Raw genomic sequence first — 108,247 nt, forward strand, 5'->3', positions numbered from 1 at the left:
ACTACAAATACGCTAGTTTAACAAGAGCTTCACTGGTGTAGATGGTAAAGCCTGTGCCGTAGTCATTTTTGATGCGATCGACCCGAGTTTGAATCCGCCTTTGCCAAACTTTTTATCTCCCTTTTCAAATGTCATTTCACATCGGAAAGGCATTTATTTTCAATAAAAAATAGGAAGGAAATAATCAAAAAGTTGAAAATAAAGTATCGGGAAGGAGTAGTGAGGGTTTTATTGTCCCAGTAAGGTGGCATCCATTTAATAATTTGAATTAAAATGATAATTTACACTCAATACGTTATTATTGCATACTGTTTCATAATGTACATACAATACTGAGGTGCAGATAATTGCCACTATTTGCAATAAGTAGAATAAATAGCTGAAAATCCTGCTATTTTAACATAGTGTATATAGCATATAGCTAAGAAGATACTGCTATTTGCACTTAGTGTAAATAGTCGCTGCCTTTTTGCTTTGTTATCATATATGACTGAAAATTCAGGAATAAATCACATTTTAAAATATATAATAAATATTTTAAAATAAATAAATATAATACATATTTTAAAATGTTAAATTGCAGTATTTTACATTATTCCTTTTTTCTCTGTGTATTTTTGATCATAAGCATAATAAAGTTATATGTATATGTAAAGTTATATATGTATGTGTGTATATATATATATATATATATATATATATATATATATATATATATATATATATATATATATATATATATATATATATATATATATACATACGATTTCGGTACAACAGGAAAAAAAGAAAAGAAATCATCTATGCTCAGTTTCTTTTAATTTATTTTGAACAGACAGTAGTGCAAATTACAATTTATTTATTTTTTCACCTAGATGTGAAAATACTAAATATTATTACGTTATATCAAACCTGTTTGATTCTGCTGATTAAAGTTGATTCTGCTGGTATACAGTTTGTGCAGGAACGCGGGCGCACACACACAAACAAAAAAACACATCCTTCCAGCATTGCTAACTTGACAGCGGAGTTGGTACTTTATCTAAATACAGTGAGCCAAACATCAGCGCACCCGCCTCTGTGCCACCGTTGGAACGCGACTGAAGTACAAAGCCTATAATTTACATACATAATAATAGTTTAGCATTCAGATACGTTACATCGCAAATATGTAAATATTATGGAATATTTGGACTTGTGCCGAATGAGAGAGGTATGATACACGAGCACAAAGCCCATTTCACAAACAGTTGAGTGCGCGAGCTTAAGTATACTCCTTTGTCAGTCTATGTGAGAGATGCGTTCAGAATCAGCACATGGTCACTGTCTAGTGGGCTTTGTTTTCAAGTGCGCAACTCTAAGGTTGTATCCGAAATCACCCCTATACCCTCAAATACATGTTCCGAGCCACCCCATATATATATATATATATATATATATATATATATATATATATATCTATCTATCCATCCATCCGCTCGGAGCGGGGCGAGTTGGACCGTATATGTGTGTGTGTGTGTATATACACACACTATATACACAGATTTTTAACAAAGCAATTGTTTTTGGTGTGCTACTGGCACAAAAGGTTTATTTAAGCTTTGATTCCTTTAAAAAATAACAGAATAGCAGAATGTACATGTTTTGCACCATTTGTCTTCCTGGCACATTTCCAGCTGTGCTCATATGTTGAGTAGGCTATACATACATGCTCTAGTTGGTCGATTCCACTGCAGGAGCTCATGAAGTGCTGCGAATGATTCACATGTAGCGTGCTGTGTTCATTAAGATGTATGTGCATCGTGATGAATGGGGAAAAACCACGAAAATGAATGAGCGCAGAGAACGTGAACTTGAGTCTTGTTAGAGTGGTGCACTGCAGCTGATTAGTGGGATCAGTCTGTGTTTGAAGATGCAGAGCCAGCGTGCGTGGAAGCGAGAATTCACAAATGGCACAAAAACACACCATGAAGCTTTCATAAATTTAAAAGCCAGAAGCAAGACACACTTGTACAATCCATCCTAAGCATTGGTGCTAAAGAGGCCATTAGCAATTTAATTAGGTTGCACATCTTTGTCCCTCAAACACACACTCCTCTACAAAAATGTCTTATAACCAACACATTGCATTACACTGCAGTCCATGTCAGTGCTCATAAGTGAATGAATGTGTTTCAAGGTGGCATGAAAATTAAAGGTAATTTTTAAACTGGCAATTAATTTAGCATGTCAGTCTGAATTACCAAGCTTATAAGCTTCTTAATTGCATTAGTGCTAAAGATAATGAGTTCATAATGAGAGTGCTGTGTTCTGCTGTTTACCTGTATTCTTCTGTTTCGATCTGCTTTTGACTGTCTTTTATTATTATCTTTTATTAGATTCTGAAATGCTTAACTCTGATTGGTCAGTCGTGGCATCCATGTCATGCAGTCATCCATGTCATCGCTGCATCTCAGACTTCTCATCCAGTCTTCCAGTACACAGTTATAATGATAATAATTATAATAGATATACAAGAATGCAAGAATGTATACACGAAAGGGGCAGGATATATTAAATATGAGCATAAATAGTGCTGGGTATTGCACATTTACATGTTTGCACATGCTAGGTGAGCTCTAAGATAATATTCAGGTAAGAATATAAAATATTTCATGAACTAGCAATGTCCAGTCCGTGATTTTTGAGCCATGTGTCATGTGTCAGAACCAAGCTCAGTGTCTATCGCATGTTTACATAGAAAAACATGGAAAAGGATGTAGTGGAATGCAAAAATTTAGTTCTTAGTGATTAATTCTTAGTTAATATAAAATAATTTTTCATGTCCACGTATATGTGAATAGGCCTCAGCTGCTCATATTGCTGTTCTGTCTGACTTTAGGAACCACATCCATAAAAGCAGTTCTGCTTTTTATTTATGAGTAAAGATGGAGAGTGTGGCGTCTTCCCTTTTTGTCTCCGTATTTAATGAAGTTTGCTTTTAAGCCAAGCATGTGCCATTTTAGTCCCTAAATGCACAATTATGCTGAACTTTGTGTTGTAGGGTGCTATTCTTGGCTTTGACCTTTTGCATTGGTCTCTGGCGTTTGAGGAGGAATAGCAAATACGCTGACTGCACTAAAACGTGCGCAGAATGACTTCATTCATAATCAGCACGAATATCATGCAGCTCTCCACAGATGATGTCTTATGTTTTTCAGCTGCTGGTGTAACCTATCTAGTGCAGGACAAGTTTTTCTTTCTAGTGTTGCAGACTTGTGAAGTTTCAATCACCTTACATACCTTCATACTAATTTTTTTACATGCTAGTTTTTAGGCATTCACTGCATGTTTTTGTATTTACATAAGGTTTTAAATGTTGTACTAGATGCTACATTCAGGTGTCAAATGGATGATCTGTGTCAGCATAAACATGTTCTGTGTGCCATGTGCTGTTCTTTGAAATTTAAGACAAAGTGAATATTATTTATTTTATATGTAACTGTTTTTAAGCCCTCCAGAGTAGTTTCTGCTCTAACCAAGTTATTAATGGGATCGTTCACCCAAAAAATTAAATTAATTTACTCACCTTCATGTCCTTCCATAGCTGTATGACTTGCTTTCTTCTGGAACACAAAAGACTGTAAGCAGAAAAACAGCTCTTCAAAATGTATATGTGACCCAGGGGGCGTATTACAGAAAGATCCTAACTTTAAAATCTTATCTTATCTGTTTGGTAACCATGGTAATTTCAGTTAGGAACACATTTAGGACAAAAGCTATTACAGAACAGCATTTCCTAAGTGTGTTATCTTATCTTAACTACAGATAGGAAAGGGGTATTACAGAAACCTCCTAACTTGACAAAACCCCCTAAAAACTGTCTTAAGTTTAGGACAACCCCACAGCTGTCCTAACGTCAAAATTATTTGAAAGCTAATGGAAAAAACACTTACAACTGTGCTGTCCGACAATGGTAGGCTATTACATTTATTAATTATTGAAAATGAAGAACGAAGATGTTTAATGGTAGAAAGACTCTTGGAGGACCCTGAAGATGTGTTATATTTTGATGACAAGTAATTACAGATTGCCGCACAACATATTACAGTTAGCACAGGAACTGCAACCAGCATTATAGAGACCAACAAAAGTGTCACGGAGCATTACTGGTTAGTGCAAGTGACTAATGCCTTATGTTTTTTTTGCAAAAGGCGATTTTCAAAGTGAAGTAGCTTCTATTATTTTGTTTAACTCATCAACAGCTACGTAGTGTTGGTTGCTTGGTAACAGACCTGAGAGTGGATTGTCGAGCTTGATTAAGATTTCCTAACTAGAGATAAGATACTATTTTGTAAGATAGGTTAAGAATCCCAAATCAAGTTAAGATTTGCTTCTGTAATACGAATTTGCGAAAAATCCTAATTTAACATATATCTTAAGTTAAGATCTAAGATAAGAAACTTTCTGTAATACGCCCCCTGGTCCACAAAACCAGTTTTAAGTTGCACAGGTATATGTATGGGTCAAAATTATCGATTTTTCTTTTATGCCAAAAATCATTAGGATATTAAATAAAGATCATGTTCCATGAAGATATTTAGTAAATTTCCTACTGTAAATATATCAAAACTTGATTAGTAATATGCATTGCTAAGAACTTCATTTGGACCACTTTAAAGGCGATTTTCTCAAATTCATTTTTTTTTTTTTTTTTTTTACCCTCAAAATCCAGATTTAAAAAAAATAGTTGTATCTTGACCAAATATTGTCCTATCCTAACAAACCATACATCAATGTAATCAATTTGGGACCTTTATGACTTTGTGGACCACATATTGTCTTGTATATTCTTTCATTGTTCAAAAGACACTGAAAAGTATCTTCAAAATATCTTCTTTTGTCATCCACAGAAGAACATCATATGTTTCGAGGGACATGAGAGTAAATGATAACTGAAGTGTCATTTTTGGATGAATGACTCCATACTTTTTCCATATAAGAGTACTTTTCCATACCCTTTTCTCAGCACTGTTTTAATAGAGAACAAGGGTTTTGAACTAAATTGTCTGTTCTGAGGCTTCTACATGGATTCTGTGTTCTGTAACTAGCTAAATAGCTTAAAAGAGTGACTTGTCAAAATAACCAAAACAAAATTGACACGTGCCTCAACAACTATTTGCTTAAGCTTGAAATTGACCCTAAAATTACCCTCGTTTTTAATTTTTGTTTCTTTGGCCCACAGAATGTTTTAACAGTCCCGTGGAAAAGAAATCGCCACATTGATTTTCCTGCTGAGTATAAGGAACCATTATATCCTGTCTACACCCATAGAGTTTCCTGTCAGATCTCCACTGTTCTGTTAACACTGACAGAGTTTTCTCATGGTGTCATGCCAGAATTAGGTTTGGTTTGCTTGGCCAGTGCATTTCTGTCGGGTTATCAGAGTACAGTGTCCAGTGGAGAAAGGTCTTCACCACTTCATCAAGATTGAAGATACAGTTTGTTGTTTTATTTAAATCTAAATACAAATATCGAATGCCAGTTTGTTCTGACTCGATTTTACCAAAGACTATAGAAAACCCAAGACGTGTCACTCTTATAGTTTTGAAACAGTCAGCGCAACTTGAGCTTAGGACTGTGCATGTGCACTGGGCTGATCTAGCCTGAATAATAAGCTTTAGTTTTTATAACGCTATTTGAGCAAAATAAACAACATTAATGATATAGATGTTGTCAAATTTCTTTGGTGATTTCAAATATGAAATTTAATCGTAACCTTAGTGAACAGGAGAATTTGATGTTTCCCTGTTAAAAGTGATAGGAGCTGCACTTGGATGCCCGAGAGAGGCGTTTCAAAGATGGCCGCCGAGTGACATGACTTGTCTTAAAGAGACTTGATTTTACCAACATATATTCCATTCATTTCAGGATTCTGTATATTTTCAATTTTCATTTGCACATGTAAATATTGAAACGGCTTTCAAAAAGATAGATCATCTTTAGTGTGTAATACCAAAATCGAATGGTTTCATTGTAAATTAGTCAAACGTTGATATGTTTCCTTTAAACTAGCTAAGGGCCTTCCTGTCAAAGGTTGAATGGGGTCACTTGTGATTAGAAAAGCTCTTGTGATCAATACTTCTGAGTGAATGCAGCCACAGTAAGCAGTTTTGGGGCGTTTGAGGCCATCAGCTCTGTGCTTAACTGAAGGAAAACACCTCATCATTATTGGTTGGCTTTTTGGAGATATTTGGCCATTATGGGTCTTCTGTTCTTTGTGTGTTTTTGTTGGCGAGTTAGTGAGCTTTTCAGATATTTGTGAACTTTCTCGATTTGCTTTCATATGCGGTTCGGGTCACACCATGAGCAAATATTGTATTTTCATCTGTAATATGGATGAATGTGACCGCTGTTGCTAGGCACACTTTCTCATTTTCAGCAACAGACAACAGTCACTGGCTATGTAGGTGCTACACTGGTGACCTTCTCCATCTACATTCTTCTTCTCTGGCGTCACAGATACAGTTGCTGAGCAACAGAGGTGCAGTGTGCCTCTCTAAACAATGCTAGACTTCATCCAGTTCCCCAAAACCCGGGCTGATTCTTACACTAGTCGATGAAAATGAAACCTTTTGCTCTGCCCACCTCTCCCCTCCTCCTACCTCTGAAAGAGAGGAAGAGAGGGCTTCCTGCTCCAGAGCAGTGAAAGTCTCCTTTCTGTCCCCCCAGGTATGTGCTAATGGGGCTCTGTGACATTAGAACCCATTCATGTGCTGTAGGAGTGTAGCTCTCGGATTGGGTATCCTGCTTCTAATCACTCTGTGAATCTGTCCATTCTTGGAAGATCCTTCCATACTACTGAGTTTGCGATATTTTTATTGATCTTCATCCAAGGCTACTTCTTTGATTAAAAATACAGTAAATACAGTAGTGCTGTGAAATTACCATTTTTCTATTTTAACACATTTAAAACATGTATTTTAAAATGTAATTTATTCCTGACAACTTAATTTTTTTTTGTCTTTACTGTCACTTTTGATCAATACAGTACATCTTTGCTGAATAAAATTAATTTCTTGCATTATAATTTAACAAACATGAATCATGGTATATCTTACAAAATAATAAAATAAACAGATTAATAAATTCTGTAACCTTATTGGTTATTGGCATTGCATTAAATCAACACACTAGTGCACTTCAATCAAGTGCACTTTTGTAATAATGTCAACAACAACAAAAAAGACACTGTATTGCTCTGTTTTGATTAAATAAGTTTATTTTGATCAGTTACATATAGGTGTATATCCCTGTGGGAGCATCACAGTAAACGTCCTAGATACTTTTCTTTATAATCACACTTGCTCTAAAAAATAAAATCACCTTTTAATTTCTGCTTGACATCAGAAATAGGTTAATCTTTACAGACTTCTTGTATGACAAGAAAATGTGCAATCTGAAATACTCAACTCTCACGATTCAGCAATTAAAATGATCTCATAAAACTGCTCATTAGCAGTAGCATTTTGTCAATAAAATGAACCTGGCCTTACAAATATTAAGCCAGTCGTTCATCTGATCAAGATCACCATGAGCGTTGCCTTTCAACAAACAAATAAAGAAGTCATATAATCATTGACAGCACGTAAAATAACTTTGAAAAGCTAGTAGTCAGGCAGTGAATGGGTAATAATCCTTCAAAGCTAGCACTTACAAAATGCCAGTGTAGAACTATTGAATTAGACAGTAAAAGAAAACCCCCTGTTCAGCACATTATTCACACACCCAGTTGCTTGTGCAAAATAAATCAGGTAAAATATCAGTTCATTGGTCTAATAAACATGTTGATACACAATACATGTACTTTTGTATAAGTGTAAATCATGCTCCGTGTGAATCAGTAAAATAATTGGCTCCTGTGACAACACAGTTCTCTGAGATGAACAACTGAGAGATTCTTCAAATGGTGACGAGGAGGCGTTTTTTAAACAAAAATTAACCAAAAACAGAACTGTACATAATATCTATGACATTATTTTTCCCTTATTCCATCTAATCAGCAAGGGTAGCAAATAAACAAATCAAAAACGTAATAAATACATTGCATCAAAGCAGTTTATAATATATTAAAATTGCTGCATAATATAGTTTATCTTTATAGTGTTTATATATAAAACTCATATTTGTAAAAAGAAAGAAAAAGACATCTGTAAAAGAATAATAATAATAATACAAAAGCTTCATTAAGATAAATTGGCATGTGTAAACACATTGGATTGGACAGAATCACATTCAAAGGTTTTTCACCTGGCATGATGAAAGCTAAAAAGATATGACTGGCAAATAGGGACGGTAATTTCACATGATACTTTAAGTCAGACCTTCAAAACACAGATTGGCCTTTTCCACATCAATTTATAGGCAACGTGCTTTTTTCAAGATGGGGGAAAAAGCCTTCTCTTTGAGAACAGATTTACATTTGAATGGCTTCAGATGCAGACACATTTGGTAACGCCAGGTTGCAAAAAAAAGTGACAGTGGTGAGTGTGTGTGCTCTGAGAAAATCTTGCTAAATATGAAGATATACAAATTATTGCCACTGTCAAAGCTTTCACTTTTGTTAATGATGAAATCTTCTTTTAAATTGCATATTACACACTATAATCTGAAGCGAAACAACACAAGCCAATAAGAGAGAAAAAGAATATTTTCTGCAGTTTTACTCCCCAACTTGATCTCTTCGCATCCATGACTATTCAGTGAAAAGCAAAGTGCTTTTCTTAGTGTATGCAACATTCAAATATCTGTTTTCTGCTAAAAAAAATAAAAGACCTCCACAAAATTCACAGAATCCACAAAAAAAGCAAAAACAATCCAGACTTAGCTTAACCTCTGAGTTAAAATTCCCTTTTTGAAAATGGATGGATTGCAGTGTAGGTAATTAACTTGGCTGCGATACACTATCATCCTTTCTGTCTCTAATTTTCCAGTAAAGGGATATGTAAAACCAAATGAGCAAGGTAAGCCAACATACAAAGACTTTCATTCTTATAGACTGAGCCTGTGAATCTTATCCGCAGTTAAAATGAAGGTTTGCCTGTCTGGGTGGGTAACCCGGCACTGCGGAAGGAATTCCTCGCTGGAAAACTCTAAACAAGCGACGATAACCTTAGCTTTGTTCACTTGTTTACTTGTTAACGTTTTTCAGTATTTCTGCTCTCCTCTTAGACATACTACGCGATTCATCCTGGCAGACTATTCAGTAAAGTTCAGTATGAAAGCATTTACATGTTGTTTCTTCATTATAAAAAGACAATATTTACAATCCAGTGTCCCTTTCAGCTGTAGTTTATGAAGTCCCTCCAGTTTCGTTTGTAAAAACACACAGTCCGAGCAAGAAGAGAAAAGATAATGATCGATTTCAATGGTCTCGGGTGTCATGCATGACTGCATGATTTCACTGGCACTGCATTAAAATGGTAAGTGCTAAGAAAAAGAATGGAAAAATACATTTAATAATACGCAAAGAAAAGGATCTATATGAAAGAAAAGTGGCCAGGGACCAGACCTGTGCCTCTGCCAGATTACTTAAGGCAGGGCTCACCGTGTAGTTTGTTGGGTATGTGATGTGAGTGATTCCTTCAGTTCTGTATTTACAGGATTTTGGCGTTTAGGCGAGCCCCTTATTGGCTGAGAGCATCGTTGGTACTGGTCCCCATTAGGAATGTAATGCTATGGCACTTGGTGCAGATCGACAGGCAGTGTGACAGGACGGGAGCGTGTGTCCGTGCTGTGTTCAGTAGTATGGCACCGAGCGCTCTAGCGCGCATCCTCTTCCAAACACCCATTGGAGCCCAAGTGGCTCTTTATATACATAATTTATAGCTGCACACCAGCTGCTGATTGGCTGACCTCTTGCCAGCTGAAGGTTTCCTAGGGCAAGCAAGGTGCGACTCGAATTCAGAACGGCCTTCACATGATGAAACGAAAAAGCAGAGATGATATGATAGCGGTGATTCGAGAGTGTGCGTATAGTGAGTTAGCTGCTAGTTTTATTCCTTCTGGGTTTTTTTTTCCTCCACTTGCCCATATTTTCATGCCATTGCAGCAGCCCCATCTCATTTGGTAACCTGAGGGAATGAAAAAGAAAAAGACAGGTCAGTCTCTGACTGTTTGTGTTGTTGAATAAAACTTGGAGCAATAACATCCTAGTCTCTGGCTTCCCAACAGGATGTTTCATTTTAATTATTATAACTCAGAACCCACTGAGCCATCTGTCTGGTGCTGCTGGTGAGGTAAACCAACCCCCATTTAACACACACACACACACACACACACACACACACACACACACTGCAACTAGAGCTAAGCTTCCCACAGCTGTCCCACTGACATCAGAAGTCTGTCACAAACTTGACAATTATTTTATTCAATTTAATTTTAATATAGTAGAGATGCAGAGTACGGCAGTACAGTATGATGATATTTGGCTCATGCAACGTAACTTAAAATGTTAAATGCTAGGGTATTATGCTCAGATAATCACATCCATGACGTTTACGGAGCATCCAGGGTCTTGTTTGAGATTTGTCATTATCATTATGCCACAAATAATCTGGCCTATAAGCTCTTCTACTATTAATCAAACCATTGTTTTCTTTATTGTGTGATAACACACTCATACACTGAAAATTCTGTAATTCAGACTAATGTTGGATTTGGTCTTTTAAACCTGAGGTTTTTCAAGTTCATGGTTTTTAATTGTGTTTATTTTGATCTGTTTTTACTTGCTTTTAGAAAAACATAGATATAGGTTTGTGAAAAGTATTTTAAAGTAAGTGGTCATCACCTTGTGTAAACAAAATGTTGTGTTTTTACAATTTACAAATGGGGTTTATACATGAAAATGTAAACTTCCTTTGGCTTTAGGAAGGGGGACCTCTCAAGGGGATCGCCTTTTTTGATTTAAACCAAAATCTAACATGGCAAACCCATTTTTATCTGTTTTCAACATTGATAATAATTAGAAATGTTTCTTAAACATCAATCAGCATGTTATTTCTGAAGGAACGTGACACTAACGAGTGGAGTAATGACTGCTAATCACATAAATTACATTTTACAATATATTAAAATAGAAACTAGTTAATTTAAATTGCAATAATATTTAACAATATTACAGTTTTACTAGATTTATGATCAAATATCTGTAGCCTTGATGAGCATAAGAGTCTCATATAAATAAATAAATAATCAATCAAACCAATCCCAAATTTTTTTAACGGTAGCACACATAACTCTGCAGCTCATATTGAGTAGAATATGCATTTAGGAAATCCAATCATGTTTAACTGCCCAAAGGGTGAATAGCTGAATGGTTGTGGTATCATTTAATTAGATGTTCTCTAAAAGGAAAGACTTTTTATGGTGAAGACTCTCCATTTTGTCATCATGCTATTATTTGTCCACTAGATTTAAGCACTCACTATGTTATCTCTTCAGTGACTAGCACGTCCTCCATCTGCAAGGGCATTGGTCTATTTCTCCATTTCTTTCCCTTTTCATCTCTCATTTATTCTCTCTAATATCTTCTCGTTGCTTTGGTTGCAAAGCCCTTCCTGTCTGAAATCTTTGGCCCTAATCAAGGCTAATGTCACATTAGTGATTTTTCTCATACTCCCACTCAGCATCCAACCGGAGATATTTCATTGATTTCAAGTTCAACTGCAGTCAAATAAGGCTGTTAACCTAATAAAGAGAGGTAGTTTTGCTAATTAGAAAGTGGCGGGTGCTGTAAAGGAGTAGGACAGCTAACTTGGGACAGACTGTCTGCAGAACAAAAATACATGACCACATTTAATGGTTACAGTCCGCCCTCTCAGTCCAAATAGTTAGGGGACTAGTTATTTTTAGTGTACTGCTCCCACATACATTGTCCTCCACCTAAAAAACTGGCAACCAGGGAAGCCCATTTCCTGATGTTGTTAGATGTTTTCTTTCTCTGTCTTTTGATGCTTTGCCATTCTTTTGGGGCATATGAAGTCATGGTAATTATACAAACAGGCTCATAACAGTGAGTGTGAGAGGCTGATAAGAGAAAGAGGGGAAGGGGGCAGAAACAGAGGCTTGAAGACGAGCCAGATTTGAGATTATCAGCTGATTAAATAACCTGCTCACTCCAAAAAACTGTTCAAAATGTCAATTATTATGAAAAGGTGATGCCACTATGAGCCCTAAGTCTATTCTATTCTATTATGATGCACAAGGACTCCAATGTGTAAAACATAGGGTAAATAAAGGTTAGTTTTGCAGCTCTGGAATTTCATAAAGGTGGTAGGTTATTATTTCTCCCCTTACAGTCCAGAATACCTTCTCATAAATAAGCTTGAACCATTGTATTTTCTATTTTTAAAAGGTCAACAGGATAACAGTGTTAGGGGAAAAAGTGGGGCGGCCTTTGTTGGAGAATTGCAGGAACTTGAGGTCTTACCTTAACTGTGGACGGCGGTCGGGAAAGCTGGTTTACTCTAGAGAAATAAAAGAAAACAAAAGAAAAAACAGAATAATGAGGGAAAAATTGTGTAGAGACAGGATTTGTGCAACACATTTCATAATTGTACACTACACATCAGCAGGATCTCTTATTGGATGGGTTTTCAAACTGGGCTACATATTGTCCTTAATGTATTTTGTAGTCTTATGAAAGTAAAGATATTAATTAAATGAAAGATATTAATTAAATATGTTTAAGACAATATTTTTAACACACCAAATTTGATGTTATTTTGCCTACTTTAAAATGGTTGGAAATCTTGAGATTAATCACAATTATTTTTATGGTTTTAAACAGTGAGTGATAACTTTTAATACTTTTAATAGTGGGTAAAATACACTGTTAACTTAATACAAATGAAATATTCTCCAGATAATATATATTTTTTAATTATATTACCCAGTTTTTCAACTTTTGGGGTCCAAAAGTTTGATAACTTTAATTTACAAAGCAAATTCGCAGCAGCATTATTGAAATACAACCATTTATATGCAAAGCTCTAAAATGAGTTACAGCAGTGGTTTGATTCAGTGTAACCACAGGTGGTCAGGGTACTGACAAGTTGGTGAGGATCCAGATTTTAATGCGAGAAACACTAATTCTGTGTAGAAGTACTCAAGTTCTCCTCATCATATTCACTGATGAGCATTTTCACTTCTTTCCTTTTTTTTCCCCCTATAAGATGTTCTCTTGCCGCCTTGTAATTACAGTCACTCTATTGGAAATCTCAATGGTGACACTTCACAGGCTGCTAGTGCTTTAACACACAGTTCACAGGATGCTTATATCTACAGTACATCCCAAAGGACACCATGCCAACTGATGCCATGCAGCAAAGAATATGAGACAAATTCATGCATGTGTGTATTTTTGCGTGACTGCCTGGGTGCCCAGTGTTTTCCCCTGTGCTATAAACGGCTCCCTCATGGCCCCAAACAGCTTACAGCCTAGAAATAAAGTACTCTTCAAGCTCAATATATATTCCTCCGCTCCAGTGAACGCCTTTCATTTTGCATGTTGTGTCCATAAATAGAGGAAGACAAAAAAGAATGCTATATTCATGTAACAAGATATTTGCGAATAAAGAACTACTGGGCCTGAAACAGCAGTTAAATTTCTATTTTTAGACTGCATGATGACTCGTGATGATGCAATGCTTATGAAAAATTCTGAGACGGGTGTTGTGTAAGAGAATTAGTTGGAAATGTATAATTGCACAGGCTCATAACAGCTAGATATAAGCTTATAGTGTATGCTGCATCCACAAATAAAACTGCTTTAATCTGTAGCTGCTGCTTTTGGCATGCATGACATAGCAGGTTATTACATAGCATAGCTGCAATTCAGTGGCTGCATAAAACCAGTGGTGTGGTAAAACTTCTGTATAAACTGCAACCAACAGCGGGAGTACACTAGAAAAGATTCTAAATTTAAAGATCCAGTTCTTTGTCATATAGCCTAATTTATTTTATACTAAAAGGTGGATTGGTTATCATATTATGTTGGCTTGGCGAAGGCCATGTTTTTTTTAATGTTTTACTGACATGCACGTCGCAATCGTGGCCCTCTGCCTTTGAAAGGAGAAATACATACAACAAACTACATAATTTCCATGTGTTTTACAGCCTTATAAATCAAAACATTCCGGCGATCGAACACAGTACATATAGAATAACATAATACAGTTAGTGCTTATCAGTGCTTGTGAAATTTCGTTTTCTCTAACTGCAGAGAAACGCGCAGCTCGGACGCTCGCGCTCCGGACCACATTCATCATCACTTCTCTTGCACAAACACAGACAAGCATAATTCAAAAATAAAGGATATCTAAACATTTCGTTTATATAGCTATAATAGGCCTACATAAAACAGAATTAGGACACAGAGGTTGCAGTCCTATTAGGTTTTAGCTCGTAACTTCAAGAAACATGCATACATGAGTACAAGAGACCAAATTTGCCATATTCCGTCGATCAGATCGAAAGATTTCATTCATAGAGCTGTCACACATTTTACCAGACAGGCGCACTGACGCGATGCAAAGAAAAACAGCTCGCTTCACGTTACGTTTTTATTCTTAACTTCACGAAACTTGCATAGATTATTTCGCATCCAGCTAGCCAACTCTATTGAAGCTGTTGTCATAGCCTAGTAAGCTTTTTATTAGAATAGAATATTGCAAGGGTTCATGGAAAAATACTGTTGTGTGTACATCAAATGTACATTTTTTTCATTTCTGGATCTAAACACGTACCTAAAACCTGCTCTTTTATACTATTGTTTGCAATTTGTTTATCGCACAATTTAACTGGTATCTACACTTTTATTTTCATAATAAACTTGTTTGTTAGAATAGACAATTACAGCGGTCTATAACAAATATTGCCAGGGTTCATACAAGCTGCTTAAAATGCCAGAAGTACTTGACGTTTAGTTATTGAAATGAATGAAAACATTATGAATGAAGTTAGAGTTTATTTTTTAGTAATGACAATTTTGGTTGTCATGAAAGCCTTCTTCATTAAAATACAAAATAGCAATTGTCTATTGAAAATTTTATGAAGACAATAACTGTTGTACACTTTTTCATCATTATATTGTTTATATCTTATAATTGGTAAATAACCATTTAACAAGTCACATAATAATAAATAATTACTGCTTAAAATTACAATATTATATTATAAGTAAACCAATCATTAAACATTTGTAATAGATAAAAAAAATATTGGTCATTTCATCTTAATGTAGTTCAGAATGAAGGCCATAATGCTAACAGGATAGCAAATACTTCAAAGACTTTGAAAATGTTTCATTTATGTTTCATTTAAGTGACTAACTAAAAAAAAGGCATATAAATTCATTACATTTTCATGAACTTTAATAATGCTTAAATATGCATCTCCTACATACCATTACTTTTTTCTTATTTTAATGGTATTGACAGTATATTTCTGAAGTTGTCACACATAACTTAATGCACGTCCAACTGAAGAAGGGACACTATATTAGTTATCTATTTTCATATTGTGCATATAATAGTACTCTTATAAGGACTCACAATATACTTGAAAAGAGACATGTCCATTGTGTACATGTCCATTACATCATCTACACAAACCATTGTGCTTGGACCCCAATGATCGCCTTGAGTTAAACCGCATTGTTTCAGTTACCAGTGTCATTGCCTACAACGCTTTGGTGACAGGACTTTGAAATAACAAACAGGAAAACAATAAATGGCATTGCTTATTTCGCATCCAGCTAGTCAACTCTGTCCAAGCTGTTGTCATAGCCTAGTAGGCTTTTTATTAGAATAGAAAATAGCAAGGGTCCATAGAAAAATACTGTGGTACGTTTTTTGCAGCAGGGCAGCTCAAGAACGCTGGAAACACAAGTACTCTGGCTCTTTTGCAGAGGCCAAGCCAACATCAAAGTTCGTCTTCGAACTTTAGCTTCTAGTTCTAAATTTAAAGTTCTTTTTTTATCTTATTCTAAATTTAAAAGTAAAGTATTTGGCATTATCCTAAATTTAAATGTGAGTTTTTGTTATTTTATTTTACATTTGAAGTGAAGTTAATGTTAAAATATGTTCTCTCATCCCTTTTTAATATATAGAGAAAACTAAGTTTATTTCATTGAAAAATGCACTGCGGTTCTTTAAAAACATTGCTCTGTTCTTATGAGTATCTGGCCAGCTTGGCATAGCAACACTGGCTCCACCAATTGTGTGAGGGCTATCTGTTTATCTGACCAATAGTAGCAGTGGGAAGTGTTCAGGGGAACCTACTTGAAAATAGTCAGTTATATATTATTCTATTTGACACAACAATTTTAAACCTAGTCACTGTATTTTTGTCAAGATTTATTCATGTTAGGATTGATTTAAGACTATTTGTATTCCACTACTTATGATGTATAGCAGGAAAAAGAACAATTTAAGAATCCTGCTGAGTAGCTCCATGTGAAAAATGACTATAATGATTAAACTGCCTTTTGTAATAGATGGCGAGACGAGAAGAAAAGTCAACCTCCTGGGCTGTCTCTAAGACCTATCGTGGGAAGATCTTCCGCAGTAATCCAACATACCACCCTGCCTAAAAATGTCCCCAAGCAGACAGGAAGGAAGTCATTTTTGAGTGGCAACACACACAGGAAATCCACTTGATAAAAGACGGCCGCAAAACAGAAAGTGAGTCGCAAAATCCGGGTATCATGTTTTTCTTTACCTTTTAAGGCAATGAGATTTTCCATAACCAAACCGGCATATGTTTTAGATGAAGGTCTGTTTTAAAATGTCTGTTTAAATATATATATATATATATATATATATATATATATATATATATATATATATATATATATATATATATATATATATATATATATATATATATATATATATATATATATATATATATATATATATGGCTTATGTATGCCATGTTAAAATGAAATGACATGTCTGGGTAGCTTGAATAGCAGGAGACAACATTGGGATTTATTTTAAGTTTATTTCATCTTATGTCGTCATGACTGTTACTAAATGCTACTTTCATTAAATTGTTTAGTTAGCTTGTCTCTGCCTAATGCTAGTCTACTGAAATTACATTTATTTTGAAATCTCTCCTCTCATTAATTAATGATTTGAATATGGAAAGTTCTTGATCTACTAAAGCTCATCTGTAACCCATGTAAAGTGCCATTTTCCAATAGGCAGATAACTTCTGCAGAGTGTCTTTGTTTGAGAATACATCTAGATCTGTCTGTCTATGAATCTCGCTCATTCTCACAGATTAACTATCCACCTGAGGCTATTCACCAGGCACACAAAGATGGCCAAGGCTACCAAAATCACCATGGCAACCGGTATTATCCGGATTGTCATTGTCAGTGGAGGAAATGGGAAATGATAACCCCGTTTAGGAATGTAAAGTAAGGAACCCTTGAAATGGAAGCACCTCGATGCCTTTAGATAGTTTTCAGAATAACTACTTAAAAGATTGGGCTGAATTAGCTCTATCAAGGTTGTGAGTAAAGGCCTAGGCACTCACTCGTTCTCCGCTTTGTCACGATCATCCAGGAAGAAAAGGGCAGTGGCCAGGAAGAACATCCCCCCCAAAACGATGACAAAGGGGCAGAGCATGAGGGCATAGCCCAAGCTCAGGAACTGCCATAACGCTGATGTAGCGTAGCTCTTCTGCAGCGAGTCTGATATCTGCAGGAACACACAGAAACACAAACAAAAGAGCATTCATTAGCAAACAAAGGAAAAGTCTGCTGCGAGTCATCAGCGACATTAATGTAATAATTAACTTCCTGATATTGTCTTCGAGAGCTGTGCTGTTTTAATCAGTTTCTGTGTGAATGGTTAATTATGCTAACTTGTCTTAAGCTATTGGTATCTGTTAAACAGCAAGTCAATATATCTATAAAAAGACAATAAACCTTAATTAAATTATTGATTCAATCAAGGAGGCATTTAGTTCAGTTTCAATTTTACAAACTGATTTAATTTTGTGCTGTGAGCTCCCTTAGGATTCACTCAGTCAGTAGTTAGCAACTGGTTCTTAATGTTAAAAATCATGACGTATTTCCTATGTGATATCAGCAGGGGATAATGTCATTCTAAAGAGCATTTGATTGTACAAAAAAAGTGTAGTGCAGGAGGAGTAAGCAATATTTTTGTTTCATTTTCCTGGAAGATCATTTTTAAATGCCTTCATCTGATAAAAGTAAATTGTTAACTTCTAGGAGTACACTAAAGGCCACAAAGCTGAAATCCTGATTTCATTCATCACTATTTATAAAAGACCTGTGAACAGAAAACAAGAGGATATTTCCAGTGCTAATATGCAAAAATGCTTCTTTCTGGCTATTCTAAAGTGGCTTATTATTAGAAAATAAAGCAAACGTTGTATATTTTAACATCAAGACACTAACAGCAGCATTAAAAATACATTTAGAAGCACTATTAATCTCCTCAGAGTCCATCTAACTCACTTTAGCTTGGCTAATCCTTTATCAGCACTAGCGTGTCTCAAGTCTCATGGGTCGGGTAGGAATGCTGACTCTAAAAGGTGGGAGAGTAGGTGCTGATAGTGAGGTCTGTGCGTCTTTGTACATACTTAACCATTTTGGGGACAAATAGTTACCCAGAAGTGAGATAAATCTGACAAAACCTCCTTATGGGGATGCTCTTGTTTGTAAAACTGGTAAGTTAAGAGAGGGTTATTTTAATTGTAATAATGCAGAAAGTTATGTGTTGGGGTTAGGTTATAATATCTGTAACTAGCTGTATATAAAAACAATAAAAGTCTACAGAATGCCCCTATTTAGACAGCAAATGTGTGTGTATATGTCAGTCTTCATGATGCCAAACATGAACTATTTCTCCTGATAAAAATAGGGCTGAGGTTGAACATTTCTGGTGCATGTCTAAAGAGGTTTTTTGCAAAAAAGATGGTAGATTTCGGTTGATAACCTATTTTTATAGATAATTAGACCACCCACTATGCCTGAGGGTATAGATTCACACAGGTACTCCTGAATGTTTTTACATCAGTTAGAGTGAAATGGAGCATTGCCAGGTATTTAGGAAATGTTATTCATTCACAGGTCTAGTGCACACATTGTTCTTAGTTTTTAGAGGAACATGTTGTCTGCCTGCCATATGTTCTTAAATTTCTTTCCAGTTGTCTTCAGTAAGCTATTGGATGTTACTGCTCTCATAACAGCTTAATGTCTGGAAAAACTATAGTGTCACTGCCCTGTGTCAAAGTTCCTGTGGTTTTTCTCTAAAATCTCGACTTTTTGTTATTCAGAGCTGGCAGATTTTTTGCAACAGAAGTACGTCACAGCCACCATCACACTAGCCTGCCAGACCTCCGGAGTGAAATTATCAAGTAACTGTTGATGCATGACTTGGTTCCACGTTCCTGGATACAGTAAAAAACTGGTAAAAGGTTAACGGTAAGTTCCTGACGTCACCAGAATTCCCTGCGTTGCATTTTAATTTGTTGTTTGAATTTGATGATTTTTCTTTAAAATAACTGTTGTTTCTTATTTTTTTCTTATCAGTTATGTTTATTAGGGTTGTATGTTAAATCTAATGTTGTTAAATGAATGTTTATTGCATATTTCAGTTTAATGAGTCTCACCATGATGGTGTTTAGTGCTTGTGTGAATGACACTGTGCACCTTCTATATATGTTATTATTTAAAAGCTGCTTGTGATGGGCTTTGGTTCATCATGTGACTTTCTCATCACCACCTGCATTTGGTGGTTATCAGTGTATTTTAAAGGTACAAAACAGATTTCAGTACTTTAATAGGTTAGTATATTAACATTATATCAGTTAATTAAATTACGGTATTTAACTGTAACTTTAAGTTAAAACCGTAAAACCTAAAATGTTGTTACCATATTTTTTACGGTAGAATTCCGGCAACCACAGCTGCCGTTTTTTTACCGTAAATTTAACAGATTTTTTTTTACAGTTTAACAGAGCTACTATCTTAGAGGTAAAATAGAAGATCATTGTATTCCCAGAAAGCAACTGAGTCATGTGAACTAATCACAACTGAAACATCACAAAACATGTGGCAGAATTATAACCACACTGCCCAGCTCTCTGTAGGGCGTTTTGAACGGATGGAATGTGGTGAGTTGCTAACACTGCGACTTGAGTGAACTTGACCCCTGATCTTTGAGAAAAGAGTAGTCAAACAGTTTAGCAAAGTGCTAGCAATAGCAAAATCATAGGATTGATTCCCAGAGAATGTACATTTACTCATCTAGCAGAAACGTTTATGCAATACAAAGCGAACTTGATAAAATGCATACATTTCAAGGCCCGGTTTCACAGACAGGGTTTCGACTAACTAAGCCAGGATTAGGCCATAGTTCAATTAGGACATTTAAGTAATTTTTATAAACGTGCTTAGGAAAAAACATTACTGGTGTGCATCTTGAGACAAAACAAAGGCACTGATATGTTTTAAGATCAGTCATTGCAAGTTTATTTCAGTTGAAACAGCTCAGATTTACATTTTAGTCTAGGACTAGGTTTAAGCCTTGTCTGTGAAACTGGGGGCAAAAGTTTAAACGTTTGGGCTTTAAAGGAAATACTTTTAAGCATTAGGCATATTAAACTAATCAAAAGTGACATTCAAGATTTTATATAAGATTTCCATTTCAAATAAATTCTGTGTTTTTGAACGTTCTATTCAACTATTTTCAACTTAATAATGATAATAGTGAATGTTTTTAAACACCAAATCAACATATTAAAATGCTTGAAATTCAGCTTTGCCACCACAAGCAGAAATATCATTTTAAATTGTAATATCCCTCAGTATTACTGTTGTACTGTATTTTGATCAAATAAATGCAGCCTTGGTGAGCATCTGACTTTTCAAAAACTTTTACAATTCTTAAAGTATCTGCCAAATGCATAAATGTACATCTAAATTTAATCTGTCTATAAAATGGGAAAGTGTTTACTACTTATTCGCTTAATTCAATGCAGTATCTGAGAGAATGACTCATTATACAAATATCTAAAACTGCACCTCAGCATAACAGCGCAGGTCAGATTCAACATCAAGTCATTAAATCATTAACTGTGCTCAAATACCACATGTCTAGCACATTCCAATTGGAAGAATATTGTATAAACAAAATACAGGTAGATTAGACACACTTCTTCGCTTCTGCTCTGTTCTTATGGCCGTGTATTGAAGTGCATGTGTAAGACAGATAAAGAACAAACACTGCAAATGCACTTTTGTTGCAAGAGGTTGAAGGTGATAATGGAATAAGGGAACAATGGGTCTGAACCCTGAGTCCTACATGACAGAGGGCTCTGAACCTGTCAAAAGCACGGACAGGAGTTACTGTTTTACTTGGATCAACTCCAGTGACTCATGTCTGGAATGCCAGGAATGCCTACAGAAGTCTAGGAAACACAGTGTGCTTTTTCCGGAGTTAAGAAGAATTATGAATTTATGCTGCACTGTGATCGGTTTGGCTTTGTTTTCTTAACATGAACAAGTGTGGAAATCGGAAAAGGGAACGGAGCCAGGGTCAGTGTACAAAATCATAGAGCACAATGTCGCACGGCACAAGGCGGCATAGCTTATTGTTACACAGATGTATTGAAGAGACCGAAGGGAACACTTGTGGATGAATGTAGCCTTAAATGAGCTGGTGACTGGCATATATACAAACACAATCATGTCTCCTGTGGAAAGGTTTTACTGGAAAGAGACAAATCAGGAGGAGCGGGAAAACCTTCAGAGGGCTTTTGTGTAAATCTGCTATTGTGAACTGGAAAAGAAGCCATACATCTTTCTTGCGTAGCTTAAAATCACTGATTTCCTCTTTCTAGCATTAGGTTTTCTCTCTAAACTTGTCAATAACCTGATTATCTTTATGGTTGTCTATTTAGTGTCCTCTGACTTTTGTGGGTATTGAAATGTTGTTTGAAAATCTGTTGGCTTGTATGTAAAAAGACCCTTTCAGTGTTTTGTTTAGACTTCATTTAGTTGGTTCAGACCTTAATTAGACTGACCAGACCCCCAAAACCACCCTATAATGTCTGTACACGCCAAGTACTCAATACTGAGCAGTTCCCTGACCTATGTGTGAGTCATTCTTACCAAGCCAATGAGGTACGGGCTCCCAGCATCCCCTAGTAAATGCGAGGTGAAGCCCTGGAAGGCAACAGCAGTGGCTCTTCTGGTCGGTATGACAACATACTGGAGAGAGAAAAGCGGTGATATGAAAACAGCAGTGAGAATTTCACATTAAATCATAACTGGAAAACAAAAGTAGCATGAGTGCTCGCTTAAGCAGCCGCTGTCAGAGCGCTTTACACTGACCGAAGCTGACTGGAGTTTAAGTATGCAGTAAGACCTTGGCTGACTCAACTTTATGACAGCTTTTCTTGCTAAATCTTTAACTCTGTCTTACATGCACTCTTTGTTTACTGCTCTTAGTTCACTGGCTTCCTTCAGACAAAAACATTCAAACTGAAAATGTTATTTCGTTTTATTTTCCATGAGTGGCGTTTCCATTAAGTGCAATCAAAGGCAGCAATTTTGTCTTGGGCCCCACCCAGGCTATACCAAAACTTGTAGTCATGCATCCCACCATTCAAAATAAGAAACTAGCCTGAGAAGATGACCAGTTTTGTTACAGTTAAAGGCTTTAAAGTTTCCACTCGATGCAGCAGATAAATACAGGCTTTCAATACGAACCATTAAAATGTCCGCTGTAATGGCCCAGTTCAAAAAGAGCAGCGTCTCTCCGATGAAAATGCAGATCTGAGGAGAAAAAGAGAGGGAGAAAGAGAGTTAGGGGAGAAAAATAGAAGGCCAATTATATTTCATTTTATCCTTTAAAATGAGAAGTATACATAATACATACAGATAACAGGGTTTGCAGTTATTTGTCAAAGGCTAAATTAACCCGGCTCATCTACTAAATCAAAAAACCCCAATAAATGTTGTGGAATATGAAAAACGTGTCATTATACTGTGGTTGCGTTATATGCAATTTTTGAATTGAGGGCAACAGAACCATGTCTTGCTCCAAACTGTAAAAAAGAGACTAGTGGTTAGCATTATACAGTACTAGAGTGGAACCTAAAATGTCTGGCGGCTGAAAACGTGTTACATTTTACAAGTTATTTTAACAGACTCACGCAGTCCCATGAGAACAGACTAACTGACGTAGGCATTCCCACACAAATTAACCAATATCCCTCAGTGTCTGGTCTGGATTTTCAAGGTGCTTATGGCAGATTGAGACACAAGGATTGAATATCTCCACTAATCTTAGTGACTTGACAGAATGTAGATGGTCTCTCCACATCTCTGAGGCAAGAATGCAGCTGACGGCAGCTGCTGGGGTCAAACCAGATGGGATTGTGCGATGAACTGTAGGTTGCAGGGGAATTTGATCGTTCAAGTGGCCGTTCTGACTTTGTCAGGGTCTTATGTTGGGCTCAGAGTGATATGTTGAGCAGGGCTTACAGAGGGATGACCTCAGGGTGTAAAACAGAGGTGATGGTATTAGTTCAGGGGTCTAGAAACTGTCGGTGTGAAAGAATATCTGAAGGTGAGGAAATGAAAGCGTGTGTTTTTGAACATGTACGAAACTCTGTCCCAAAGTGACTTGAGGCTCAGACAGCGTGACGGACGGACAGACAGGCTAAAACTGCAAAGCCCTGCAGAACTCTGGTTGACGAGACAGCAGCTGTCCCTGCTGGAACAGACCCTGACAGAGCTCCAGCATGCTGTCACATTCTCAGACTTCACATCTGTCACTATCAAATTTTCTCACTCCAAATATTTTCCCTCCTTAAAGTTTTGGATTCCTTGTTTTTCGTATGCTCCATTTGGATGTAATTACAGAAGCCTCTGGACAAGTGATTGAAAGGGCGCTCATGTCTTTAGTTGGGAGCTGGGTATATTTTTACCCAGAACTGACACTGCAATGTTACCTGTTTGGCAAGATGGCATGAGGGCCTGTGGTCCAAATGATGTGTCATTTATTTCTATAAATACCTTAAATTTGATCATTTACTGTAAAATTTGCCCTGTTGCTCTAAGTGAGACTGACAGGCGTTCACTTTTTCCATTTCTACATTTAACCAATATTGTGAAATATTATTACAATTGTAAGTTATATATTTTAAAGTGTAAATTACTTCTTTGATTGCAACACTGAATTTTCACCATTACTTCAGTCTTCAGTGTCACACGATCCTTCAGAAATCCTTTATATATTCTGATATAGTGCTAAAGAAACACTTCTTATTATTATCAATGTTGAAAACAGTTGTTCTGGTTAATATTTTTGACCATTTTTTTAGGATTCTTTGATGAAAAGTTAAAAACAACAGACTTTATTTCAAACAGAAATCTTTTGTAACATTATAAATGTATTTACCATCACTTGATCATTTTAGTACATCTTACTGAATATTAATTTCTTAATATGATTTTTAAATTATTTTCACTATACTATAAATGGTTATTCTTTTCTTGCGCCCTTTATTGAACAAGATTCAAAGATTGTGTGAGGTTCATGTGACCCAAACTAGACAACTGAGCAGCCAGGTCTACCCACAAGTAAGACTGTCTGCCTTATTAGACATATTTTCAAAGTCATCAACATTTTTAACAAAGGCACAAGAGGTTGCAAAACCAGGTGAGTTTGAGGGTACAGTTTGTAACCAGTCTTTAATATTTAAGATAAGGTGGCAAACGCTGAGCAAGCTCAGGGGTTCTCAAACATAACACCAGATAGATGGCATTATCACAGTGCACTGGGTTCTTCTGTCCATAAAGACAAACAGTCTCTAAAATATCATAAACACTTACGAGATTCTCAGTCCGGTATGGCCCTCCGGGAAGCGTGTTGCATTTAGTTCTGACCTGGTATTTTATGTTAAAAGAACGAAACTTTTTTTCTATTAGTGACTCATAAATGCCACAGCCCATTGTTTCTCAGCTATAACTGTGAAAACTGCTCCCTTTTCCTGCTTTACGTGCCAATTAAACAATTATGCAGCGCCTGTTGCTCTTATTCTTTTAGTATTGGGTTTAGACCTAACAACCCTGCCAAGCAACTGTTAAACCCACTGAATGCAACAGACTTTATATCGTTTAAAGCCTTATGTTGAACTCTGAATAGAAGTGACCTTATATGACTTTGACTGAGAGGACTCGTTATAATACAAGTATAGCCAGAAGGGAGTTGTACTAGAGATATTCAAGCCACTGTGTTAAGCAACCTTTCAGGGGAGAATCTCAGTGTTTACGCCACAATTCCATGGCAACTAATATAATGAGAGATGTTTACATGAAGTTTTCAAATATTGCAGCAATAACAGATGTTTAATCCATGGAAGACATTTAGAAGAAATATTTTGTGTGTGTGTAGACTGCCATTCAAAAGTTTGGGATCAGTAAAAAAAAACAGTAATATTGTGAAATGTAATTATACTGATGTTAATAATAATATCCATATTACTAATATTGGTTTTCTATTTTAATGTAATTTTAAAATATCATTTATTTCTGTGATGCAGTACTATATTTTCAGCAGCCATTACTCCAGTCTTCAGTGTTACAAGATCCTTCAGAAATCATTCTGATATGCTGATTTTTCATGAAAAAGTTGTGCTGCTTAATATTTTTTTTGGAACCTGTGATCATTTTTTTCTTTGATAAATAAAAAGTTAAAAAGAACTGCATTTATTAAAAATAGAAATCTTTTCTAACAGTAACACTTTTTATCCATTTAACACATCCTTGCTAGTATTAATTAAAGTATTAATTTCTTCCCCTTTTGAATAGTAGTGTATATTGTAACAATTTCTATTTTGAATAAACACTGTTCTTTTTAACTTTTTATTTATCAAACAATCCTGAAAAATATCACAGGTCCCAAAAAATATTAAGCAGCACAACTGTTTCCAACATTGATTATAAATCAGCATAATAGAATGATTTCTGAAGGATCACTTGACACAGAAAACTGGAGTAATGATGCTGAAAATTCAGCTTTGCTTCACAGGAATAAATTATATTTTAAAGTATATTAAAATAGAAAACTGTTATTTTAAATTGCAATATTTCACAAAATTTAAAAAAAAAAATGCTGTATTTTTATTAAATAGATACAACATTGATGAGCATAAGAAACTTCTCACATACATACACAAGTAAGTTGAAACTGAACAGTCAAACTAGGGCTACTTACATACGCTCCTACAATGCTCTTCTTGGCCACAACAAAGATGAGGCAGATGAAGATAGCAGAGCCCAGCATGCTGACCGCACACACCAGCGGGTCGGCACGCTCCGTCTTCTGACGGCAGAGCCGCGTGGTCACGGCACCGATCACCACTCCCAACAGCCCCGTCACACAGGTGATGGCACCGAATATCAAACTGGAGATGAGAGAGAAATACATTCGTTGTCAGAAGTGTAATGTTTGCATTTGTACATTACATTTTCAGCAGTATGTGTATGTTGGGACCTGTCTTTGCTGCTGCATGGTTGATTGGTGCAGCTCTCTGCTGTCTTCTGCACCACCTGAGCTCTGACCAGGTACTGCGGGATCCAGATCCCAAACGCCCCCGTGGCAAATGACACGGCCGCCGATGCCAGAGATGAAAATACATAACTGTGACTGGGGAGCAGAAAGAAAATGAATGAATATGCAAAATTCCATATTGCATTTTTCTTGTTTTTCTGTTACTCTTGCTCTTTATGTCTACATTCATTTGGCCACAACAAAGATGGTTGGTCCAGTAGCATGAACATTTTTTAAACAATCAATTAAAATTATTGAATGTTTTTAGAATTTAACGTTTTAGTTGATTATACCACAGGATACTGTAAAAACTGCTTGAAACTCCATCTACTCCAATACACTGTCACCAAATTTCAGTGAAGGCCATAAAAACGATATACTTTGAGGGATCCAGTATTCTGAGTCGATGGCTGATTAAGTGATTACATCTTGTACGCCCCAATCCTGAATATTTGGTTCATTACATTTTTGAGTGATGAATAGGAAAAAAGAATAAACAAGTGGCATACTTTTTGGCAAGAGCTTTCATGTCACAGAGCCAGGAAGTGCGTGTCCTTATACTTCCAGCAATATGGTCAGCACTCCCTCTCTTTGGCTCAGGGACAAAAATGAGAATGAGGGTCCCAGCAGTCAACCCCAACATCGGAGAAACCTTGAGACAGAAGAAAAAAAAGAGTTTAAAAAACAGGATATAACAAAAAATGCAAATAGTTTTCTTATGTCTTGTTTTCCAGTAAAACATATCCTTGAAACAAGTTAAACGTACTTGAAACAAAACTACTTGAGATTTTGTTTTCAGTAAATATATCTTGAATTGAGTTAATTTTTTCTACTCCATTGGTAATTTGTGAAGAATAAATAAAAATCAAGTATTCTTATATTATATAAATCATATCTTACAAAATGTTTAGATGTTTTTACTGCAAAAATACTGTTTAAGAATGCTTTCAGTGCAGTACTCCCTGCTGTAACTAGACTAAACATTTTTGCTTGTATTACTGCGAGCCTGTGCCGTCTGTTAAACAAAATCTTGTGCGCTGAACAATAAGAATCTGTCTCGCATCCTGTTTGGTCTAGGCTAGCAAGTTATTCGCTGAGTCCATTATGGTGGTGTTATTTTGTGATTAGCTTATGGTTTAGTATGTTGCAGATTAGGTTTATTTATATTCACATCAGGGTGTGTAGTGTAGACAGTTTACTAGACTACAGTGTGAAGTGGACTCCATTAAGTGGTGTTTCTTTACTCCGTCCTCTCGTTTTCTTTCTCAGTTTTCTCTCTTGTGTGGGAGCAGCTGCGGTCCACCGGGCCATGAGCTATTATCTCTTTTATCATCCTTCCTGATGGCTACAGCACAGCAGTGTGTGTATGTGTGTGCACGCATGTGTTTGTTGGTCCGCTCGCCCACATGGAAGCAGCGTATGCGCCTCCGTCGCTTGTGAAAGCCAAAGCAATTCTGTCTGTCATGCACAATCCTCCTGGAGATCATTTATAGCACATTTAATGCAGAGCTCTGCACAAAATTGTGTCTCTTATGGGTGTGTTTGTGAGCATGTAAAGATCTATTCATCTGCGCTGCACAACAATTCCAGTATTTTGTATTTTGAAATAAATGATTTTTTTTTCACTTTGTTTATTATATAATTCTGAAAAAATTTCCACAAAAATTTGAAGCAGCTCAACTGCTTTCAATATTGATAAGTAGGCTAATGTTTCTTGAGCGCTAAATCAGCATATCTGAATGATTTCCGAAGGACCATATCAAAAGCGCAAATTACATTTAAGTATTTTTAAGAATTTTTTTATTTTTTAAAAGTGTAATTATAACCAAATTTAGTCACTTATGCTTAAAACAAGAATAAAAATTTAATTAGGTAACAAAAATAAACTTCAAATTCAAAATAAAGTCTCCAAATACTAGTCTAAGAATATATTACAGAATTATTATTAGAATTATTCATTATTATTGCTATACACTATTCATTATTATTCATTACTATACACATTTACTTGAATTAAATTATTATTATTTTTTTATTGTATGTTATTTTATAAGGATATTAAATTACTGGAAGATAAGAAAAATATTATTAATTCTATTTTTTATTACAAATTATTATAATGTTTTTGCTGCATTTATCAGTATAAATCCTTATAGTGAACAACAAGAGAAAAACAGATCACTGCGTGCCATTGACTTGCTGCTGTTTTCTGATTCTGTGGACTGAATGTCTCTGTGTGCACTGCGGTGCTTTTGATACAGAGCTGCAGTGTCTCGCTAAAGCCTGGATTTGGTCTTGTTATCCTTCCATAACTAGAAAACCCAGCAGCTGTAAAAGAGGTCTTTGCAGTGGACCTATTTTCTGTCAGTCACTGAGGGGATTCCTCACTGTTTCCCCGGTCTAGTTTCATATCAAAGCCTGCGTTGATCAGTTATCTTGAACTCTGACTCTGACTTGCACTCTACAATAGTATTATCAGATGCTGCCCTTTTCTGCTAATCTCAAGCCAGTTCTGTAGTTTCTATTATGCTTTTTAAGGTTAGAGCTAGCACAGCAAATACGGTAGTGAGTGCAATCAAAGAACAAGAGATCAAGGTGCTATTTCTCCTGGCATGTCTGCTCTCCGACCTGCAGAAGATTGATATGGCTCTCAATAATTATGATCTAATCCTCCACTCCAAAAAAAAATGCACTCCCTATTCGAGAACGGAAGGCGATTGAGTTCTTTAGGTCTCTGAAAAACAAGCGGAAAGTGGCACGAAATGTTTTTTCCCCCCTCAGAGCAGGATATGGCTGATACGGAGTACCTTTTCATCTGTCTGCTGTTTTTATACTCATTTAAAGTGCCACTGATGATTAATAGTCCACCGAACCACAAGCTTTGTCTTCTCAAGGAATGTTTTACTGGATCCAAGAGTTCAAACAATGGTGCTCCGCTACTGTTTGCAAAAGTGTTCCGACAAACTAGCTCCAAATAAAGCTATTCATGTTCCTGAGGGTCACATAACTGTCATGCGGAGAGGAGTTTTTGTAAGCTTGAGAGGGTTTAACAAGTCTCCTTTTAGGCCTAAGAGCTTGACAGCCAAACCTCGTTGGAGTTTTAAGAGGCAGCCACACACCAAGCGTAATTCAAGTTCACGATATGTGGATTCTTCATGACCCGGCGAAAGGAACGCACAACTGTTAAAGTTTAAACTGAACAAGTGAAGCGGCTGGTTTTAAAACAGCACTGTGCTAATGAAGGACAAAAAAATGGCCTCTCACTTTCTCTGAAAAAGTAGTTTTTGCTCGCTCTTTCGATGCCTAAAAAGTTATAGGCCACAGCCCTTCCTCTCACTCAATCATTTCATAAATTAGTAATTTTAGCTGCACTAAAGGTGCTCGGCTTGGCTCTTTTGGTTAGCGCTGTGGTACATCAAGGCTACTGAGGAATATCCCACAACAAAAGGGTCTGTGTAAGTGAGCCACCTCTTCTCCTGGGTCTCTGCAGCACAAAGACCGCAGTGAGAACTGCGAAGACCTTGTTCTTCATGGATAGCGTGTATGAGCAGGACCCGAGAGAGCTGGAAGTAATGCTAAATTAATGCACTTAAGCTAGTTGGGTTGTCAGTGCCAATTGCACAGGCTTCAAAGGGGGCAGGAATGCTATGTTGCTTTTTCAAGAGGCGGGCCGAAGGTATTTTGGGATTCACCTGTCTGCCATGGGTTTTAGGGATATTTTTGACCTGGTCGAGAGGAAATGGTGTGTATTTGTGGAGGCTGTGCATGCTTCCGCTAAAATATTGATACAACACACCGAGATATTTCAACAGCTCTTACCCTCAGAGCCCAGAACCAGTCCCCTCCAGCGTCTTTAGCTATGGATCCCAGGATGTAGCCCAGACCGCTGCGGACAGAGAGCAAAACATGTCATTATACTCTAGCAAACATATCATATTCCATGCATAAACATCCACTCTCCAGTTGGTTTGCTGGGCATAGCTGGTATAAGCCAGGGTTATTTTAGTATTCAATTTGAATGTAGTTTTTGTTTGTTTTCAATTTATATTTACATTTTAGTAGTTTACGCCAGCCAATTCATGTGATAACCGGTGAAATTAAAATGTAGAAATGTAAATTTATCAGCATTTATCAGCTTTGAATTCATAAAAATATATTCTAGTTTAGTTTTAGTTGTTTAGTTTTGTTAAACTAACACTGTTTTTAGCTGGTCTAGCTTGTCTTTCATCCTGCCCAAGCTGTTTTTGAGCTGGAGTAGCTGATCTTGCAGCCAGCCCCAACTGGTTTTCATCTATGGTCTGCCAGCTGGTCTCCCAACCTGTCCAGTTGACAAGTGCCCAAAACCTCTTTAAAACCAGCAAACCAGACTAGCTTGACCATCTTAGACTGGTTTTAGCAGTTTTTAAAAGCTGTTTTGCCATGTGTCTGCCTAACTGACTTGGTTTGTCTTCTTTTCCTGATTGTCTTCCCCACCCAAGCACACGAAGCACATGTGAAATTTTCTTTCTGTATACTATCTGTATGCAGATTATCTGGTTTGAGACTATCACTGAATGTTATTTGACTAAGCCGCCTTTCATTGGGCATTGTATGAATTGCTTTCTTCTTTTGGTCATACTCTGTTAAAAAAAAGTTGATTGGGTGTCTCGCTGTTTTTCTTTCCATCAGCTCTCCATTTCAGTTCCACAGTATTCTGATTTATTGTTACTCTCACTCTCGTCTGTCTCCATTCCATGTTTGTACACCTGTTACCAACCCTCTCACCCTGAAGCAAGTTTTTGCTGTTTTAAGGTTTTATAATAGCGTTGTCACTTGTGCACTAGTGAAGGTGTGAAGAAGCCATAGAAACAAGAAGTATTTGCAAGTCTTTGTTTTAATGACAGCGGCATTCAAGCTGTGTGAACTCAAGTTACAACCAGGTTAAAATCAGGTGTAAATATGGTCATAGGGTGAGAAAGACATACAGTATTGAATAATAACATACACTACTGTTCAAAAGCTTGGGTTCAGATATGAGAATGTTTTCTGAAGGATCGTGCGACACTGAAGACTGGAGTAAAGCCTGCTGAAAATTCAGCTTTGTGTCACCGGTATAAATTACATTTTAAAACAATATAAAATGCAAAACAGTTATTTTTAATTGTAATAATAATTTAAAATAATATTTTTTTTTTATTGTATTTTAATCAAATGCAGCCTTGGTCAACATACTTTGAACAACTAAAAATGTATTTTTACTGACCCCACCCTTTGAATGGTATTTTACATTTATTAAGGAATACTATATACTAGCAGAGTGGCTCGGAACAGTATTCTCGTTTATTTTTTATTGCACATCAGGCCATGGAATAACTGCAGCGTTTTATCTTTCTGTTTAAATTTGGAGTGTCCCTCCCAGCATTTAACCTCATACCCACTTCCTGTGTTCGCAGACATTCGCACCAGGCTGTTGCTTAGCAGGTAAACCACATTGTTTATCTTTGACTGCCACTGGCATATCCCACTGATGGACCAGTTTGACCTGGTCCATCAAACAATAGGACTTTATCATTAAATACATATGGCTCTCAACATGAGTGTCACCTGGACCTCATTCAATGTCAAGAACCCATTAATTAAACTTAATTAACCATCTAAACTTAATTGTTTATTCATAAAATATGGCCACTTGGTACCTAACTGATGTTCTTGATTGGATGAGAGGTTTTAGATATTAATTTCAGGCGTTCGTGATGTGGTGCTGCCAATTTTATATGTCTGTAAATTTTTGTACACAAGTTGTCAGTATTACTCTGTATCTCCATGTTTATTAGTAACTAAAATGTTCTCCATTCCCATAACAGGACTCAAATTTCCTGCTAAACATTTCTCTCATGGCTGAAGTCACTTCCTGGAAACAGTAACAACCTGACTGCAGATAAACAGTGCGCTAGACGGGAAGTGAGGCGGCACACTGTAGCTCTCTAGTCTTTCACCTCTTATTGTTTGTACTGTCGATCGTTTGTTTGGGCAGAAACCAGTTAGCTTGCAAATAACTCAACTCTCCTGGGCCGGCTATTTTTCCATCTTGTCTCTTCCTCTAACTGCGTTCAATCTCTCATCGATACTATTACTAGCCCTCAGAACAGGTCTTATGGTGACAGCTGCTGTGTTCAGATATTTCTTTTCCTCAGTTCAGTGGGTGTTATTCGACTGCATGTATAAAACTCTAGTTTGTGCACTGGCATTTCGTGTTGCTGTTTGTCTTCCACATCAGATTAACAATTAAAGCGCAAGATGTTGTGTGAACGTAATGCAGCTAAAAATGCTGCACACGTACAGTCATTCATTTTTTATCACCTTTCCTCTGTTCATTTTTCCCCTTTTCTCTCTAGTCTTTTTCAAAAGCGCCTTGTTAAGCGACTGTGTAATAGGTCAGCTTAAAGTGTTTCACAGCAGCTGCAGATTTCGAATATCATTGTCTATTTGGCCCGTCTGAGGCGGTGACCACACAAAACGCTGAGCTCAATTCTCCACAACAGCCCTTTACTGAGTTGAGATGGTACTGTATCTGAGATTATCTGGCTGTCAGAAGCTGTTCCCTTCAGCTGCAGTTCACCTAACCTGACACGAAATGTCTTAATTTACATTACAGTTCTCATCATGGCTGGTTAAATAGCAATACAATGACCATGTTGGATATCAGATTGTATTATATGACTTACAATGCTAAAGTGCTATTGTAAGATCATCTCTAATGAACATCTGCACACCTTCAATTAAATTGCTTAAGCAAAATTAAATCGCCTGGACTCCCTGTGTATTTAGTTTATTGCGAGCTGTGGTGATATTAGAGGCAAGCATGGAGACTTGAACATAGGTGGAAAATGGATTTGTTTGGCTAGGAATCAATATTTCCTTTAAATGTTTACACATCTGATATTAATGTTATATTATAAGGTTTATTTTAAATGAGTGATTACTGATCTAGCTGCAAATAAATGTTTATCATTGTAAATAGCTGAGTAAGATAACTGTTTCTGTCATCGCTCAACATCATTGTGGGTTTTTTCACTAAAACTAAATGTGGCATTTATTTTAATAGGCTTTTTTTTTTAGAGATCTCACAATTGTCTTTTTATTTATTGTTGCAAAATGGATTGTAAATATGAAAACTGTGTCCTTTTACCTATTTTATACTTGAAAATGAATAGATTTATGTGTATCGGTTGGCCTTGATAGTACCTGGTAATAGATTGAGACGAAAATGTAGTGGTATTGCTTATCATTAATGTCTATTGATACTCACCTTCCAAGTGGGATGGCCAAGTAGAAGACAGAGAGCATTACGGTCCTTTTGTTGTTTGTGAACAGGTCTCCAATGATAGTTGGAGAGATGGATGAGTAGCTTGATTCTCCAATACCCACCAAGCATCTGGACAGCACTAACAACCAATAATACTGCAAAAGAAAAGATCATATGATTAGAAAAGCCGAAGGAATTTATTTTATATAGCATTAAATTGGCAATTGCCTCATAGCATATGTTCTCCTCATGATGTTAATGATATGAACATAACACAGAAAGTACAGCTCATTAATCCCTGAAACATTTTCATAAATCTTGTCTACTGACATTGAGACTTTGTTTAAGTTTGTGTGGCTTTTAAGATGTTCAACATTTCTTATCAAAGCTGAATATGTGTTAGTGTCAAAGGAGCAAGTGTCCTACATTTCTGAAACGAGAACAGGTGACTGTTGTCCTCTGACCTCTATATCGGCGAGAGAAAGGAAGCCAGACTAAGAAACCACCCTTCCCTGAAATGGCCTAGACTTTATATAGTCGTTCATGTGAAGACATTTAACCGTGGGTGTGTAATGGACATCTATACTGCTGTGGAGAATTTGGGTCACCCTGGCAGACACCCAACTGAGGAGGCTAGTTATAGATTTCTCTGTTGCTTGTACTCACACTCCATTTCTTTTTATGTTTTTTCTCACTCTCCTTCACGATATCTAATTTTTATGATGTTACTGGTGGTCTCAGTCTGGCAGCAGTGGGGGGTCTAGCCACACCCAACACTGATGAACTGAGACAAAGTGTGAGGAGCAAATATGGACCCCTTCTAGAGACCCCAGGTCATTCCATTATGATATGATGCATATATACAGCAGACACACATACATAGCAGACATCCATATGTGATATCTCCTGAGGGGGCTCACAAAGCCACCTGACCAGCCAGATGCTGTTGTGTCAGACTTTTGTGAACTAACAAGCTTCCTGTAAATGCTAATGAGATGTGTGCTATAGCTGTATAGTCTTTTACCAAGGCTGCATTTATTTGTTCACAATCAAATGGTGAAATATTATTACAATTTTAATATAGTTTAAAATGTAATTTATTCCTGAGCTGATTATTTAGCAGTCACATGAATCTTCAGAAATTATTTTAATATGCTGATTTGGTGCTCAAGAAACAGTTTTTTTTTATCAATATTGAAAACTATTTTGTTTCTCAGAATACTTTGATGAATAGAAACTTCAAAAGAACAGCATTCATTTGAAATAGATTTTTTAACAGTGTATTGCAATTATTAATGGCTTCTGCTTGTATTATTCTTATTTGTAATGCACATTAGATAAACATGCTTGCTAAACAAATTACTTTAAGTTGAATTCATCCCTTGCTCTCAAAACAGAGGCAGCAATCCTCGTGTCCTCCAGCTATTAGATGGTCACTTTGCATTACAAGGATTCCCTCACTCCCTTTCCTGCTTTTCATCTTTTATTCCTTTTCACCTGACAGTTTTTGGTGTGACAGCAGTCCCACAACATACAGCCAAAAGAAAAACAACTTTACTTGTTATTGAATGTTACATAATTCTCAGCAGGGGAATTTCTTTAGTGTACGTGACAGGAATCAGCAATGAGAGACTGCAGCAAGCTGGGTTATCCTCTGGCACTGAGAGGATTTCTCGATCCCTCCCTTTCCCTCCCGCTCACTCTCTCTTTCAGCTTCTTTCCTGCTTTTCATGACTCTGCTCAAAAATGACAAAAGCTATGTACTAGTTGTTTATTGACAGAAGTGCTGTGAGGGAATAAGAGAATAGGATGTCGGAGAGGGAAAGTGGATGACTGACTGTTTGTTTTTTACACAACCTTTTCTTCTTTCACCCCAAAACACACAAATAAAAAATTAATGCTTGGGCTGTCATTTGCTGAACATACACACGTCTGTAGAACGGTTCGTTGAGGCTACACATCCAGTGTAAGAGGATTTATAGCGAGATGAAGTTGGAGGGACTTGAAGATGCTGGTCTATATTAATATTATACAATACAATACATATTTAAAATATGTGCATATATATTACAATAATTTATACTCATGAAGTGTTTAAAATTATAAATATAAAAGTATAAAAATAAAAAAAACAGCCGTTTACAGTATTTTGTCAAGGTGCAATAATTAATCAAAAATACATCTTGAAAATATTATTAATAATTAATCATACTTAAATTAAAAAACATAAAAACATTTGTATTTCCCTGCTTTTTTATCTTAAATGTTTAGAATTTTGTCTTGAAAGAATGGATGTAAATGTAATTGTATTTATTGAGGTATCATTTCTTAGTAATTATTTGATCAGTTTTTTTCACACTCACACTTTAGTTTTTATTTGAGCTTGTGGTTGAAATCCACAAAGTCGACGCATCTGCCTCGTTGTCTTTGTTCCAGACCACAACCAATTCATGAGGCTGCAGTACTGTAGGACTGACTGTACGTCTGGCTTCCCTCATCCCTCAAAACCATATACATAAACATAAGCTTTCAAATACATTCTGCATGAATATGTGCATATCTAACTAAAAACCACCACTGACACCCCCTGATGTTTTGTTTTCTTGTCATCTGACAAAAGCGACAAGATGATGTTAAAAATGGTCATGGGAATCAGACATCCTGAAGTCTCCTTTCATTTGCCACTTACCAAAGCCTTTCCAAAAAAAAAGCCTTTTCTCTTTCCAAAGCCCTGAAAAATCTCATTAAAAGAAGCCGAACATCAAGTTACGAGGGATTTTAGATGACGAATACATCAGCAAGAGGTTGTGAGGTCAGTTTAAGCCATACAGAGATTTAGTAAATATTTTCTTCTCAAAGCAGAGTGCTGGACAGGCTATTATTTTCATCAGACTAAGAACACTTTTACTTCATCCAGATTTCTTATCCCATAAGATGATTTCTTTGCGTAATAGTATTTTTCATCATTCAGTGTATTCTTATGAAACACAGCACTCTCCTTATGATTAATGTAATTGCAGCAATGTTGAGGTAACATTAACGTGATGGTTGATGAGGAGTCTGTGTGTAAATACGAGATGATCTGCAGATTTCTCTTGGTGGAGAACATTATATAACAGCCCACCGCCCTGGGTCAGATTCTTGACAGATAAAGGGATATCTGCAGTCTCTGCGCTCATGCATGTGTGTGCAGTCTTGGAGAATCATGTGACTTTAATGCAGAGTGGCTTGGCCTGTCAGTATCGACTCAGCATTGCAGATCGAGGGGATTAGCTCATTTATACCCCCCGTTGCGTTTGGCTGTCATACTCCAACCACACACACACATCTTATAGATATAAACGCAGTTTCCACATGCTCGCTGACAAAAAAAAAAAAGGCTGACGGGAAGCAAACTGCACACGCATACACACTAGATATCACTAAAATCAGTTTTCGTAGCCACAAGGAACATTCCTTCGCAGTCTTCCTCTCATTAACGTGGCTGCCACTCTCTATCTCTGTAGCAATAACCTCCCTGGAGACCGAACCCACACGCACACATACAATTTGATTGAGATGGTCTGTGAGGGATTCTAGATAATAAGCATCAATTTAATCTTAATGTTTTTTGGCTTACTCAGTTTGGCTTTACTGTTGTCTCACTTCCTCTCAGCAAAGGTGTATTGACCTGTTCACATACATTTTAAAGAAGCAGCTTAGATACTGCCTGTGTGTCAAACAGATTTTCTGTTCTTTTTATATTATCAGTAACTATCGTTCTGATGGCTAAAGTAAATATAAGTTCCATTAATACTATGAAATTATAAAGACAAAATGTTGTTTAAAATTTTATGTATTGGCATTTATGTTGTCGCTTTGCAGTACTAAAGCCAAAAGAAATGATTAACATAATGTCAGGAAAATTAATAATTCTAAATAATTATTAATTTATTGTAGCCAAAGTGTGCATGCCCCCCCCCCAAAAAGAAAGTTATTATCGGCCTAAGTTGCATAGAAAGGGGTGTGTTTGACTTCTAATTAATTGATATATTCTCAATGTAGCTTAGTTCAACTTGATTGTTGTCAAGTCTTAACTACCAGTGGCAACAAATGCTGTTTTGATTCATAATTTTAGCAGCTTTTGTGACTCTTAATGACATGAGTGAGTGAGGCCTGGATGAAACAGAGAGGAAGATATAGAGAACAGTAACAAGAGGTCTTCTGAGACAGGCCTAGTGTTATGCTAAGTGAGCATGTCATTTAATCATTTCATCTTAGCAAAAGGGAAAGGACAAAAGCTAAGTGTGGAAGAGAGAGCAAGAGCAAGAGACATCTAAATAATAAAGTTTTTTTTTTTTATTATATGTAAAATGAGTCCTGCTATGCTGAATGACTCTAGTGTAGTTTCAAAGTGCTCTCAAATGAGCCAGAAACTGAATGAGCTCTAGAGATGCTACTGCTGGGCTGGGCTGGGTTGCTGTTCTGCTTCTAAAAATAACCAAGTAGCACGGCAAGAACCAACCTAATGCTTTCTGGGCAAAAACAAACTATTTGTATTTTTAATGTTCTTCTAAAATGATAATCACATTGACATGATGCCTTTAAGAGGTTCTGAGCAAGGTTTAAGCTGCTGCTTGTAGAGGAGAAAGAGAGTATGACACTTACATCTTTGGTAATAAAGGAGCTTAGCAGCGTCACAAAGGACCAGAAGAAGATTCCACAGCTCAGAATGATCTTTCTGTTGAATCGGTCCCCCAGGTAACCAAAAATGGGTGCGGTTATCATGAAACTGCAGATGAAAACTGGAAAGAAAAACAGAGACAGACACAATTAACTTATTTCGCTTTCATTTTCACATTCTCTCATACTTGGTAGCATTTCCGTGCAGTCAAGATCAAAATGACATAGTCAGTTCTTAAAAAATGGTCCACTTATGGAGTCATGTGACGTGCTTATGAACCTAGTCGCACTCGAGTAGAGCTCCATACATTCTAAGAACCGAGTGGACGGCGATGCGGAACGAGTTCGTTTCTCACATGTCAGTTGTTCAGTCGCTATGCTCTAAACTGGATCTTCTTACAGGGGAGATGAGAGAACAAAAGAAAGTTGTTGCAGATCACGATAGGCGAGTAGCCACGCTCGAGCAACAGGTTGTGGACTTACAGGATCACAATAGGCGCAGCAATCTCGGATTGCCTGAAGGTTCCGAAAAGGACGACCCTATGGGCTTTTTGAAAAGATCGCTACCGACGTGGCTCCCGTCTCTGGTGGGCAAATGGATTGAAGTGGAGCAAGCGCATCACGTGTACACAAGGCTCTCCTCAGATCGCTAAACCACGGGTTTTCATCTTTAAACTGCTGAGGTACACGGACAGGGAGCTCATTTTGCGGCCTGCCAGACTTCATGCCCCAGTGAAAACTTCCGACAGAGCAACGCGGTCTTTCTTTCCCGATTTTTCTCTGGTCACCGCAAAAAGTAGTACTCAGATCCAATTCATCCACCAACTGTCAGTGAACTTCAGCTGGTTAGGTGACTGTCTTTCACTGTTCACTTTAATGTTCACTTCTTAATTCATAGTTCATTGTGCATACAGTATCGCTTACTGATTATGATATTTTATTTGTTTTAGTTGTATTCTTTACCTCTCTTCTCTTCTCTTTTTTTTAAATAGAAATACTACCTAGTCAATATGTGACTATGGGGCCAAATGTTGGTGCTACAGTAATGTGCAGGTTTTTGTTGACGCCACAGACCATATTAAGGGGTGCTGGCAGATCAAGGTTTGTTCTTCTTGGTTTGATCTGCCATAGTTCATGGGAATGTGTTTATGTTTTTTGAATGGTAACGGGGAGGGTTGGGGGTGGTTTAATGGTAGACTCAACTGGTTTTATTTTCAAACTTGTATTTTGTCTTATTATGCAGTAATTCTGTTCGATACCTATAACTGACCTTAATATTGTGAGTTGTAATATTAATGGGCTAAATGGCCCTCACAAACGTACAGGTTTTCTGGATTTTTTGCAAAGAAGAAAGATTGATATTGTGTTAGTTCAAGAATCCCATTTGAAAGAGGAGGATATACACAGGTGTAATAAGTTTTATGAAGTGGTATCTCACTCATCTTCGGATACTAAAACCAAGGGTGTCCTAATATTGGTGACTTTAAATATTACTATTTTAGAGAGAGGTTGTGATACAAATGGTAGAATAACACATATAAAAACAATAGTGGAGAATAGGAATATTGTATTTCTCTCAGTTTATGTCCCTTGTACTCCTGACCCTACTTTTTTCTCTGTTTTGTCAACCTATCTCTTGAAGTTTTCAGATTTTGAAATTGTATTGGTTGCAGATACGAATTCTGTGATGTCGCATATCCTAGATAGATCTGGACCAAAGGAATCACACTCTCAAGCTTTGTGTTCTGACAAACTTCGGCAATGTGTAACCTCATCCTCAGTGGACAGTTGGCATTTTTTAAATCCTTCTGCTAAGTCTTTCATTTTCTTTTCTGCTATGAGTTTCATAAATATGATAAAAGTTCTGTATGCCAATCCAGCAGCCACTGTTCTCACAGGTGCTGTTCGCTCTAACCCATTCTTTATACATCAAGGTACTCGTCAGGGTTGCCCGCTTTCTCCTCTTTTATTTGCCCTATCCTTGGGACCCTTAGCTCAAGCGGTCCGACACTCTGAAATTATTTCTCCCATAAATATACGGAATACTCATCATCATATTTCTTTGTTTGCTGATGATATCTTATTGTTTTTGGAGAAGCCATCACATTCTATTCCTCATGTGCTGAATTTATTTTATTATATCTCTCTTAGGACAGTCATGTTTACTTCCCCCTCAATTCTAAAATTGATTACATGTCCCTTTCTATATCCATTCCATTGGTTAAAAACTTTAAGTACTTGGGGATAGATGTTTTTCCTTCCCTGCAGGAAATCGTCTCAAAAAACTAAAATGGCATTCTAGCCAAAGTATCCTCAGATTTGGAAAATTGGTCTTGTCTTCCTACTTCTTTTCAGGCCTGTATATCGGTGATTAAAATGAATGTATCAATTTCTTTTCTTCCATGATTCCTCTCGCTCCACCGGTAGGCTGCTGGAACAAACTAGATGCATGTGTTTCATGGTATATATGGGATGGGAAACGTCCTCGTATTAAACTGACTACCTTACAACTATGTAGATTACAAGGAGGTCTTTCTTTCCCTAATTTTAGACTGTATTCTCAAGCCTTTTCCCTCCGCCCTTTAGTAGTTTGGTTTGATCCTGACGCTTCTGTGTCTTGGAGAGCAATTGAGGAATCTATTGTTTATCCGTATAAATTGATGCATCTTGTTTTTTCGGGAGTTCCGCTTAGGCAGTGTAAATTTAGGCAGGGCGGTTTGGTCCCTTTGTAACCCACCTCCTCTCCACATGGAGGGATGTTGAAAGACGTTCACAACTAGCTACAAAATGGCATAGGCCACAATAATAACCTTTTGTCAGGCAGTACTCCATTTCATTGTCCGCAATGTATGTCATAGTAAAGTAAACACTCTGGGAGATATCTATGATGATAGTGGTTTAAAATCCTTCCAGAATCTTAAAACTCGATCTTAAAATCTTAAAAATTAAAATCATAAAAAAATACTTTTTTATGTACACTATATTGCCAAAAGTATTGGGTCACCCCTTCTAATGAACATGTTTGACTATTTAATAATTTCCATGAGTACAAATCTTAATGTTTAAGCATATAATGGTATTCTATGGAATTGTGTGCTTCTAATTTTATAGCAACAGTTTGGACAGAACCCTTTTCTATTCTAACATGACAGTGCCTCTGTGTATAAGGCAAAGTTCAAAAAGACATGATTGATTCAGTCAGTGTGGAAGAACTTGACTGGTCTGCATAAAGCAAAGTCCTAATCTTAGCTGAACACCTCTGGTGTGACTTTAAATGCAGACCTTGAGCCAAAAACTCATCACCAAACACCAATAACTTGTATATGGGTACAGTCATTTTAGACACTTTCAAAACTGTTGCAACAGAGATGGAAATACAGTTTTTAAATTCGTGAATTATGCTTCCATCTTTGTTACCACAGTTTTGGAAGTGCCTTCCTCTGTTCTAAAGAAGGGGGTGTCCCAATACTTTTGTCCATATAGTGTATGTACAAATACAATAAAATCTTGTATACATGGATCTAACGTGAAAACTTTTAATTCATGGCATTCAGCTTTTAATGTTGTCTTTTCTAAAATCTTTGTAAAAATGATTTTATTGTTATTTGTTTATCTGTTAATATTAATTAATATATTTGTATTATCATTATTATTATTATTATTTATTTTGTTATTTATTTATTTTTAAGTCTACCAAGGGGTGGGATGGGTTGGGTTCTAAATTTGAACAGCTGCTTTTTGTTTTGTACTACTGTTCCACAGAATAAAATTCAACAAATAGCTGTTAACAAAAAAAAAATGGTCTACTTATGTGGATGAAAACTAAAAAACGGATACCATGTCAACTAAGGATGTGAATCCACATCCTTATTCTTTAAAATTTCTTTCTGTTTCCCTAATTCACTTCCTACCCAAAATCCCCTTATAAATGGCATTAACTAATAACCAGACAAAACCTACTCACAAGACTGTTCTTATCACAAAATTGCTTTAACCAAGCAGTTTTCCATTACTGTACATTTGCTTAATTAGATTAGATTAGATTCAACTTTATTGTCATTGCACATGTAAGGTACAAGGCAACGAAATGCAGTGGTTTGATGCTTTCATAATTCACAGAATTGATTAGGATGCTACCTGCATCTTTCAATTTCTATATATATTTTTTAATTCTGTTTTATAGTTTAATTCTGATCATTTTTGTCTTTTTCATAGGTTATTTTTTTATTTATTCTACTTTGTATATATTTTTTTCCCCACTACATCTCTGTTTCTATGTTTAGATATCCGAAGGATGCACTCCAGTAAGGTCCTAAATTTGTGTGGTTTGCCTAAATTCTGTTCTTTTGTATTATATACTATATATACTATGCACTTGCATGCTAATGGAAAATATTTTATTAACAGTTGAAAATTGGCATCTTCAGCAAATAAAGCAAATTTCTATGTAGCTAATGTAAATAATTCCTGTAAAGATGCCCAGATACCGTAATAATGTCGCAAGTTTCTTAATCCTGCAGTCGCTTAAATGACTCCAGTTAAGTTTGAAGGAAGTTACATTTGAAGTGCTTTCATAATGAGTTTGCATAGATGGAAAAACTTCAGAGCTGTAGATTTTGAGGATTTTTTATTTTTTTTGCCATCTGCACAAACACTGAAGTGGTTGAGTTTGTGTTATGTAGTGTGAGGATGTGTTTGCAAGCTTACAGACAAGGAGAAATGCACTGCAAGTGCCATGATCTATAATACATTTACATCCTCCTTTGTGCTGTGTTGAGTCTGGGCTGAAGATTCAGCAATCCACCCTTGATCAATGGCCATGTTTGGATATTTAATAACTCCCCATTTTTGCGGAAGGCTGAATTTGCTGAAGCCACCGGAAACATTGCCCTGTGTTATCCTTGGCTGCTAGTTCATGTCAAAGCCAGACCTGACTTGAGTATATCCACTCTAGAAACGGGCACGGAGCCTACACCAAGCCTGCTGGGAAATCAGAACTCTCTCCACACACTTGAATCTCTACAAATTACAGCAGCACATGCTAAATGATGTGCTATTTCATCCCTGAGTTCTCTCGCTTAGTGTTCGTAATTAGACTGCCTTTGAAAATCGTTCCAATAATGAAAGATTTCAGGACGCTCAATGTTGAGTAAATGCAAAACAAAAGTGTGTTAACTATATTTGTGTGCTTTAAATGAGTCAAAGCTGGACTTGATTACAAAAACATAGGTCTGATTTGATAAAGAGGATGCTGTGGGATTAGATGATAGCAAAACTGGTGCTCTGTTGTACAACAATGTCTCAAAACTTAAGACACAAAAGGATCAAAACATCACTTCTCATAATGAAACTGTTTGCATGAAATTTCTCTGTCACTAAGTACAACACAGTGCTTTTATATCAACTGCTTGAATTGTTGTAACCACACATTGTGTATAAGAGATAAGGTTTTGTGTGAACTGTTTCAGGATTAACATTTATCTTAACATATTTTAACTATTTGAGAAGTTATTAGAAATGGTTATTTTTGCCACTAAAGAACTCATTCGATGAATGTCTATAATGCACATTTAATCAGAGGATACATTTTCATAGATGATATACTGAATGAACAGAAATCCCACAGGCTATGATCCATATAAGCACAGCTCAACTAAAGCAATCAACACCTCTCCCTCTTTCTGAGATGCTGATCTCCTCCCATTATTCTGAGCTGTCTGAGCCATGTCCTCTGCTAATTCCTCTGTTAATGACCTCACTTCTTGTCTGTGTTCATCACATCATATAACACAGCACATCAATTACACCTGTGTGTTTGTGTGTGACTGTGAGACAGAGACAGAGACACACAGTATCCAGAGACAGTGAACATATGGACCAGCACCAAACACACAACATGTGTGCAGTGAACGGCTCCTGAAATATTCATGCCTCAGCTTTCCCCGATGAACTCTTTGCTCTGAATTAGCATGCTAGACAGATCAGGGTGTTCTTTCTTAATAGGGTGAGTTTCACATTAAGGACAGATTCCTGACAAAGGGACAAAAACTAGACATTTACATTTAGTCATCTAGCAGATGCCGATTCAGAGCGATTTACAAAGAGCAAGTGCACACTTTAAGTTTTTTTCCTGCATGGTTTAGTTAAAATAAACTATTGCACTGTTGTTCAAACCGGAAAATTAGGCATACATCTTTATGCTGAAATAAACTATATTAAAAGCTCTTATGTAGCTCTCCAGCATTCTTAATTTTGATTGGTCATCCTCACCATTTTGCAGCCAATTTTTTTTGGCTGCAAAATTTGGCTGACCATTATTCCAATCAACCGTTTGCCTTCATAGCATTTTTTTTTTTAAAGAATAACTATTATTCTTTTTTTTTCTTAATTTATATGTAATTTAATTGAATTACTATAAAATTCTTCGTTAAAATTTCCTCATTTTTATTTAAATATTTGACGAAAGAGGTTTTCTCTGTAGTTTGCCCTCTGCAAGTTGCTCTGACCTAAAGTTATTCACCTGAAGCAGGAACATACTTTCCTCATAATGGTATTTCTGACATGCCTTGAGGCGTCACACACCTCACCTGTCTGTCCAGGTGACTACTGTGGGAATTTTTGACTTAAAGCAAGTACGCTGCTTTATGTGACCTCCAATGGTGTTTTCTGAGGGGATTTATTAAGAAAACATGAGCAACAGTGTAATGTGTTTCAAGTGGCTGATTCACCGCCTGTAAATGTCATTCTAGATTCGCTCTCGTTTAGACTACAATGTTCCTCTGTCACTCACCGGTACTTGCCTTCTATTTAAAATTCATGCTGTCTTGAAACTGTCAGAAAAGCTCCCAGATAAATGAGTGCACACACTCACACTCCTCTGTTATCCTCCTATTTTTCTTTTCCTTGAGGGATGAAAGATGATATAAAGATGGATTACATCCCGTCTCAGTTCTGACAGAGAATGACACACACTGCACCTTTACCCTTTGCTTACTTGCTTTCTTTAACCTGTCTGTCAGAGTGTGGCGACCCTTCATATTTGGTCTTTGTCATGCAGAAGCCCGCTAGTTCTTCAATTTTATATTCCACTGCTATAGTTAGCCTCACAACGGCTTTGCTGTTTTCCATGCTGTGTTTTTAGCAACAGGAACCAAAGATACTAACTGCTCTGGCTTAATATATACAGTAGGTTATTTGTATATACCCTATCATACCCACAAATACTGAAAACCATCTTGGAGATATTTCTTTGGGTTTTACACACACTTTGCATTATGTTTGCAGTGGAAGAAATGGTTTCAGTAATTGCAGTACAGTGATTCATTTTAGGGAGTCAGTACTTGTCTATGGCAAGCAGACTTATCATGTGAGACTCACACTATACTAATAATAGACACACGGGAGATATAAGTGAATGATGCTTATAGAATGGCATGAATGAATGCTTCTTGAATGAGAAAATAAGGATCGACTAAATACAGTCATTTAGATCACATTATCTGAAATGACTCTTACCGTTATCCTTTATGATTCCATAGGATCAAACCATATTCTACTGTACACCATTGTTTCCTACAAAGCTTTTCTGATTCATTAACTAATGAGCTGGTTCTATTTTGTAAATCAAAATCACAAAAAATGACTCAAACAATTATTTTAATGGACTGTTCAAAAACACAACTTTTTGAAGTTGGATTAGATCAGTTTGATAATAATACTGTTCTTTTGTTCATAAAAGAATCCAAATTCAGCTTTATCATCACAGGAATAAATTGCATTTTGAACTATATTAAAATAGAAACTGTTTTTTTATTTATTATAATAATATTTCACAATATAGCTGTATTTCTGATTGACCAAATGCAGCCTTGTTGAGCATTAGACACTTATCAAAAACTCTTACTGAATTGAAACTGTGTATATAAAGTTTTAGGAAACACTGCTGTACACTGGAAAGAAGCATTTAAAAATGACTGTGCTTCATGTAATGCAGTAAGGTGGAATTTCTGTCTGAACTTCCTGTATCTTCAAGACACTCCCAGTACATTCTACATCTAGTATCGACCTTATTTAAGTCTAATTGTTTGCAATATACCAAACCTCTGACCTAAACGCAACATTTCTTTAACTATACACTGACTAAAGGAACAACCAGATTTTTCCCGCAGTACCTGAGATGCCACATGCCTGAAACATCTCGGTTTCCAATTTACGGTTGATGCTTGACAACAGAACTCGTAATGAAATAGCAGAGATGCCAGTTCGCATTCCGATACCTGTGAATCGCTGTAAACAGAAGAAACCCAACCTGCTTCTGTTGATGCAAATTACATGCTGTAATTATCAGCTTTAAATCACATCACAGAAAAACATCAGTCGTGGTAGAAACATTATGCTGGTGACGTATTGTAATGTCAAGCTCTACAAAAGTTGCTTTAAAAGGCTCATTAGGCGATTTTACACTTCTAGACAACACATATTTGGGCTCTGTCAAAATGAATGAAGCATCCTGTGCTCCTACCCGGCCTTCCCCATACAGCCAATGGCAATTCAAGCCAGTGTGGGTGAGTGTGATTTAACGGGCAGAAGTGGGTCATGTGTGGTGGGGCTATAGCTGTGGATGGCTAAACTAATGATATCACACTGCATTTAAATGCTTGGAAATCTTTCATTGGCAGTGTTCAAAAACGCCTCTACTTCGTGACTCAGCCTTCAATCACAGTAGGAGTGATGTAATAAATGTAGGAGTAGCCTCAGAAAATAATGAGACACCTAGAATCAAGACATCAATATCAATCAACGGTCATTTTAATGTAACAGATCAGATTAAATCTTATTCAATGAATTGTGCGTTTGAGTGTCTGTGTAGGCTGAATCGAATGATAAGAATGCTTGCTTTGATCAAAGACCATAGCTTTATTAGAGACATGTTACTATGACAACAGAAGACTATACCTGTACGGCACTGAGCAGTTTATGACTCAGTCTGCAAGAATTATCATAGCTTTACCCAGCATTGTCCTGCCATCAGGGAGAAACGCGCTCGGCCATGAAGCCTTCACCTGTGTGACAATAACGACTTCTGTTCTCCTCTAATCATTTCTTTTGGACGGTGTGTGAGTGGGTGTGAAAAATCGTGACTAGCTAGTCTAAGCAGAATCGGCTAAGAGGAGACACACAGAAACACAGCACCTCAGGGTGGAATCAACACATCTTCCACTCCACTGCTGAATGCACAGAAAGAGTTTTGGCTTTCTGAAAGCAAAGCCATCAGGGCCACTAGTTAATTTAGAAAGTGTTATAAAACCTTTCGCATGCAAATTGCTGGCATTGTGATGGAAAGTGTTATACAACAGGTTAATAAGGGGAAGGCTGAGCTCAGCAAAGACATCATAATTAGCCGGAAAGTGTCAGGGACACCCCAGATTAAAAAGGCTTAGTTTAGGGGAAAAATGCATTTGCGTCATGAATGCATTACACAAAGAGTGTATAATGTGAAACTGCATCTATAGAGACAAGGCAATAGGATCTTGATAATTTGATGCAAAACTGAACTAAGTTACTTTGCAGGAGAGATTGTGATATGAACAGGACAGAAATTTCTCATGAGCACTTTTATCTCTGATCTGTAAAACACACTCTTTAAAATAAAGGCTTTTGCAGTGATGCCATAGAAGAACCATTTTTTGGTTCCCCAAAGAACCTTTCAGTGAGCAGTTCTTAAAAGAACCATTTTGAAGAACATTTTAAAAATCTAAAGTACCTTTTTGGACTATAAAAAACATTTTCTGCATTTGAAAGGTTCCATGGATGTTCAGGGTTCTCCAGTCAAGTCCATGGTCTGCCCTTGATGGAGGGCACACTCTCTTTGTCTTTCTTCTGTTCTTCTGTTAGGAATCTCTCCGCTGAGCCAGTGGAGTGTGTTCATCATACTAAATCATCATACTTCTCTTATCGACTCTCTCTAGCTTTGCAAATGTTTTCATAACTTTTTGATCTCATAATCTTAAAGCCAGGCATTTAGGTAATCTAATAGACAGACATTGGCCTTTAAATGTGATATTCAACCAATATAAACAGACAGTGAGAACAGTGCCCAGCTGTTACGTTATACAAGTAGCAGTGTTTGAGGCGTTTATAGTGATGCTTGCTTGTTTGGTTGTTGTTGTTGTTGTTTTTTTTTTATAAATGACACAATAAAGCATTTGGAGATATTTCTTTACTTTCGCATTCAGTTTTCAGATTAAAATGAATGGCATATTTGTGTTATGATAACAAGTCCAGTATGTTGTGCTTTGATCTGTAAAGAGGATCTTTTACCTGCCAGGAAACGTTGGTGACATTCGTTTTTGATTCGACGGAATTGCTCATGTGTTAAACGATGCCAGGTAATGATCATAGGAATATCTATTTAAATGATTTGAGCTGAAAAACAAGTCGTTAGATGGTTAAGAGGCTGTGTGTTGGTAAGAAAGGAACATTATCTAAGACAGTGTAGACAAGGGGTGTGCATTCTCTCTCCGCTGAAGTAGAGTTTCATTTTTGTTTTAGCTGAACATACCTGAACATAATTTTCACTGGACAGTGACTAAGTCAGGTGCATGAAGGTATGCAGGTACTGCATTTCTAACAAATAAGGGCTGGCCACTTATAGTCAGTAATTTTCAGTATGTCACACTACAGCTTTTATTGTTGACTGAAGTTCATTAACCCTGTCATGAAATGCGTTTGGCATGAGTTTGGTATGTAAATGTTTTTGTAAGAAGTTTCTAATGCCCACCAAGTCTGCATTTATTTGATTTAAAAATACAGAAAAACTTAAATATTTTGAAATATGAATACAATTGTTTTCTATTTTAATATATATTAAAATGGGATTTATTCCTGTGATGGCAAAGCTAAATTTTCAGCATCATTACTTTAGTCTTTAGTGTCACACGGTCCTTCAGAAATCATTCTAATATGCTGATTTGCTGCTCAGGAAGCATTTCTGTTTAATGCTGTTTAATATTTTTGTGGGAACGTAATTTATTTCAGGATTCACTGATAATAGAAAGTTAAAAAGCAACATTTATTTTAAATAGTAATATTCTGTTAAATTATAAATGTCTTTACTGTCCCCTTCGATCAATTTAATGCATCCTTGAATGAAATATACATTTCTTTCTTTTTAAAAAAAAACCCTAATGCAGTGTACATTAATGTAATGTGAAGCACTTTTGGTTCTACTGTAAGTTTACAAATTTCATAGAAAATATTAGGCTAGTACTGTACTATTAATTTTAAACTGTTTGCTGTAATATGCCTGAAACCACAGAACAATCGGATACAGTGAATTATGCATGTCCGAACCATTCATTCTTCAGCGTGCTCAGACAAATGACAGTCTGTGGACTTTGCAGGTGCAGAGAGACAGATGCTGAGGAAGTGACATTAAACAGGAAGCCGTCTGACATCTGTGTATATTTGTGTATGTGGATGGTTGAATACCTGCATGTGTCTTTTCTCATTGTGTGTTTACAATCTATAGAGACCTCAATAGAATATGAGAGGATGTTGAGTTGTTTGGGAGTAAAAAGACAGCACAATGAATCAAGCCAAAGCAAACAGATGAAAGTATAGAGCGAGCTGAACAAAGAGATTCAAAGCTCAGCTTTTCATGAAGAATGTAATAACACAGTAAACAGAGGTCACCTATAATAAGATAAATGGTCCTAAAACTGAACTCAATTCATCACATCAGGAAGAAAAGCATAGGTAGTTTATATTAGTTGCTGCTCTAAAGTAGAAAATAAGTCTGATATCATAACTAACAACTGATACTCCTAATCCTACAATTTACATAACTGTTTAGCCACTGGACAGATGCATGCAAAAATACCATCCGCAACCACTTCTCATACACTTCTGTCAATGTTTAGTGCTAGCAGCAAGGAAAACGGATGCGTCACAGCTGCGATGATGGAAAGCTTTCAAGTGACTATTACGCTGTTCTGTTCAAAACTGTTAAAAAAGGCTGATGACAAATGCTTAGCCATTAGCTCAGGGGCAGCCTGTCCATGAATTAGCCGCCCACAATCCATCCTTCCACTTCCTCATACACAGAGAAAGAATATGCCATAAAGATTTTTTCCATCCCCCATTAGAAATGTGCTTGAGCGAAGCAAATTTAAATAGAGATGTCCTTAAAACATGTCTAAATGGACTTCTGTCAAACAGCAGAGGCAGTTCTATCGCGATAAGGCTGAAGTGGTGACAATTTGATTCAGTTAGCATTCAGATTTTTTTCCTTTCACTTTGTGTCATTCGCAAAGCTACAGTTTTTTCAAATGAACATGCAACGTGTTTTATGAGACACGTTTTCAGAAAGAAAAATGGGAATAACATTGGGCACTGAATGAAAAACAACACAAAGCACTTTCATGTGGTTTACAGCATGCCGTATCATTTTGAATTGGAGAGTGCTGTTTTGTTTCTGTACGCCCATCTTAACTGCACTTCTTATGTGAAAGTGGTTAGAAACAAAAATGTGGGTCTTTGTTGGTTTGTGGGACAGAGAGCGGGAAAAAATTGTGTATTAGTGCTGGTAAATGAGGCTGACCTGTCCCGGGTCATTTTTAGATACAAAAAAGGCAAAATGGTAATTAGCAAAAATACTACAAGGTAAAAAGCTAAAAGTACACCAATTAGAGTTATGATTGTATAGGCCCAGTATAGGGTACAGATGACGAAGATGATGTTAATGGAGCGAAACTCTTATAGTAAAGGTTTTCCGGTCTCCGCAATAACAATGAGAATGCATGCAAAATGTATTTGTAAAGCAAAACCTAGCTAAATGCTCTGAATGATGATGTATTCTAAAACTATGCAAGGCACTCATCTTTCTACATCTGCTTCGGAAGAATATCTATTGTGAAAAGCATTATTGCAACTGACAGCTCCATTTTAAATAACAGAGTGACTAAACTTGGCACCCAAAAAAAACATATTTGCATAACAAATTTTTTTTTTTTGCACATAAATGTTGATACTTCAGATGTCGTGAATAGTTTGGAAACACTTATTGTGAATTGCTCGCAGGCCATTCCTGTAGTGTTTGTCAGATTTTTGCATTGACATTTGGCATCCAGACAGAAGCTGCTGTCATGCCTTTGACGGATGTATCTGTGCATCTACCCAGAGACTCCACCTTTGGATTTTTCTCACCTAACCTTCACGCTCATGCATACCTCCATCAGAATTCCCCCTCAATGAAGGGCTTAGCTGATGCTTTCACCACAACACAAACACACAGGGTTGCCTACCCGCTGAACATCACCAGCAGTCCTCTCGTTTACTTCATTGCAAACCATTTCAAAGAAACTATTTCAGGCTTCAGTAGTCTTGGCTTAACAGTGTGGGTGTGTTTGATTTATGTGTGTGAGAGCACATGTTTCTTGGCCTATTATGTGTAAGTTGTTGGGAAAAGCTTAACTGAAAAAGGCCGCACTGTTTGTAGCTGACCAGAATGTAGCAGTGACATTTTTTTTTTTGATACACCACAATCAGCCACAATGGGGTGAAGCCTTGTGATTGTGTGGCCTGCATGTGGAAGTTGTGGTAAATGGTATTAGGTTATTACGCTTTTCACCACTCACTATTAGCTCTCAGCTGCACGCATGCCTTTCAACAGATCTCAGAGGGAGGAGAGGAGTGCCGCTGATAAAAGGGAAGATCAACTCAACACTTTCCAGGTGAATAACACAAGGAGTTTGTGGGACATTTACATGGTGCGTAGGCACACATTATGCACAGAAACGCACTTCTTTGAAGAAACACAGTTGCACTTTTACAACCTTCCACACAGAGACTAACAATACCACAGTCTAGATGTATTAAATGTTCACTGGAGGTTTTAAATCGAATCCAGATGAAGATTTATATTCAGAATTTTCATCAGTTTGGTGTGTTGGGGAAGCTCTTTTGAAGCTAGCTTCCCAAAATACAAGAAAGTTTAAGTTTTTAAAAGATTTATTTTCTATTTCTAATTAACTAGAATCTTTTGATTCATTTCACCAATATGACTCATTCATTTTTTTTCCGCAATTGTCACTAAAAGCATCAATTAGAACTATAAACACAAATTTATGCAACAAAAAATATAATGACGAACAGAAACATTTACCTATTTCACTATAGAAGGATATAAAATGTCATGCATGGACTTGAAATGAAGCAGTGAATCGTATCTTTGGACAGATTCTTTTGAATGAACTGTTTTTTGAACAGTTGTTTTTTTTTTTTTCAATGAATGAATGAATGAATGACCTGTTCAAACTATAATTAATCATATTTCCCAAGACTACTTGAAAGGCAGAATAGTTCAGAATTTGTCATTTACTCGCTCACTTCACTCAACTCTAAAGCTTCATGCACAATATAAAGTGATATTTTTAAAAATCACTTAGCGTCTTGTCACACTACACTGTTTAACTGGGCGCATCACTGCTCTCAGCCAGTTATTTCCCAATAGAGCACAGGAAATATCTTCTGACCCTGAAATTCCTTCACTATGGACAATAAAGTTAAATGAAGTCAACCGTACATGGGAAATGGAGCTTTAACTGTATTTTTACAGTACCGGCCTTGGTTAGAAACCAGAATTGAGTCGAGAAAAGATAATATCCTGTAATTTCCTTGCTTACGGCTGGTTAGACTCCGTGTTATAGCTGGGAGCTGGTGTGAGAAGCATGGGATATGGGCTTTTTTAAAGTGGGTGTGGAGTTTTCCTCACCAGCCCAGAGCTGTACATCTAATGATAGGGCAGCGTTCAAATGACAGTGTGTGTAAATGTGTGTGTGTGTCTATGCTGAGGTCCTTGCCAATGCTGTTTAAACCAATGTGACAAATTTACTCACGTTGGTAAGTGCAAATGCACACAAACCCTCACGCACACACATGATGTATCAAAGGATCACACCCATGTTCTCTCTCCCTGAATGTACTGTAATAAACGGTTTGACCTTGAGAGATGTATTGTGTGTGGATGGGTGGTTGAGTCCACAGGGGACAAAGAAGAATAGACCCTCGCCTTGTATTGATTTGTGCATGTCTTCATCATACAAGAAAATACTCAAGGTTTGAGCAAAGCCTAATCTAAAATGTCCGAGGGATTATTTTGGGTCATTGTCAAAAATTCTTTGTTGTGTTGACCACTGAGAGAGCTTCAGTACACATATGATTGGGTCTGATGTTTTTTGTCTGTTTATTTGCTCTCTCTGTTCCTGTATTCCATTTTTGGAGGGAAACTGTCCAAGCAGACTCTTTAAATGAAACAGAGGATGCCTTTGTGAATTTAATTTGAGGCGGGCCATTCCCTGGCTTTGGGGTTAATGCTTGCTGTGATTGGCTGCAGGGTTTTGATTGGCACGAAGCTCTGCGAACATGGGGTTTAAGGGGGATCAATGAAGCTCCTACCCCAATCCCTGTTGAGACATGGCCTAAAAATTCCCCTTTTTTTTTCACACACATTATATAAAATACATATAATATACATCATATGTACGTGAATTTTGGAGAAAAAATTGCTTAATTCTGCTATTTATTTAATTAAAATTGTGCAGAAATGTGACCCTGACATTTCTTTGTGAGATTCACCCATCAGGCTGGTCTAAAGCAGATTCAAGCTGTAAGACCTACATATCTATTCATAGCATGTGTAGAGATGTGGATTTGCTGTATTGATTGCTCATTACCCAGTGTCAGAGCCAGGCTGATGGAGAGAGAAATTGGTTTTTATTTGTTCCCTCCATTTTCGCATTGACACGGCTGTGGATCATTACATCTCTGTGCCATTGACTGTGGGAATGATGAGCAGGTGCTGCACTTTCCCTCTTTCATTTCCATCTCTCTCGCTTAGTCTACGTTCCGTCTCCTTCGAGCAAGTCTCCTGCTGTCTGTTTCCTGCTGTGGAATCCATTTATTCATTTTTTTAGACACCTGTCAAATTGACAGTGCAGCAAAAACAGCTACATAGCAATGCCTTGTGAGAAACCTAATGATACCGAGAGCAGAACAAAGCAGGGATATCATAGTACAGCTATGGTCTGAGTGTGAACAGCTGATAATACACAGATACAGTAGCTCCTCGCTGTCCAGGCCAAAGAAATCAGAAACTGTAAGATTCACCATTAAAACGAAAGCTGAGAAAGGGACAATTGTGGCTGTGTAAACATACAGTGGAAGTGCTGTACTACAGGAGGCCTGTGTGTCTATGGTTGACATCTTACTTTTAATGGCTCATGGCTATGTAAGCCAATATCCTGATGGTCACGATCCACACAGAAATTTCTTCTCAATATAGCGCATTCTTTGTCTGGGTGGATGTAGTCGAGCACCTGGGCTGCAGTCATTCACTGGCCACAGACTGACTGCAGCTATATACAACACATGCTCCAGACGGAGCGGCTAGACAAAGACATGGACTCAGCGGAGTCGTGTCAGGATTCAAAAGCAGCGTCCACTTCTGCCGTGACAGATGGGATAGGGGGCAACGGCAGACACACACCTCACATGCAGACAAGAGCTGCCATCTTTGACCAGAGGGCACTGACCTCTTGACCTTTAGTGCAATACAGTCTAATTAGAGTCTCTACGGTGTCATCAGAAAAGTGAAACATACCATATCATATTTTCATACTTATAAAAATGATTATTAGTCATTATTGCTCATAATCAAAACCTATAAACTTCAGTATTAAAGTTTGGTAACCCACAGCTTTTGTGCTGTGGACATAAATACCGTAATACCTCAAATCATGCACCAGCTTCAAATGTTTGCTATTACTTTTCTAATAGAATAGACTTTTTAACCTAGTAGACAAAAAAAGTGAAAACTCATATCTTTGATATTTGGAGTAGGCTTTTTTGACTTCGGCCTGTAGACAACACATTAACAACTACTCTGAACCAGGGATGCATAATAAATTTTAAAAAAGCCAAAATCATGATATGGCTTAGTGCACAACATGCGCCAACCATCTTCCCAAATTTGCTATGATAAATCATAAACCTGCTGTTGTCAACAAAAGTGAAGCTTTAAAGGCTCCCTGTGGTTTGACGATTTAATGTCAGAAAATGAATGCATTTTGGTAGTGTAATTTTACAGTTTTACTATAAAAATATTTAAGTAATATTTCTTATTTTAATATTTTTTATTTAAATAGTAATAGTAGTATTAGTAGTAATTTACAGTCACATTGATATATAATCACAAAATATTTGGCCAAATTGTGCACCCTACAAACAAGCACAGCAAACCTGGCACTTATGTATAGTATTTAACCCACAATCCATCTTCAGAAAATATTTCTCTTTTAGACGCAGAGAGGCCATTCAGATTCCCCACACCCATCCTTAAAATGCCGATGTCACCTACTAAACAAAAGAGCAAGGAGGAGGCCCTCGGGACAGTAATAACATCCGAGTTAACCCTCTCTTCTTTCCGCATTCCATCTTCATTATTTCTATTTTCTATCTCGCAGATGTCCAGGACTGCCTACAGGTGTTGTGGCTCACAAACAGTCAATTCTTCTACTGGGTCAATAATAATTGCTCTTTCCCGCTAATCTGAAATTAATATATCTTAGTCTGATAGAGGTTTGGTTAAAAGAAATAAAGCATGAGAGAGCATTGTGAGCGGGATCAGATCTAGAAGGCCTTGTCTTTGTTGACAGGTATGACAGCCACAGGCAAAAGCACAGTGTGTAAAGCCAGATAAAGTCAATATTGCCCTCATAAGGTTACACGAGAGCAGCCTGTGTGTCAATATCAAGTATAGACATGCATTTGTCTGGAAATATAACACTGGTCATCACTTGAAGGACACAAACCAGACATGTATCATATAACCAATAAATTACATATGTGAAATATTTTTGCAGTAACTGAATCTTGTATCTCCTCGATTTGTTAATATGAGTGTTTTGGTACTCACCGCATTAAATCAATGATGTATAAGGCCTGAATCACACTGAGTTGAGGTTGTGGTATGACCTCATCTCTGTGGTACTTGATACTCCAGTTTTCCCACAGTCCATCATTCACGAATTTACTGTATGTTTACTTCCTTTTGTTATGACAATGACACACTATCATGACAGATAGACTCGCAAAGAAAGGCCTATGAGTTTAATTATATTATGAAAAGCTTCCTGTCACCATATTTCACCTCCTGTTTTATGGTAGACTGCCTTAGTCAGCTATTCCTCAAGACATTCCTTAAGACATTAATCTCAACATTTCTCCGTGCCATGTGTGCTTTATGACATCCTGCCACAGTCTGTAGATTTTGGAAAAGCTAGCTCTGTCAAACTAACAGAAAAAAACAAAAAAAAACTTTGCCACTCACACAAATCAGAGTGTGTCACAATAGGACACACTCCAGTTGATCTCACGCCATCCCTTCAATCAACTTTTCACACTGAGGTTCTCAGCCAATGGCCAGAGCATCTGAAATTTCATTTCGTTGTGTGAAGACTGAGGTCAGACTGGGATCAGAGGCCAAACTAAACCTGCCGCAGACACTTTCTCTACAGTCTAAGTAAGCACAGACCCCATGCACTGCTTAACAAAAGGGATTTTTCCCTGCTCCCATTTTTCTAGGTGGCATAGGATGTGGTTCAGGATGTGGTTTGCTTTGATATTTTGTTAAAGCTCGATTTTATTAGCGCAAACACTATCATATTTTTATGTCTATAACAAAAAAGCCTGCTAAAAGAGAAAAATAAATCTCTACCAGTAATGTCTTGATGGCAACCCATGTGCTGGGAAAAAATAGTTTTTCACTCCATTCCAACTCTTCCCTGCTCCAGTCCAGATTTTGTTTGTTATTCCATCTAAATTAAAAAAAATGAAAAGCCCTATTGTACATTTGTTTGTTTTGGTAGAGCCATATGTATCTTGCCAGATTTTGAGGCTTCTCACCTCAAAAGTCCCAATTTAACCCCAATTTAGAGTGACTCTCATGACAGTTTCACAGCACGAGAGGTGCCATCCCTCTTGTAGCATATAGACCAATAATTGGCTGCCATGCTGTCAAAGCACCAATTCCCTGCTGAGAATCAACCTATAGAAAGTTTCCAAGCAGTCATTCACTTTATGGTTAACCTGAGCCACGCAGAATTGTAATGTTTATTTGCTTCCAATTACAGACTAATCAAAAACACATTTTCTTCAGTGAGTGACAGTACGATTTCTGCAGTCTAAATTGGTTAGCTAAGCAAAAACAGAGAAGAACTCTTTCTTATGGTCTGACAGAATGAAAGTTTTCCTTTGTATATCTCACTCATCTCTACAGGCAGTTATATAATATAATTGAGCTGAATTAAGCTTTGTCTCACTTCAAAAAATCCAAACTTTTAAATGGTAGTATATACAGGATATACATATAAATAAAATTATATTTGTTTATATTTATCCACACTATTTTCAAATTAGCATCTTAAATCATGAACCTCACAAAATTGTTTCTTCTCAGTTAGATTTATCCTGTTTTAGGAGGTGTAGATTTTTACACCCTTTTCACCCTGAATTAAAATATCCCACTCTTAAATACTGAAAGGTTTATGTGCCGAGGTCTCCACGGGCCAGTTATTCTAATATTTTCAAACCAAATGAATGGGGCAATAGATAAACATTGAGCTGGATCTGAATCCCAGACATCCCTGTCTTTGCAACCGCTCAGTGAGCCTCTGTATATATATGTGTGTGTGTGTGTGTGTGTGTGTGTGTGTGTGAGAGAGCATGTGTGCTTGTTGTGTATATTCGTGCCTCCGTGTATGACAGTGTCTCTGTTTGCACACTCAAGTATATGTGCACATGCACACAAGTATAGTTTGTGTGTGCTAGTGTTCATGGGGCTGCTCCAATAGGACCTCCACACAGTAACTTTCCTTCACAAAAGCCACTTGACGTGGACCCAGCCCGGTTCAGGAAGCCCAACCCAACGGCCTCCAAAACCCCCACCTGAACACTGAACCCTCTCATTCGCCTCCCTCCGTATACATCCACTGATTCCTCGACCACCACAAATAACCTTTAATGATGTCATAATGTCTTACACTTCACTGTCATCTGCATATAATGAGGGAACAATTATTAGTCATTTTTTTATTTTAACCGTTATAAACGTTAGCAACAGACCACAAGCATCTCTAAGCTAACAAGAGCTCTGTGTGTTTTCCAGAATAAACTAGTCTTTTCCTCCCATTAAAAGGAACCGGAGAGTGGACTCACAGTGTTGGGCATCCACTGCAGTACTATTACAGTTTCCTGTAACAACCAGACTGAAAAAAAAAACATTTACAGCTTCCCATGTACCTCACTGGAGTTTTACTGTGGTCTTTTTCCTTAATAGAAATATTGGAAAATGTATGTAATGTCCTTGCACTGTTGAATTATGGACAGATCACAGTGCAGGGTGGGTCTCCATGCAATTCAAACAACTGTGGCAGTCCTCTGTTTAAACCCTAACAAGTGCTTCAAGCACAGTCAATTACACTCGCTTTGGGGAGGAGGGAGGTTGAGCAGGAGCACCTCATTCACAGTTTTTTCCTCCTTTGTTAACCCTGTCACTTTGGCTGCAAGGAGGAGTGGATTTTAGTTTTCTCTTCCACCTCATGTCAGTGATATAAGTCAGTGAGTCTGTGTGTGCACTGCATGATTGCAAAACCGTGTAATTATGGGATTATGAGAGACTTACCTGTTTGCAACAAGCCTGCTCCGCTGTCACCAACACCGAAGTGTTTCTGTATGTCAAGGAGGACACCTGAGAAACCGAGACAGAGATACATTAGAATTCGCTCTGACATAAATTTCAGCCATTAAGTGCAACAATTAGAGTTAAGACTGTTTGAGTTTCTTTTTAAAGAAATGATTAGCGAATTAACTTTCAGACATCTGTGCTAAGCATTTTAAAGAATTAAAAATATTGACAGGTGTTTCTCATTACACTTCCTTGTGATCCTCAATAACAGAACAATTATAGGCTTATGTGGGGTCCTATGGATGAACACACACACTCTTATACTCTGGGCTGTTTGAGTTTGAAGTCAGCATGTTTTTAATTGACTTCCTTAATAAATGTTCCTGGTCTTAGTGGTGCACGTTATTAACAGTAATTGTAATCTTTCACCAAAACTGATTTTAAAATTCTGGCCATAACGATAAGTTGCTCTCTTTTTCCTGGTTGATTTCTTCACAATTTTGAATAAATGAAAAATAAAATAACTTTATATTCATTATTTAAAAAAAATGCAACAAGTAAATTTAGGAATCTAAACATTACAATGTGCAGTATTTGATAAACATTGTTATATTTAAACATTTTTAAAACAAATTATGTATTCATTAATTAGTATATAAAAACAATATATTAATATAATTAAAATATAAAAAATGAATTGAAAAACATATTTTCTAACATAAAATCGAAATAAAATATGTTCAAAGATAAAATAGTTGACTGTTACGCTTCAGCACAACAGGAACTTTTTCAAAAGCATTGGTATGACCAAGAATAAAAAGAAAAGAGAAAGAAACTCATTTTGAATGTACCTTGAATTGCAGACAGTAAGGAAAGACATTGACTGCACTGGAATGTGAGCAGGTGGCGTGACTCGTGTGACAGGAATGTTGCATTTGTCACTATGTGCGGACAAGCCTGCACCTGCCAAAGTGTCTCTTCTCAGTACGTCTTTGCTACAACATGCCAGTGACAAGTCAAAACGGGTGGCGATGGGAAACCGTGAACCGATCAAGGCGAAACTCGAAGATGACTAAAGCCACTGCAGCAACAGAAACAAATTGCTATTTTTATTTCTCACAGCCACTCCTGTGTTATATGTCTGTGTTTGTACAAGGCATTAAAAAGCATGACGTAATTAGCCAGGCAGCGCTGAAAAGTTAATTAAGAGACGGTTTGGCAGCATTAGGTGTTTTATCTGGGTGCGTGAAGCCTGTGAAGCGGATGTCTTTCTCTCTTCCTCTATTCGTACAAGACTGTTCAGTGATTTAGAGAGATGTAACATCAGAGATAACGTCAAGCATGTTGGATCTCTATCGCTCTTGTCTAATTTCATTGGCTGTCAGTCACATGCTCTGTTTACAGCCTCTCCTGCATTTAGAAGTGTCTGAATGCTGTGTTCTTTGCACAAATGGAAGATCAAAGCGTATGTCTGAGAAGAGTAAGACAGTTAAAGAGCTCCAGAGGCTTAATTTCTCACTTTAATGTGATCAGAAAGAAGGAATGTGGAGATGAGAGACTAAAGGTTTAAAGGCAGCAACACGAAAGCTGCAATTACACTAAAACAGGAGTAATGCCCTGATCAAGAGCTCTTTAGACACCCGGCCAAAACACACACAAACAAACCATAGAACAACACGATATGGTCAGATAAAGATAATGATAAAGAAGATATGTAGGCACCAGGCTACATCTTCTAAAAATGATTACTAATGAACTGATTAAAAGACATTTAGATCACGTTTGCTATCATGTAACACTCACAGATAATCTTAACAATACCGGTAACACTTTACAATAAGGCCCATTAGTGAATGTTAGTTAATGCATTAACAAACAATAGCTGTCACACTTTAAAGTCCAATTCTCACTATTAACAGGCCATTAACTATGACTTAACATAAACCATTAACATAAACTCCTAATTTGTTGCTTAATAATAGTTAGTAAGGTAGTTGTTAAGTTTAGGTATTGGGCAGGATTAGGGATGTAGAAATGGTTATACGAAATATGTGCTTTATAAGTACTAACAAATAGCCAATATGTTAATAATAGGCGTGCTAATAAGCAACTAGTTAATAGTGAGAATTGGTCCCTATACTAAAGTGTTATCACAATAACTAACAATGAGCAATACATTTGTTACAGTATTTATTAATCTTTGTTTGTTAATTAATGAAAATATTACTGTTCGTTGTTAGCTCATGTCAAAGTCCATTGTCCAATAATTCAAAATAAATCAATATAAAATGTTAAATAAAAAATATTTTACTTGTTCAGTTGCATGTCATGTGACCATTAACTGACGAACATGCAAACTTAAAACCTCAGGATGTACTTCAAGTAAAATATTTTTGGTCAAAGACATTCATCTGACAGAAAAGATCAGGGCGTATTACAGAAAGATCCCAACTTTAAAATCGTATCTTATCTGTTTGGTAACCATGGGGTATTACAGAAACCTCCTAACTTGACAAAAACCCCTAAAACTGTCTTAACTTCAGGACAACCCCACAGCTGTCCTAACTTCAAAATTATTTGAAAGCTAATGGAAAAAACGCTTACAACTGTGCTGTCCGACAATGGTATTACATTTATTAAAAACTGAAAATGAAGAACGAAGATGTTTAATGGTAAAAAAGTCTCTTGGAGGACCCTGAAGATGTGTTATATTTTTATGACAAAACACTTATAAGTAATTACAGACTACCACGCAACATATTACAGTTAGCACAGGAACTGCAATCAGCATTATAGAGACCAACAAAAGTGTCACAGAGCATTACTGGTTAGTGCAAGTGATTAATGCTTTATATTTTTTTTTGCAAAAGGCGATTTTCAAAGTGAAGTAGCTTCTATTATTTTGTTTACCTCATCAGCAGCTACGTAGTGTTGGTTGCTTGGTAACAGACCTGAGAGTGGATTGTCGAGCTTGATTAAGATTTCCTAACTAGAGGTAAGATACTATTTTGTAAGATAGGTTAAGAATCCCAAATCAAGTTAAGATTTGCTTCTGTAATACGAATTTGCAAAAGATCCTAATTTAACATATATCTTAAGTTAAGACCTATGATAAGAAACTTTCTGTAATACGCCCCCTGGAAACCCTTTTCAAAGTGAACATCCATTCTTCATACTCAACCTTAGAATGTTGACATTCTTAAATTTACTCGCAGCATTTAAAATGAATTATTTTTATATCCGTGCATCCATAATTATGAACTATATATTCCTGGCTTGCAACTTAAAAGGCCACTGATAAACTTGAAGTGCTTGATGGATTTTTCATTTCAGTTCCTAGCAAAACATATTGATTTGAATATGGGGCGTTGGCTTTCCACAATCCTCCTCTATGCTCAGGAGCAGGTGGTCCCGCCCTTTTTCCATCAGTCTAATCTGACGCAGTGTACTAATTACCTTGGTCACACTCCTCCGTTGCCCCCCATCCCTCAATCCCTCCGTCTCTCCCTCTCCTCCCACTGGGAGGGGGATCCCTGTGCCAGATGGTGCTGCGTTTCTCCTCTTTCAACCGAGACTGCACCTGCCCACCCTCACGCCCTGCCAAAGATACAACCTCAACCACCACGCTCTTCCCACCAAAACTCCCACACGCACAACTGATGCAAACCATGTAACAATCTGATTTAGTATGTCCTTATTTAACATGATAAAGTAAGGACTTTTAACTGGAAGAGACTGGTACTAGTAGGTCAATGTGTACACAGCGCAACACCAGACCATGAGAGCACCTATCATATTAGTGAATTATGTTCAGTGTTTGGCAGGCGATACTGTCCGTATGGGATTTGCCCTAAATTCTTCCCTCTCTATATTCTCTTCTGGCTCTCTCATAAAGATACAGTGTTTTGGGAAAACATGGCAACACCTTAAAACTTTTCAGAGAGAGCTGTCAAGAAGCATTTGAGGTGCAGCCGCTCTGACTACATGTTGCATCATACTGTAAAATTGTAGGCAATGTGGGCGATGCCACACAAGGTGATGCAAATGCCCCAAATGGCACCCACAGAATCATCGACCTTCTAGTGTCTGCCTCGATGCCACCAGCCCTGAGGTGTTGCCATAGTAACATGGCACAGGCACACACACACACACACACACAGAGGAGGAAAAGGTCGGCTGGCGATTGGTCAAGTCAGCCTGACCAGTGTGGTAAAAAGGAACTCTGCAATAATGAAGAAATATGCAGTTATCTTGATTAGCAAAAACTTTATCTGATTCTTACAAGGACAAGATCTATCAGGTGTGGCTGATACGGTCACCTGCTTTGCACTTTGTTGCAGCCTATTTTACAGTTGCTTTACCAAAATGAAGAAACCGCAACAGATACTGAAGGCGAAAGAATGCTGTCCTGCCTGTTGTGTCTGATCTATTGCATACAAAACACATCACTGAGTGACTAAGAGAAACAACAGCCATTGAACAGAGTGTGAAATAACTCTACATAAGGTTGGCTGAGATACAGTTTTCTATATAAATGAATCTGCTAATCTAAAATAAACTTGTTTTACCTGATAACAGATAAATGCACTTATGGAAGAAAAAAATATAAACAGTATATTTAAACATGAACATACTTTATGATGTTATTTATTGTTATTTAATCCTATCTTAACAAATAATTTGTGCAAAAAGCCTCTAATGCTAATTCCATACAATATTAATGAAGTCATGGATTAGTAATAAAGTAAATCAAACTTGCTAATTTAGCTTCAAATAAACATTTGCTAACAAATCACACAGTAAAACTGCAATGCAAACAGACTGTGGTGTGAGAAAGAGCACCTTTTGTTTTCTAGCACACTACTTTCATTATCCTACATGCTAATGAAAAATTGACCCGTTCATGTGGGTCTCCATCTTATCAGCTGATGGTGCAGTGAAATGGCGATATCATGCTAATATAAGATGCAGTGCATTTGAATGATGCTTTTTGATATAATGCTTTCACTATAGTGCCGTCCCCAGGAGACTCATTGGACATTGACCAGTGGACTGACCAATAGCATGTTTGAAAAAGCTCAGAGGGTCAGGATGAGCAAATCAGTTCTGTTAATGCGTCTAGTGCTATTTGAAACTCAGGGGAGTTCATTCGAGTGAAGCTGTTTAATGGATCCTGGAAGCTAGAGGAGCAGCCCTCCTGCATTTGATTAACACAAGACGGCGTGATGCTATCTTAGACATACATTGTTTGGACCTATATTTGTCTGATCTGATAAGAGAAAGTCAGGCTGTAAGTTCAAGTGCTTGTTTGGGTTGAGTGTTTTCTCAAAGACTATGAGCTCATCCATGCCAAGAAAGGCCAAAAGGTTTGAGTTTTAATATACTAACCTACCCTTAAAGTGAACTGGTGATATATCAGTAATATATTTTGTGTGTGAGAAACCGCCTGTATGTTAAAACAATCCATTCACTTAAACAGGAAGTGATTCACCGGCTGAAATTCCAGTATGGTCAAATCCTGAAACGCAAACATCACCTATTCAACTGTCAGAAGCTTCAACAATGGCAAACATTTTTCTTTGAATCCAGACTTGAAAGCTCATCAAGGTGGGAATACTGCATTAATGCATACAACACCCTGTTCTTATTTTTGTAAACACGCATACATGTCACAGTATAGACCCAGAGGACTGTCTAGTCGTCTGGAGAGAGAGAACAAAAACGAGGATCATTGAGTGATAGGACAGACCTCATTTTGCAATTCCCAAAAGAGAGATGATAGACCTGAGCAACCCCCTGTGCTATTTCAGGGCTGGGAGAAGTAGGTTAGAATAAAGGCATAGCAACAGAGTCTGGCCGTCCTATATACTGTAACTGAGAAGACGAGGAGAGGTGAGAGGAAAGGCAACTGGGAGAAAAGCAAAGCTTGATATAGTCAGAACCCTGTGAGGGGATTTTACTGACAATGAATTGCATCTGCTGTAGTGTTGTTCATTAGCACGCTTCACCTCTACAATCCAAAAGTAAAAAATAGCTTTGTTTTAGTGCTCTCCTCCATTATTTGAGCCGCTTTTGTGCTGAAAAAAAATCCCAAAACAAGCAGCACTTGGTTAAACTGGAATGCAAATGGTTAGTAAATAAGATGCAGGGTTTTGTGCTGCAGAACTGCATTCAAAAGTGGCACAACTGTTTCGAATTTGCCCGTGTGTGTGTGTGTGTGTGGTAGGTCAAACTGCAGTACAAATGTACATTTCCATATCCTGTGTAATGCTACTCTTTGCGGTTAGAGAATTTCCTCTCTGTTCTGTTATGAAGTTCTCTCCCTCATTCATTTCATTCTACAAACCACTGGTACACTATACTGCTGCTGACACATCCTGAAGCTCTCTTCCTCCTATTTTCCTTTCCTCCTTTCCCATCCCCTGCTTCTCTGCTTCTCTCATCAGCTAAGGGTGATCCTTCTCAAAAGTGTCACAGGGATTGATATAACAACACCTCGACAGAAGTTACATATGTGTGAAAGCGAAAAAATACTGTTCCCATGTTAACCCTTCCCAGCTTCTCTGCAATATGTCTGCTCTCTTGCACCGAGCCAAACATACGAGAGTGCAGAGGCAGGGTAAGAGCTGACCACAAGTATGCTTGTCTGTTCTTGGCAAGCTCCTGACCGCCGGGTCCATACATATCCCGCAAACGACGGATGCTTTTTCCACTCAGCCCTTAACCACCACACAGTCCATATAAACACAATGCAGATGTCAGTGAAGGGGGTGTGTTTTAGCAGGCGTTTGCGGGTGTGGGTGTTTTGGAATTCCCTTACCATTTTATACCAGTAGTTCCTCATTACTGCCTCACCCTCAGGCAGGCTGCCAGCGCTGCTTGTCGGTGTACTGGTTTGTACACTGCACTGCTGATCTGAGACTAGTTTTAAAGAGTTTGTGCACAACAGAAAAAATTATACAATATATGAATCTTAAAACTCAAATGCACAGAAGATATATTGAGTAGTATTTCCTTTATACCAAAATATTTGCCCAGAGAGTGTAAATAAGCTGTGCACTGCGAGGCTTCTTCAGTCAGTCTTCTAGTCTAGACCACATCACATGCTTTTAAATATTACATAAAAAGGAAAAAAGAGGGAGAGGTTTTCTCCTGCAGAGGTGCAGCATATAGTATGTGCATTAATAATTCATAAGAGAATTATCCTCTGGAGTTTAAGCCAATGTGTCAGACGTATAGCTGTGCAGTGGTCAGAATGCACTGGAGCGCAGAAGAATCCCCAGGCTGCCTGGTTACCCCTCAACATCAGGAGTATGGTCAGTAAATGTATCAGTATACTTACTCCTTATACACAGAAACAGAGAGGGCTTTTCTAGTTTAAACATGCACAGACACTGAGATGCATGAGTATAGATGTTTTGCAACAGTAAACACTATATACATTTATATAGTGGATATTACATGCAGATGCTCTAAATGAGCAGCTCGTTTCATTAAATGCGCTCTTGACTACACTGAGCAATTTAGCAGGAGAGAAAGCAGCTGACAGACACTGGAGTGCCCTTACGATCAGCCTGATCTGATAGCATTCTGTTGGTTATGTGCTAATGTTAACTACCAAGCAGAAGCTTCAATTACCTTCCCTTCCCTCAGATTCTGATGCTAAAGACTGCATAAAATCACTTGATAAGCAGTTTTCTTTTCTGTGTTGATGTATTTTCAGATTTGGGTGCGATATATTAAAGGGCTGGCCCATTTTTTTATAGCCAGTTTTGCTTTAGTTACAGCCATGAACATTATTTGCGACTTGTATTCAAAGGTGTGGGCCAGAAAAACTTCGTTTGATTCTATGAGATCCTTAACATCTGCCTGTTAGTGTTCATGCTATACCTTAAAACTAATCTCATCACCAACCATTTGGACCAACAGTTTAAACATCATCTGATGACGTCGAGCCATTAACTGGTTTAACGTTTATCTGACTGACATTAGACGTGCTTCATTTGTAGCCTAATCCTGGTGCTTTGTTTTTATTTTTTATTTTTACATGACACAGAAAGGGATTACTGTAATTAAGAGGGCTTTTTGTTTTTTGCCTGTAATGAGATTTGATTTGGCTTTTCTCGCTCACTATGTCTCTTTGCTTATTCTCCTTCTCTTTGTTCTGTAAGCGCTGTGTAGGAGTGGGGTGGGCCTCACCCAGGGGGGCGTCAACAGTGCCCGATTCCGTGAATAATAATTAGTCCCGAATAAAAGTGCTGAAGTGCTTGATTATCTTTCTTAATTACTGCCATTCCCATTCGAAGTGTAAACCTACAGTGAAGCATCATTAATTATCTCTGATAAACATGTTGAAATGGTAAATTGAATTTCTTTTCTTGTGCATTGTGTCATTAGTTGTAGAAGAATTAATTTGGACACTTCAAATAATACCTCAAAGTGTTCAGGAATTACCTGAAAGTGCAAAGGACAGTGCTTGAATACTAAAATACACTCTGTGAAGCTCTTTGATTCAGAAAATGTCCAAGGAGAAGTGAATCAATGAAGCTTCAAACGGCATATATAGCGAGCCAAGCTATTCTCAACGCAGTAATTGACAGTGTTGAGCAACAAACAGAGAGAAGAGAGTTAAGAGGTGTCACGAGACTGAAAACTGCAGGGAAGAGGGGAAAAAGGAGAGCGCTAAATTGGACGAGGCATTTCAGCACACTTAGGGCTAAAAAAGCCTATGTTGAGAGCTGGTCTTTCAAGCTCAATTTAGCATTAGACTCTAGCCATACTGCTCTGTGAGAGTGGCCATGAGCTTTAGACAACTGACAGCTGAAGGTGATGGAAGTAGGAGAGGTGTGTGGAGAAAAGAAAAAAAATTCAGTCAATTATAATGACCAATTGAGTGAAAACTACACACATAAATGTTTCACGGCCTTCTCTTTTAACTTATGCTGTACAGGTCATTTATAGCTATACTTTAAAAAACATGACTTCTTGCTACTAAGAATTCTTTATTCAACTTAATACTTAATAGGGTCAAAAGCTGGTTCAGAGAAGATAAAGCATTCATAACGCCAGAGAACCCTACAGAGGACAGTAATAACTATAAAGTGCTATATGGCCAGAAAGTTGTCATCCATCCCTCTTGACTCAGCATGGACGGGCTCTGCTGTTTGATCTCTCTGTAGACTCCTATGGTGAGACACCTAGTGAAACATTAATTCCTAGTGTATGTAATATCCCACAGAATGACAGGAAATGGGATCTAAGAAATTTCAATTCAAAGAAATTGAATGCAGGTCTGTCTGTCTAACTGTTCCCTGAATTCAAATGGACAAATGCACAATCAAAATATGACAAAGAGTTTACTACTATGCTATGGGAGAATGCTATACCTGAGGCTCACATAGCATTGATCCTTTAGTGGAAAAACGTAGTCTGTGTGCATAGAATCCATTTACTTCAAACTCTAAATCAAAAGGCTTTCTCAGTTCAATTCTGAATGTCGCATAGCCCTGCGATGAACGCAAAGTAAGTGCCAGATCTGGGTTGCCTGAAATCAATATCTAAAGGAGAACCACATGTGGCATGTATTCAAGGGACACTGTAGTCTGAGTAATTGACTGTAGCCCCATAAACCTCTATTCTATCCAATCAACGCACAGACACACACCCACACAATCACACACAAACCCCCTGATAATTTTTGTCTGTCCCAGTGTCTTTTATTACATCTATTTTCTATCTATGCAAAGCACTATTTTCATCCACTCTCATTGAGAACGGCTGAGACTCTGCTGCGCAGTGATCCATCTCACTTTCTCCTTCATGAATTAGAGATAAATCTCATTTCTTGCTGGTCTAGTTTAATGCACAACAGTGCAAGACATTCTCAAGAGACAGTAAGTCTTAGATTTGTATTTTATCCTGCAGACCCACCAAAATGTTCCACCATAGAAACCCAAGAGAAACCTTCAAGAAGGAAAGACCGTGTGAGATTATAAGAGTCATTGAGAAATGTGTTTGGCTGTGTAAATTTAGATGTTTTGTAATGATTTCGAAGTGTTAAGCACCTTTCTGAAGCGTGGGCTGGTGAATGTAACTATAGATCGGTGGTGGGAAAACAAAACAACCGCATCGGTGGAATTCCAGCTCTACCTCCACATTCCACATCAGTGAGGTGGAGACACACACCTCACACACACACGCAGGTATTTTGGGCATTAGTTCTAGGTAATTATTATGTTCTGGTGTGGCCAAATAACTCAAAACTATTGTGGCTTACCTGGTACGAATACCAAATTAATCCTTAAAGGAAACTAAGGTCTTTAAGTATTTGTCATATAGCAGGGATGGACTATGCCTAAAAAACAGACTTATGTCAATCTAACACAAACTTTAACCTGCTGAATTATGTAGTTCACATATAGCCATTTTCCCTCTGTGTTAATGAATAAAGTGGCTGAGGCACAGCAGTGGACTATCTTGACTAATCCTGCAATTTAAAATTCTCTTTTTTAAACACATTTTAAAATGTAATTTACTCCTGTGATGGCGAAGTTGAGTTTTCATCAGCCATTACGCCAGTCTCCAGTAGTGCTGCTTAATATGTTTGTGGAAACTGTGATCCTTTTTTTTTCAGGATTCTTTGATGAACTGAACATCATTTATTTGAAGTAGAAATCTTTTATAGCATTATAAATGTTTTTACGGTCCCTTTTGATCAATTTAATGCATCCTCGCCGAATAAAAGTATTCATTTATTTAAAATTAAACACAGTAGTGCAAATTTGGTTTCGACAGGCCTACTAGTCAACCAGGCCACCAGTCCCGATTCTCACTATGACCAGTCTGTCCCTGCGTACTAAGCAGCATACATAAAGGCATACTTGTTTTCGTCTTCGGAACACAATTTAATATATTTTAGATGAATACCGAGAAGCTTGTGACTGTCCCATTGACTTTCCGTACAAAAAGTATTCTCGCCGCTTCATAATGTTACGGTTGAACCACTGATGGCAGATGGACTATTTTGGTGATGTTTTTCATACTTTTCTGGACGTTGACAGTTTAATTTACTTGGCAGTCAATGGGACAGTCACAAGCCTCCCGGTATTCATCTAAAATATATTAAATTGTGTTCCGAAGACGAACAAAGCTTTTACGGGTGTTCATTTTGTTCATTTTGGGGTGGAGTATCCCTTTAATAGATACTGTATTACTGTAATAGATCAGACAGAGGTCTGATCCTATTTACAGAGACTCACATTATGTTACACGGTGTAGTCACACATACACACGCTTAGGCTACAAATCTGGGAAATAACAAGTTATATACTACCGGTGGCTGGTTATTTACTCAATCACAATTGTATAGAGGGAAAGATGACATATTTTCCTCCTCAATAAGACTCTGTAAATACAGACATGCAGTAAAGTCCAGTTTAAATATTTGTCCTGGCAATGTCCAGTGCTTCTGAAGGCTTACTTTAGGGACAAAGCTGAGCTTTAGTAGAGTAGTTTACCCTATGTACCCTTCTTTGATTTGATTTGGTCAATATTTACACAGAAGTCTTATCTAAAAACAGAACAGATTATCAGCCTTATCTATAACTATTATTCATAAAACTGGAAAACTACTCAAATATGATTCCAGGTCAAGCATAATTAGAGATCTCTCATTTATGCTGTAGCACCTATGAGAAATTCAACAGTAAAAATGTTCGGTAATCTGTAAATTACTATATTGCCGTAAAAATTGTAGATTTTGTAGATAAATTGTTAGATTAGGTGGGACATTACACTACTTTTGAAGGGTTTACAGTAAAGACGATAGTATTGTAAAATTTTATTAGGAGTTAATATTTGATTTAGTGCTGTCAAACGATTAATGGCATCCAAAATAAAAGATTTTTGTTAATAATATATGTACAGTATGTGTACTGTGTATATTTATTATGTATATATAAATACACACACATACAGTATATATTTTGAAAGTATTTACATGTATATACATTTATATTCTTATATTTCATATTATATATATAAATATATTTAATATATAAACATAACATATTTTTCTTAAATATATACATGCATGTGTTTGTATTTATATGTACATAATAAATACACACACATTATACACACACATTATGTAAACAAAAACTGTGATTAATCACGATTAATCGTTTGACAGCCCTAATTTGATTATATTTTTCATATTTTAATACATTTTAAAATGTAATTTATTTCTGTAAATGGCAAAGCTACATTTTTCAGCAGCCAGTCCTTAAAAAAAATCTAATATGCTGATTTGGAGCTCAAGAAATTCTTTATTTATTATTATTATTTTGCTGCTTACAATTGTACAGAAACCATGATACTTTTTTCAGATTCTTTGATGAATAAAGAGTTCAAATAAACAGCACTTCTGATTAATTTGATGCATCCTTGCTGAATTGAAGTATTCATTTTTTTAAGACTACAAAATAAAATACGTATAGTTATGTTTCTGCCCGTTTGTTGTAACCACATGGGATCAGAGGTCAGGCCTAAAGGTTGTCTCCCAGACTCAAAATCATACATTTCTGAACAGTCTTGGTCTAATACACAGTGACATACCTGAGACTTCAAATCCCACAGGTGCGCTCCCCCCTCAGGCATCCCTCCCCCCACTTCCTTCACCCTCCTGTACAGCTGTCTGTCAAACTCTTAACCCTTAATCCCTTAGACACACACTCCATCAAAAAGACATGTTGAGGCTGAGAATCACGGTGAATCCCCTTCTTTAAACAGATAAACACCCACACATACTACACATCTGTTTGGACACGCAATGAGCTAAAAGCAGGCCACCAATTATATTAACAGGGTCAATGCCATTTAAACAAGCACGTCTGGTGGATAAACATAACAAACACTGTTCCTTGTTTGGGTCGTCCACACTACATTAAATGAACATCACATGGGCCGAATGAAAGACAAGGGCGTTAAAAAATAAACTGGGAAAATCGCATCCCGGTTCTCAGAGGCTGTTAGCAGACTTCATTGTGTCAGTGATTATTTTGAGAGTCGTCAGGCTGCTTTGCCCAATACAGCCTCTCTGGAGCGAGATGAGAATTTGTACCTCTGAACGCCACTCGTGTCTATATATATTTATACACTGACCTTATTGTTGAGGTCAGAAAGGAGGTCATGGTTGTGCGCTCTTCATAAGAAAACAGCTGAGGCAGATTAATGAAAATAAACGATTCAGGAAGACTGGAAGCTCTTTTCACTCACTTTCCTGCCTAACTTCTAGGGTTATGTCAGGCTTAAGAAGCCAAGCTGTCTTCAGGGAAGTAGCGACTGTCACAGTAATGGCTTTTTGTGCTTTTGTAATAGATGCTGTGACCACATGAAAAGCACCGTGTCAAAAGAAGAAAGAGGTACCGTCTAATTCCAACCACTCCTATCACAGGTAACACATACATACAACCCTATAAACACACACACATGCCAAGAAGAGATCTTAATATGGCAGAACTTTAGTATGAGGTCAAAATTTGTTTAAATAAAAGCAAACACCCTGAGCATTAAACAACGCCAATCATTTCTCAAACACTAATGTATATTGTACTGCACTGTTTTTGGAGATATTAAATACTCTGTGTCTTCTTCAGTATACACCAGCATTAAGAGCTAACTTGTACTCATCTTTTGACTTTAATGGATTTATATTTCAGGTTTGAGGGAGACATCAGTAGTAAACACAGCAGCTCTATAACTGCTTCTATGAGAAGCAATTGCTAATCAACTTTAGGAGAAATGGAAGCCACTTGTTCTGCATGAGGGTTTCAGAAGAGTGAGACAAGCTTATAAACTCAATAACTGAGAGGTTTCCATTACGTTCGTGCTTTTGTTATTAATCCTTTAATATGAGCATAGTAAATCAAGTGAGTAGAGCCAAACTCAAGTTTCATTTTAATACAGACAACCAGTTTGTTGTCAGTATATTTAAAATACATTGCTGCGATATGCAGTATTAATCTACATACAGAACTTTCAGCTAAATTTCTTGGCCAAAAAACATCCATTTCCTATTGTCAATAGTATAATGATGTAAAAAAACACAGCTCACACAGAAGTCACTTTCAAATCAAGCATCTTTCTGCAGTGAATTTGTGTGATAAAAGAAACGTATAGGAGCTTTTGACATGATGTAATATGTTTGCTGGTGCCATTATTATATGTGCAGTGCATGTGCTACGTGCTACTGCTGCTGACCTCCTTCAGTACGGCACACTGTTTTGTTGCTGATAGGCCTTATCACACCTTCAGTTCACACCACAAGGGGCACAAATGGAAATGACAGTGTGAGAGAGAAAGTGTGTGTGTCTTCCAGAAGGGACTGCCAGAGAGTGTGTCCAGGCAGAACTAGAGCTGAGCAAGCTAGACTGGACCATCTAGTGCAGAAAAGCAATGCAGCAAAACGTACAGTACTGTAGTCTCCACTTCCCCTTATAAACTGTGAGCCTGTGTATCTGAATGTGCAGACATGCTCATTTTCCCTCAGGGAGCTCCTCTGGCTACTGGATTACCAGTCACACTTAATTAAGCACTTGTTTTGAGATTAAACATCCTCATACCTCAGATACCTTTAGGGGGGAAAAACTGCACCTTTCAGTATCTGCTGCACCTCATAATCCAGATTACCAGTAGAACTGCCTTCATTAGAGCAGGCATCAGGCCGGTGTCTCAGTGGAGGATCTTAGATCAAATAATGTTAAATGGCCTCCGTCTGTACATCCCTGTGGTATTCCCTGCGCCTCCTAATCCCTGTCTTAACCGTAATCTGTTGTTGAGCTCAGTCTGTCTGCTGGAGGGACTGTTGCCAGCCAGACTCCCTGGGTCTGAGCCATCACAGCCAAACCACAAATTTAATCAACCTAAATGGTTCACAACCTCAGTCCCATCCATCTGATCTCTCTGTCCCACTGGAGGCTGTGTTGGAGACAGAAAGAGACAGATATAGATAGTGGACAAATATAATGGTTCAACAGGGAGTGAAAGAAGTGGGCAAATCGGCCCTAGCGTTGCAGAAATACACCTCGGGCTAAACATAAAGAAGGATAAAGTCGTTCCTATGACTTTGACTAGCCAGATATGAGTTATAGCAGATAGCCTAGCCAACGAAAACACACAACAAGAGTCTATAGTGACCATATTACATCCTGTGTCAGGTAATAAGCAAAAGTTTTTTGCCAAAGAATGTTTTTCTTCCTGTGTACTTCATTCTGTTACGCGGTTCCTCATGAGGGTTTGGTTGTCTCTCCTCTGCTATAAAAACTGCACACCCGCTAGTTTTGTTTAGGTGGAGCTTTGCTGTTCCCTTTCACACACATACACATCAATCAATTAAACACAAGACTGACAAGGCTAAAATGACACACTGTTTTTGCCCCTTTTTTTTGAGAATTAACATTTGGTTCTGGCTAACAGTGATGAGAGACTTTGGTTGATGCTAATAAGATTCCAAGACAACCACAGCCTAGAGCGGCTTATAAAAAGTGAAACTGGCAGTAAATGAATATGACTTAAACAGCAAGAAAACTTAAATTAAGTGTTTTCACAGTGACACTATTTTATTAAACCCAATTTCAGTCATTGGAACTGCATTAATTATAAAACACTAACTGAGAATGTAATGCAAAGTTGTTTGGTGCTAAAGCAACGACTTCATGCACATTTGATTTTTTTTGTTTGTGTGTGCAACCTCAAGTGCACAGATGCTCTAAAACTTAAGTGGACACAATCGGTTTACCGTTTTTGAAACATCAAGCTTTAGGAATTATGTCCAGATTATTAACCTCTCTTTTAGCCCAAAATAAATAGTTTGCCCAAAAACAAAAAGCTGTCATCTTTTAATTGCTCTCATGTTATTGCAAACCTATATATAACTTTCTATTTTTTTATTTTTGAAAGCCCAAACAACACTGACACTTTCAATGTATGAAAAAATATAAGTAAAAATAAGTCATGCATAATTTATGTTTTGGGGTGAACTATCCATTTAATGTACACTCAGACACAAAAAACCCCACAAACAAGCCACTGTTGAAAGTCATTAATATGATGCCTGTGTCAGTCTGACTGCAGTACAAATGACCGAACAGCAGGACAACCACTTCTGTCTCAGCAGCCATGTGGATCATTCTCTCGCTCTCGCTCTCTCTCTCATACTAAAGAGTGGTCGACACCACTGCAGGATGGCTGCGTCAGCTCTACCCTCTCCTCTTTACTCAAGAAGGGGGCTTAATCCTCATATACACACATTCCAGAATGCATGGTCAATCAGGAACTGAGGTCTTGAAGAAATGCTAAACTCCACAACATGCAGTTTGTTGCTACAACATTCACTGACAAACACATACACTTACACAACTGCAATCTCCCTGCAATCATCATCTCACACATATTCTCCATTTCACTCTGTTCAGATGTAACTGCTTGTTTAGAAGCCAAGAGGTTGATTAACTGTGTAGGTTTCAAATGAGCAGTTGTGCAACATTCCTTTTAACGACAAATTTGTGTATGTTACCTCACTGGAGTATTAATGGTGGAATTTAGCTTATATTGATACTTTTATCTATGAAAGAGGATGATAAATCTATCTGTTCAGGAAAAGGGAGTGCTTTTAGAAATGGCAGGATTAGATAAGATAGCCCACGTAAACGCATCTTTTTTTTTTATAATGTTATCACAGCTCGCTTGACTTATGTAATGCTGCTGAACCCTGTAGTATCCAGCGCTACAAACGGCCACGGGAAGATAACGTTGCCTTTGCTAATTTTCTGCTTTCAAGTCCTCGCAAATTTCACTCCATGAATTATTGACTGACATCTTCAATTGTTCGCCTGCGTGATGCAACACGCGACCATCTGGCAAAGTAACGCACCTTTGCGTATATTTAAAGGGATGAGGGAACTCTTTGCCAGAGCGGATCCTGCATTTATATATTTTGATGCATCCCGGGTTTTGCTGAATAACTACAGCCCCCCTTTACAAGAAAAAAAAATGCTCCAGCGGCGCGCCATTCAAGCATCTCGCGCTGTCAAAAGTGTCTGTGAAGCGCGCGCTAGAGGGAACACGCTGTTCAGCGCGGAAAGAACAGGCACTGCGAACATTTCTATTTCATTTATGCAATCGTCATAATGTGAAAATAATGTTTTTTCTTCTGCCAACTATTAATTAATTCAAATAAAAACAACACTACCCATTTTTATTTATAAGCTCCACCAAATAATTGCATATTAAATACCTGGTTTGTAGCCTATGTCTCAGGATGCAACTTAAGAAAACAACAATGTGGTTATTTTATCAAGAAACACACAAAGTTATATACAAGCAAAACTGAAGGAAATTGATTAAAAGCAGTATCTTGACAGTTATCCTAAATCCCTCGTTTCAAAAATCCCTATCTAACAGCGCGCACTCTTGCCTTGTTCCAAATCTCTAATCGCTTATCATTAGTTATTCATGAAAATGACCCCTCTCAGAGTGTGCTGGAGCATCTGACAGGTCCCCTCGGATCACCGAGTAGCTACCCATTCAGCAAACAAATTAATCCGCACTTTTTGAAGGAAGCTAAATTTGACACATAAAAACTAGTAGATTAAATCTGTTCTAGTTTCTATGGAAACACGTGAGACTGCGGCTGCGCTCTGCCTTTATTCCAGAATAACTTGATTCCTGATACCAAGGGCATCTTGTGTGGAGCGCTAGAGGTTAGGCTATTTATAAAACCAAGCATATAAAATTTGTCCCTCGAGAATTTTGCTCTAAATTACTTTGGACTGTAATGTCCTCGAGTATACTGCTACTGCTTTAACTGAAGTCTGTGTATTTTTATGCAGGTGTAAGCGTATTATTTTTGGACACAATGTCCATTGGACTACCTTTAGATTCATCAGATGGGTTAATAAAGATGTAAGGTGATCACACAATAGCCTACTAATTAATGTGTGGAGCTTGTATGCCATTAATAATTGTTTACAGGAGCTTAATGTGTAACGTGGATGCTGATTTGAAAAGGGCTTATAATAGACATAAAATTATACACGGGACCACTTGTCATGAGGATTTGGGTTTTCACTCATTTGGCACGCAGAGGGTCAGATTAGATTGACCTAACCAATCAATATCATGTTAGCACAACGGGGTTACCTCTCAATCCGGATGGTTTGATTAAATCACACAGAATAAGACCGTCTTTAACCCGCTCAATAAAACTCCATACACAAATGATCACTTGACTTATGTTAATGTTTAAATTGTGATTTTCCTGGTCAGTGTTTTGACCTGAAAACCTCTCTGAAACATTAAACAATACAAATGATGACTATAGCGCGGTTTTCGCTCTCCTGAGGCAGATAATAAAGCGAACGTCCATAAGCCAAGAAAATACTGGTCTTACCTGCAACGGTGTATCTGTCCATGTAATTAAGCACATTCCCAAAACTCAGAATCCCGGCGGCAACGAGCGGAGACCGGCATCGGAGTAATGCGGCACGGAATTTCTGCCCAGGTTTGCAGGGATGCAGGTCCGGACTGGATTTAAGAGTCGGGCTCATGCTTCCAGACAGCGTGTGCACCTCATCCGAACTGCTGCACCCCTCGATTTCACATCCATCGCTTTCCACGCACATCTTCTGGCACGACAGATCCAGCGCAAACGATTGAACAATTTCTGAACGGAGACAGGACGGGAAAGTGTAGCACCTTTGAGCGATTAAGTGTTAATCGCGAAGAATAGAAATCATTGATTTGATTATTGCTCGCTGAGCTCGGTTCATGTCTGTACAGTGACAGGATTGAGAGCTCGGGTAGCGCTTTTCTTTCACTCTGTAGTGTGTTGTGCGAGGGGGCGTGGCTGCGAGCGGTAAGCCCCGCCCCTCCCACACTGAGCAAAGGAAGGCAGGACTGCTCGAGTGAAAGAAGGGAATGTAGTAGCGACAGAGCGCACCCAGTTGAAATGACGTGGAATATCCTCTTTTCATTTAGGGTGAAAATGAAAAACACACACAAACGCGAGAGGCGGTTCATTTTAATTTTTTTTTTAGACTCGAGACGGGGTGCGACAGGGGCTTTTGGGGGGTTTGACCCTCCCTACTAAACTTTAACCCCCCAAAGGATGACAGAACAAATTTGAAAAGTGCATTACATTTTATAATTGTTCACAAATACATTTCAGTAAGCAGAAACTCTCACATTTCCACCTGTCGCCAAATAGAGAAATGTTGAGGGAAGCCATAGCAGCAGAACGCCTCTAGAGGACTATTCATTAGGAGCAGCAGGCTACCAAAATATGTACCGTAATGTTTATCACTTTATTGTAGATTTAGCACGTGAGATGTATAATTCATTGTATAGGCTAATCTGCGATTATTGTATGCATAAAATAATTATAGTAGCATACTGTACGCTTCGATGTCTTAGATCAAAATGAGTGATGCTGATGTTAATGATATGAAACTATGACATCACTGAAGACTGAAAAAGTAGCTGGTTCGTGCACGTGCAATTGTTTCTTTATAATGTTTGCAATACAAAACATATAGGCTACTGAAATACCCGTTAGTTGATGAGTGCATTGAAGTCAAGTCCCACAGTGCTCGATTAGGCTACACTGTAGCTCAAAGTATTTAGGATACAATATTTTAGTTATTCGTGTGGTTTAACGCTGTTCTTGAATACATAAGACGAAGTAGTCACTTCATCTGAAAGCGACACGTGGTCTTCAGCACTCTGGACAGCTCTGCAGCCACATTACAGAATAAACACCGATGTGACTTAAAAAACTCAGTGCCTTATTAATATTTTGCTAATTATTTACTGGGAAACATGAATCGGACATTACAGTTTGTGGTTGGATAGTAGGCTATTTGATTGAGGCTATTCCATGAGTAGGCTATTCCATATAGCCTATGTTGGATTGATTAATTAATTAAGGATACTATTGATCACTTTTTGGCTCATCTTATTGTCGGCTTTTCTCCGAAACCCATCAATTAGCGAAGATTAGATCAAATCATCTTAGTTTTTCCCCCTGTGGGGGATTTTACTGTTGATAAGATTTATCTCGAGTGCAGGAAAGTCTTTTAGGAAATGCGCGGGTCATCCTCGTGAAAGAAGGCTGAAAAATGCTAGACAAATTATTGTCGAGGGAAGTTATTCGTTTGTTATTTTTCCCTTCATCTTAAGAGGGTATGCTACTTGTCAGGAAAAATCAGTCTAAACGGGTTAATGGTAGCTTAACTCTTGTGCAACCTTATGGACATTTTTGTCATTTGTTTTTGATCATTTTGCCTGGGTTAATGCTAACTGCATACATTTTGGCTCAGGTGTGTATTTTTATTGGAATTTTAATATTCCACCCTCATTTCCTTTAATAAATTTATTTAAAAAATAGTTCCTCTCAAAAATGTCCCCATTGAAACCCATTAAAACTGCTATTTTTAACGCAGTAATGTATAATGATGCAATTTTTGTTAATAGGCTTTCATTCTGTTGGCAAGGTTTCAAAATTTAATTTTTTACTATTTTTCACCAGACGGTGCCATTTTTTTCAGGTTTGGCCTATAAAGCAAATACTTACTTTATAGCCAATTGGATAAATAATGCAGCTATAATTGTGTGTGTGTATTGGTATGGATGTCAGAGTGTGGTTGTCAGTCCTCTGTCATGTGTTCCCGCCTCATGTGTCCATATTTGGTTTGTTTCCTGTCCTTGTTAAATGTAATCATTAGTTAATTCTTGTCCAGCCGTGTTCGTCTCATTGATTATCCCTTGTATATTAGTCCTGTCTGTTCAGCTAAATGAATAAATGTAAGCTTCAAATTTTTATGACCGTTTTTTTTGACATGAACATTTTTGTCCGCTGTGGACCTTTGTGTAACTTTTTTGTGTAGCGATTAATAAGGGTTAATATGATGCTTTTTCTGCCCTTCCACTTGAGTGCTTTTCAACATGACCGAGTCTTAATACTTTAACAAAGTTAAGACAGTAAAGGTAAGAAACATATTTTCTGAAAATGTTTTAAAAAGACTTGCTAATTAATTAATTAATCCATATAAAATGGAGTTCATAGCCCTTTAAGAAATAGAAGTCAAACAAACAACAAGTATATCCACCCTCACTAAGGTACTAAGAACTGATATGTACACTTTAGGTACCAATATAAATAGGTATCTTTAAGGTAATAAATGTACCATAAGATGTACCATTAAAGTCGTCACTAGCTTAATTGTATCAACTGCCTATACATAAGATTTCTTAAAAATGAAATGGTCTATTCAAATTCACATAAGTTAAGAAATGTCACAACAAAATCAAAAGCAAGGTTATTGATGTCCACCGACACAAAAGTTTATTTTTCTTGTGATACTTCTGTTTGTGATAATTTCTAAGAGTCAGTATTCTATCAGTACACACCTACAGTTTAAATGACCTTGTGGTCTTCAGTAACCTTCCTGAGTGATCTGCATGCCAGCAAATCTCACATCCTATTTACTGGTCACAGGCTGTGCAATAAGGAACCAAGCATCTTTATCTGTCTCCTGCTATATATCAGCTGCTCTCTAGCCAAGGCTGGATCACAGATAAATAAAACAAACCAAATACGTAAAGGTTGTCATCCACAAATACTGAATTCCCTCTGGTTGGCTTTGTTCTGGATGCCTAAACTGATAAATTAAAGAAACGCACAATCAGAGGAAAATAGGTATTTGTGTTGGAATGTGCATTTGTATTCTGTTTTTGTGGTTCATATCATTTACTATCACTAAAGGAAGTCTCCATAACTCCTGTCCCTCAAATAATGATGTGATAAGCACTATGAGATGGAAGGGGAAAAGGGCTGGTCCTGTTTGACTTCCACAATATCATTTATCTTCCTTCACATTCCTCGCTGTTAAGCAGCTGCACTTCTGACTTCTAGATCAAAGTACAGAGAAAAGTGTATGTGCGCTTGTAAAACATGTTTAAAGACATTTCTTTCATAATGCACTAAAAATTTCACTGTTTTTAAATAAAGATGATAGAAGCCAGCTGATTTCGTCAAAACAGAGACAAAGTCTTGTTAGGCAGACTTTTTTGAAAGTAATGAACCCACTTTTTTCTCTCGATTTTGCATAGTATGCTTGAGGATGGAGTGAGTATCAGTCTCATCAGACTGAGGAGATCACACTTCAGCGGTTTAGTTTGAATTTCCATAACACAGGAACAAACAGAACAAGCTTAGCAGTGCAATGCATGCAATATCAACTGCAGAGGGAGAAAGATAAAACGAGAGAAGAAAAACTGATTGTGGAGTATAGAATATTAAGCACTTAAGAGCAGTACATTAATAAATGTGGCAAGCAGTCAGAAAGTAAAAATAAATAAATGAAAATAGAAAGGACATGGGCACATGGAGAAAGAGGAGGACACTGAAAGAGTGGAACTAAGAGAGACAGATGGGGAAGTGTTATGACCTGCTGGTCTATGTTGTAGGAAAGCTGTTAGAAACCAAGCAAGAAGGATGGTAGAGAGCGGTGAGGTCAAATCAATAGTTTTAATTAATGTAAAAGAATGCACTCCGGTCACTGTGTAAATGTAAGCCCCCTAAACAAACATTACTAAATAAAGATTCCTTGTGTAACTGAAACAAAGCCTTTTGACTGTATTATGTTGAAATTTGGTTATGAAAAGCACCGTAATGGGCAAAACAACCCTGTAATGCATTCATCTGAAAGGAAAACAAAATCTTTGTTTACACTTCAAAAAAAGCATATAACCATTCCTAATCTTTTCCCCCCCTTTTTCTTTCCTTTTCAGAGGATTACACATCTGTGCACTGCATGTAATGTAAGGCAATGGCCATTTAAATAGTGGGTTAGCAAATAATTTGAATATTTTAAAAACAGTACATTTCTGTAATCGTTCCGAATAAAGATTACAGGTGTACAGCCAACTTCCTGTCACCACACTGAATTAAATGATATTGCTGAAATAAACACGTATGGTCAGACTATATTTTAGTGCAAACTACAACAAATATGTGGAAAATGTGTGTTTTTACCAGTCTGAGTGTCCTGGAACAAAAATAAAGGCAATGCTTCACCATGTTTGTCGTAAAAAAAAAAAAAAAATGACAAATACGAAATTATGGCTTTCAAAATGGCTTATAAAGAACTATTCATAGCATACTGAAAACTGAAAATTTGTATTGATCTGTTCCTCATGGAATTACAGCCAGGGCATAATTTGTATTTGTCACAGACTTGGCTTACGTTAACGAAGGTTAATAGGAGTCCCAGAATATTCCAGTTGGTCACAGTAAATCAAATGATTGTTTTATGCTTGTATCGTTATGTTAAATGTGATATGCTCCTCACAGCAGTCATCAAAAAATGGCACAAAGCCAGATTGTGGTTTTGATGGTGTCTATCTACATCTGCCAGAACCACAGAATGCTATGTGTCATTGTACAGGAAGTGTTTATACAATCAAACCTCCCTGAATTTAGGTTGTGGTACTGGTGCTTTCCCCGTCTGCATAAAGGGCTGTTAGATTTCATGGTTACACTTTATTTTAAGGTCCAATTTTCGCGATTAACAAACAATTAACTACAACTTTTCCCTCAATAAACTCCTAATTTGCTACTTATTAATATCTAGTAAGGTAGTTGTTAAGTTTAGGTAGGATTAGGTATGTAGAATATGTGTTTTATAAGTACTAATAAACAGCCAATATGTTAATAATAGGCATGCTAATAAGCAACTAGGATTTCACAATATAGCAGCAATAACATTATTAGTATCAGCAGTAAAAATATCTCCAGTTGAGAACTTATAGCAGCACTAAAGTCTCCCAAAATCATAAAAAATGTCAAAAAGGGCCTGGTCATTTATAATGACAAAATGAAAAAGTTTAACTTGTGAAGTATTAATAAAAGTATTAGTATAAGATTTAAATTAGCCTCAAAGGAAATGAGCTAAATGTTCTCCCCATTAAGTTAAATTGCACAATTACTGCTGTGAGAAGATTAATTGGCTCCTGATAGCAATTAATACTACTCAACCTCATGTTTCATTTTTTCCTAAACAGAGATTTGGCCTTTGGTAGATCAATCATTTAAGGAATAATGTCAGAGCAGATTCTTTAACCCACTTCATTTAAAAGCACTGTATTTTTTAGCATGGACTAGATGAAAGTTAATAGTTGGTACTCTTCTGTAATGCTGGTTCGAGTTGTGCAAAGCCCTGGCTGATTATGCTTGTTGGTGACTGTAGCCATGGCGAGAGCGGCGGGGTCACACCAATGCAGTGAATAAGAGGATTCTGGCAGCCTGGAGACTACAGGCTTTTTAGCTGTCACAGGGCGTTATGTACCCAAGTGGTGAATGGCCTCTGACTCAGCTAAAAGGGCTTGTGCTTAAAACCAGGGAGAGAGAGAGAGAGACTGATTAACAGAAAAGGGAAATGAAAGGAATAGGTCACAGTGAAGGCAGAATGTGTTTACTTATATCCTTTGCAAAGACTAAAAGCTTTTATTCTACATGACCATGTGATCTAGCCCCCTCTTTTGTTTTCATAAGTACTAGTATTACTTATTCACCATGTCATGTTTATATGTTTGATCTTCTCTCTCTGTATCTTTTTCTCTCGTTGGCCATGTTTTCCCTCCTCTACTCTGGTCTGGTTCTATTTATTATTTTCATTCTGATTCTGTGTTGACAGATCAAACTCGGGTTCACTGAAAGGTATCTAGTTTTCCTAGTCTCTTTGGTTGTTTTTCCCTACGTTCCCTCTTTCTTGCCCATTCAAATTTGATGTATTCCCTAACTTGCTTTATTGTTAGCTGTTTTGCATTATGAATCCAGCCAAGACACAGCAGTAGATAATTATATTGACTTTCCTTTAGTTAAGTTTGAGTTTACCTGTATTATTTTTAAGCTTCCATTGAGAAACAAATAATTCATTACAAAATACAAAACAACTGGACGTGAAACAAATGAATGCTGCAACATTATTATTATTATTATATGTAATATTGATACTAAAGTCCTCTACAAAGACTACAAAGTCAATCCCTCACAGCTTTGTTTTCATCTGTGTTAAGTTCAATATGACATCTGAACTGATTAAGGATAGCATTGCCATGACAAGCCACAAATAAATGCCACAATTAACCAATCAAAATCAAGTATTCCAAAGAGCTGTTTAATAGGTTATGTGTTATGTTGTGATATCCTGTCTTTCTGGGAGATGAGATGCTTTTTGGCACTCAAAAAAAAATGGTTACCTCTATTGAATTAATAAACAGAGACTTTAAAGCATGTCTTTCTGGCTCCATACTGTCTCTGTGGACATCCTTTGCCTAGTTGGCCGTTCTATTGATGTCTTCCTTCCTGTGTGGTGGAGCCACAGAGCTGTATGGCTGATAATACATTATCATTTCTCCGGCCACAATGTGTTTTGAATGATAAATTGGGGCTCCTTTTAACATCCATGTATGAACCTGATAATGAGGCCCCTGGTGTGTTCCATCTACCACATTTAGATGGAAAAGCTCACTTGCGGGCAAATAAAATTCTATTACAATTAACAGTGTTTTAGCAGTTCTGATAACACTCTTACAACTGATAACTGTTTATAGACTTTTTTTTAGTTTCTAAACAATTTTTTTAGTTTCCATTAATTCCAATTTGAAGAGATTGAGAACATCCCTTTCAAAGCCACTTGCTAAGAGTTTATTCCAACTTGAGTCTCATTAGTCATTTAGTACCTGCCATGACACCCTACTGAAATTCTGTTCTACAAAGCTGGTTTTGCTGACTCTGTGCTGTTACATTCCATCCAGAAGCTCACAAGGCTTTTGAGGAGTAGAATATATTGCGCCAACTGGAGTTATAGGGAAGATAGTTAGTATAGCCTAGTATTAGATTAAAACAAATGGGTTCAATCGAGATCATATTGACTCTAATTGGATTTAATGTAATTCACCAAAAAAATCACTCTATCAAAAACAAAAAAGAATCAGCTAAAAACAGTTTATATTATTACTTTTTACACATTACAAGAAATACATAAACATAAGAGCATGCGATATTTAAAACTGTACTTTTATCAAACAAATTTAGTTTACTGTAACAGTACCGTAACTATTTTTTATATCATTTTTTAAACAGAAGAAGTGTGGAAAAACAGTATGTGTGCTTTCCTGAAGGTTAAAGTGTAGAGTAAGGTGCTAACAATGCCAAGATCATGGGCAGTGAACTGAACATACATGAACTGATAAAAACTGTATACCTTTGGAAAAAACCTGGAAAAGCATGAATGTAAATACCCTCAGCGAGTAGTTGAGAAACTGAAATAACAAAATATAAATTTATATTTTGTGTTTGTGCTGCTGCCTTTAACCGTGAAAAGTATGCAAGTCAAACTGACCAGCAAACATCATAATTGCAATAGAAATAACATACGCATAGTGCAAAAAACATCTGTGTGTAACACTTTGTAGGCACGTTCTTGACCCTAAATAAGAAAAAGTAACACAACTTCAAAAAGATCATCACAGGTTACCCAGAATTTTAAACAACTCTTCAAATCAAAATGAGTCAATCTGACCTGCAACCAAATACGAGGGCAAAGAAACACATACTAAGTCCCAGTTATCTCTGGATTATCTCTGATTATCATCTGTCTGGATGGGTCTACAACTGTACACTAGTTTGTATACTCAAACTGCTCATACAGATAGAACCTGTCCTGTTCATGGCCTAAAAGAGGTTACTATCATTACCGAGGCAGCTGATGTTCAATGAGTTGACTCCTTGTCGCTGTAGCTCCATGCTCAACCGCTTCCTGTTTGTCATTCTGAGTGACTCCAGGACACGTAAACACAAGAAACCCCAAGCTGTTTTTCGTTCCCAATACATCATCACATTGTGGAGAGTTATTCTTGCTATTGACCATACAGATGAACGCGGTCACACAAATAAGTGACTGAATACAATATTTCGGCCAGCCTGGTCATTTTCAGACCACAAGGACGCAGAGTGGCAAATGAAAATAGAACTTTTGGCTGTAGGCTTCACAGCGTCAGTGTGATGTGGATTGACTATACAAGGTCCCTTTGTCTCTTTTGCTTTCTTTGTCCTGATCTCTTTTCAAGGGTTAGTTCATACAAAAATGAAAATTCTGTCATCATTTACTTATCCTTGTGTAGTTCCAAATATGTTTAAGGTTCTATCTTTTCAAACAGCACTGGACCACATTGACTTTCATTTGACAAAAAAAGCACTTTAGAATAGGGAACACATATTCCCTAATAAACTATTAACTAAACTACTAATTTGCTGCTTATTAATAGTACGGTAGTTGTTAAGTTTAGGTATGGGGTAGGATTAAGGGATGTAAAATATGGTCATGCAGAATAAGGCATTATTATATGTGGTTTATAAATAATAATAAATAGCCAATATGCTAGTAATATGCATGCTAATAAGCAATAGCGAGAATAGGTCCTTAAAATAAAGTTTTACCAAAAAAAATAAATAATAATAATTGACTTTTTTCAAAATCAGTTTTTTTCATACAAATTTGGAAACAGCATGAGGGTGAATAAAACATTTTCATTGTTGGCCTAACTATCCCTTAATCAAACTAACAATGCTTCTGTCTTTTCTGTCTATAAAAATGTCTGCTGAGTAGCTGCAGCTCTTTCCTCCATTATAGCTGAAAAACATAGAGCATATATACGGTCATGTCATTTGCAAGCTTCAGACAAAGGCTGGCATGGACACACACATGCACACACATGCATTTTTGTTATTGTTTTTGGAGCCAAGGAGACGTCTGGAGTGTGCTGTGCAGGAAGGTAAAGACCATGTCACTGCTGACTTCTGTGACCTTTGACCCCCCCATCCCTGCTGTTATAGGATGTAAGTGTGACCACATCAAGGTGGGCACAATAGGCGAGAACGTCAAACCACCAACATGCATCACAAAACAGCAGGATACTCACATAAAACCCTCATGGTCAAAGCAAACATGGACACGCTCATACAAAAATGCATAAAAATGTAACGATTCATACAACTATTCAGACGTTTGGGGTCAGTATGATTTTTTATTTTTTTTAGTAACACTTTGGTAAAGGGACCAATTCTTTTTTTTTTATTCTTTTTTTTAAGAATGTGACAATGTTCACATGTACCAAATACAGAACCCCATAGATCAAACATATAAGAGAGGAAAAAACAAAACAAAACACTGAGTAAAGAAGGTGACAATATTTACATGTGCCAAAAAGCAGAAACACAAACAAATAAACATATATACTGATGGCCAACATGACAAGTCCGTTCTGATTAACTCCTGCATTTACATTCATATGTCTGTGAGCATACGTGTGTGTGTGTGTGTCTGTCATTGTGTCTAGGGTTGGAGAAGGAAGCATTCTCACTATTAACTAGTTGTTTTTAGCATGCCTATTATTAACATATTGGCTGTTTATGTGCAACTTATAAAGCAATATTCTGCATGACCATATTCTACATCTCTATTCCTACCTAATACTTCACAACTACCTTACTAACTATTAATAAGCAGAAAATTAGGAATTTATTGAAACAAAAGTCATAGTTAATGGTTTGACAATATTGAAAACTGGACCTTAAAATAAAGCGTGACCCTTTTTTTTTAAAGAAAGAAAACGTTTATTCAGGACGGATGCACTAACCAAAAGTGACAGAAAATACAGTTACAAAAGAAATCAGCATTTAAGAATGATTTCTGAAGAATCATGTGACACTGAAGACTGGAGTAATGGCTAAATAACATTTTAAAATATATTAAAATGGAAAGTTATTTTAAACTGTAATAATATTTTACAATATTACACAATATAAACACATCTTTCAACTTTATGATAGTAAAAACATTCTAGTGCTCCCTCAAAAATGAGTTTATATTGAGTACTGCGTGTCTTTTGCTTTTGACCCTTTCTTACTCCCTACCACCACATTCTGTCTTAAAACACACATGAAAAACATGCAAACATTTACAGTACAAACTCTCATTGAATGTCTCTGCTTAGTTGAGACATATCAGAGCTGACATCTCTCTCCCCAGACTCCCGCCTGGAGTATCCGCATTTTGTACTTGAACAAAGACACTAAATTTAGCCTGCAGTAGGCAAGAGATGCATAGATGATAGGAATAGAGAGTCTTCTATCACCGAGTTTAATAATGCATCAAGCATCTCCATCCTAGACAAGTCTCATTGCAGCGAGGCTGCTCAGTCATGGCAATGTGTCCGTCATTCTTTCCAGACTGCTTCAGCCTGCGTTTGCAGACAGAGACACTGTGACTGTCCTCCTCTAACCCTGCTCACGGCCACAATCACACTCTTGGATGGATGGATGGATGGATGGATGGATACAAGCATTCTTTTATATTCCCTGTCTGTCTCGTCTCCTCATTCTTTCTTCTCACAGTTTTTGTTTCATGGTGCCTAGTAGATTCACTGAGGGGTGCTATTTGAAGTCATAATCCCTTGAACGAACAAGAGGGGGATGATCGATAAGGCTGTAATGATAATGCACACATGCTGGCAATGTGTGTGCCCCTCTGTGTGACGAAGACTGTGGATACTGATTTAAAAATTGAATCAATGACTTAGTTCTGCATAAAACTATATGTGTGATATATAGTAAACTTTTCAAGTTATTGTGTATTTCAGCCTCTGTGGTGCACACTTCGGCAATGCAGTTAGTTGTGGAATGGGGGCCCAGTGTAATCTGATCTCAATGCATCTCTTTGCAGTGCAGTTGTGTTCAATATTTTTAGTCGCTGAGTCCTTTGTAATTACCCTCCTGCATTTATGTGTTTGCTTTCTGGATGGTGGCAGAAACACACAGGGAAAAAGGAGAAGAACGCAGAAAAGCAACTTGCATGCAGGAATGCTAAATACATGGGAGAGCACACGCCACAGATACACTGTGTGATTAAGAACCTGACCTCAGTTTTGGTCTCATTCTTTTGGGTTTCAGCTTTTTTTTATGTGCTCTGAGCTAAATGTGGGGGGACATAAAGACTGGCATTTGAAAATCTGAAAACTGACAACGAGATGCAGCGTTCACACAAAATGTAAATAGGCTATAAATGAATTTGTATCACTCACATAGTTGATAGATAATTAAATGTTTCAGTGGCATCCTGCCTATCATTTAGTAGATGGTTGGATCATTTAAGAAATGGTTGGATTGGAGGTTGGCAGGTTTTTAAGCAAACAAGTACCGCCTTTCGACATTTGACCTTTTTCATAGTTGTGGATGTGAATTTGCAGTTGTTATTGAATGCAATCCAATAAAATGTTGTCAGGAAACGAACTTCTACTGAGACATCAGCATGAAGACAGAAACAGTATGCAAAACCAAACATAACACCTTCAGTATAGTCTAAATGAAGTTTAAATGACTCAAACCGATTCACAAACAAATGAATCATTATGATCCGGTTCTTTTCAGTGAATCAAAAACATACAGATCAACCAATGATGTCTAAATTTCAAACAAATGACTCTTTTGAGCAGGTTATTTAATAAATAGTTCAACAACATGAGTAACAGACCTGTTTAATTCTTCACTGAAGTCAATCAGAGCGCTTACAGAATCAACACTCACTTACTGAACTACAGGTTATTATTATTTTCAGTGAAGTCTGTATCAAAATTAAGTTTTGATACAGACTTTAAAGTTTTGTGTCAGTAAACTTTCCAATTGATTGTCAATATTACATTTTTATAAGTGCTGTCAAGTCGACTAATCACGATTAATCACATCCTATACAGTTCGTGTTTGCGTAATATGTGTTTGTACTGTGTATATTTATATTTATGTGTATATGTAAATAAATACACACACATACATGTATATAAATATAAATGTGTATTTATATACACACATATATTATGTAAACACAAACGTTTATTTTGCATGTGATTAATCGTGATTAATTGATTTGACGGCATTAATTTTTATGTTTTTTAACAATAAATGAAGATATATTTCATATATATTTCCATGTATTAACCCTTGTATTGTATTGTATTTGTGACCCTGGACCACAAAACCAGTCTTAAGTGTCAATTTCAAAATTGAGATTTATACATCATCTGAAAGCTGAATAAATAAGCTTTCCATTGATGTATGGTTTGTTAGGATCGGACAATATTTGAAAATTTGGAGTGCAAAAAAATCTAAATATCGAGAAAATCGCCTTTAAAGTTGTCCAAATGAAGTTCTTAGCAATGCATATTACCAATCAAAAATTAAGTTTTGATATATTTATGGTAAGAAATTTACTAAATATCTTCATGGAACATGATCTTTACTTAATGTCCTAATGTTTTTGGCATAAAAGAAAAATCGCTAATTTTGACCCATACAATGTATTTTTGGCTATTGCTACAAATATACCCCAGCGACTTAAGACTGGTTTTGTGGTCCAGGGTCACATTTACTCCCAAGCTGTTTATTCACATATATAATTCAACAGTACCCCAAAAAGTTGGGATGTAACGATTTCCTTTTGCATGTTTTGTCAAAGCAATCAGTGAAGTAAACAGGAACAAGCCTTCATTCTGAGAACAGTTTTCTAAGCTGCTCCACTGCAGTGCTAATAGGAATCCATATGCTGAGGGCTGATCTCAGAGCAGCGCTCTTAAGTGAATCCTGGCAGGAGTATTAGAGATCTGCAGTTCATTAGCAGACTGTAATCAACACATTCACAACAGGTCCTAGAGTAGCAAAAGAGAAACTAACACATGCATGCAGCAAAGGTAAAAAATAGCTCACTACAAAACACTGAATATATTACACTGACTGGGCTATTCATATGTCTATATAGTACAACTTCAAATCTAAGGCATCATTGCATCAATAAATCACTCAAACATGACCACAAATGTGCATTCAAATGTAAATAGGGTTAGTTTTCATGTCATGTTGACCATTTGAATCTGTGTAATGCTTGTTTTTTATTGCATGTGTCAAGGAAATACAAACTTTTCTTGTGTGTCAGCCCATGTGTGTGGCTATAAGTTATAAAAATAGATATTGAAATTAGCATTGGCATAACTCCATCCAAGTCCTCTGCTCTGAACAGACAAGGACAGTGCGATAAGTCAGTATTATGAACACACATTAGTAATCAAATGCATGTAGGGCCCTCTGTGATGTCATGGACCCCTCCGGTCATGTGTGATAAGACAGGGAGTGGCCTCTTCCTCCCTGACACAAGAGACACTGATAACAAGTCTTTCATCTTGTGCCATCTAGGGCCTATATAGCTAAACACAGTATAGCTTCAAACTTACGTAACTGTCTGAACGAACCGATTCACTACAATCAATCTGAATTTTCCAACGATGCATATGAGTTGACTTGAATTTTACAATGCTACAAATGAGAGAGCGGACCATTAAGTACGCGGCAATTCACTAGAATGAATCCTTCTTGATAATGCTAAGAGAGAGAGAAGAGACGACATAAGTTAAGTGAGTTTTATTCCCTAAGCTTAGACATTTAAAACAGCGAAATAGCTTTTGCTACACCACCACTCATTGGAAAAAGTAGCTGATTACTGGAATAGTGGAAAGGTTATTGAAAAACGTTGCTAATTTACATTTACATGTAGTCATTTGGCTGACGCTTTTATCCAAAGCGACTTACAAATGAGGACAACAGAAACAATCAGTTAGAATACAAATAGAATAGAAAGTGCAAGTGTTAGAAGGTCAAGTTTTTGTAAATAAATACCCCAACACCATGTATGACCCAGCATGATGCTGTAGAGCAGCACAGCAAAATGCAATTCAACAATAATTTCAGCATTGTAGAGCAGAACTGGAGTTATGCAGGCCATCATCATAATTCAACATATGCAAAAGCTCAGGGCATTTGAATAAACAGCACAGCAAATTACACAGGAAAATATAACACATCTCAAGTTCACCCGAAGAGTTACTGCAGGGTGCTTTGTTCTTTTGTAATGGTCGGATGCCAGATAAAGCAAAGCGCATCAATAATTTACTGTTTATGAAAGTATGAGTCTGTTTGTGCATAGAACATTGTGTGTTTAAACTGCAAGCTTCATGTGTATGCTTATGAAACACTATACATGTACACTCTCTCTCTCTCGGTTTGGCTCACCGTAACGCTTCTCATTGATCACCCTGTAAATTTATTAGCCATTGTGACAGCTTCCTGCCAGGCTCAGCAGGCGATCAGGGGAAACACACAACTGCTCAGATAAAGGGAGGGCACACAACACCTATTGTGTCCTAATTGCGGGTCAAACTATTACCCGAATGGAATGTTTTTCAGGTATGCGTGTATGTTTGTGTCTATGTATGCGTGTCCATGTTTTCTCAGCGTGGTTAGGAATGTACCTCCTTATTCAAGCTGAAGTATGAAGATTGTCGCTAAAAAGGCTTACAAATTCCGACCGCAAGGTCAGAAAAACAAGAAAGTGCGGATGAGAAAAACAAAACAGGCTAGAGGAAATGGATTCTAGCCAAAGGCAAACAAATGAGCGACAATGGCTTTAAATGAATTACCTTGACCTTCTGCGGTCAATAGCACTCTGAGTTTAAGTTCAGTGTTATGAGGAAAGTATTTGAAAGGGTGTGCACTGGACTACTGGTTATATAAATGGAAAACAATATTATCTGTCCTTTCAATACTGCCAAACAGCACTGTTACAAGAATATCTTGACATCTATTAAGCTCACGACTAATTTTAAACCCTGAGAATGAGCTTCGAGTCAGGTCTATTTGTATGAGTGATGACAAAATGACTGCCTATCTGAAGCAAGCAGCTCCATTTAGGTTTGGAGTTCTGTGTTCGGGTATCTATATTATTTTTATATGTTTTATGGTTTATATGATATGTGTGTGAGGGTTTGGGGATGTTAGGTCTTGTTTGTATGTGAACTCATGTGTAATGACACTGACACTGGGTTTAGCTGGATGATTGACAGTTCCCTGTTTCAAAACAGGCAGTGTGTCTTACAGGCATCGAATAAACAGATGCACACACTGAGACATAAATAGGATTGGCCGATTTATTTCCTAACCCTAAGGGACAGCAAGTGCTAAGGCTCATGCATCTTGTTAAATATCAGCAACAGTTATTCAGCTCCATTAAAACACGAATCAATAAATGAACTTTCCGGACTGTATTGATAGAAGATGTCGTGATAAGTGTACAGGTAGCTCATAATACTGCACTACATGACTTGGCTAATAGCTGCAATAGATTTTTAATTACCTTCATCAGGTGGGCTAATAAGCTTTAGGATCTCTTAGGACCACTAAGACAATTACCACAGGTTCAACAGTAATGGCACATCATGCACTTTTATTCTATTAATTGTAGAAAAGCATGTTTAATCATTAACTAAATATAATTACAAAAAGCATTTAGGTTGGCATGACATAGGTTATAGCGCCGCTGAGCTGTGGGTGTCCCGAGTTCGAATCCCAGCTCCTGGATCTTTCCCAATCTCACCCGCCCCCTTTCATCGCTTCCTGTCACTCACTACACTGTTTTATCTAAATAAAAGACCAAAAAATATATTTTTTTAAAATAATTTAGCCATGTCCTTCACTTATGCAACCTATTAGGCTACTGCATGATCACAGAAATGTAACAGTTTTTAAAACTGTTACAACTAAGAAATACGTTTTTTATTATTGGCAACCCATTCTGCCATATTTTTTTGTTGTTTAAACTGCTATTTTTTAAACAAACTATTCATTTCTATTTACAATATATCATACATTTTGTATTTTGAACAGGTTTTTAAAACTGAAACGCAATAGAAAATGAATAGAAAACAGCTCAATTATCTCGACCTCCTAAAGTTTATTCTGAGGTGCCTTATCCAACATTGAAAATAGACATAACCATATTTAGAAACTCTAACTACCACATTTGACACTTCCTCCTCTTTAATAGAGGATTCAGGATATGGCTCAGTCAGTAGTACTCATACGTTCCAGTCTTAATGTTTTGTGGTGGTTTAAACGTAAGTATATTCTGCCACCTACTGTTTATTAGGGGTATGACAGAACTTAACAGCTAGTGTATATGGAAATTGCATTGCAGGCAAGCCATGAAAATAAAAATGCATATGCATTTATTTAAAAGCTTTTTGTACAAAAAAGGAAAAAGATCAACAGTGCAATGAAATAAAACAGTACAATAAAAATAATAATGACAATTAAATAGCCTATTAATTTGCAACACATTTCAAGTCTCAGACTGTACACTGGAGTTCTAATTTCATAAGCTACATACAGTATTTCAAGCTTTCAGTTTTAGTCCATAAGGGGATGTTCTCCCCCTTGTTCCCCTGAGGCTCTCATTAGTAGCACACAGCTGCTGAGAGAAAAAAGCAGGACGGAAGCTTCTAATGCATGGTATACCGAGCTTTGTCAGCCAACATTTTGTTTAATATAAATGGGTAAAAATTACAAAACTATATCTAAACAAATTATTGCAGGCAAAATTATTTCCCCAAAAGGAAAATGTGTAAGCAAGACAATGTTAAGTCACAAGTGTAATGCATTACAAATGTTTAAAACATAAAAATGCAATGCCTGAAATTGTTTTTTTCTTAGTAACATTGCAGTCCAGTGCTTATGTGTTGTAAACTTGTACATGTTTCTCATGTAATCAAAGATCTGTCCATTAATCTGTGTCTCATTTCATGCAATCACAAGTGTCTGCTTGATGCAGCAAAGCTCATCCAGGGTCTTGGTGTTTAAAAGGTCACACTGACTCTGTGGCTGTCTCTGGTGGTTCAGGAGCTTGTCCTGAATTGAAGAAGACGGAAAGGAAGAAAATTATTCAAATATATGTATTTATATACCGCTATGGAATAACACGCAAAACCAGCTCCAAAATTGCATTCTTGACAGCCTTTCACATTTCCAAACGGGCGCTTTTGACTGTGATATTATTAGATTTCGGCCCTCAATAAATCTGAAATTTGACAAGTACAGAAAGAGCAGCAGTAAACAGTATCTTCTTTTCTTTCTAAACAAAGAACCAGCAGATATGAAGACCGAGGAAGCCACCGGTGGCACTGGTTTACAGCTAATCTCATTGTTTTTCCTTCTTTATAGATATAAGAGAGGAGAAGAAATCTTTATACTTAGGATTTATAAGCTTAAAACAAAGAAACGACATGCCATAAAATGAATAAGGAATAATTATGTTCTACACACAAGATGCTCTATGGATAATCTGAAATCATGTTTGTGCTGCTGTCATTAGTACCGCCATAATTTCAATATCAAGACATTCTTAAAATGATGTGTTTTATTGTTGATTGTTAAAATCATTTATATACTGTACACTGAAAGATTTTCTAAAGATGTCTCTTATGCTTACCAAAGCCGCAAAAATATAGTAAAAACAGAAATATCGTGAAATATTGTTACACTTTTAATTCATTATATTTTGTCAGAAAAATTATATATTTTAAAATGTAATTCATTTATGTGATGTCAACGCTGAATTTTGTTTAGCAGGCTAAACAAAGGTAATTTCCTAATTAATTTCTTAAAGTATTAATTTCTAGATTAATGTTAGCTTCAATAAGACAAATGCACACACATTTATATTTTATTTTTTTTATAAATACATTTTCAAATTTCTCTCATAATCATGCCCTGTTCATATAACGCCCATTAGTGGAAAAGGTCCAGCAGGACAAGAGGCCTTTGTCCCAGCCTTGTATAAATATCTTGTCGCATGTTTCACCACAGATTTGGTCAGAGTGTAATCTTTTTTTACGTTGTCACTAACTAACAGACAATATAATCTGTGCCAAGTGTGTAAAATAACAGAGGTCATACGGTGTGTTTAGAATAAATTACAATTAATTTCACATTTAAATAAAGGTTTTACTGATTTAATCATTTAATAGCTTGACATAACCAGCTTTTGATGTCAAAAATTATTCAGTAACTATGAATGGCTATGTTAAAATAAATGTCCCTTGTTTAATATTGTTGTGTTTTTCAAATTTGCCTATTACTATGTTTGTGCTGTGCATGCATTAAATGCCTTATTTATTATTATTTTTTTAACATACATAAAATCAAACCAGTTGATTATGTCCAAGAACATACAAGTAGACACCAAGAAGAAAGACAGTATGTGGACAGTATGTAATTACAATAGCCTGTTATTACCTGAAGCCAGCAATTCTGCTGCTTTCCTGTCCTCTTTAATATACAGAGAGGTCACTAGGAAAAACAGGCCTCCCAGGACCCCAATGAATGGACACACAAGAAAGCTATATTCCAGTCTACGGAAATCCCAGCTGGGAGATTCTGGATTGTATTTAAGCAGAGCATCTGAGATCTGAACAAAACACACAAAAACAAGTCCTTTTGTCTTTTAAATTATACAGTGAAAAAATGTAACTATGCCAAAACAATTGCCAAAAGGTGCAATTTTGTCATGTATTCTAAAGCACTTCTGGATAGTGACGGCATAGCCGTTGACCCCACTGCTATTTTATATCGAAGTACTGTGGATTCAAATATGCTTACCGCACCAATAAGGTATGGACTTCCTGCATCTCCAAGGAGATGACAGACCATAATCTGTAAGGCCTCAGCTGTCGCTCTTCTAGTTGGCACAACAACATACTAAAAAAATATGAATAAGTTTTAAAAGATGTCTTTTATGATCAACATTTTTCAACAGTTGCAATCTAATAATCACACACTTGAAAATGAAGAACAAATAAATAAACAATACACCAGCGTTCTCAACATTTCTAAAGTTCTTAAGCATAATGGTGTAACGTTTTCATCTTATACCATTAGCTTTATTGAATCACTTAGCAGGTCTCCACATGCTGTGCTAATTTAAAAGAGTGTGTGTTTCATTTCAGCACTTTTTATGTTGTATTGAGAAGCGTAAACCTCGCACCAGCAGAATGTCTGCCAGAATAGCCCAGTTGAGGGACAGCAAAGTCTCTCCAATAGCGATGAATATCTGTATAATGACACAAAAATCAAATAAAGACAAATATTTAGAGACTATATCGGTTATATGGTTATATTGTGCTATGACAGCAAATAATCTGTATAAACATTCAATCTATGTGCTTAAATACATTGTTTAAATTTAGGTCAATTAAAAGAGTATATTAATAGTTCACCCAAAAATGTACATTCTGTGTTCGCTTAATCACCCTCATGACGTTGCAACCCTGACTACTTCTGTTTTGTGTGTGTGCATGCAATTATAGTCAGTAGTGTGCAGTGTTGTTTTAAACCCCGTTGACTTTCATTGTATGGACAAAAACAGTTTGAAATGTTCAAATGAACTTCTTGCTTTTCCACAGAAGAAAGTCAGTCATACAGATTTGAATTTTTATTTCTGGGCGAACTTTTTCTTTAACATTCATGCAAATACTGAAAGTCACAAAATAATCCAGCCAACTGCAGGAACGCGGCTGATCTTTGCTTACGTATGTGGCCGGGATGTTGGTGGCCGCCAGGATGATGGCAATAAAAAAGCAGGGGGAGGAACTGAGCATGCCTACAGCACAGATGAGAGGGTCTGCGTTGGGCACTCTGTCTCTCAGCTGCTTTGATATGCAGGTGCCCACAAACACTCCAACAATCCCTGTCACCACTGTGATAGCTCCAAAGATGTAACTTTCACAAGAGAAAGAAGAAACAGTGTGGTGATCAATTCCAGTCTCAGATTCTCACAGAACCTACCAGACCAGTCTGACTTGTCAAACTCATGAATGCTCTCAACTCAGTTTGGAGAAATGACTGAGAAACATAATAAACAGATATATTGACAGGTTTGCAAAGGCAAAAACAGCTGCACTAAGAGCATGTCTTATCTAACCAAGGAACAAGCTGATATGAACACTATCACAGAGGAAGTCTCTGCTGTTTAACCAATCTTTGTAATCTCACAGTCTACTAGTCTACTGGTAACCTCACTGCTTTCCTTTAAGATCTGCCTAGTTATATAAAGTCAAAAGGAAAGAGACTTGCTGTACCTGTCTAAAAGGTTACAGGGCTCTTCCTTGCAAGGTGGTCTGAGACCCTGTGTAACCTGTGCACGAGACAGGAAGGTGGGAGTCCAGAACGCCAGAGCCCCTGTGACAAAAGCCATAGCAGTCACGCCAAGAGAAGACCAGACAAAACTCCGACTGGAAAGGAGGCACAGTTCCAAAAATAATAGTTAAAGGGACAGTTCACCCAAAAATGAAAGTTTTGTCATAATTGAACCCTAATTTAACCAAACCTGTATGAGTTTCTTTCTTATGTTGAACATAAAAGAAGATATTTTGAAGAATTCTGCTAATCAAACAGTTGAGGGTCTTCCATAGTATTTCTTTCCTTACTATAGAAGTACATTGGGTTTTTCAAAATTCTTCAAAATATCTTCAACATAAGAAATACATTTTACAGGTTTGGAACAACATGAGGGTGAGTAAATGTTTGGGTGAACCATTCCTTTAAGGGAGAATAAAGACAGTTACAGTTTACCAGTCATTATTGTGTGTTTTTAGCATTTTATTTATTTTTTTGTAATTAAATAATTTTAGGTCACCCTGTGTACACATGTTGACCACTGCCCTAGAGCATGGGAAATTACGCTTAAAGACAAACATCATGAAAAGTGTTATGAGCACGTGCCAAATTGAATGAAACGTAGTTAATGTAACTTGAATTTCTACAATGACTTACTTCTTCAGGAGGTACTTGATGTCCTCAATATAAGAGGTGCTTTCCATGGTTGCTCCACTTTGGTTGTCAGAGGCTCCACGAGGAGGATTAGGAATCAGAAACACCAGAAGTACCAGACCCAGCCCTCCCAGAGCTGGATTGACCTACATCAGAACCAATACTCATACAACCCGCTTAACACTCTTTTATAAATGTAGCATTATAAATGTCTTGATTATATTAAATCAATATATGCTTCCATTGCAAAGCCACTAAAATAATCAGTAATGATTTACAGAATCTTGTAAATTACATTTGACTTTTAATTGAATGAATCAATACATCAACCTAAAACTGCATTTTTGTTTAATACACTTCATTTTTTGATGTTTGAGATCAAATAATTGCTACATCCTCTATACTTTGAGCCCCCTGTATAAGAGCAATGTTTAAGTGAGAACAGAGCATATAAACAGCTTTAACTCTGATTCACTTTAAAGTGATTCTTTTAGCTTGAGTGGAGTACAGTTATGCAGCAATAGTTTGAAGGAAATCCAATTAGACCCTTAAAATATAATGCAATACAGAGCCTACATTTAAGTTGACTGAATTATAACAAGATTAACAGAATATTAAATCTAACACAGTAGAGCTGTAACAGTGCTTTCTGTAAAATGTCACTCTTAATATATATTTAGAAAGCATATATTCTCTTACCCTCAGGGCCCAACGCCAATCCCCTGTTGCATTAGCTATAGTTGCCCCCAAAATATATCCAAGACCACTGAATGAAGATAAAGGAATGCATACATTCAGAAAGAGCAAAAAAGATTCAAGTCTTGTCAATGTACTGTAGGAAAAATGGAATACAATACCTCAAAGCAAAAGTGCTAAGATTGTGATTTTATACAACAGTTCAAAAAAGCAAGAGGTTAATATTAAGTAACCTACACTGACACACTTTTGCCATTTACTTTGTCTATTTTTTGATATGGCAAATAAATTAGTTCCAAACAAAGCTACAGAATTATCATTCCACAAATCAGCTGAGTAAATGAGACGCTTGTTTCGACTCTAAATGAGTTTTTGAATTAATTGTTTGAATAAATGAGTCAATTATATACTCATAAAGGCGTTCATTTTACTCAAGCAACCTACAGAAAAGGTCACTGAAAAATCCCCACCACTAAAGCACAGACTCACAGTCAGTCTGGAAACCAAAAACACAGATAAGCAGAGTCATACAAACAGTGAAAAATCTCAATAAGTTTGCAGTAAGGCCTTCACCTTCCGACTGGTATGAAGATGTAGAAGAAGGAGATCATGAGAGTTCTCTTGGTGCCAGTGAACAAGTCACCAATGATAGTAGGAGCTATGGTGGAGTAACTGGCCTCTCCTGTCCCGACCAAGGCCCTCGTCAGGACCAGAACCCAGAAGTGCTGTAGTAAGAGTAAAGACAGATACTGTATGTAACTTGAAACTAAATTCAATTATGTTCTTAAAATTTTAACAATGATAGTAAAATAAAGAGATTGGTCAAAAGTATAGGCACAAGTTGAAACATATATTATTTACATTGTGGAACTTTACAAAGATTACACTGGAAATCCATCATTTCAAGTACTCTACCGTATTTTTGACAAAAGAGCTGCCCAATGTTGTGAGGATCCACACAATCAGCCCAACGATCATGATGAGCTTCCTGTCATAACGATCTCCGAGATAACCAAAAACTGGTGCCAAGAACATAAAGCTACAGATAAAAACTGTAAATAGGTTAATACAGGGTTGATGGCAAAGATGTACTACAGTTCAAAGGTTTGGTGCTTTTTTTTTTATGTTTTTGAAAGATGTCTCATACGCTCATCAAGGCCATCTGCAATATTTTGAAATAGTATTAGGCTACAATTTAAAATAACTGATTACTATTTGAATATATTTTAACATGTATGTGTTAACATATATATATATACACACACACACACACACTGTCTCTTTCTCCGTGTGTGTGTGTGTGTGTGTGTGTGTGTGTGTGTATGTATTATTTTAATGACTGCCAGTAAGCTGAACAGTCAACCAGCTAGCAGTTTAGAGATTAGGGCATGAAACTGCAAATGGGAAACTGAAAACCAGAGTTAAATTAGATGATTTAGATTTATTGGTTCTTTCAAGTAATGCATGCTCCAAAACCAATTGCATCATTTACACACACATTTACTTGTGTTTTATGTCATTCTGGGGTTGTTACTAAAATGACAGAAAAAGACCTATTAGATCCTCTCCAGCAGTGGCGTGCACAGGTGGGGCTCGGGCCCCTGCCCCTTTGACGTCCGACGCCCTTGCGTTACCGTGAATACCCCCCTGGCGTCGGCCCTGCCTTGCGGTCCGGTCTGTGCGATATGAACGATATCGTGGACGTTAAAAACAGTACCGCCGCTCCCTATATGCAGTTTGCGTAGGGCACCAACTCACCATCTCAGTTGTGAAAATGAATCACCTCCCTGCCGACGGGCTACCTTAAATACAGGGCTCCCACAGGTCCTTAAAAATTCTTCAATTTAGTTGTATCATACTTAAGGCCATAAATACGTTAAATTGTATAATAAATGTCTTAACTATAATTTCAAGAGGTCTTACAGTTGGGGACGGAAAGACAAGAATTGCCTTTCTTGCTGCTTATGGTCAGGTCAATGCAAATATCAACCCATGTTTTTAAGCAGCAAACACATACCCCTGGTTTCACAGAGAAGGCTTAAGACTAGTCCTAGACTAAAATGTAATTCTGAGCTGTTTCAACTGAAAGAAACTTGCACTGACTGACCTTAAAACATATCAGTGCCTTTGTTTTGTCTCAAGATGATGCTACCAGGGATTTTGAAATTTTGCGAACCCTTCATGGTTTTCGTTGTAAAACTGCTTAATTTTCTTTTGCGTGATTTCTGAATGCTTGAGACCATAAAATCAATCAGACAACTTATTACTGCCATAGGTAACTGTCTAGAGCTAAATAATACAATTTAATTACAATTTATTTATTTATTTATTTACTTTTATATTTTATTAAAGTTCTATTTTGACCCCTATGGTAGGTGTTTTGTTTTTTTTACTTCCATAATATTTGATGGAGGGGGCACAACGATAAAATCCTGCTTAGGGCACCCATTTGGCCAGCAACGGCCCTGATAAAAATGTCTCCACGATCTGCTTTTGAAGAAATATCGTTGTATCTTGCTACAGCGCACATTCTATCAGCTGCAGTTCTGGCACCGCAGTATCAATATACTGTACAGTGCCACATACATTCACATCAGTAAGAAGATATTTTGAAGAATGCGGGTAACCAAACAGTTGCTGGTCCACATTGACTTTGACAGTAGGGGGAAAAAAATACTATGGAAGTCACTGTGGACCAGCAACTGTTTGGTTTTCCACATTCTTCAAAATAGCGTTTATGTTTAGCAGAAGGAAACTCAGGTTTAAAACAACTTTTGAGTGAGTAAATGAAGGTATAAAAATAAAACACTAGCCTATTTTAATTCTTGGGTGAATTATTCCTTTAAAATTAATAAAACACCAAACACAAAGAGAAAAATCACTCACTACTCTTGACTGAAAAACTTTAATACAGTTTCTTTAATAGGAATCAATCTATATAGTGTTTTATATTTGTTCATTCAGTTTCTTGAAAGCCCCTGTTAAATACACCTATTGTACCTGAAAATAAAACACTGTTTATTTTATTTGTATATTGTGTGTATTTGTAATGTGTATCTTTGTTCTCATTTTTTAATAACAAAGATAAAATGACAAAGATTTTTATCTTCACCCACTTTGGCCTAAATATCTGCCATACTTTTTATATTTTGCTACCTTGAAAGGCTTTGTCTTTATAATAGGGAAATTAGTTTGGCTGTAATGCTCAAACAGCTTGCAAAATAGAAAAGCCAACATGGCAAAGAATCGTGAACTGGTCCGCGATTGTGCCCTTGTAATGCCATTTCGCCCCTGCCGCTGTGCACGCCAGTGAGGAAGTACTCTTGTAAATTCCTGTTCTGCAATGTTCTTTTCTTTTTACTGTGTTGTCATTGCAATGTACTTCACACTCAAACTGATACCTGTCTGCAGGAGGCCAGATGTGCTGTCAGGGATTCCAAAGTAATTCTGGATGCTAAGCAGCACACCTGGAATAGAACCAGAACAACGGCTATAACTTTTTATAGTGACTTTCTGTGAACCATTCCACTTGATATGGCTTTGACGGTGTGCTCACCTGCTATAGTATAACGGTCCATATAGTTGAGGAGATTAATATAGCAGAGCACTGCCACTGCGATGTAGGAGCGCTTCTGAGAGATGACGGTCGTATGCATTGAGGATGCATCACTATCTGGTTGCTCAGAGCTCATAGAGCCGTAAGGTACAGTTGTGTTTGAGCGGAGGCTGAAGCGGGTTCTTGGTCTTTGTTGGTTGGAGGTCATGATGCTCATTGCATCTATTTTTTGCCTCTATAAAAAGAACAATAACTTGTAAGCACTTCACAGATGGTAAAGTGACCAAACATTGTGATTTTCAAGCCCTCTTGCACTGATGAATACTTTATAAACTGTGGCATAAACATCACATGGCTTTCATTTGATTCCAGGACACTGGACAATGTTTAGGTATCCATAGCAACTAGGAAAAGAACAGGCCTGGAGTGTAATCACAATCACTGAACACAGCTAGTGACAAATGCCTTGCATGGAGATAAACATTCAACAGTATTTTATCAAATAATTTGTTTTGCTGGATTGGGAAAACATATCTTGTATTTAATGCAAATGATGTGGAACCAAGTGTCTGAAGTTGATGTCTAGAAGGTGTTTGTGCTTATTCCAGGGCTGCCAACTTTTGAGTTCATCTTAGAGTGAGATTTTGGGGGCGGGGCTTGTTATGGGGGAGGGGCTTATGGAGGGGCGTGGCTTGGTGTGGAAAAAATACAAACAATCATTGCAGTAGCAGTTAGGTATATATTGATTGTCAAAGTATTTGGTATCTGTACAGAATTTCTTGGGAGATTTACATTACATTTAATTTTCACAAACATTTTACAGAAATAGGATTAACATGTGATTAACATGTTCACAGATTAACATGTGCTCTATTGTAAGTGCTGGTGGCTTAATCATCTCTGGGCTTTAATCTTTTGGCCTGGTCTCTCTTCTTTCTCTGAGGGCTCAACTGTCTCCTGCTCTAAAGTCTCAGATAGACTTTCATGTTCCTCCTGTGTCTTTTCCTGCTGCTTCTCAGGGTCACAGGACTTCTTGGAGGGCTGATATTGATACAAGCGTTCTTTTCTTGCCTGTCCCTGACACTTTAGATAACATCCTATGACAGAAAATTCTAATTTATCCATACTGACACCACCACCAGTCAAATATCTGGACATGATTGATGAGTTGTGATTGATATATAAATAAAATCATTTAAATATGGGCTGTCATTGACTTGACATTCTGTTCTTAGAAAACAATAATTAACATTAACTACTAGGCCTATCCAGATATTTGTCATGTTTTTTTATGATAAAGTTATGTAAAATAACTGCTCAGTGCTGCAAAACAAACAACTCTGCTAATGCTAACTTAATTCTATATAAACTATAACAGCATATTAGCTACTAGCCTAAACTGGACGGAGACACGGGGCGCCCTGTAACTCACTGACCTGCCTGCGTTCTAGGGCTGCCCCCAACTAGTCGACTAAACGTTAGTCGATATGAAGAGGGCTTGGTCGAATACATTTTCATTAGTCGGTTAGTCGCAACAACAACAAAAAATCACGTGAAATTACGCATTCAGGGGCTGCGCAGTTGGTGTATGACATCAAAGCAACGAGAGAACAACGCGATCTCGTGCCTCGCGGTATACCAAAGCGCACTGTGGGAGAGGTGTCTGGCTGATGCTAATAATTATGTCAGGAAAAAAGTCCAAAGTGTGGGATCATTTTGAAAAGTCGAAGGACGACCCTAAAAAGGCTTAATTTCCTTTTTGTAGTGTTTCTGTTTGCTATCCGTTAGGCTATAAAAAACAAAACAAAAAAACGGGTATTTTTATAACGCGTATACAAATAAATAAATACATATTTTTATTTATTCGTTTTTATATAATGCAGAAGTTGTTTTTTATTCTGTTAGAAAAATTAGTCTGATGTTTGCAATTTGTTGTTTCAGGTCAAGACTCATCCGTCATCAATGACAGTTTGCGGCTTTGCTCTGATATTTTTGATTTGTATTAGTGTTCTTTAAATTATTTGTTCCACATTTTGTCTTAAATATAGTTGTTCTAAACAATTTAATCAAATACTTAGGCTGTTAATTTGTTTGCCTTCTTTTTTATTCTAAGTTTTGGCGTTGTGCGATGTGCCATGTGCATTTATTAAATTGTTCGTTTTTGTTAATTTTCCTTTTGAACAATATAAAAATTATATAAATTTTCCGCTGTATTTTTATACCAAACAGCGTTTTTGCTACAGTATTTATTTGTTTTTGTTTTTTGCCTTGTTTTGTACTAGGCCTAAGTTACTAATAAGTTTATTTGATTTATTTTAAAGAACGAATTTTAGTTTATTTTATTCAAAACTGTTTTTTTTTTTTTTTTTTGACATGTAACTGTTACAGTTTGTATTTTTGATAATACATTATTAAAATGCACAGGCAGTCTGATTGCTGTTTTATGTTATAATTAGCCTATAACATTCCGGCCACTGATTTTTGTGTCTGTAAGAGCTGTATACTTTAAACCCTTTACTATTCTGTTTTAAGCGCTTAATTTTCATTTTGAACGCGCTAATATCATGCTTTAGCATTTTCTGTCATATGGAAGTGTTAAACTTCAACTTGGACTGTACCTTTCCTTGTATATACGCAAGTTATTATATTAATATCATATATGAAGGATTATTCGACTAATCGCTAAAATGTAGGAGTGTTAGTCGACTAGGAATATCTTTAGTCGGGGGCAGCCCTACTGCGTTCACAATTCACATGGTGCAGATGGGAGGGAGAACGGCTGACTACACAGTTTATGGGAATAAATTGTGTATTTCCCTCACAATTGTCACAAAAAACTCAAAAAAAAATTTTTCTCACTGCTGCACGAGTCTGCGTGAGAAAAGGGGGTGTGGCGTGAGAGCGTGAGAATTGGGTCAATTGCGTGAGTCTCACGCTGAATGCGTGAGAGTTGGCAGCCTTGAAGGCTTATTCAGTGATGCTATTTCTTTAAGTGTCGCTAACCTATTAGCTTGCTACCATTTTAAGTCCTGATGCCATTGTGCTTATTTGTCATTACTAAGTTTAGGTTTGACTAAATTTGACTGATTTATAGGCCATTTTGTGCATTTGTGTGCAACGTGTACAAAACTGTCATTAGACTTCCTGAATAAATGGGTCAGGAAACCAAGGCCATGATGAAACATTTGTTTTAGTGTTATAATTGATAATGGTGAACAGATTTAACATATACAACCCAATGCAGAGGGAAAAACAGATTCCTAACCTGTTTCTACACAATTTTCTTATATGCTGTGAAAATACTGTAAGAAGCATTAGTGTTAAAGGGAATGCCACAACATTTTAGCTACTTGTCATTTTATTCACGACCTCTTAAATGAGCAAATTTAGTTTCTGTATTACAGAATAGAAGAACCTTTTTGAAAATGGAAGGTAGACTACAAGTTGTTAACTCAAAGTTGGTTGTGATCTTACTAGTTGAACTCAGCAACCAGTCTTGTTACTCTCACTCCCAACAAGCGGATGCTATTTCAAAACTGCACCTTTACCACAGGAAACTCGTTTCGTATCTTATATATATATATATATATATACTGGTGATGGACGAGGAGACACCCCTCACAATGTAGAGCGCTTTGAGTGCTTAGAAAAGCAGAAAATCGCTATATAAATGTAATGAATTATTATTATTATTATATAATATGGCCAACATCTTTTACCTGAAGTAATATTAATATGTTTTATTGTGTTATATTAAGAAGTTATATTGTCTGTGAAGAAAGATAGATTAAGCTTCCTTTTAGTGGTAGTCTGAACATACGATACTTCCAAATGGGTATCATTAGATGAGTTCGGGTCAGGACTAAGTTCCTCAGCGGACTGCCAACAATGCCACTGTTGTGATGATTAGTTGCATGACTGCAACAAGACAATGCCATATGATTGTTCGGCTGCGAATCTAGAATTTATCCAGTCTTTTAGACATTGAGGTTATGCTATATATCAGTTTTCAATTAACATTTTTTGTACAATAATTCAGAATGAACATTTCATTAGAAGATCATTTCACCTTGACAGTCTCAATAATTTAAACAAAAAATTACTTACATTTTAGTTGATGTGCCCCAATGCCCAGTGCCACTCTAATCCATGTTTTCTTTAATTTTTCTATCTTATTTCTTGCTTTTTTGCTGTGTTTGAGATGTCAGTTGTAGAAACAGAAAGGCATTCCTCTGTGAATACAGCACACTGCAGGGTTAACAAGTTAGAATCAAGCACTGTCCCCTTTTCTCTGGTCACACGCAGCAGTACAGTTCCTCCTTGTGTTGCAATAGACCACAAACCAGTAGATTTTCATCTCCATGCTCACTTCATGCTTTCTGCTTCTGTTACCCAGATCTGATAGCGTGCCAGGGCTTTTGGCATTATGTTTCACAGTAATGTTCTGAACACCAGGATAAAGGTCTGACAAACAAAGCTGTCAGAAAATAAACACCATGCAGTGAGGGAATTCTTCAAATGTAACTTAATCCTGTATTGGTTGTTTAACTGAAGTTTATGACCCTTGTTTTTTATACAGTAAACAGTTGTTCATACTCTAGCATAAAAGATGAAGGTTTGTTCATACTCTAGCATACAGGTTTGGAATATCTTGAGGGAGAGTAAATAATGAAATAATGATTTGCACTTTTGGGTGAACTATCTAAACTAGATTTATTTCTCTTTACTGTCACCTAGTGGTTAAATGACACTGTGCTGTGCTTTACATAAAATCAAAAACTTTTCACTGAAACTGGCACTTGCTGCAAAAACTAAGAACAAATAAACTAATTAATGA

General features: G+C 37.0%; 2 protein-coding genes across 3 annotated transcripts; both read right to left on the minus strand.

Annotated features, from left to right (window-relative positions):
• Positions 1–7,237: 7,237 nt before the first annotated feature.
• On the minus strand, positions 7,238–78,216 carry LOC306870307 (sphingosine-1-phosphate transporter SPNS2-like). The gene is made up of 13 exons (XM_079417502.1): positions 77,787–78,216; positions 59,336–59,401; positions 38,581–38,717; positions 33,937–34,088; positions 30,468–30,534; positions 27,158–27,300; positions 26,592–26,744; positions 26,313–26,502; positions 22,799–22,864; positions 22,199–22,297; positions 17,590–17,753; positions 12,473–12,509; positions 7,238–10,112 (listed from the first exon to the last, which is right to left on the minus strand). Exons 1-13 carry the CDS (start codon positions 78,016–78,018, stop codon positions 10,101–10,103), a joined length of 1,518 nt encoding a protein of 505 aa, XP_079273628.1. The 5' UTR covers positions 78,019–78,216; the 3' UTR covers positions 7,238–10,100.
• Positions 78,217–94,270: 16,054 nt separating this feature from the next.
• spns3 (SPNS lysolipid transporter 3, sphingosine-1-phosphate (putative)) lies at positions 94,271–107,692 on the minus strand. 2 transcript variants are annotated; one of them, XM_079417503.1, is made up of 13 exons: positions 107,518–107,692; positions 103,411–103,645; positions 103,256–103,321; positions 100,770–100,906; positions 100,428–100,579; positions 99,858–99,924; positions 99,162–99,304; positions 98,468–98,620; positions 97,919–98,108; positions 97,375–97,440; positions 96,990–97,088; positions 96,627–96,798; positions 94,271–95,240 (listed from the first exon to the last, which is right to left on the minus strand). In XM_079417503.1, the coding sequence occupies exons 2-13, from the start codon at positions 103,625–103,627 to the stop codon at positions 95,197–95,199; spliced, it is 1,506 nt and encodes a 501-aa protein (XP_079273629.1). In that variant the 5' UTR covers positions 103,628–103,645; positions 107,518–107,692; the 3' UTR covers positions 94,271–95,196. The 2 variants fall into 2 exon arrangements, with proteins under 2 accessions (XP_079273629.1, XP_079273630.1); XM_079417504.1 differs by having other exon boundaries at positions 94,540–95,240; positions 100,770–100,893; positions 107,518–107,682.
• Between the last annotated feature and the right edge of the window lie 555 nt (positions 107,693–108,247).

The sequence above is a fragment of the Barbus barbus genome (genome assembly GCF_936440315.1).
Source record: "Barbus barbus genome assembly, chromosome: 5".
Lineage (NCBI taxonomy): Eukaryota > Metazoa > Chordata > Actinopteri > Cypriniformes > Cyprinidae > Barbus > Barbus barbus.

What these genes read in the sequence shown, in the direction of transcription:
- spns3 (XM_079417503.1), bottom strand. Translation starts at nt 103,627, where the DNA reads ATGAGCATCATGACCTCCAACCAACAAAGACCAAGAACCCGCTTCAGC. An exon ending in ATCTGGCCTCCTGCAGACAG is followed by an intron (nt 100,907 to 103,255) that starts GTATCAGTTTGA and finishes ACCTATTTACAG; the next exon opens with TTTTTATCTGTAGCTTTATG. An exon ending in ATCTTCATACCAGTCGGAAG is followed by an intron (nt 99,925 to 100,427) that starts GTGAAGGCCTTA and finishes ATCTTCATTCAG; the next exon opens with TGGTCTTGGATATATTTTGG.
- LOC306870307 (XM_079417502.1), bottom strand. Translation starts at nt 78,018, where the DNA reads ATGTGCGTGGAAAGCGATGGATGTGAAATCGAGGGGTGCAGCAGTTCG. An exon ending in GCTCCTTTATTACCAAAGAT is followed by an intron (nt 34,089 to 38,580) that starts GTAAGTGTCATA and finishes TTTCTTTTGCAG; the next exon opens with TATTATTGGTTGTTAGTGCT. An exon ending in TTGGCCATCCCACTTGGAAG is followed by an intron (nt 30,535 to 33,936) that starts GTGAGTATCAAT and finishes CTCTGTCCGCAG; the next exon opens with CGGTCTGGGCTACATCCTGG.